The sequence below is a fragment of the Vitis vinifera genome, chromosome 16, assembly GCF_030704535.1.
Source record: "Vitis vinifera cultivar Pinot Noir 40024 chromosome 16, ASM3070453v1".
NCBI classification, from domain to species: Eukaryota; Viridiplantae; Streptophyta; class Magnoliopsida; order Vitales; family Vitaceae; genus Vitis; species Vitis vinifera.
Genome location: NC_081820.1, coordinates 21,614,516 through 21,758,694, shown reverse-complemented (window position 1 = coordinate 21,758,694; position 144,179 = coordinate 21,614,516). Strand labels below are relative to the sequence as shown.

The 144,179-nt window shown below is 30.7% G+C and overlaps 12 protein-coding genes, 1 long non-coding RNA gene and 1 pseudogene across 15 annotated transcripts; 7 read left to right on the top strand and 7 right to left on the bottom strand.

Annotated features, from left to right (window-relative positions):
- Positions 1-4,555: 4,555 nt before the first annotated feature.
- On the bottom strand, positions 4,556-8,420 carry LOC132255273 (rust resistance kinase Lr10-like). Its single transcript, XM_059743334.1, has 3 exons — positions 7,669-8,420; positions 5,877-5,906; positions 4,556-5,793 (listed from the first exon to the last, which is right to left on the bottom strand). Exons 1-3 carry the CDS (start codon positions 8,363-8,365, stop codon positions 4,814-4,816), a joined length of 1,707 nt encoding a protein of 568 aa, XP_059599317.1. The 5' UTR covers positions 8,366-8,420; the 3' UTR covers positions 4,556-4,813.
- Positions 8,421-15,370: 6,950 nt separating this feature from the next.
- LOC100262212 (PR5-like receptor kinase) lies at positions 15,371-18,801 on the top strand. The gene is made up of 6 exons (XM_002267534.5): positions 15,371-16,175; positions 16,350-16,400; positions 16,539-16,574; positions 16,710-16,751; positions 16,935-16,958; positions 17,474-18,801. The coding sequence occupies exons 1-6, from the start codon at positions 15,416-15,418 to the stop codon at positions 18,607-18,609; spliced, it is 2,049 nt and encodes a 682-aa protein (XP_002267570.2). The 5' UTR covers positions 15,371-15,415; the 3' UTR covers positions 18,610-18,801.
- A 5,365-nt stretch (positions 18,802-24,166) lies between these two features.
- LOC104878373 (DNA mismatch repair protein MSH3) lies at positions 24,167-27,687 on the top strand. The gene is made up of 2 exons (XM_010648626.3): positions 24,167-25,213; positions 27,172-27,687. Exons 1-2 carry the CDS (start codon positions 24,257-24,259, stop codon positions 27,685-27,687), a joined length of 1,473 nt encoding a protein of 490 aa, XP_010646928.2. The 5' UTR covers positions 24,167-24,256.
- A 6,410-nt stretch (positions 27,688-34,097) lies between these two features.
- On the bottom strand, positions 34,098-34,553 carry LOC104878374 (WD repeat-containing protein RUP2). The gene has a single exon (XM_010648627.1). It carries the CDS (start codon positions 34,551-34,553, stop codon positions 34,098-34,100), a length of 456 nt encoding a protein of 151 aa, XP_010646929.1.
- Positions 34,554-51,199: 16,646 nt separating this feature from the next.
- On the bottom strand, positions 51,200-54,989 carry LOC100241718 (rust resistance kinase Lr10-like). Its single transcript, XM_019218428.2, has 3 exons — positions 54,210-54,989; positions 52,512-52,541; positions 51,200-52,420 (listed from the first exon to the last, which is right to left on the bottom strand). Exons 1-3 carry the CDS (start codon positions 54,904-54,906, stop codon positions 51,705-51,707), a joined length of 1,443 nt encoding a protein of 480 aa, XP_019073973.1. The 5' UTR covers positions 54,907-54,989; the 3' UTR covers positions 51,200-51,704.
- An 8,697-nt stretch (positions 54,990-63,686) lies between these two features.
- On the top strand, positions 63,687-66,100 carry LOC132252683 (ABC transporter B family member 9-like). Its single transcript, XM_059733647.1, has 2 exons — positions 63,687-65,470; positions 65,549-66,100. Exons 1-2 carry the CDS (start codon positions 65,149-65,151, stop codon positions 65,593-65,595), a joined length of 369 nt encoding a protein of 122 aa, XP_059589630.1. The 5' UTR covers positions 63,687-65,148; the 3' UTR covers positions 65,596-66,100.
- A 10,412-nt stretch (positions 66,101-76,512) lies between these two features.
- On the top strand, positions 76,513-78,569 carry LOC100252485 (rust resistance kinase Lr10-like; annotated as a pseudogene).
- A 7,976-nt stretch (positions 78,570-86,545) lies between these two features.
- Positions 86,546-90,443, bottom strand: LOC132252682 (rust resistance kinase Lr10-like). The gene is made up of 3 exons (XM_059733646.1): positions 89,644-90,443; positions 87,855-87,884; positions 86,546-87,765 (listed from the first exon to the last, which is right to left on the bottom strand). Exons 1-3 carry the CDS (start codon positions 90,338-90,340, stop codon positions 86,675-86,677), a joined length of 1,818 nt encoding a protein of 605 aa, XP_059589629.1. The 5' UTR covers positions 90,341-90,443; the 3' UTR covers positions 86,546-86,674.
- Positions 90,444-97,431: 6,988 nt separating this feature from the next.
- LOC132255271 (PR5-like receptor kinase) lies at positions 97,432-100,925 on the top strand. 2 transcript variants are annotated; one of them, XM_059743330.1, is made up of 6 exons: positions 97,432-98,303; positions 98,448-98,486; positions 98,620-98,655; positions 98,824-98,880; positions 99,036-99,059; positions 99,598-100,925. In XM_059743330.1, exons 1-6 carry the CDS (start codon positions 97,466-97,468, stop codon positions 100,731-100,733), a joined length of 2,130 nt encoding a protein of 709 aa, XP_059599313.1. In that variant the 5' UTR covers positions 97,432-97,465; the 3' UTR covers positions 100,734-100,925. The 2 variants fall into 2 exon arrangements, with proteins under 2 accessions (XP_059599313.1, XP_059599314.1); XM_059743331.1 differs by lacking the exon at positions 98,448-98,486.
- On the bottom strand, positions 98,051-105,763 carry LOC132255272 (uncharacterized). Its single transcript, XR_009467947.1, has 3 exons — positions 104,786-105,763; positions 98,247-98,286; positions 98,051-98,139 (listed from the first exon to the last, which is right to left on the bottom strand). It is a non-coding gene; the product is annotated as an uncharacterized LOC132255272 (long non-coding RNA).
- A 1,862-nt stretch (positions 105,764-107,625) lies between these two features.
- On the top strand, positions 107,626-117,047 carry LOC100266933 (DNA mismatch repair protein MSH3). Of its 2 annotated transcripts, XM_010664189.3 has the most exons (13): positions 107,626-108,695; positions 110,666-110,857; positions 111,304-111,468; positions 111,825-111,923; positions 111,999-112,250; positions 112,667-112,921; positions 113,039-113,170; positions 113,894-114,154; positions 114,238-114,309; positions 114,975-115,124; positions 115,568-116,080; positions 116,398-116,681; positions 116,834-117,047. In XM_010664189.3, exons 1-13 carry the CDS (start codon positions 107,739-107,741, stop codon positions 116,835-116,837), a joined length of 3,336 nt encoding a protein of 1,111 aa, XP_010662491.2. In that variant the 5' UTR covers positions 107,626-107,738; the 3' UTR covers positions 116,838-117,047. The 2 variants fall into 2 exon arrangements, with proteins under 2 accessions (XP_010662491.2, XP_019081850.2); XM_019226305.2 differs by lacking the exon at positions 113,039-113,170.
- A 1,913-nt stretch (positions 117,048-118,960) lies between these two features.
- LOC100261746 (splicing factor-like protein 1) lies at positions 118,961-123,586 on the top strand. The gene is made up of 2 exons (XM_002263276.4): positions 118,961-119,118; positions 120,928-123,586. The coding sequence occupies exon 2, from the start codon at positions 120,994-120,996 to the stop codon at positions 123,247-123,249; it is 2,256 nt and encodes a 751-aa protein (XP_002263312.1). The 5' UTR covers positions 118,961-119,118; positions 120,928-120,993; the 3' UTR covers positions 123,250-123,586.
- A 90-nt stretch (positions 123,587-123,676) lies between these two features.
- On the bottom strand, positions 123,677-131,704 carry LOC100256642 (single-strand DNA endonuclease 1). Its single transcript, XM_002263304.5, has 14 exons — positions 131,562-131,704; positions 131,299-131,456; positions 130,961-131,022; positions 130,718-130,845; positions 128,307-128,358; positions 128,136-128,208; positions 127,970-128,043; positions 127,434-127,493; positions 127,159-127,327; positions 126,567-126,660; positions 125,653-125,735; positions 124,787-124,887; positions 124,468-124,598; positions 123,677-124,365 (listed from the first exon to the last, which is right to left on the bottom strand). The coding sequence occupies exons 1-14, from the start codon at positions 131,627-131,629 to the stop codon at positions 123,921-123,923; spliced, it is 1,698 nt and encodes a 565-aa protein (XP_002263340.2). The 5' UTR covers positions 131,630-131,704; the 3' UTR covers positions 123,677-123,920.
- Positions 131,705-132,843: 1,139 nt separating this feature from the next.
- On the bottom strand, positions 132,844-135,064 carry LOC100258376 (uncharacterized). Its single transcript, XM_002262769.4, has 2 exons — positions 134,687-135,064; positions 132,844-133,255 (listed from the first exon to the last, which is right to left on the bottom strand). Exons 1-2 carry the CDS (start codon positions 134,852-134,854, stop codon positions 133,181-133,183), a joined length of 243 nt encoding a protein of 80 aa, XP_002262805.1. The 5' UTR covers positions 134,855-135,064; the 3' UTR covers positions 132,844-133,180.
- Positions 135,065-144,179: the final 9,115 nt, after the last annotated feature.

Below are 144,179 nucleotides of genomic sequence, written 5' to 3'. Positions count from 1 at the left end.
AGTATTCATATTTTATTAAAACCAATTTATTTTTTACTTTATTTATAAATAAAAAATATTTTTATTTTTAATAAGACTTGAATTAAATTTAATATATTATATAAATTTAACTTACAATTTTTATTTTTTTTTGTAAAATCAAAATAAAAAGTATTTTTAAAAACAACTCATTCAAGCCGGTTTTTTTAAATGTTAAAAAAAATTAATTTTAAAATACAAGGATAAGAAAACATGGTGAAATGGGTCATTCTTGTTTTCCATGAAATAGTGGGTGGTTGTTTTGATGGGAGTGCCAAGGTGTTGACATAGAAGCATGGAACATTGTAAGGCAGTTGATGGATCCAGAAATGATAGAAATAATGCTAGTCATTTAAACTTGACTTACTTTCCATGAAAAACAGGTATTCAAGGCTTGTTGGAGAATGTTTTCAAAATATTTATTTAATAATGTTTTTCTTAACTAAAAATTTGTTTAGAACATAAAATATTCTCTAACCTATTTTCTACATTTTCAAATATTTTTAAAAATAACTTTTATTTGTATTACTTTATTTTTTGCTCATTTTTTTTCATATTTAGATAATTATTTTTTAAAATATTCCTCAAACAAATCATCAAAAATAGTTGAAAACAATTATTATATATTTTACACCTTATCAATTTCCACCGACAATCCTTTAAGAAATATTAGAAAAAAGGGTTTGAATGATTCTTTAAGTGATATTAGTTTGTTGTCTTCAATGAAAAAACGGTTGCCATTGCTTTCATAAGACCTAAGAGTAGGAGGGTGTGAACAAAAACATTAAAACATTGTGGGGTAGTGGATGTAAGGGCTTACCTAATTTCTTAGGTGGTCCTTATTATTAATCTTCCAAGGAAAAACATGCACAAAGAAGTTTTCCACAAAATTTATAAAAGAGGAATAACATCTATGATGTACCAATAAGAAGGACTAAACAATGAAAAGTGAGTTTTTGCAAAATAATTATTGGGGTGAACCATTTGGAAAAGTGTCAAGTAGAAACATTAAATATTATAAGGTAGTTGATGTCTGTAACAAGGATATGATTGAAAAGCTAGACTAATTCCTTTGGTAATTTCTTATTTGCCATGGAGAAATAGGCATAAAAAATTTTCCAAAAAAAATTATGGGCTAGATAATGTCCAAAAATGCCAATTAGAAAAACTAAACACTAGGAATCTATGACCAATATCTTTTTGTCTTTTGTGAGAAAATAGGTGCAACTATTTTCAAAAGAATTATTGGGAATTAAGAATCGTCTAGGAAAGTGTCAGCATTGAAAAACATTGTGGGGTTGTTGATGTATCTAACAAAGATTGAAGGGTAGAATGTTTGACCAATTCCTTGTTTGGTTTCTTTGTCATGGAAAAATAGGCATTAAAAACCGGATATTATTGATTTCAAAAGAATTAATTGGAATAACATAAAAATACATACCAACGGTGACCATCAATGAAGAAATGAGAAAAAAGTTTAGAGCATTTGTTTTAAATGATGGAAAAACTTATTTTCGACGATAAAAAATCTAGCTTGGAAGTTGATGTATCTAACAAGAATTGAAGGGTAGAATGCTTGACCAACTTCTTTAATGGTTTCTTTTTACCGTGGAAAAACAAGCACTGAAATATGGATGTTATTGTTTTCAAAAGAATTGATTTTAATGACATAAAAATATATATCAATAATGACGGTCACTGTAGAAATGAGAAAAAAGTTTAGACTATTTGTCTAATAAAATGATGGAGAAATGCATATTCGACGACCAAAAAGCTGGACTTGAAAGTTGATGTATCTAACAAGGATTGAAGGGTAGAATGTTTAACCAATTCCTTTAATGGTTTCTTTTTGCCATGGAAAAATAAGTATCAAAAAGTATATTTAATTGGATTGTTATTTTAGAATGAGAATAAAAATAAAAAATTCATTGTTATGGAAGTTAAATCTTACTCTTGTGAGAATATTGATTCCTAAATTCTATATCAAAATATGATTCACTTGCTTTCCTATCTTATTTACATTCTTATTCCTAGTTACCAAAAACACACTTTCTTTTATATGATAATAACCCCCTCAGGAGTAGTTTATTAGCTTCACAGCTCACTTTCCAAAGAACAAAAATCCTCAAAACTGCTTAATGTCTAATTGACCATCACAACTCACTGTCTAATTAAATGATGGAGAAACGCGTCTTTGACTACCAAAAAGCTAGACTTGGAAGTTGATGGTATTTAATAAGGATTGAAGAGTAGAATACATGACTAATTCCTTTAATGGTTTCTTTTTTCCATGGAAAACAAGCATTGAAAAATGGGTGTTATTGTTTTCAAAAGAATTAATTGAAATGACATAAAAATATATACCGATGGTGATGGTCAATGTAGAAATGAGAAAAAAGTTAAGAGCATTTGTCTAATTAAATGATGGAGAAACGCGTCTTTGACAACCAAAAAGCTAGACTTGGAAGTTGATGTATCTAACAAGGATTAAAGGGTAGAATGCTTGACCAATAATTCCTTTAATGGTTTTTTTTTTTTTCTTTTTCCCATGGAAAAACAAACACTAAAAAAATGGATGTTATTGTTTTCAAAATAATTAACTGGGTTGGTGACATAAAAATATATACCGATGGTGACGGTCAATGTAGAATTGAGAAAAAAGTTAAGAGCATTTGTCTCAAATGATGGAAATGCGTATTCGACGACCAAAAAGCTAGACTTGGAAGTTGATGTATCTAACAAGAATTGAAGGGTAAAATGCTTGACCAATTCCTTTAATGGTTTCTTTTTGCCATGAAAAAATAGGCACCAAAAATTAGATGTTATTGGTTTCAAAAGAATTAATTGGAATAACATAAAAATATATACTAACGGTGACTATCAATGAAGAAATGAGAAAAAAAATTTAGAGCATTTGTTTTAAATGATGGAAAAATGCGTATTGAATGACTAAAAAGCTAGCTTGGAAGTTGATGTATCTAACAAGGATTGAATGGTAAAATGCTTGGCCAACTCCTTTAATGGTTTCTTTTTGCCGTGGAAAAACAAGCACTGAAATATGAATGTTATTGTTTTCAAAAGAATTGATTTTAATAACATAAAAATATATATCAATGGTGACAGTCAATGTAGAAATGAGACGAAAGTTAAGAGCATTTGTCTAATAAAATAATGGAGAAACACGTCTTTGACAACCAAAAAGCTGAACTTTGAAGTTGATGTATCTAGCAAGCATTGAAGGGTAGAATGTTTGACCAATTCCTTTAATGGTTTCTTTTTGTCATGGAAAAACAAGCACTGAAAAATGGATGCTATTATTTTCAATAGAATTAATTGGAATGACATAAAAATATATACTGATGGTGATGATCAATGTAGAAATGAGAAAAAAAGTTAAAAACATTTGTCTTAAATGATGGAGAAATGCGTCTTCAACAACTGAAAAGCTAGCTTGGAAGTTGATATATCTAACAAGGATTCAAGGGTAGAATGCTTGACCAATCCCTTTAATGGTTTTTTTTGTCATGAAAAACAAGCATTAAAAAATGGATGTTATTGTTTTCAAAAGAATTAATTAGGTTTGTGACATAGAAATATATAACAATGGTGACGGTTAATGTTGAAATGAGAAAAAAGTTAAGAGCATTTGTCTTAAATGATGGAGAAACGCATATTCGATTACCAAAAAGTTAGACTTGGAAGTTAATGCATCTAACAAAGATTGAAGGGTAGAATGTTTGACCAATTCCTTTAATGGTTTCTTTTTGCCATGGAAAAATAGACACCAAAAATTGGATGTTATTGGTTTCAAAAGAATTAATTGGAATAATATAAAAATATATATCGACGATGACCATTAATGAAGAAATGAGAAAAAAGTTTAAGCATTTGTTTTAAATTATGGAAAAACGCGTCTTTGATGATTGAAAGGCTATCTTGGAAGTTGATGTATCTAACAATGATTGAAGGGTAGAATGCTTGACCAACTCTTTTAATGGTTTCTTTTTGTCTTAGAAAAACAAGCACTAAAATATGGATGTTATTGTTTTTAAAAGAATTGATTTTAATGACAAAAATGTATATATCAATGGTCATGATCAATGTAGAAATGAGAAAAAAGTTAGAAGCATTTGTCTAATTAAATGGTGGAGAAACGCGTCTTCGACAACCAAAAAGCTAGACTTGGAAATTGATGTATCTAACAAGGATTGAAGGGTAGAATGTTTCACCAATTCCTTTAATGGTTTCTTTTTGCCATGGAAAAATAAGTACCAATATTTAATTGGATTGTTCTTTTAGAATGAGAATAAAAATAAAAAAATTCATTGTTATGGAAGTTAAATCCTACTCTTGTGAGAATTTTGATTCCTAAATTCTATATCATAATATGATTCACTTGCTTTCCTATCTTATTTACATTCCAATTCCTAGTTACCAAAAGCACACTTTCTTTTACATGATAATAACCCCCTTTGGAGTAGTTTATTAGCTTCACAACCCACTTTTTGAAGAACAAAAATCCTCAAAACTGCTTATATTTTGAATAATATTTAGGGAAGCTTCTTAGACTTAACTTGTTGCCAAATATCACAAAGTTTAATGTCATTAAACACAAAGGTTACATTGATAAACTATTACAACATGCTCATAATACACTAAAATAGAAACAAAACCAAATATCTTTTTACTCTATTTCTGAGATGACTGCCAACTCTTGTTGATGCATGTTTGGACTTGTTCTTGTTGGGCCCATGGAAGTAAATGGGTTTGGAGGCATACTTAAATTGTTTCCTTCTCATTCTAACATCTGAATAATAAATTTCATGGAAGGACGGTTCGTTGGGCACCATTGAATGCACCAAAGTCCCATAATTAATAGTTTCTTTGCTATTTCACCATCATTTTCTTCCTCAATCGGAATGTGCAACTCTTCCCTTTTATCCAGACGATTATAAACCCATTCTGGAAAATATACTTGGCTAGTGTTCTTTACTGTAGTGTCTATATTCTTCCTTCCTCCTACCATTTCAATCAATAACATTCCAAAACTATAAACATCTGACTTGTAGGAAACATTGCCAAAATTCCTAGATATCATTTCCGGTGCAATATAACCCATGGTCCCCCTAATTACACTCATAGAAACTGCACTTTGCTCCTTAGAACACAATTTGGCTAGACCAAAATCAGATATCTTAGGATTAAAATTATGATCTAGCAAAATATTGTGAGGTTTGATGTCGAAATGGAGGATTCTTTGATCACATCCTTGGTGAAGATACTCAATTCCTTTGGCTATGCCTATAGCAATATCTTGAAGCTTTTCCCAACCAAGTGAATGGTTTGAAAATATGAATTTCTCTAGCGACTCATTTGGTAAGAACTCATAGATAAGAGCTCTTCGACACCCATCAGAACAGAAGCCAATCAAGCGAACAACATTGATATGGTGGATTCTACCTATTGTCCCCACTTCATTAATGAATTCTTCACCATTTCCATTAGAATTATTCAAGATCTTCACGGCAACAAAAATTTCATTAGAAAGCTTTCCTTTATAGACAGTTCCATAACCTCCTTCACCTAATTTTTCCTTGAACCCATCTGTAATCCTCTTAATATCATTATAAGAGTATCTTGAGGGCTTGAGGGCTCTGTAATCTTCCAAGAACTTTATAACCTTTATTTTGTGCTGTCTTTTCGATTCATTTGAGCTATAAACTCGGTAGAGTGCAAAGACAAGTGTCACAAGAAAAAGGGAACCAAGGCTTTCACCTGTATATGGAAAAAAAAAAAGGGTCAAGATCGATTTTCTTTTTAGTGATTGAAGGAAAAGCAACCAAGTTACTGAAAATTACCTGTAACAATTAATTTTTTTTTTGTTGCACCTGTAAAAGGAAATGAAATTATTAGTTTGTTAGGCTTATTAGATAAACAAAAATCACTGACATTGTATATGTATACTGCTTCTTGATTTTCAGCCTTGGCTCTAATTTGTGACCCTTATGCCTTTCTAGTTTCATTTTTGAGGTCAATTAATTTTAGTTGTGCCAGGGTCTTTGACAAAGAACTTTCCCTAGGCTTGAAGTACTAAAATTGCCACCAAATCATTAATCCCCATTTTGTCACATGTATAGTTGTCTTGGGTGGACAGTCTTCATCAACTGATCACATTGGTTTAATCTCTTTTGTGGCAGAAAACTATAAAAGCTAAACCCTATATTAATATACATCCAAACCAACAATTTGCAGCAATTACTCATATAGGAGGAAGTTGTTCTTCTTGGTTAAAAGGAAAAATGAATCCAAATTCACACATTGCAGCCATTTTTAATGAGGAACAATAAAATTTTAAGTACATATTTAGAAAAGAATAATGTGACAATGCAGTTTAATAGTGATCATCTGCATTAAAGATAAAAAGCTGAACACACATACATCATTCCATGACTCTGCATCAATTTCCTAACAAATTTGTTTTCACTTTCTTTACAATTATATTGAAGTGTCTTCATATACAAAAGCATGATATCTTGGGGTATTATATCAAATATGATATATTCTATTATACTTATATTTAATTTGTAAAAAGAATAAAAGATAAAATGAAAAACATATTTATGATTGAAATATGCAAAATTTATAAATAAAAATATTATATCATATTATATTATTAAATTTAGAAGATAGATTTTTATATATTATATTAAGTAATACATATATTTGTATTATTTTATGATATATATATATATATATATATATATATTAGTCCTTTCTTTAATTATAATTTTTTTTTTTTAATCACAATTACTTGTGTTATAAAATGAATAATATAGAAAATTGAAAAAAAAATGAAGAAAATTGATAAGAAGCATAAAATACTAATTTAATAGACATGTACATGACATTCCTCAATTTGAGATTATTATACCATGGATAGAGAATTAAGGAATATAAAAAGTGGTGAAATGATATATCCTATTACTTATCCTATATAACCAAATATGGAATATGATATATTATTCAATGTCTTATACTGTGTCATATTATATTTGAACGATCAAACTTAGAGTACGTTTGGTAATATTTTTAAAAGTCACTTCTAGTCTACAAAGTATTTTTGAAAAAAAAATCACGGATTTGCTAAAATTTAAAAAACTAAAAAAAATCATGTTTAATGTTTTCTGTTAAGTTATTATCTTAAAAATACTGTTAGAAAAAACACTACTAAAAGCATTTTGAAGAAAAACATTACCAATATCGCACTTTTAGGAAATATTTGATTTTTTTAAACTTAATTCTAAATAGAAGTTAAGATTAAATAGTATTTAATCGTGTTAAGTATTAAGTTGTTTGTTTTTTTTAATATCTTATTTCTATTAAGTTTTAAATAGTAAAAAACGTCACGTTTACTTTAGTTATTATGATTTAATTTTAGCATTTAGAAGAAGATGTAAAATATTTTAGTTATTTTTATTCGGTCAAAAAATTTTAAAAATAAATAATAAATCAACGAAAAAATAAAAATAAATGATGTAAAGTCTCAAAGCAAGTTATATGTTAAAAAAACAAACACCACATTTAATAAAACTACTTTTGATTTGAGATAGTATATCACCGGTTAATTTCCAGTGGGGCTGCAAGTCTTACCTTCTGCTTCGCAGTGTGGCAACTTGGTCCATGTCAGCCGAGTAGCATTTTTCTGTGAGCTAATAACGTCATAAGGAGCTGCTGCGACGTTGTACATCTTGCTGCAAGATGGTAGGTACGCGATACCGGTGTATCCCAATGAATAAACAGCATAAACTTGGAAGCCAGGCCCTCCAAGGCAAGGGATGAGTGGCACAGAGGATCCATTATAATATTTAGTACTGTTTCTTGAAGGGCATTTGAAGAAGGTGAGGACCTCTGGGTAATCATACAAGAACTGGAAGGGAGAGGAAGCTAAATTGAGATTACGAAACTGCCTTGGGAAGCAATTATCAGGGTCCTGAACAAGGATTTCCTTAGATCTGTAATTTATTTCCTTCACCAAGAGGTTTACTGAGTCTGGCAGCTCTAGAATCGTCTGATTCCTCTCTGTGCAGGAGAGCGCAAACAAAGAGCAGCCACAGTGGTCTGGGTACTGGTGGCCTTTAAGCCGGAATGGGAAATGGATGGGGGGGCCCTGGAGGCTGCAACTCTGTGACACCATGCACTCATCTTGGCTCACTCCAGTCTCTGCAAAACTACTAATTATTACAGTCAAGCAGCAACACAGATAGAGGAATACCATTTTCAAGGAAATGCTCATCTGATAGTCTCCTCTGCAGTACTGCAAGCTACTGATGAGCCCCTCAATGGACATTAGATTTGGAAATTTTGCAAAGGAGTGAGGAACAAGCTCTACTCTTTCTTTTGCATCTTCTTAATACATGGAGCGTTTTATTTATTTATTTTAATCTCTGACATAAAATTATTCAATACTTAGGTACTAGGAGTCAAAGTTTGTGATCTTGCGGATTGGAAAGATTGTATGACTACGGAAAGTAATAAGGAAAGAAGAAAAATAATAAGAATATTTTTTTTAAGAAAATCCAACATAATTAAAATTTGTTAAAAATTTATATATTTTAAAATTATTTAATTTTACATAAAATAAATAAATAAGTTAAATGAGTTTAAAGTAGTTTACTGAAATAATTTATTGATTTAAATTTATTTTTTATTTTTCCTTCTTATTTTATTTCTTGTTATATTTATTTTTTTAGCAAACAAACTCTAAATATAGTGAAACTTATAATGTTAGACTCGTTAAAAAGATAAGTAACTTTATATATACCAAAAGAATTAAAAATATTATGGTGTTTTCAGTAAAAATATTACAATAATGTCTAGGAAGGTGTCAATTAAAAATATTAGGTGGGGTTTTTGGGGCAATGTCCACCGGCAAGACTTTAAGAAATATTAAAAAAATAGCTTGAGTGATTCTTTAATTCAGGATTTTTTTTTCATTGAAAAATGGTTGCTATTGTTTTCATAAGACTTAAGAGTAGGAAGGTGTGAACATAGAAATGTCAAAACAAAACATTGTGTGGTAGTTGATGCATCCAACAAGGATAGAGATAAGGGTAGAAAGGCTTACCTAATTCTTAGGTGGTTGTCATTACTAATTTTCCATGAAAAAAGATGCACCAAAATTTTTTCCACAAAATATGCCAAAGAGGAATAACGTCTATGGTGTATCAATGAGAAGGACCAAACAATGAAAAGTGAGTTTTTGCAAAAGAATTATTAGGAATTAAGGATCTTCCAAGAAGGTGTATGTTTGACCAATTCCTTTCATGGTTTTTTTTTTTGCCATAGAAAAATAGGCACTAGAAAATGGATGTTACTAAAAAAAAAGGTTTGGATGTCCATATTGGTTTAAAACATTTGTCTTAAATGATGGGATAACGTTGTTGTCTTTGATGACCGAAAAAACAACTTACAAGACATAACTCAAGATATTTGGCTTGAGTTTTGGCAATTGTGTATTTTTTATTGAAAAAATAAATTTCAAATCAATCAAACACTTGGTATATGCAATCAACTAATTTTTTAAATACTTAAAACTCGACAAAATTGATTCAATTATTACTAAGTCATGAAACTAGAAATTGATCTAATTAATATTAAAAATTCACATTTATTATGAATGAGTTAGCTAGTTTCTTCTTTACACATAACTTTACGAAGTAAATAAACTCCAAATCTAACAAAGCTTAATGTTTTAGATTTGTTAATGAATTTAATAATTAAAAAAAAAATTGGAATTCAAAAATAAATTCCACTACTACTAGAAATAATATATCAAAGTTGGTACATAATGAGATATGACTTTACTACTGCTCTTATGTATACAACTATGCTTTAAGTAAATATATTCTAAATCAAGTGAGCTTAATGTTTTAAATTATTTAATATATATTCTAGTTCTTAAGATTAATTTGGATTTTAAAATTGAGACACAATTAATTGTAAAGTGAATTAAAACTAGTCTAAAATACTCTATACTAAATATTACATATAATGAAAAACATTACTTAGTTACACATTAAATACAATATTATTAATTATTATTATTTCTAATTATTATCATTTATTTTTAACAATAAAATTCAATTATAATTTTACGAAGATATTGAAATAGGTTAGCATCTATGCTTATGCTGAAAGAAAGAAAGCATAGAGATTCACTCGTAAGAAAGGAGACTACTTGATTAGCTCCAAAGAGTATCCATATCTCTAAACCGCTATCTATAGTTTTATAACATATAGTAAAATAGTATTATTTTTATTAAAAAATTAATTTATGATTTTTTTGAATATTAGTGTTCATAATTTAAAATATAAAAAAAATTCTTGTTTTCCATGAAAAAGTGGGTGATTATTTTTAGAGGAATTTATTGTAAGGGCAGAGCCAAGGTGTCAACATAGAAGCATTGAACTTTGGTAGGTTGATGGATCAAAAAATGATAGAAATAATGGTAGCCATTTAAGTTTAACTTATTTTCCATGAAAAACAGGTATTGAGAAATGTTTTAACACACAATTCTCTAATGTGTTCTTGAATAAAAGTTTATTTAGGAACTTGAAATATTCTCAACCTATTTTCTATGTTTTTGAATATTTTTTAAAAATAACTTAATTTTTTTATGATACTTTATTTTTAATCACCCTCCACATGTGAACAATTATTATTTTTAAATAGTCCTCCAAAAATAAATGAAAATGATTAAAAACAATTAATATATGTTTTCATGAAACATATTTGCCTTATTTGGTAACTATTTTCGAAAATGGTTTTAGAGAAAAGTTTTTGAAAACTATTTTCTAATGTTTTGTAGAATAAAAGTCTGTTTGGGAATCTGAAATGTTTTTAACTTGTTTTTAATATTTTTTATATCTAATCCTTTATTTTTAATCATTCTATGTGTTTATATAATTATTTTCTAAAACAATTCTTAGAAAACAAATGAAAACAACAGAAAATAACTAAAAGTTATTATCCAAAAATACCCTATTTTCTGTTTTTAAGAATAAAAAACATAAAATAGTTTTTAATTGTCAAACATGTTTTTTTTGTTCTAAAGAACAAAAAATTGTTCTTGAAAACAATTATCAAATAGGTCCCTTGTTTTGGTAACAAGTTTTCAAAGAATTGTTTCATTTCCAAAAGTTACCAAAAATGGTTTGGATTGTTGAAAATAAGGCCTTGTTGAGTAACCATTTTTGGAAGCAATTCTAAAAAATAAATTTTGAGAACAATTAGAAAACAATCCTTGTAAATTATTCTTTAATGTTTTGTAGAATAAATGTCAATTTGGAACTTATTTATAAATATGTTTTAAAAATAACTTTTATATATAGTGCTTTATTTTTAATCATTCTTCATATTTGTATAATTACTTTTTAAAATATCCCTAAAAAAACAAGTGAAAACAATTAAAAAATATTCTTTGAAAATTCCTTGTTTTCTATTTTTAAGGGTAAAAAATTGTTTTTTGTTTTTAAAGATAAAAAATTGTTTTATGTTTTTTGATTTCAAAAGTATTTTTTTATATTTTTTTATAGAGAAAAAAAAATCCCTTGTGAAAATAGTTACTAAAAAAGCCCTAATTTTCTTTTTTTCTTTTTTTCAAAGAATAAAAAATTATTTTTACAAACCAAATTTGAAATAGGCTAAATTTTCTAGAAAATTTATAGGAAGCAATAATGTTTAGGAAGTTGTCAAATTAAAAACTTTAGGCATTTTGGGGCAATTTCCACTAACAAGCCTTTAAGATATATTAAAAAAAATAGCTTGAATGATTCTTTAATTGATGATTTAAAATAAAGGCAAAAATGGTTTTTATCAATGTTTTCAAAACATTATCTTTCATTGAATAAAAAAAGTTTTCAGTTCATGCTCGTATCCTCATAAATATATAATTTTATATTTTATTAAAATTAAAAACAATTAAAAAATCTAATATATGTCTAATAAAATTTAAAATCAATAATATTTATTTTTCATGTTTGATATTCTCAAATTATAAATATAAATATAAAGATATATATTGAAAATGAATAAAAAGTTATAAAATTATATTATTTAATTTCATTTAGATATTAAATGTCAGATTATTTTATAATTTTAAACAATATTAGGTTATTTTACTTTATAATTACCAACAAAACTAGCATATGGTCTAGTGGTTGCACCGTCACTTTTCTAAACCTTTGGTCAATTGGTCAATGGTTTAAGCTTCCACACTGTGACATTTGTGACTTTTTGGCATAAAATGCCATACCACATCGGAAACTTGTGCTAAGTTAGAGTTCAAGTAGGTCAATGGGCCTGGGAGACTTTGTTAAAGCCCATTCAACATTTTGCCCAAATTAGAAAAGGTATGCGTTGAAGCCCAAAAGAGAATGGGCCGAATGAACCGGAACCCGCCAAAGGATTCAATCTGGCTCTACCCTGATTCAAAGGGCTCTCTGCTCTCGACTCAACATGTGAACCGAACTGGACCAAGCTCCAGTCAGCGGTTTAACCGGTCGGTTCTTAAGAGTATGAAGGTATCAACATAGACACCATGTAGAAAAGCTTGACTAATTCATTTGGCGGATTTTATTTTTCGTGGAAAAACAGGCACCAAAAAATTTTCCACAAAATTCATGGGCTAGGGATTATATCAAGAAAAATGATAATTAGAAAAACTAAACAATCGTAGAAAAGTTTGACTAATTCCTTAGGTGGTTCTCTATTTTTTCATAGGCACCAAAAAATTTTTCACAAAATTTGTGGACTAGGGATACCGTCAAGAAAAATGCCAATTAGAAAAACTAAACTATTGTAGAAAAGTTTGACCAATTCCTTGGACAGTTTCCTATATTTCATGGAAAAATAGACACCAAAATTTTGTCCACAAAATTTGTGGGCTAGGGATAATGTCAAGAAAATTCTAATTAGAAAATAGTGGTAGAGAAATTTGACTAATTCTTTTGGTGATTTCCCTTTTTCATGAAAAAACAAACACTAAAAGATTTTCCACAACATTTGTGGGCCAGGGATAAAGTAAAACAAAAAAATATCAATTAGAAAAACCAAATAGTGATAACGTCAAGAAAAATGCCAATTGGAAAAACTAAATAATGATAGAAAAGCTTGACTAATTTCTTCAACTATTTGTTATTTTTTATGGAAAAATTGGCACCAAAACATTTTCCACAAAATTTGTAGGCTAGAGATAATGTTCAACAAAATATCAATTAGAAAAACTAAACAAGCTTGACTAAACACTATGGAAATCCATGCCCAATGATTTTTTGTTTTTAATGAGAAGAGGGTGTTACTATTTTCAAAACAATTATTAGGAAGGAGTTTAAATATCGCGGGGTGGTTGATGTATCTAATAAGAATTAAAGAGTAGAAGTGCTTGGTCAATTCCTTTAGTAGTTTCTTTTTGCCATAGAGAAACGGCCACTGAAAAATGGGTGATATTGTTTCCTAAAGAATTAATAAAAATGGCATAAAAGCATCAAATATGTGAGGATTGTTTTTAAGTATTGTTAAAATGGAAACATCACATGAGACACTTGTGCTAAATTAATCTGGGTATAAAATGTAAAATTTGACAATATACCTAGAATGTGTTTTTAAATTATTTAATTTTACAAAAATAAGAGAAAATAAATAAAATAAATTTGAAATAATATATAAAAATCATTTATTAATATTAAATCTAATTTTTAATTTTTTCTTTCTTTTTACTTTTTCTTTACATTTCTTCCCAAATTTTCAAGTAAGTAGTTTCCCACGGTTATAAAAAGAATTAACGGGATGGACTCTTTGGAGGTGTCAACTTTCAATATTCAATGTAGTGGGGTGGTTGATGTTGTCAACAAGGAGTGAAATAATGTTGGTAGTTGATGAGTAATGTCTTATTTAAATTTTCTTTCTCATTTTCTTTTAATAAATTAAGCATAACATAATTTTCTTTCACATTCTCTCTACCAACCACTAGAAAAAATATTTAGATATAATCTTTCTTAATTACATATACTTTTTAGAATTTTCTTTTAATTTCTTTAAAAAAATTATTAGATAAATAAATTCCAAAATAAATAAACACTTGATATACACGATTTATTAATTTCTAAAATAATTTGAAATTCAAAATGTATTCAATTAGTACTAAAGTTCGTTATGAATATGTTTGCTAATTTTTTTCTTTACGCATCACTAATTTTGTGATTTCATTAGGCAACAAATTTCAAATCCAACAAACAATTTTCAAATCCAACAAAATTTATGACATTGGATTCATTAAAAAGTTTAGTAATTTTTAAAATAATTTGAAATTCAAATAATGATGCAATTAATATAAGAAATTATAAACAAAATTAGTCTATAATAACACTTTTATTTCTCCTCTACATATAACTATATTTTTATGAATTTTCTTACTATAAAAATAGACTTCAAATAAAGAAAGATTTAATTTATTGGATTTGTTGATGAGTTTAATAATTTTTAAACTACTAAAAATTAATAAACCAAAACTAATATATAATATGTTGGACTTTACTTTTGTTCTTATGTGCACAACTATGCTTTCTAAATTTTCTTATTAAGTAAATAAATTCTAAACAAGTGAAACTTGTTATTTTAAATTCTTTAATGAATCTTTAATTATTAGGAATTATTTGGATTTTAAAAATTGGCTCAATTAATTGTAAAGTAAAAAAGGTGTCAATGTAGAAACATTCGGTAGTTGATGTCTATAACAAGGATATACATATTCCTTCTATGGTTTCTTATTTTCATTGAAAAACAGGTACCAAAAAATTTTACACAATTTATGGGCCGAGGATAATGTCCAAATATACCAATTAAAAAAACTAAACATTAGGGATCTATGACTAATAATCTTTGTTTTTCATGAGAAGATGGGTGCAATTATATTTAAAAGCATTATTAGGAAGGATAGTCTAGAAAGGTATCCACGTTGAAATTTCAAACATTGTGGGGTCATTGATGTATCTAGTAAGGATTGAATGGTAGAATGTTTGACCAATTCTTTTAATGATTTATTTTTGTCATGAATGTTATTATTTTCAAAAGAATTAATTGGAATGACATAAAATCATATACATTGATGGTGATGGTCAATGTAAAAATGAGAAAAAAGTTTGGACGTCTAAATTGGTTTAGCATTTGTCTTACATGATGGAGAAACACAATGACCGAAATAACTAGTTTGGAAGACATGAGTCTAGCTAGTTGAGTTGGGTTTCGGTAATTGTGTATTTAATTATCACTAGAACATGCAACTTCAAAAACAAAGTAATAGCTCTCTCTCTCTCTCTCTCTCTCTCTCTCTCTAAGTTTATGATGTCGAGGGAAGAAAATCTTGTGGGAGTAGGGCTTCTAACAATCCTCCATGTGTGCTTCCTTTCTGTTTGCGTTGCTGATAAAAATCAGACCTTCAAATCTTCTTGCGGAGATATGAACATCAGTGACCCTTTCTATTTGGAAGATGATTATGCGCCTGACGTCTTTTATCATTACTTGAACTTGATCTGTGAAAATAATCGTACTATGGTAAACCTCGATTACGGCGGAAAATACCATGTTGCAGACATCAACTACAGTAGCTATACCATTCGGGTAGTGGATCCGGGCCTAAAGGAAAAGGGCATGGGAAACTGTTTCTCCTATCCTCTCTATTACTTCCGCATAGATCAGTATCCATATGATGTTCCTACAGATTCTCATCCTGTAGTTTTCATTACATGCCCATGGCTGATCACTGGTGACAAGATTCATAAGTACATTCCTATCATTCCATGCAACACGAATCGCAGCTCCCCTTTCTCGCAACCATACGCGTATGCAATAGTTGGAGATTTGGAGTTCAGAGATATTCCCGATTCATGCATCCTTGATGGGAATATCGTCACTCAGTCAAAGGCAGTTGCGGAGGGAAGACATTTATCAATGTCAGATTTGCAAGAAGAGCTACTCATGGGGTTTGAACTTTCATTTCTGTATTCCATCTGCGCCATAGAATGCGAAGTGAAAGGGCTATCCTGTGATCTGAATTTCACCAGCAATACTTTCAAATGCCACCACTCCAGCGCCGTAGAATGTGGGTATTACGTCTGCTTAAAGCCAAAATTTGAGTAACATTATCATTAAAGCCTCGTAAAGGAGGCTTGGAGTAATGAATTAGATGTTATTCATGCATGATGAAAACTTTGAAGTCAATTTTGAAGTGCCCCATCAGTGACTAATGTGTCTATATGAATAAACAATCATGCAGGGATCTGGAAAATCTTGACAATCTTGATTAACATTCCGATTGTCTTATATGGTAAGGCCTCCGAGTTTTCCTTCTTTTTTTTTTGTCCTTATTTCTCGATAATTTTCTTTTTTGTTTCAGTGATAATAATAGTGATATTTTCACTTATATCTTTCTTATTTTGAATTCGATATCCTCTCTTACTCACAGCATACACATGGTATCCCGAAAATTTTAAAATTTCAGGTGAGGCTTAGTAGCTCTCTCTTCATATTAAATCAATTACTTATGCTTCCTTTTTTTCTTCAAATTATACAGAATTGTTTTGCACTCAATTCTACTTGCAAAAACTCAGATTACTTGATTGATTCAATCATGCAGGACTTGAAGAAGCGCTCAAGTATGGCGACTATGCGTCCATTGGTAAGTTTGAGGGGGAGTTCCGCTATATTTACCAACTTAATTTTGCATAGTCATCATTATTTGTAGTTGTACTACAACTATCCCTCCTCTTGTATAATAAGGATGATTTGAAGATTATAATTATAACTTAATTTAATTCATATTCTTTTCTGAATTTAATTTATGTTATTCTTTTCTTATCAGGATACTGGATATTTCATAAGATTGGTAAGACTTCTCGTTCCCAACTTTTAATTCTTCGTGGAATAATATGTATCTATAATGAAGCCTTTTTATATGAACACCTTTGAATTTTTTTATCCAACTGGGCCCTCATTTATAAAATCAAAAGCTTATAATAATAATAATAATTGTTATTATTATTATTAGTAGTAGTAGCTTAGGGGATTTGGAATGCATATACTCTGGTCTAAATTCAGTTTCTAGTCCACTTGTATACAAAAAAAGTCAAAACTGTGGGATCGGAAATGAGGCCCCCAAATCCAAAGCCCCAATTTTTTCTTTACTACCCTGCATATTACTTCCATAGAGAGCCCCCAAGCAGCACAGTTCAAAACTCAAATCCAATCTCAAAAGGTTTCACAATACCTTTATTTTTAGATTAATGAGCAAGGCAACTGCCTAATGGTTTACTTGGTGGATTTAATATTAATTGAATGCATATGATCATAAACATTTTCTAATATATTTCATATTTTTTGTGTTGCTTTATGCATGTTCAGTCATAATATACAATGGAGTACGAATTGTACTTGGGATGTTCATGTTTGCCTATTTAATCTACAAGTTTCGGCGGAGACACTTATCATTAGATGATAATATTGAAGAATTCCTACAAAATCACAAAAGTCTTCAACTCATAAAGTACTCTTATTATGATATAAAAAAGATGACCAACAGTTTCAAGGATAAATTAGGACAAGGAGGCTTTGGCTCTGTTTATAAGGGAAAGCTCAAGAGTGGTCGAGTTGTTGCAGTAAAAGTACTGGTTATGTCTAAAGCTGATGGGCAAGATTTTATCAATGAAGTGGCTACAATTGGAAGGATCCATCATATTAATGTGGTGAAACTTGTTGGATTTTGCATAGAAGGTTCAAAATGGGCTCTTATATATGACTTCATGCCTAATGGATCTCTTGATAAGTTTATTTTTCCGAAACATGAAAACAATACCCCCTTAAGTTGGGAGAGGTTGTATAAGATTGCACTTGGAGTAGGGCATGGGATTGAATACTTACATCAAGGTTGTGATATGAAAATTCTACATTTTGATATCAAACCACACAATATTCTTCTCGATGAAGACTTCACTCCAAAAGTTTCAGATTTTGGCCTTGCAAAGTTGTATTCAACAGATGAAAGTATTGTTTCTCTCACAAAAGCAAGAGGAACAATGGGATACATTGCTCCAGAATTGTTCTACAAAAACATTGGATGCATATCAAATAAGGCCGATGTTTATAGTTTTGGAATGTTGTTGATGGAAATGGTGGGTAAAAGGAAGAATTTGAATGCATTAGCAGATCACTCAAGTCAAATATACTTCCCATTATGGATATATGATAAATTTGACCAAGGGGAGGACATTGAAATGGGAGATGCCACAGATAATGAAAAAATATCTGTAAAAAAAATGGTGATAGTTGCATTATGGTGTATACAGATGAAGCCCACAGATCGTCCTTCGATGAGCAAAGCATTGAAGATGCTAGAAGGTGAGATTGAACTCTTGCAAATGCCTCCTAAGCCTTCTCTATATTATGATGTATTGAAGGTAGAGGATCAGGTGAGCAATCAAGTAGGAGTACCGGTTTCATCACTTAATGCCATGGATACAATCACCTTAACCGGAAGGTAGTGCCACATTGTATCTACTTGCATGCTTTGTCCCTTGATAATGTTTTCTTGGCTTAGATGTAAGGATCGTTGCTTTTCATGTATCAAATGTATTTGTCCTAAAGCACTGGCTTGGTTCCTAGAAGGTCTCCATACATGAGTAGTCTTCTCCAAGGCCTTTGAAATTCTTAAATAAAGTTTTGTTTCCTTTCAAGCAAGTTTCGTTCATTTTTTAATATTCTGAAGTAAAAATATTTATGGTTGCAGAGTAGTGATTAAAGACTAGTGACAAACCATATTACAATCATCTTGATTCATGGAGCTGAAATTTTATTTCAATATATAGAATTTAACATTTTTTTCAGCAAGTGCTGTATTAGAGCTAAAAATTCGTAGGTAGCAGCTTCGCAAACTGTACTACCAAGTGTAGCAGCTTCGACTACCACTAGGTAGCATGCTTCCTACAAACAAAGGAAAGTTCCATATGGGGGTTGGTTTGGCATATCCCTATTTAATCGTAAGTTAGCACTCTGGTGGCAACAAAATGGAGAGAAAAGGAAAAGAAGACAGTGTCCTTGGCAAAACTTAGGTGGGCTTAATCAAACACAAAAGAAATTGAACTATCCAAAAGTGCTGGTCTAATCTAAATGTGTAGGCCCAAGCGTACAAACACAAAAATAAACTGCCCAAAAGTCTAGGTTCAATCCAAAAATATAGGCCCCACCCAGCTGTACAGACACAAATCTAGGTTTAATCATCCAAATTTCTATAAAATTATAAATGGGTCAATGATTATATGTGGATAACTAAGTTTATTTATCACCAAATTTTTTTATTTATTTTTAAATTTTTTAATGTTTACTTATTTTCAGTTGTTTTTTTTTACTTTTTTGGTTCACATCCTCCCAAAATAAACCTCTACAAATAAATTAATTGCAACATTCATACTACTTTTTATATTTCATGCATATAGAATAATGGTAAAAAAAATATAAATTAAAAAAAAACCCCAGAAAAAACAATAAAAATAGAACAACATGAAAAAGAAATAAAAAATAAATTAATTTACATTAAAAAAAAAAAAACTATTAGAAAAAGATAGAAGAGGGGGAACAAAAAAAACTAAAAAGGTATCTTTAATACACAACTTCTTGATAAAATACTAAAATTATGTCTTCATCACAACTTCATAATACTTTACTAATAATGTAATGAAATCATGTCTTCGAGGCTTTGGGACGGGTTGGGTCCCAAGTAATTATCATTCCCACTCTAATAAAAACATTTAAACAAGGTGAGGCGGGTTCCACCCCGTGTAATTTCTTTTAATTTTCAATTTTTTTTAAACAATTAATTTTAACTTCTTCTTCTTTTTTTATTAAAAATATATATTATAAATAAATAAAATATTATAGTTTTTTTATAACTTGTGTTATTGAAAACTAATTTGTGTTAAAAATTGGAACATAAAAAATTAAATTAAATTACTTTTTAAAATTAGCTATATATAATCGGGGAATAGAGGGAGAAGGTAATGTCTCGAATCTCAAACCTACTCTTAACCTATTTATTTTAATTTCAAATTCATTTCATTAGGAGCAAAGTAGAGCAGGTACCTTAAAAAATTTGTTTCATTATCATCCCTTTTCAATACATTACTTCATAATGATATACTAAAATTATGTCTTGAAAACATGATTTTAAGACAAAGAACTATATGACTCTTTTTTTTTTTTTTAAACTTATCCGATACAAAATGACATAATTTTATCAATAATTAAACTATCAAGTTTTTACAAATGATTCTTTTAATTTATCAAAAATCAAGGCAAACAGCCAGTTTTGAAAAGGAACTTTTTTTCAAGGGGCTTTGAAAAAAAATAAAAACATTTTAAAAATATTTATTAAAATATAATACTTTTGAAACTATTCGCAAATCAATTGCATTATTAAGGAATTGAATTGAATTGAAAGTTATCTTTTGAATAGATAATTTTAATTAAATTTTAAAATTATTTTAAAAAATCATATTTAATTTTTTTTCAAAAATAATTATAGACCCACATTTTTTAAGTGCGTCCCCACTCGAAAGGGCGAGACTCTCTTTTTTTATTTGTGAAAAATTGATTTTTTTTAAAAAAAATTAAAGTTGCCGCTTATTTCAATTTATTTTTAAAAGGAAAAACAAAATGAGAAAAAAAAAACTCTATCAGACTCATTTTTTGGAAAAAGACATATTTGCAAAAACTAAATCTAAATTTGAGGGTTACGATACCTATTTGGTTTCTAGTAAGCGAATTGAAGGAATTATGATAATTAATTAATTAATTATGGCTTGCATATCTACAGTAAGTGAATTGAGATAATTATGGTAAGTAATTAATTAATCATAAATACCAAGATTAAGAAGACAAATCAATGTACAAAAAAATAATCATAAAAGTAAATTATAATAGTATACAAGGTAAATGACAAGATAATTAATCAAATTGATTTATTAATCTAATTAAAAAAAGAATATTTTAAATTAAAAACAATTTCAAATGAATGGTTTCAATTTATTTATTTATAAAAATGTTTCAATTCATTTCCAATAAATGGTTTAATTCAATTTTATTTGTGTTTAATTTTTAAAAAAAGTATCAAAAAAATTTATTACAAAATTTTCAATTTTGCAATAAAAAGATTTTTACTTTTACCAGAAAAAGAATGAAATTTTAAAACTTTATTTGCAAAAGTATTTCAATTTGATTTTATTTACAAGGGAATTAATTTCTTTACAAACTTTATTTACAAAAATATTTTCAACCCAACTTTATCAAGAAAAATGATTTCTACAACTTCAATTTGCAAAAGACTCTCATCCTAATCTCATAAAAAAAAATTATTTAAAATCTCTATTTATAAAAAATACTTTTAATCTCATTCTAATTCTAATGAAGGAAACATAATTTATTTAAAAATCATTTTTTGGGGACAATTTTTATTTATAAAACAATTTTTTTAACAAATTTTATTAAACAAATAAATTTCCAAACAATAGTTGGTAAAAACAATTTTTTGAATTTTATTAAAAATAATTTTCTGGATTTTCCTAAAAACATTTTTTTTAATTTTTATAAAAAAAAAACTTTCTTTTATTAAAAATAATATTTTCTAAACTATTGTTTTTATTAAAACGTAATTGCTAACTATTCCTTTTATTAAAACAAAATTTTTAAGTTATCAACTATTCAATTCTGCATACACTTATATACATAAAAACATTTACATAAACTAATAAAAATTAAATTAAATAGAAATAAGGAAATAAAATATGTACCTAGACAAGCCTACAACAAGCTCAATGCCCAATTTACAACTTTCGTAAACCTCATTTTCTTCTATGAAATTTGGTTCTCCACATGTCACAAATCCGTGCAGTCCATGCAAAACAAAAATGAGCCCAGATGTAAATATCCAAAAATATGCAAAGCCCAAAATAATTATTCAAACTCAAGTTCAAATTTTAAATTGGTCCAATAAATTTTACCAATAAAAATAGATCTAAATTAATTAATATGCCCAACAAAAATATCTCTCATATCAATATCCTTATCCAATAATCGCGCAATTTAGTCAAGCCCGAAATATCATAAAACAAAATAAATTTAATTAAACCTAAATTTAATATCACATATTCCAAACTTGATATGCGAATCCAAATCCAAAATCCAATTATTACTAAATCCAAATAAAACATACATTAACAAACAAGACCCGACTCAAAATACAAGGCTTAAAATATATCCAAACTATCTAAACTTAACCCAAAGCTTAGAAATAATATCCCCAGTAAATGCAAACCCAAAAATAATATAAATTCGCTCAAACAAACAATCTTAATAATCAATAATAAATTACTGTAAAAATTAAATAAAAATAATAATAAAAATAAAATAAAATAAAATAAAAAAATAAACTTACATAAATTTGAAGAAAATGGGGAAATGTGAGATGGGTGGAAGGGGGATTGCCAGCCGGCAGTTACGTCGCCGGGCGGCAGTGGCGTCGACGATGCTACAGGCGGCGGTGAGATTGGATGGTTTTTGGGTGAGGGAAGAAATGGGTGTGGGGAAGAGGAAAAGAAGAAACAAAAGAAAAAAAAAAAAAAGAGGGAAAATGAAGAGGGGAAAGGGGTGTGGTCCTGTGGCAGTCTGAGCTGGGGATGGGGAGAGAGGGTAGGGGAGGAAACTGGAAAGGAAGACAAAAAAAAGTTAAAAAAAAAAATGAGGTGGAGAAAAAGAAAATGAAAAGGAAGGATAGAGGGGTGGGGGTGGGGGTGGAGAGAAAGTTGTAGTGGGAAGAGAGAGGTGAAAAGAAAAAAATAAAATAATAATAATAAAATAATAAAAATAGAAACAACTTAAAAAGGTGTGAGTGGATAAAAAAATTCAGATATAATTGATATTTAAATTTAAGGATAAAATTGAACTCAAAACTAAATATAAAAATAAGTTTTAGACAAATTTTAAGGTTTATAATAATTTTCAATTCATGTTATAAAAAGTGTGATAAATTCAAAAATTGTTTTAAAAATGTCATGCTTTAATAAATAGTTTTAAAAAAAAATTCGGTCAAATTTGTCCTCAAAGCCTTCTATCGGGGCTTATGCCTACATGGAGCATGAGATGACACCCTTCAAACCCATATGCGCTTCATAAAAATTAAAATAAAAAGTGAAAAAACAAAACAAAACAAAAATTGGAAAGCAAAAACAAAAACCCCCGACGGTTTGAAATAAGAGTCTCTTCATCCATTTTTTTTTTTGTTTGAAATAAGAGTCTCTTCATCCATTTTTTTTTTTTTTTCAAATCATGTTATCAAGGATAAGGTAATAAAATTAACAAGCTATTTAAGTCATCCAATAATATGTTACAAGAAAGCCCTATAAGGCTGTTAAAGAAAGTAAAAATAAATAAATAAATAAAAATATTTCCAAATCTTATTATTTGATTTATCCCAAGTCAAAAACTACTTTGAAACTTTGAAAACTCATTAATTTTAAATTATAAAAAAGTTACATATTTAAAAAAAAAAAAAATTCCCAATGTGATCCATAGTATGCATAGTCGGTATGTTAGACTTAATTATTTTCAAACAATAAGTATTGTTTACGAAAAGCTTAGGTTCTGTTTGTGACTATTTTCGAAAATAGTTATTGAGTATATATTTTTTAAAACCTTTTTATAATGTTTTATACGATAAAAGTCTATTTTAAAACTTAAAATATTTTTAATATATTTTTAATATTTTTAAATATATTTTAAAAATAATTTATATATTTGATGTTTTATTTTTAATCATTTTACATGTTTATATTATTATTTTTTGAAATAGTCTTCAAAAAACAACTAAAAATAATTAAAATGTGTTATGTGAAAAATGTTATATTACCTTTAACTTGAATATTTAATTTTTTTTTTTAAATATTGTATCATTTATATCTTTTAATCCCAATTTTAATATTTGATTTCCACTTTCATACTTTTTTAAGTATAATTTTTATGTCAACCTAAAAAGTTTTCATCATACTGAGCTATTGGCACTCTCCACTTGCGATACTTTGAAATACTACAATCGTCAAACCGCATGAGAACTGAAACAATCGAAGAAGACACCACCACGCTATGGGAAAGCAGAAACAGCAGGTGATCTCCCGTTTCTTCGCTCCCAAATCTAAAGCCCCTTCATCATCTTCATCTTCAATACCATCATCACCATCTCCATCTCCATCTCCATCTTCGCTCCCAAACCCACCAACCCCTCCACCGAAAATCTCCACCACTGTCACTTTCTCTCCTTCCAAACGCCTTCCTTCCTCCCACGTGTCCCCCTCCACCAAACCCCCCAAAGCCCCCAAAATCTCTCACCCCATTGACCCCTCTCTCCACCAAAAGTTCGTACAGAAGCTTCTTGAGCCTTCTTCCTCAACACCCACAAAGCTCCCACTTCCAACCACCAAGTACACTCCACTGGAGCAACAAGTCGTGGACCTAAAGCAAAAATACCCAGATGTTCTATTGATGGTAGAAGTTGGGTATAGGTATAGATTCTTTGGTGAGGATGCTGAGATTGCAGCTAGGGTGTTGGGCATTTATGCTCATGTTGATCACAATTTCTTGACTGCTAGCATACCAACTTTTCGATTAAATGTCCATGTGAGGAGGCTTGTCAGTGCAGGGTTTAAGGTAGGTGTTGTTAAGCAGACCGAAACTGCAGCCATTAAGGCGCATGGTTCGAATAAACTGGGACCCTTTTGCCGGGGTTTATCGGCATTGTACACGAAGGCGACGTTGGAGGCAGCAGAGGAGGTGGGAGGTGGGGAAGAGGAATGTGGGTCTTATAATAATTACTTGGTTTGTGTAGTTGAGAAAGGGATTAGTGTAGAAAATAGTAAAGATTGTGGTGTTGGGGGTGGGTTTGATGTGAGAATTGGGATTGTTGCAGTTGAAGTATCAACGGGGGATGTTGTTCATGGGGAGTTCAATGATAATTTTATGAGGGCTGGGCTTGAGGCTGTGATTTTGAGCATGTCTCCTGCTGAATTGCTTCTTGGATACCCGCTCTCTAAACAAACAGAGAAGGTAGATTTTAGTTACAGTGTCATTTGGTGTCTTAGCAGAAGTGGGAGATATTTACTTTTTCATATGCGTTTATTGTGTCGTTCCTTTTGTGTTTTTATCTATATAAGACTTCTATGTAATTCCATTGAACTCCATTATTGGTCATTTCTATTTATAGAAATCAAATTATTATTCCTTCAAGGCTCCCTTCTATATAGCACATTGAACTCCATGATTAATTATTTGTATAAATGGAAATCTACTTTGGTTCTACTTCAAAAGGGTGCAGGACCATCATTGTTTCATCTGGATGTTCTTAAAGGTTTGATCTTTTTTCTTAAAGGCAAATAAATAAAACTATTGGCAAACATTCTTAGTTATTCCTTATAATGAAAAAAAAGGGAAGAGTTCATAATTTTGAAATCCAAACCAGACTTATTCAAATAAATTATGCTAGAACTGCAGTGCGGATTCAATTTAATTGTTATTAAACATAAGTGGTAATGGGGAATCCATTTGCTTTTATTGAAATAATTTCGAAAATGTAATTCTTTCATATACAATGTTCTCTTTAACTGTTTCATCCTTGGAATAGAACTTATCAACTGATATTTAGCGTGTGATATGGAATACTGGCTTTTAAATTTAGTCTGGTTATTAACTTGAAAGATGCTGGTTATTTACAGATGGCTTATTCAACAGCTTTCTGTAGGCATCTTGTTCATAATGTCAAAATAGATGATTTCAATAAGATACAGATAAATATAAGGAAAATTTGAAACTTATATTTGAATCATATTACACAAAAGAGAAAGTTAGAATGGATTTATATGTGTCATTTTCTAATTTCTACGTTCAGTACGGTACAATATCAAGACACTTCTTGCCAGTCTAATTCTCAGTTACACTGATGGGTTCTCTTTTGTCTAAATCTCTCACAAGGAAAACCGGGATCAAGCAAAAATCCTTGTTCAGTCTTGTCAGTTTTATTGATCTAGGCTTTCCTTTACCCTAGAGAATCTATTTCCACATAATTTTTGCGCTCTAACTTGGACACTAGTTCTAATAGAATTTTTTGTGATTCATATCTGTGTTGGGTCTGAACATACATAATAAATAGTTATAATGCCCCTTATCTTGTTTGAGCAAAAGCCTAGAGAATCCCCCTTCTCCATATCTAGTTATGAGTACATATCTATAGAGGGTTTTTTTTTTAGGTCAATGGTTAGGCATTAGAATCGTCAGGTTGTGGTAATTATTGGGTTTATCTTATTGTTGGAGGGTGGGGAATAGGAAATTTGCTTTTCTGAACAGTTTTTGTTTGAGTGATGGGTTTGCTAAGAAATTGTGGTAAGGAAATTATGACTTAATGAGAGTGCAAACAGTAGGACTTTCTTTTGGGGTTTTAAGCTTTTGTCCTGTTACGTTACTTCCTAGAATGCCTCTTGTTCAATCCACTGAGAAGGCAACTTTTACTTGTAGCAGACATTGTCCAACAGCAAGTGAAGGAAAAGTTCTATAGCTTTTGTAATCAAGTTTTAGACATATACTATGTACAAAATTAAGCCATACCTAATTTTGGTCCCTGTCAGTGTCTCCTTATAACATTTCAGCACCACCACCCATAGACCTTGCTCTACTTGAGTGACCATACAACTCGCTTAACCAGTACATCTTCTGGTATAAGACAACCAAAACATCATTACTTGGATTTCAGAGGTGTACTTTAGAAATACCTTTGATCTACCCTTTGCTTTTTCTTATTATTTATTGTATTTGGTGCATTCCATCTTTGCTTTATTATCTGTTTGGAAACCCTCTTCGATAATAATGGTGGTGATGTCCTTTATGCCATTTAGAAACAAAAATATTATTTAAAATCATTTCTTCATGCTCACGTCCTATAAAATGATTGCATCCAATTTTGATATTGGGCTACTTAAATTTGCATTGATGACTATATGATGGTTTATTACTAGTTGCTATTAGCCTATGCTGGACCTGCATCAAATGTTCGTCTGGAGCGTACCTCAAGAGATTGCTTCAGTGATGGTGGAGCACTTGCTGAAGTTATGTCTTTATATGAGAACTTAAGTGAAGATAGTAGAGTTGATCATCAAGTGGACAACACAGAAGTGATGGAACAGGAAAATCATTGCCTGGCAATTGAGGTCTTAGTGTTTGTTGACTTTCTCGTGTCAGGAACGAAACAGTATGAATTGCTGCTTCTTTGGACATATATTTTCATTTTAGCCACCAACCACCTCTTATGTGAAATTTGTGAGTGCTCATTATGGTTCTGGTATAGCCTTGGTTTCATGAATTGCTTAATCATCGGGTGGTCAATGTGGGGGCCTTCCCCGATAACAACTTTCTCTGGTCATTGTTGGTTTGTGATTTTTGTGGACGATTGCAACCGCATGACACTTCTCTACCAAATGAAGACCAAAGCCGAAGTTTTCATGATTTTTCAAGCATTTCATGCCATGGTCTAGACACAATTCTTAGCCAAGATTCAAATCCTTTGTTTGGACAATGGCGGATAATTTATCAATCATGAATTTCAAACTTATTTCCAACATTATGGCCTCATCCATGAGACATCGTGCTCTTAGATACCATAACAAAATGGCGTCATCAAGAGAAAAAATCGACATATCTTAAAAACAGCTCGTGTTTTACTGCTTGGAAAGCTTATGTGCCTAGTCGCCATTGGGGGGATACGGTGACTACTGTTGTGTATTTACTGAACTGTGTGCCTTCCAAGGTCTTAGATTTCAAGACTCCCCTACAGGTTCTTACTACTCATGTTTCTCTACCTACTATGTTGATGCTTCCTCCTCACATTTTTGGGTGTGTTGCCTTTGTCCATCTCCACAAAAATCAACATATTAAACTGGACCCATGTGCAATTAGGTGCTTGTTCTTGGGCTATGGGTTACATAAAAAAGGCTATCAGTGCCACGATCCCCTTGCCAACTGTACCTATATAACCATGGATGTTACATTCCTTGAATCTAAAATATTTTATCCATCATTGGTACCCAATTCTCCTCTTCAAGGAGGGACTCAAGTTGAAGAGCTGAATTGGATGATGGCTTCAAGAGGTGAGATGGCTTCAAGACTTGAGACTGAAAATGGAGAAATTGAATCTCAAATGGATAATGCGTATTCAGTAGGTGTAGAACTTAGAAATGAAGGAAATGAAACACCTAAAAATGGAGAGGCTGAAAATGAAGAACTCGTAAATGATGAACCTAAAACTACGAAACCTCCTCACTTCCAAGTGCCCGAAGACTCTCCTCCTAGGAATATTTCAGAGGTAAGCACTCCCACCACATCTTTACAAACTAATGTTTTGGAGACACCTGTAGGTTATGCTTTGCCTTTCAGACATAACCGTGGCAAACCACCAAATAGATACTCTCCTGACGAGGAAGAAAGAAGGTCCAAGTACCCAATTACAAATTATGTGTCCACTTAAAACCTATCAAAACCTCTCATGACATTTACTTAGACGTTGTCCTACTGCCATATTCCTAGGAGTGTTGAAGAGGCCTTACTCAATCCAAAATGGACAGAAGCTGTATAGGAAGAACTAGAAGCTTTAAAGAAGAACAATACTTGGAAGTTAGTCTCACTGTTAGAAATGGAAGAAAATAGTGGGGTGCAAATGGGTGTTCTCTATAAAATATAAAGCTGATGGATCCGTCGACCGATACAAGGCCAGACTTATGGCGAAAGGATTTACACAAACGTATGATATAGATCATTTGGAAACTTTCTCACTAGTGGCCAAACTAAATACTGTTAGAGTTCTATTGTTTCTTGCAGCAAATTTAGACTAGTCACTACACTAGCTCAATGTAAAGAACGCCTTTCTCCATGGCGACCTTGAAGAGGAAGTATACATGGACATTCCTCCTGGATATGCAACATCTTCTGAGACCAAGATTGTTTGCAAATTGGAACGAGTGTTATGGGTTGAAACAGTCACCTCGGGCGTGGTTTGGCAAATTTAGTTCTACTATGCAAAAGTATGGTTATCATCAAAGCAATTCTGACCATACTCTCTTCCTAAAACACCGACAAGGCAAGGTGACAACTCTAATAGTCTATGTAGATGACATGATTATCACAAGGGATGATGTAGAAGAGATCTCGAGGCTGCAAGAACACTTGGCTACTGAATTTGAAATGAAGAACTTGGGGGCTAAAGTATTTTTTGGGAATAGAGGTGGCAAGATCACAAAAAGACATATTCCTATCTCAAAGGAAATATGTATTGGATCTACTATTAGAGGTGGGACTATTGGAGTGCAAATCGGTGGATACTCCAATTGCTCAGAATCATAGGCTTGGGGAATACTTAGATCAAGTGCCAGCTGATAAAGGGAGGTACCAAAGATTAGTGGGTAAGCTCATCTACTTATCTCACACTTGCTTACGTCATAAGTGTAGTGAGCCAATTCATGCATTGTCCTAGTGAAGACCATATGAGTGCAGTAGCTCAAATCCTTCACTATTTAAAGTCCTCACCAGGGAAAAGGTTGATGTTCTCCAAGAATAATCATCTGAATATTGAAGGGTACATGGATACGGATTGGGCAAGGAATATCTTGGACATGAAATCTACTTTGGGTTATTTTACATTTGTGAGTGGCAATTTAGTTACATGGAGAAGCAAGAAGCAAAAGGTAGTGGCACTGTCCAGCGTAGAGGCTAAGTTCCGAGGCATGGCAAAAGGACTCTGTGAGCTCCTTTGGCTTTGACGGTTACTAACATAGGTTGGTTTTGCCCCTAGTTTTGCAATGAATTTGTTATATGATAACAAAGCTGCCATTGACATAGCCCACAATCTAGTTCAACACGATCATACCAAGCACATAGAGTTGGACTGACATTTCATCAAACAGAATCTTGAGGATAAGATTATTCAGTTTCCATTTGTCAAATCGAAAGATCAGTTGGCAGACATACTTACAAAGGCAATTTCTAGAAAAAACTTCTGTAACTCCCTTGACAAGTTGGGTGTTAGAGATATCAACGCACCAACTTGAGGGGAAGTGTTAGCATGGGTCTTAGATCAGCAGGTTTATAGAAACACTAGCCATAGACCTTGTATAGGCAAAGAATAGCTTCCTAAAATCCCGTTCTTGTATTTATATATCTTGTACACATTCAATGGAAAAAATATACAAGAAATGAATATTGTGTGACAAATTGAAAACTATGAAAAAATATGATTCAAAAGAAAATGGAAAGGAAAAATAAAAGAAAAATAATGAAAAAAAAGTAAATTCAAATTCAATAAATTATTTTTATATATTAGTTTAAAGAATCAAACTCATTTCACTTATTTTAACTTTAATATATAAAGATTAAATAATTTTAAAATAGATATTTTAAAAAAAAATTAATTATATTTATTTTTTATAGGACAACCAAATATAAAAAAAATTGTTTTTTTAATTATTTTTTCTTTTGATGACTCTTTCTAAACCAAAAGCCAAATTCCATTACTTTGTTTTTATAAAGTGATGAACATTTGAATTGCAAATGAGGGAGAACTACCATAAAAGTAGTAATGCTCATTTTTGAATTCTCCTCTATAAAGTTTCATACTAAAATATGTCACCTGCATGTAGTGATTAAAATATCGCGATATTTTGACAATATATTGTCGAAATATCGAGCTTCAATGGACCTTGACACGATATATAGGAGATAAATATCACTACCTTGTTATTTTAGTAAATTATCAATATTTTTGTCAAATTTTCGGTATTTATCGGCATTTTACTGATTTTTCGCCTATATTTCACAATATTTTGGGACAATCAACACAGTCAAACCCCAACCAAAAGGTTCTTCATCCATTGCGCTAATCACTGCGGCAAGTTTGCCCCTTGTTATATAAGTTGCAGCAAATATATATATATATACTCAAATTCATCATATAAACATAATATTAAAAAAAATGTTTTAAAGAACAAATTAATTATAATTATTTTATAATTAAATGAAATTTTTTCATTTATTTGAATATCAAAAATATAAAAATTATTATGATAATTTTCTTCATAATGTTTTTAATATCATTAAAATATTAAAAATTATATACATATATATATATATATCATCATTTATTTTATGTCATTTAATATGATTGCATTAAATGAATTATAATTTTAATATTAAATATATTTTTAAATTAGACATATTATAATCAAATATCACAATATTGTTATCAAATAATATTTGATATAATTTAATAATAAATGTATAGTTATGAAATTCATATTTTTTTTATCAATGCATATAATATTATTATCAAATATGATAAATTATAACGTGTGTATATATATATATATATAAATTTATTGAACAAAATAAATTTAAAATATCTATTATACTTCTAATTTTATTTTTAAGAGTTTTTTTTCTTATATTTTTTATAATTTTAGATCAATTTTAGGTTCATCAATATTTTTTTATCAACGTATATAATATTATTATCAAATATGATAAATTATAATGTGTGTGTGTGTATATATATATATATATATATATATATATATATATATATATATATATATATATATATATATATATATATAAATAAATTTATTGAACAAAATAACTTTAAAATATCTATCATACTTCTAATTTTATTTTTAAGAGTTTTTTTTATTATATTTTTATAATTTTAGATTAATTTTAGGTTCATCAATATTTTGCATTAAAATATCCGGACATACTTACTGATATTTTCATCTTTACCTACATGATGGTCTTTAATTTCTCAATATTTATATGCCCTTCTAGACCTTCTTTCTTGTCCCCCATATGTTTTTTCTTGGCAAAAATCACAAATTCCTTGCATATGAAGTCACCAAGAGCAGAAAAAACTAGAGATCAAAAGTTCCTTAAAATGAATCTCTCTAGTTTTGTTCACGTTGATGACATTTTTTGTAGAGGTTAGAAGGCATCGAATTAAGCATATTTATTATTCTTTCTTTATATACTTCATAATATATTCTTGTCCGGACCTGATAATTGCCTTCCAAGGTAGATTGGAAACATCAATTTAGTTGTCTCCCCTTTTTAGTTCAAACTTGGATACGACTTCACCTTCTTCGAATGTTCCTCGGATAAAACAAAATCATTTGATTTTCAGCCCATACCTTGCCTTAACCCGCTCTTTAACCTATTTATTTTAATTTCAAACTCATCTCATTAAGGATAAGATAGAGTGAACCTAAAAAATTTGTTTCATTATCATCCCTATTCAAGACATTACTTCATAATGATATATTAAAATTATGTCTTGAAAACATGATTTTAAGACAAAGAACTATATGAATTTTTATTTTTATTTATTTTTATTATTTTTTTTTTTTTTTAAGCTTATGTGACACAAAATGTCATAATTTTATCAATAATTAAACTATCACTTTTTTACGCATGATTCTTTTAATTTACCATAAAGTTATCAAAAATCAAGGCAAACAACCACTTTTGAAAAGGAATATCTTTTGAGGGGCTTTGAAAAAGAAAATAAAAACATTTTTAAAATACTTATTAAAATATAAATCTTTTGAAACTATTCGCAAATCTATTGCATTATTAAGGAATTCAAGTTATCTTTCAATGGATAATTTTAATTAAATTTTTAAAAAATCATATTTAAAATTTTTTTTCAAAAGATAATTATGGACTCACATTTTTCAAATGCGAGACACTTGAAATGGGGGGACTTTTTTTTTTTTTTTTAATGAAAAATTGTTTTTTTTTATTTTATAAAATTGGAGTCGTCACTTATTTTAATTTATTTTTAAAAAGGAAAACAAAATAAAAAAAAAAACTCTACGTGACTCATTTTTTTTGGAAAAAGACATGTTTGTAAAAACCCAATCTAGATTCGAGGATCAGATTACTTATCATAAAAATACGATTAACAGTTGTAACACTCCTCTAAACCCATATACCTACGATCTCTACTAAGCGAATAGAGGGAATTATGGTAATTAATGAATCAATCATGGATACCAAAATTAAGAACACAAATAAAAAAAATAATCATAAAAGTATATTACAACATTATACAAGGTAAATGACAAGAGAATTAAGCAAATTGATTTATTAATCTGATTAAAATAAATATTTTAAATTAAAAACAATTTCAAATGAATTATTTCAATTTATTTATTTATAGAAATGTTTCAATTCATTTCCAATAAGTGATTTGATTCAATTTTATTTGTGTTCAATTTTCAATAAAGTATCAAAAGAATTTATTACAAAAATTTCAATTCGACAATAAAAAGATTTTTACTTTTACCAGAAAAAAAAATGAAATTTTAAAACTTTATTTGCAAATGTATTTCAATTTGATTTTAATTACAAATGAATTAATTTCTTTACAAACTTTATTTACAAAAATATCTTCAACCCAACTTTATTAAGAAAAATGATTTCTATAACTTCAATTTGCCAAAATACTCTCATCCTAATCTCATAAAAAAATTATTTAAAACCTCTATTTATAAAAAAAATAATTTTAATCTCATTCTAATTCTAATTAAGGAAACATAATTTATTTAAAAATCACTTTTTGGGACAATTTTTTGGACAAACTTTATTAAACAAATAAATTTCCGAACAATAGTTGTTAAAAACAATTTTTTTGAATTTTATTAAAAACAAATTTCTGAATTTTTTTATTAAAAAAATATTTTTTGAACTATTGTTTTTATTAAAATGTAATTCCTGAACTATTCATTTTATTAAAACAAAATTTTTGAGTTAAAAACCGTTCAATTCTGTATACACCCATCAAATATATAAAAAAAAATATTTATGAACTAATAGAAATGAATGTAAACAGAAATAAAATATGTACTCAAACATTTACAACGAGATCGTACTCGGTGACCACCCCATCGTAGTCGCCGGAGCCGAGTACTCGGCCGGAGGAGCCCGGTTTCCACCTTAGGCTACTGAGCTTAGCCGGGGTCCATATATAGTAGTCACATGCATTATTGTGTTGTAACAATTTAACGTTGTGCTCACCATGGCTATGATTCTCGCCGGGCAACAAGGATTTTACACTATAAACTCTAATTTTCCTAGCAATTCCTCCAGTGGCCACGAGGCTATCAGAGGGGTCGAACTCTATGACGCCGATGGTGTCGGTGCTGGCTCCGACGGAGCTCGAGGTAACAACAGTGGAGAGATTGAATTCCCAGTCGCACCTAGCTCTTTCTTCTTCTATGTGTTGTTCTGCCTTTTCTTCTTGTATGTTTGGGTTTTCTACTTCTGGGCTTTGAGGATTGAATTGCGTTGAGAAGTTTTTCATTTCCCATTCATAAGTGACGATAGTGGTGGAATCTCTTGTCTTTCCGACCAATGAAAGACTCCCATTCAACCTTATCTTGCCCGGATAATGGAAAACAATTCAACTTTATTCCTTTTTCAGTTTTTCAAAATTTATATCCATTCCTCTTTCATTTAACAACCCTCAATATTACACCTAATTACAATAATGCCATTTTCCCAGGTAGGTTCTACCCCTGCAAACCCCTAAAATTCATGCATGGAGTAGGGATTGTGGGTGCAATCTCATGCTGCCAAGATGGGCATTTTGGGTATTTTGTAACAAACCCTATAAATAGAAAGGGTTATAAACTATTAGAGATGGGGAATAAATGAAAAAAAAAATGATATATCAAGTGGATGAGAGGCAAAGGAAATGGTGGATGGTTTTGTGCCTCAATTCCAGAACTGGATGCTGTGGACACAGGCTCCTTTAAGACTCTGCGTTACGTGGTCCAAGGCAAGCCTTTTGTCTAGTCACTTATTCATCTAGATATGATATAATATATGATAAAAGGGCCCCAATGCCCCCACACCAACTGCTACTCCATTAAAGGGTAAAGGCTCAAGTGAAGTAAATGCAAATTTGTGGATTTTTATCAGCCAGCCATGGGCCCATGCATAGCCAAAGGACAAAGGGTGGTTTCCTTTCTCTCTCACCTTGGCTTTTCGGTTTGCAGATTTCAGATTTTTTTTTGCTTTTGGGTAGGGTGTGGGTCCGTGGATTCTCATGAGTGACACATGGCAGTGGAAGGGATTTTGATTATTGATTCAGACATAAATGCAGACAAATCTTGGTTTCCATGCTAACACGGTATCCTCAGTTTCTACGCAAAATTTGCATCAAGGATTTTTGTGTCGATTAATTAATTTTGTTCATTTTCCGATCCCTTGGGAGTGTTGTCGTCCGTCCTGGTTGCTGTACATGTCACAGGATTAATTCAGAACATGCCTTGGGCCATGTGGCCCAAGTTGCCGCCACATATGCCCGCTTTTCGAAAATAAAAAAATACAGTAATTTTAAAAAGTATTTATTAAAGAATGACATGGGTGAAATTATTTTCGAATTTATGATATTTTTTATAATAATAATTAAAAGTTTCTTTTTTTGAAAAAAAACTACAATTTTAAAAATATGTAACATTTAATAAATATTTTTTCAAACTTTAATTTTTTATTTTTTATTTTCAAAATCCCCACATATAATAAAATAATTTTTATTTTACACTCTATTTGATTCTTGAAAATACTAAAAAAAGAAAGAAAAAAATTAAGAAAAGTGATTTTTTTACATTTAATTGTACTATAAAAAAAATCATAAAAAACAAATATAACTAAAATGAGATAGAAATTTATGTTTTTTTTTTATGAAAAATTAAAATAAATAAAATGAGTTTGAAATAATATATAAAAAATAATTTATTGATTTTAAATTTTTATTATTATTTATTTTTTTTTTTTTCATTTCATTACATTTTTCCCCAAATTTTTTTAAAATCGAACATAGTCTTAAAGTCAATTTGGCTAAGTTTACAATAATTTTTTTCATCAATATAGCATGTAAACATCTACGGTCATTATAGGCTTCTCATTTGAAAAGCTGAAATCTTGATTCTAACCATGTTTATAGAGGTCAAATTGGCAACCTAGAAATTAAGTTTTAAGTTTTCTATAGATTGAAAAGTTAAAAAGTTAAAATCATGACTTTTAAGATTATGTTTGGTTTCTAGAAAATTTATGAAAAAAATTATTCAAAAGAAAATGGAAAGAAAAAAAATAATTAATGAAAAAAAATGTAAATTCAAAATTAATAAATTATTTTTATATATTACTTTAAAGAATCAAACTCATTTAACTTATTTTAACTTTAATATATAAAGATTAAATAATTTTAAAATAAATAAATTTAAAAAAAAAATTAATTATATTTATTTTTTTATAGGACAATCAAATATATAAAAATTGTTTTTTTTTTAATATTTTTTTCTTTTGATGATACTCTTTTTGAACCAAAAGCCGAATTCCATTACTTAGTTGTATTTATAAAGTGATGAACATTTGAATTGCAAATGAGGGAAAACTACTAGTAATGCTCTTTTTTGAATTCTCCCCTATAAAGTTTCATACTAAAATATGTCACAAACATGTAATGATTAAAATATCACGATATTTCGACAATATATCATTGAAATATCAAATTTCAATGGAGTTTAACACGATATATAAAGAAAAATATGAATACCTTGTTATTTTAGTAAATTATCAGTATTTTCGTCGATTTTTCGCTATATGTTGGGACGATCAACGCAATCAAACCCCAATCAAAAGGTTCTTCATGCATTACACTAATTGGTGGGGTAAGTTTGCCCCATATTATATAAGTTGCAGCAAATATATACATATGCTCAAATTCATCATATAAACATAATATTAAAAAAAAAATTATGGAAAAAATTAATTATGGCTATTTTATAATTAAATGAAAATTTTTCATTTATTTGAATACCAAAAATATAAAAAATTATGGTGATAATTTTCTTCATAATGTTTTTAATATCATTAATATATTAATTAAATATTAAAAATTATATATATATATCATTTATTTTATATCATTTAATACAATTGAATTAAATGAATTATAATTTTAATATTAAATATATTTTTAAATTAGATTTATTATAATCAAATATCACAATATTGTTATCAAATAATATTTGATATAATTTAATAATAAATGTATAGTTATGAAATTCATATTTTTTTTATCAACGCATACAATATTATTATCAAATATGATAAATTAATATATATATATATCAATTTTTGAACAAAACAACTTAAAAATATCTATTATACTTCTAATTTTATTTTTAAGAGTTTTTTCTTACATTTTTATAATTTTTCGATCAATTTTAGATTTACCGATATTTTGTGTTAAAATATCTGTCGATATATGTTTGATATATCCAATATATTAATGGAAGTACCCATAATTACTGATATTTTCATCTTTATCGACACGATGGTCTTTAATTTCTCAATATTTGTATGCCCTTTTGGACTTTCTTTCTTGTCCCCCATAAGTTTTTCCTTGGCAAAAATCACAAATTCCCTGCATATGAAGTCACCAAGAGCAGAAAAAACTAGAGATCAACATGACATTTTTTTGTAGAGGTTGGAAGGCATCGAATTAAGCATATTTATTATTCTTTTCTTTATATAATTCATAATATATTCTTGTCCGGGACCCTGATAATTGCCTTCCAAGGTAGCTTGGAAACATCAATTTAGCTGCCTCCCCTTTTCAGTGCAAACTTGAATACGACTTCACCTTCTTCAAATGTTCCTCGGATAAAACAAAATCATACGATTTTCAGCCCATCCCTTGCCTTTCTATCCTTGGAAACCCAGTTTATGCTGCTTTTATTCAATCTCTAGTGTCCAATTTTCTTGACCTATCCTCATGTCGCAGGCTTTACAAAGTTTCGATGCCACAATGAAAATCATTTTTCTCTCAAGTGGTCGCTATCAATATGTGGAAGCTGCCAAGCTGAAGGAAAAACATATATATGTAGACTGAAGAAGGGTAATAGCAAGGAACCAGGAACCGAATTTATTGCCCGGCCACAAGGCCCAAATGGGGGTATTTTGTGTGTGGGCTCCATTTGTCCGCCCATGAGGCCCAAGTGGGGCATCTTTCCTTGTTGATTGGACGGCATGGTCGTTGGAACCAATTTATTGGCCCAATATATGAGCACAAGCACCACCGAGAGGGGCGGTGCATGGGTAGAATTTTAGGGGGGAAAAGAAATTAAAAAAATATGATGTTTTTTAGTTGTTTTTATTTATTTATTTTATTTTTTTAAATAATTATAAAAATACAAAGAAGAAGAATTAAAAATAAAGCATTGTATGTAAAAGTTATTTTTAAATATAAAAAACATGTTAAAAATATTTTAGATTCTCACACAAGTATTTTTATTTTTTAACAAAATATCAAACAATGATTTTTAAAAATTGTTTTCAAAAAATATTTTTTTTAAATTATTTTCGAAAATAATTATCAAATACGCTTAAGTTTTCTTTATTTATGAAATATGGTTTTAAATATGCAAATACTCCATTTTGGAATGAAACATGAGCTGATAAATTCTACTGATTTAAGTTTATAGCTTATGGGAGGGAAAGTAAAATATTGGATGGAATTTATGTTTTATTGGGATATTGAAAATATGTAGGCTAAAAAAAAGTATTAATTTTTATTTGATTAATATTGATAAAATAATCTCTAAATCTAAAAAAATAACCTTCATATTTTAAATAGAAACTAGAGATATGATTTTTTCTAACAAAGATACGCCTTTCCATTTTCTTAAACACATCCCATATCAAACCACTATTGGGAAAAAATTACAAGAAGTATTTATATCCAATAGAAGTTATATTGAATTATTATTTACATGAGAAATATTTTTTAAGGTAATTATTATTTTGTTCCTTAGCCCAAATATTTCTATTTGTTATGAGATCATAATTCAAATTAATACTTGGTGAAAATAATTTTATAGAATTAATGAACTAGCATACTAAAAGACTTTGGAATGGAATTGGAGACCTAAACTTCTTGAATAATTTCTTTTGCTAAGCACACTTGAGTTTTTAGCCTTTATTGCTTTTATGTTGACCTATCAAATCAACTCTTACAATGTTTAACAGATCATCTAATTCTTAATAACTTTTCTAACTTCTTAAGATGCTTCAACTAATATTAGTTAGGATACTTGAATCTTCAATTATCTTCTTACTGTTTATCATTCCCCCAAGCTCATAGGTCTTGGAACAATGTCGAGCTTCATTCTAAAACTGAAAAACTAAGAGTTTGGTGAAGATATTGATAACTTGATTAGAAGACAGAATGTAGTGAATGATGAGATCTTTGTCCAAGATGTTATCCTGAATGAAGTGAAGGTTAAGCTCAATATGTTTCGAATGAGCATGAGAAATTGAGTTGGTAACTAAATGAGCTGCACTCTGATTATCACACCAAACTAGGAGAGAAGCAGATTGAGAAATACAAAGTTCTTTCAGAATGGATTGGACCAGATGATCTTAGCTGTAATAGAGGCTAAGCCATAGTATTCAAATTCGACGCTATTTCGAGAGACGACTTGCTGTTTGATAGATGACCAAGAGATTAAATTTGGACCAAGGAAGATACAATACCTATTGGTACTCTTGTGATCATCTAGGTAGGAGTCTCAATCAGCATTGATATATCTTTGAATATCCAACGGGGGAGATTATTGTATTTGTAAGCCATGAAATGAGGAGTATTCTTTTCATTGCAAACCAATGAATTGGTGGGTTGGACATGAACTGGCAAGCCTTGTTAACAGGAAAGGTGATATTAGGTCGTGTGATGGTTATGTATTAGAGAATACCAATAGTGTTGCAACACAAGGTTTTATCCATGAGTATTTTGTCATCATGTTGAGATAAGGTTTAGCCTTTAGGTGTGTAGGTAGGCTTGGAGTCTAGTATTTTGGTGCAAGTCATGATGTGTTGGATGTATTTGTGTCAATTGAGATGTGATGTAGTGTCAACATGAAGAACCTCCATACCAAGAAAGTAATTCAGATGTCCAAGATCACCAAGTGCAAAATAGGAATTGAGATAGGATATAAATGAGAAAACTTGAGAGGAATTGTTGTCGATTACTAATATATTATCAACATAAATCAGGAGAATCAAAGCATCATTAGGAAGATCCAACCCAACCCTTTTCTCGTCATTGAGAATGCTACCTTAAACTTTCAAAATATTTAGGATTATATGATTGACTCCTATCTTCAAATCGAAGGACGGAATGTCCCACGAATGGTTGAAAAATGGATTTAATGAAATCATATGATTAATGGAATATTCAAATTAAATTTTGATGGTTCAAGGATGGAGAATAAAAGTACTTTAGGATGGGTTATTAGAGACTCTAATGGAACTATAAAAATAGTTGCAAGTAGGCATATAGGTAATCCTTCAATAGTTATTGTAGAATGTATGACTTTAAGAGATGACATATTAGTTGCCAAAAACAATGAATTTTTAAACCGAGATTGAAGATAACTAAAAAATAGTTATAGATTATTATAATAAAAAGAGTAATATTCCTAATTCTATTATATTATTAATTGAGGATATTTGAATATTATCTTAAGACCTAAATATTTACCATTATCATCATATTTATAGGGAAGCAAATAGAATAACAAATTGTTTAACTAAGAAGGCATTTGTAATTTAAAATCAATCATTCGGTGGTTAAATTTTCCTAAAGATGTTACAAAGTTTAGTTTTGAAGATTATTGTGACTCGTCTTTCAATCAAATTTGTAGGTATTTTGCTTTGTAGTCTCATTATTATTATTATTATTATTATTTTAAAAAACATGATGAATAGATATGGAATTGTTAGCCCTAGATGATTGGAAACCCCACTCGAGAAAGGTGTTGCTAAGTTTAGTAAACCATGCATGTGGGACCTGTTTAAGGCCATATAATGTTTGTTTAGTTTGCAAACATGAGAAGAAAATTGTTTATTAACAAACCTAAGAGGTTGGCTCATAAACACTTGTTCTTTAAGATCACCATTGAGGAATGCATTCTAAACAAAGAGTTGACGAATCAACTATTGAAAAAAAAAAAGCAATGGCAAGCACTATGCGAATTGTGGAAGCTTTTACAATTCTTTTGTGATCAAATGAGCTTTGTATCAATCAATAGTCCCATCAAGTTTGTATTTAAGTTTGTAAACCCATTTATAGTCAATGATATTACTATTAAGAGTAGGGACAAGGTGCAATGTATTGTTGTTCATGAGGGCAGTGAATTCTTTTTCCATGGCAAGTAGCCAATTCAAATCTTTTGCTGCTTGTATAAAGGTATGGGGTTTAACAGCTTTGTGAACCATGGGCACCTTCTTCTTGAAAATGTCGTCCTTTGCACGTGTGACCATTGGATGGTGATTTATGGGTTAAGGGTAAGAACTAGTAATGTTAGTCGTGGAATCAACAAAAAGAATTGGAATAATAGTTGATATTGAAGATGTTGGTGAAGGTGAAGGTGAAGGACCATTAGATGAGTAGGTTGTAGTGTGTGGTAAAGCCAATGAACTATGATGATAGACACGAGTACAAGCAGGATCTTAGTTAGTAGAAACGATGAACCACAGAGTGAGGAAATGAGGAGATGTGGGTAAAAATGTTGGAGTATAAGAAGACTGAATGGAGGAAGGAGTCAACAAAGAGATGGAAGAAACAGTGGAGTGTTGGAATGGAAATACTGTTTCATCAAAGATAACATGTTGAGTTATATACATTTGGTTTGAAATGTGGTCAAAGCACACATACCCTTTGTGAATTGGGCTATAGATAAGGAAGATACATCGGATTGAACGATATGAGAGTTTGTGTTTATTGTAGGGGCATCCAAAAATTTTGAAGTGATGATAATTCAGGGTTTTTCCAAAGAGAACTTGGAATAGGGACTAAAGTTAAAGTACCTTAGTGGGCATACGATTGATAAGCAATATGGTTGTATGGAACACATAGTCAAAACTTTAAAGGTAAAGAGGCATTAGCTAAAAGTGTCAGACCAATTTCCATTTTTCTTTTCTTTTCTTTTCTTTCTTTTTTCTTTACCATTTTTTATTAGACTAAAAAAGTAAGAATAATTAGTTATGTGTGATTGAAATTGATCCTTAAGCTAAACCATATTACCTAATAAATAGATAAAGCATATAATGTTTTACTTTGCACTAAAAAACAAGTGTATCCAAACAAATAATTTAATTTGTGATATAAGACTTGGCCTTTAATTTGTGACTACAATTTTAGAAATTTAAACTTAATTCTTTGTCAACCTTTTCCTACAAAGCAAGTGGTTTTACCTTTAGAAATGTCCCATTTGGGTCCCAACATCGAAGACAATATTAATTAATATTGAAAACCGAAGAGATGGTTGGCTATATAAACTATCTCACAATGCTTGACATTCAATTTTAGCAACTTTACAATCAATCAAAATATGATATCCTATATCGCATAAAGAAATAAGTTTTTTGATATTATATATATGAACTTTTCTTAATCATGTAAACGTGTTTTAAAGTTGTAAGATTTCATTAAACCTAGAGCATATAATGTCTGCATGAGAGGGAATAAGTCATTACACAAAAAATCAAAAAATTAATTAACATATATGATTATATATATAATCCTAGTTAAAAGCTTCTTTCTAGCCCACAACAGTTTTCCAATGGCAAAGGAATCATGTCCTCAAAAGGCTAGATAAACCTCCCTTTAGTGTTAAGAAAATTTATTTAGTGGTTATTTAAAATGTCATATTTGACCAATATTGATGACAATGACCACGATGACGATGATGATGGATATTTTAACCCAAAGTGGAGAAAATAAAGAGATAATTTGTTATAATAATTATTTGCTATTTGAAAAGAATGAAAAGCCCATTGGTTTTGGGCCTTGGTGCAAACAAGGTTGTCTTCCAATCGGCTTGTTTCAATTTAAGTTTAAAATTAACTCCATTGAGGCCATAACATTTAATTAGTGGAGTGGTCCAAGCTATTTAGGCCCAACAATAGGCTCGTTAGTGAGCCGTTGGGCCAAGTCCAGTGGAAGGCTCATAGGTAGCTTATGGGAGGACGTGAGCATGAATGGCTTGGGCCACGCTGGGATCATGTGCTATTTGAATTGGGTCAGGCCCGATATGGAGTTTGATGCCATAAGCCAGCCTTGTACTAGTATCCGACAACAAAGTTAATTCTGGTAGCCCACTAAGGGCTGACTCAAGGCCCACAATTACATTTATGCCGAACCACATAAGCCCAAGTCCGCTTAACATGAAATACGCGTAATAAAAATAGGAATTAATTACGTATTAAAAATATTAAACTTTATTTGTTTTTGAATAAAATATTATTAATATTATTATTATTTTTTAACAAAAAGATTTAATTATATTTTTTTATGAAGATGTTGATATCCATAGTTTTATAATACATCGTAAAATAGTTTTATTATTATAAAAAATAATCTATGATTTTTTTTTATAATATTAGTATTCATATTTTATTAAAAACAATTTATTTTTTACTTTATTTATAAATAAAAAATATTTTTATTTTCAATAAGACTTGAATTAAATTTAATATATTATATAAATTTAACTTACAATTTTATTTTTATTTTTTTTGTAAAATCAAAATAAAAAATATTTTTAAAAACAAGTCATTCAAGCCGGTTTTTTTAAATGTTAAAAAAAAAAATTAATTTTAAAATACAAGGATAAGAAAACATGGTGAAATGGGTCATTCTTGTTTTTCATGAAATAGTGGGTGGCTGTTTTGATGGGAGTGCCAAGGTGTCGACATAGAAGCATAGAACATTGTAAGGCAGTTGATGGATCCAGAAATGATAGAAATAATGGTAGTCATTTAAACTTGACTTACTTTCCATGAAAAACAGGTATTCAAGGCTTGTTGGAGAATGTTTTCAAAATATTTATTTAATAATGTTTTTCTTAAATAAAAATTTGTTAAAAACATAAAATATTCTCTAACCTATTTTCTATATTTTCAAATATTTTTAAAAACAACTTTTATTTGTATTACTTCATTTTTACTCATTTTTTATATTTAAATAATTATTTTTTAAAATATTCCTCAAACAAATCATCGAAAATAGTTGAAAACAATTATTATATATTTTACACCTTATCAATTTCCACCGACAAGCCTTTAAGAAATATTAGAAAAAAGGGTTTGAATGATTCTTTAAGTGATGTTAGTTTGTTGTCTCCAATGAAAAAATGGTTGCCATTGCTTTCATAAGACCTAAGAGTAGGAGGGTGTGAACACAAACATTAAAACATTGTGGGGTAGTTGATGTAAAGGCTTATCTAATTCCTTAAGTGGTCCTTATTATTAATCTTCCAAGGAAAAACATGCACCAAGAAGTTTTCCATGAAATTTACAAAAAAAAAAAGAAAGAAATAACATCTATGATGTACCAATTAGAAGGACTAAACAATGAAAAGTGAGTTTTTGCAAAATAATTATTGGGGTGAACCATTTGGAAAAGTGTCAAGTAGAAACATTAAATATTATAAGGTAGTTAATGTCTGTAACCAGGATATGATTGAAAAGCTAGACTAATTACTTTGGTAATTTCATATTTGCCATGGAGAAACAGGCCTAAAAAAAAATTTCAAAAAAAAAATTATGGCCTAGATAATGTCCAAAAATGCCAATTAGAAAAACTAAACACTAGGAATCTATGACCAATAACTTTTTGTCTTTTGTGAGAGAATGGGTGCAACTATTTTCAAAAAAATTATTGGGAATTAAGAATCGCTTAGGAAGGTGTCAGCATTGAAAAACATTATAGGGTTGTTGATGTATCTAACAAAGATTGAAGGGTAGAATGCTTGACCAATTCCTTTAATGGTTTCTTTGTCATGGAAAAATAGGCTTAAAACCGGATGTTATTGGTTTCAAAAGAATTAATTCGAATAACATAAAAATATATACCGATGGTGACCATCAATGAAGAACTGAGAAAAAAGTTTCGAGCATTTGTTTTAAATGATGGAAAAACATGTCTTCGACGATCGAAAAGCTAGCTTGAAAGTTGATGTGTCTAACAATAATTGAAGGGTAGAATGCTTGACCAACTCCTTTAATGGTTTCTTTTTTCCATGGAAAAACAAGCACTAAAATATGGATGTTATTGTTTTCAAAAGAATTGATTTTCATGACATAAAAATATATATCAATGGTGACGGTCAATGTAGAAATGAGAAAAAAGTTAAGAGCATTTGTCTAATTAAATGATGGAGAAACGCGTCTTCTACAACCAAAAAGCTAAACATGGAAATTGATGTATCTAACAAGGATTGAAGAGTAGAATACATGACTAATTCCTTTAATGGTTTCTTTTTGCAATGAAAACAAGCATTGAAAAATGGATTTTATTGTTTTCAAAAGAATTAATTGGAATGAAATAAAAATATATACCGATGGTGATGGTCAATGTAGAAATGAGAAAAAAGTTAAAAGCATTTGTCTTAAGTAATGGAGAAACACATTCTCAACAACCCAAAAGCTAGCTTGGAAGTTGATGTATCTAACAAGGATTGAAGGGTAGAATGCTTGACCAATTCCTTTAATGGTTTCTTTTAGCCATAGAAAAACAAGCACTAAAAAATGGATGTTATTGTTTTAAAAAGAATTAATTGGGCTTGTGATACTTCGACGACCAAAAAACTAGACTTGGAAGTTGATGTATCTAACAAGGATTGAACGGTGGAATGCTTGATCAATTCCTTTAATGGTTTCTTTTTGCCATGGAAAAATAGACACTGAAAATTGGATATTATTGGTTTCAAAAAATTAATTGGAATAATATAAAAATATATACCGACGGATGACCATTAATGAAGAAATGAGAAAAAAGTTTAGAGCATTTATTTTGAATAATGGAAAAACACGTCTTCGACGACTGAAAAACTATCTTAGAAGTTGATGTATCTAACAAGGATTGACGGGTATAATGCTTGACCAATTCCTTTAATGGTTTTTTTTTGTCCCAGAAAAACAAACACTAAAATATGGATGTTATTGTTTTCAAAAGAATTGATTTTAAGGAATAAAATATATATCAATGGTGACTGTCAATGTAGAAATGAGAAAAAAGTTAAGAGAATTTGTCTAATTAAATGATGGAGAAACGCGTCTTCGATAACCAAAAAGCTAGACTTGGAAATTGATGTATCTAACAAATATTGAAGGGTAGAATGCTTGACCAATTCCTTTAATGGTTTCTTTTAGCCATAGAAAAACAAGAACTAAAAAATGGATGTTATTGTTTTCAAAAGAATTAATTGGGCTTGTGACATAAAAATATATACCAAAGGTGACGGTCAATGTAGAAATGAGAAAAAAGTTGAGAGCATTTGTCTTAAATGATGGAGAAATGCATCTTCGACGACCAAAAAGCTAGACTTGGAAGTTGATGTATCTAACAAGGATTGAAGGATAGAATGCTTGACCAATTCCTTTAATGGTTTCTTTTTGCCATGGAAAAATAGACACTGAAAATTGGATGTTATTGGTTTCAAAATAATTACTTGGAATAATATAAAAATATATACCAACGATGACCATTAATGAAGAAATGAGAAAAAAGTTTAGAGCATTTATTTTGAATGATGGAAAAACACGTCTTCGACGACTGAAAAAACTATCTTAGAAGTTGATGTATCTAACAAGGATTGAAGGGTAGAATGCTTGACCAACTCCTCTAATGGTTTCTTTTTGTCCCAGAAAAACAAACACTAAAATATGGATGTTATTGTTTTCAAAAGAATTGATTTTAAGGACAAATATATATATCAATGGTGACTGTCAATGTAGAAATGAGAAAAAAGTTAAGAGAATTTGTTTAATTAAATGATGGAGAAACGCGTCTTCGATAACCAAAAAGCTAGACTTGGAAATTGATGTATCTAACAAATATTGAAGGGTAGAATGCTTGACCAATTCCTTTAATGGTTTCTTTTAGCCATAGAAAAACAAGCACTAAAAAATGGATATTATTGTTTTCAAAAGAATTAATTGGGCTTGTGACATAAAAATATATACCAAAGGTGACGGTCAATGTAGAAATGAGAAAAAAGTTGAGAGCATTTGTCTTAAATGATGGAGAAATGCATCTTCGACGACCAAAAAGCTAGACTTGAAAGTTGATGTATCTAACAAGGATTGAACGGTGGAATGCTTGATCAATTCCTATAATGGTTTCTTTTTGCCATGGAAAAATAGACACTGAAAATTGGATATTATTGGTTTCAAAAAATTAATTGGAATAATATAAAAATATATACCGACGATGACCATTAATGAAGAAATGAGAAAAAAGTTTAGAGCATTTATTTTGAATGATGGAAAAACACGTCTTCGACGACTGAAAAACTATCTTAGAAGTTGATGTATCTAACAAGGATTGAAGGGTACAATGCTTGACCAACTCCTTTAATGGTTTCTTTTTGTCCCAGAAAAACAAGCACTAAAATATGGATGTTATTGTTTTCAAAAGAATTGATTTTAAGGACAAAAATATATATCAATGGTGACTGTCAATGTAGAAATGAGAAAAAAGTTAAGAGAATTTGTCTAATTAAATGATGGAGAAACACGTCTTCGATAACCAAAAAGCTAGACTTGGAAATTGATGTATCTAACAAATATTGAAGGGTAGAATGCTTGACCAATTCCTTTAATGGTTTCTTTTAGCCATAGAAAAACAAGCACTAAAAAATGGATGTTATTGTTTTCAAAAGAATTAATTGGGCTTGTGACATAAAAATATATACCAAAGGTGACGGTCAATGTAGAAATGAGAAAAAAGTTGAGAGCATTTGTCTTAAATGATGGAGAAATGCATCTTCGACGACCAAAAAGCTAGACTTGGAAGTTGATGTATCTAACAAGGATTGAAGGATAGAATGCTTGACCAATTCCTTTAATGGTTTCTTTTTGCCATGGAAAAATAGACACTGAAAATTGGATGTTATTGGTTTCAAAATAATTACTTGGAATAATATAAAAATATATATCGACGATGACCATTAACGAAGAAATGAGAAAAAAGTTTAGAGCATTTATTTTGAATGATGGAAAAACACGTCTTCGACGACTGAAAAAACTATCTTAGAAGTTGATGTATCTAACAAGGATTGAAGGGTACAATGCTTGACCAACTCCTTTAATGGTTTCTTTTTGTCCCAGAAAAACAAGCACTAAAATATGGATGTTATTGTTTTCAAAAGAATTGATTTTAAGGACAAAAATATATATCGATGGTGACTGTCAATGTAGAAATGAGAAAAAAGTTAAGAGAATTTGTTTAATTAAATGATGGAGAAACGCGTCTTCGATAACCAAAAAGCTAGACTTGGAAATTGATGTATCTAACAAATATTGAAGGGTAGAATGCTTGACCAATTCCTTTAATGGTTTCTTTTAGCCATAGAAAAACAAGCACTAAAAAATGGATGTTATGGTTTTCAAAAGAATTAATTGGGCTTGTGACATAAAAATATATACCAAAGGTGACGGTCAATGTAGAAATGAGAAAAAAGTTGAGAGCATTTGTCTTAAATGATGGAGAAATGCATCTTCGACGACCAAAAAGCTAGACTTGGAAGTTGATGTATCTAACAAGGATTGAACGGTGGAATGCTTGATCAATTCCTTTAATGGTTTCTTTTTGCCATGGAAAAATAGACACTGAAAATTGGATATTATTGGTTTCAAAAAATTAATTGGAATAATATAAAAATATATACCGACGATGACCATTAATGAAGAAATGAGAAAAAAGTTTAGAGCATTTATTTTGAATGATGGAAAAACACGTCTTCGACGACTGAAAAACTATCTTAGAAGTTGATGTATCTAACAAGGATTGAAGGGTACAATGCTTGACCAACTCCTTTAATGGTTTCTTTTTGTCCCAGAAAAACAAGCACTAAAATATGGATGTTATTGTTTTCAAAAGAATTGATTTTAAGGACAAAAATATATATCAATGGTGACTGTCAATGTAGAAATGAGAAAAAAGTTAAGAGAATTTGTCTAATTAAATGATGGAGAAACGCGTCTTCGATAACCAAAAAGCTAGACTTGGAAATTGATGTATCTAACAAATATTGAAGGGTAGAATGCTTGACCAATTCCTTTAATGGTTTCTTTTAGCCATAGAAAAACAAGCACTAAAAAATGGATGTTATTGTTTTCAAAAGAAATAATTGGGCTTGTGACATAAAAATATATACCAAAGCTGACGGTCAATGTAGAAATGAGAAAAAAGTTGAGAGCGTTTGTCATAAATGATGGAGAAATGCATCTTCGACGACCAAAAAGCTAGACTTGGAAGTTGATGTATCTAACAAGGATTGAAGGATAGAATGCTTGACCAATTCCTTTAATGGTTTCTTTTTACCATGGAAAAATAGACACTAAAAATTGGATGTTATTGGTTTCAAAATAATTATTTGGAATAATATAAAAATATATATCGACGGTGACCATTAATGAAGAAATGAGAAAAAAGTTTAGAGCATTTATTTTGAATGATGGAAAAACACGTCTTCGACGACTGAAAAAACTATCTTAAAAGTTGATGTATCTAACAAGGATTGAAGGGTAGAATGCCTTACCAACTCCTTTAATGGTTTCTTTTTGTCCCAAAACAAGCACTAAAATATGGATGTTATTGTTTTCAAAAGAATTGATTTTAAGGACAAAAATATATATCAATGGTGACTGTCAATGTAGAAATGAGAAAAAAGTTAAGAGAATTTGTCTAATTAAATGATGGAGAAACGCGTCTTCGATAACCAAAAAGCTAGACTTGGAAATTGATGTATCTAACAAATATTGAAGGGTAGAATGCTTGACCAATTCCTTTATTGGTTTCTTTTAGCCAGAGAAAAACAAGCACTAAAAAATGTATGTTACTGTTTTCAAAAGAATTAATTGGTCTTGTGACATCAAAATATATACCAATGGTGACGGTCAATGTAGAAATGAGAAAAAAGTTGAGAGCATTTGTCTTAAATGATGGAGAAATGCATCTTCGATGACCAAAAAGTTAGCTTGGAAGTTGATATATCTAACAAGGATTGAAGGGTAGAATGCTTGACAAATTCCTTTAATGTTTTCTTTTTTCTTTTTTGCCATGGAAAAATAAACACCGAAAATTGGATATTATTGGTTTCAAAAGAATTAATTGGAATAATATAAAAATATATACCATCGATCACCATTAATGAAGAAATGAGAAAAAAGTATAGAGTATTTGTTTTAAATGATGGAAAAACGCGTCTTCGACGAATTAAAAGTGGTCTTGGAAGTTGATGTATCTAACAAGGATTGAAGGGTAGAATGCTTGACCAACTCCTTTAGTGGTTTCTTTTTGCCTTAGAAAAACAAGCATTGAAATATGGATGTTATTATTTTCAAAAGAATTGATTTTAATGACATAAAAATATATATCAGTAATGACGGTCAATGTAGAAATGAGAAAAAAGTTAATAGTATTTGTCTAATAAAATGATGGAGAAACACATTTTTGACGACCAAAAAGCTGGACTTGGAAGTTGACGTATCTAACAAGGAGTGAAAGGTAGAATGCTTGACCAATTCCTTTAATGGTTTCTTTTTGCCATGGAAAAATAAGTACCAAAAAATATATTTAATTGGATTGTTATTTTAGAATGGGAATAAATAAAAAAAAATCATTGTTATGGAAGTTAAATCTTACTCTTGTGAGAATTCTGATTCCTAAATTCTATATCATAATATGATTCACTTGTTTTCCTATCTTATTTACATTCCTATTCCTAGCTACCAAAAGCACACTTTCTTTTACATGATAATAACCCCCTCAGGAGTAGTTTATTAGCTTCACAACCCACTTTTGAAGAACAAAAATCCTCAAAACTGCTTATATTTTGAATAATATTTGGGAAAGCTTCTTAAACCTAATTTGTTGCCAAATATCACTGAGTTTATTGCCATTAAACACAAAGATTACGTTGATGAACTATTACAACATGATACTAAGTAATTTACATGCTCATAATACACTAAAATAGAAACATAACCAATTATCTTTTTACTCTATTTTTGAGATGACTGTCAACTCTTGTTGATGCATGTTTGGACTTGTTCTTGTTGGGCCCATGGAAGTAAATGGGTTTGGAGGCATACTTAAATTGTTTCCTTCTCCTTCTAACATCTGAATAATAAATTTCATGGAAGGACGGTTCGTTGGGCACCATTGAATGCACCAAAGTCCCACAATTAATAGTTTCTTTGCTATTTCACCATCATTTTCTTCCTCAATCGGAATGTGCAACTCTTCCCTTTTATCCAGACGATTATAAACCCATTCTGGAAAATATACTTGGCTAGTGTTCTTTACTGTAGTGTCTATATTCTTCCTTCCTCCAACCATTTCAATCAATAACATTCCAAAACTATAAACATCTTACTTGTAGGAAACATTGCCAAAATTCCTAGATATCATTTCCGGTGCAATATAACCCATGGTCCCCCTAATTACACTCATAGAAACTGCACTTTGCTCCTTAGAACACAATTTGGCTAGACCAAAATCAGATATCTTTGGATTAAAATTATGATCTAGCAAAATATTGTGAGGTTTGATGTCGAAATGGAGGATTCTTTGATCACATCCTTGATGAAGATACTCAATTCCTTTGGCTATGCCTATAGCAATATCTTGAAGCTTTTCCCAACCAAGTGAATGGTTTGAAAATATGAATTTTTCTAGCGACTCATTTGATAAAAACTCATAGATAAGAGCTCTTCGATACCCATCAGAACAGAAGCCAATCAAGTGAACAACATTGATATGGTGGATTCTACCTATTGTTCCCACTTCATTAATGAACTCTTCCCCATTTCCATTAGAATAATTCAAGATCTTCACGGCAACAAGAATTTCATTAGAAAGCTTTCCTTTATAGACAGTTCCATAACCTCCTTCACCTAATTTTTCCTTGAACCCATCTGTAATCCTCTTAATATCATTGTAAGAGTATCTTGAGGGCTTGAGGGCTCTGTAATCTTCCAAGAACTTTATAACCTTTATTTTGTGCTGTCTTTTCAATTCATTTGAGCTATAAACTCGGTAGAGTGCAAAGACAAGTGTCACAAGAAAAAGGGAACCAAGGATTTCACCTGCATATGGAAAAAAAAAATAATAAAAATGGTCAAGATCGATTTTCCTTTTAGTGATTGAAGGAAAAGCAACCAAGTTACTGCAAATTACCTATAACAATTAACTTTTTTTTTGTTGCACCTGTAAAAGGAAATAAAATTATTAGTTTGTCAGGCTGATTAAATAAACAAAAATCACTGACATTGTATATGTATACTGCATCTTGATTTTCAGCCTTGTCTCTAATTTGTGACCCTTATGCCTTTCTAGTTTCATTTTTGAGGTCAATTAATTTTAGTTGTGCCAGGGTCTTTGATAAAGAACTTTCCCTAGGCTTGAAGTACTAAAATTGCCACCAGATCATTAATCCCCATTTTGTCACATGTATAGTTGTCTTGGGTGGACAGTCTTCATCAACTGATCACATTGGTTCAATCTATTTTGTGGCAGAAAAATATAAAAGCTAAACGCTATATTAATATACATCCTAGCCAACAATTTGCAGCAATTACTCATATAGGAGGAAGTTGTTCTTCTTGGTTAAAAGGAAAAATGAATCCAAATTCACACATTGCAGCCATTTTTAATGACGAACAATCAAATTTTAAGTAAATACTTAGAAAAGAATAATGTGACAATGCAGTTTAATAGTGATCATCATTCCATGACTCTGCATCAATTTCCTAACAAATTTGTTTTCACTTTCTTTACAATTATATTGAAGTGTCTTCACATACAAACTCATGATATCTTGGGGTATTATATCAAATATGATATATTATGTTACACTTCTATTTAATTTGTGAAAAGACTAAAAGATAAAATGAAAAATATATTTATGATTGAAATATGTAAAATTTATAAATAAAAATATTATATCATATTATATTATTAAATTTAGAAGATAGATTTTTATATATTATATTAAGTAATATATATGTTTGAATTATTTTATGATATATTTTTTTTAGTTCTTTCTTTAATTAAAAATTAAATTTTTTAAATCAAAATTACTTGTGTTATAAAATGAATAATATAGAAAATTGATAAGAAACATAAAATACTAATTTAATAGATATGTACATGGCATTCCTCAATTTGAGATTATTATAGTCGTGGATAGGGAATTAAGGAATATAAAAAGAGTTGAAATAATAAATCTTATTACTTATCCTATACAACCATGGAATATGATATATTATTCAATGTCTTATCATGTGTTATACTATATTTGAACAATCAAACTTAGAGTCCGTTTGATAATGTTTTTAAAAATCATTTCTAGTCTACAAAGTATTTTTGAAAAAAATTCACACATTTGGTAAAATTTGAAAAACATAAAAAAAAATCATATTTAATGTTTTTTGTTAAGTGATTATCTTTAAAATACTGTTAGAAAAAACACTATATTGAAAGCATTTTGAAGAAAAACATCACCAATTGCACTTTTAGGAAATATTTGATTTTTTAAACTTAATTCTAAATAAAACATAAGATTAAATAGTATTTAATCGTGTTAAATTATTAAGTTGTTTGTTTTTTTTAATATTTTATTTCTATTAAGTTTTAAATAGTAAAAAAAAATTAGTTATTATGATTTAATTTTAGTATTTAGAAGAAGATTTTAGTTCTTTTTATTCAATCAAATTTTTTTTAAAATAAGTAATAAGTGAACAAAAAGATAAAAACAAATGATGTAAGTCTCAAGTTATATTCAGGTTAAAAAAACAAACACCACCTTTAACAAAACTACTTTTGATTTGAGATAGTATATCAACAGTTAATTTCCAGTGGGGCTGCATGTCTTACCTTCTGCTTCGCAGTGTGGCAACTTGGTCCATTTCAGCTGAGTAGCATTTACCTGTGACCTAATAACGAAATAAGGAGCTGCTGCGACGTTGTACATCTTGCTGCAAGATGGTAGGTACGCGTCACTGGGGTTTCCCAATGAAGAAGCAGCATAAACTTGGAAGCCAGGCCCTCCAAGGCAAGGGATGGGTAACACAGAGGATCCATCATAATATGTAGTACTGTTTCTTGAAGGGCATTTGAAGAAGGTGAGGGGCTCTGAGTAATCATCCAAGAACTGGAAGGGAGAGGAAGCTAAATGGAGATTACGAAACTGCCTTGGGAAGCAATTATCAGGGTCCTGAACAAGGATTTCCTTAGATCTGTAATTTATTTCCTTCACCAAGAGGTTTACTGAGTCTGGCAGCTCTAGAATCGTCTGATTCCTCTGTGTGCAGGAGAGCTCAAACAAAGAGCAGCCACAGTGGTCTGGGTACTGGTGGCCTTTAAGCCGGAATGGGAAAAGGATGGGGGGGCCCTGGAGGCTGCAACTCTGTGACACCATGCACTCATCTTGGCTCACTCCAGTCTCTGCAAAACTACTAATTATTACAGTCAAGCAGCAACACAGATAGAGGAATACCATTTTCAAGGAAATGCTCATCTGATAGTCTCCTCTGCAGTACTGCAGGCTGCTGATGAGCCCCTCAATGGACATTAGATTTGGAATTTTTGCAAAGGAGTGAGGAACGAGCTCTACTCTTTCTTTTGCATCTTCTTAATAAATGGAGCGTTTTATTTATTTATTTTAATCTCTGACAAAATTATTCAATACTTAGGTACTAGGTGTCAAAGTTTGTGATCTTGCGGATCGGAAAGATTGTATGACTACGGAAAGTAATAAGGAAGGAAAGAAGAAAAAATAATAAGAATTTTTTTTTAAGAAAATCAAGTATAATTAAAATTTGTTAAAAATTTATATATTTTAAAATTGTTTAATTTTATATAAAATAAATAAATAAGTTAAATGAGTTTGAAGCAGTTTACAGAAATAATTTATTGATTTTAAATTTATTTTTTATTTTTTCTATTTTTTCTCTTAATTTTCTTTCTTGTTACACTTTTTTTTCCAGCAAACAAACTCTAAATCTAGTGAAACTCATAATGTTAGACTCATTAAAAAGATAAGTAACTTTATACCAAAAGAATTAAAAATATTATGGCGTTTTTAGTAAAAATATTACAATAATGTCTAGGAAGTGTCAATTAAAAATATTAGGTGGGGTTTTTGGGGCAATGTCTACCGGCAAGACTTTAAGAAATATTCAAAAAATAGCTTGAGTGATTCTTTAATTCAGGAATTTTTTTTTCAATGAAAAATGGTTGTTATTGTTTTCATAAGACTTAAAGAGTAGGAAGGTGTGAACATAGAAATGTCAAAACAAAACATTGTGGGGTAGTTGATGCATCCAACAAGGATAGAGATAAGGGTAGAAAGGCTTGCCTAATTCTTAGGTGGTTGTCATTACTAATTTTCCATGGAAAAAGATGCACCAAAAATTTTTCCACAAAATATGCCAAAGAGGAATAATGTCTATGGTGTATCAATTAGAAGGACCAAACAATGAAAAATGAGTTTTTGCAAAAGAATTATTGGGAATTAAGGATCTTCCAAGAAGGTGTCAGCATTGAAACTTCAAACATTGTGGGGTTGTTGATGTGTCTAACAAGGATTGAAATGTAGAATGTTAGACCAATTCCTTTCATGGTTTTTATTTTTTATTTTTTTTGCCATAGAAAAATAGGCACCGAAAAATGGATGTTATTGAAAAAAATGTTTGGATGTCCATGTTGGTTTAAAGCATTTGTCTTAAATGATAGGATAACGTTGTTGTCTTTGATGACCGAAAAAACAACTTACAAGACATAACTCAAGATCTTTGGCTTGAGTTTTGGCAATTGTGTATTTTTCATTAAATAAATAAATTCCAAATCAATCAAACACTTGATATATGCAATCAACTAATTTTTTAAATACTTAAAACTCAGCAAAATTGATTCAATTATTACTAAGTCATGAAACTAGAAATTGATCTAATTAATATTAAAAATTCACATACCAAATTTATTATGAATGAGTTAGCTAGTTTCTTCTTTACACAACTTTACTAAGTAAATAAACTCTAAATCTAACAAAGCTTAATGTTTTAGACTTGTTAATGACTTTAATAATTTAAAAATAATAATTTGGAACTCAAAAATAAATTCCACTACTACTAGAAATAATATATCAAAGTTGGTACATAATGAGATATGACTTTACTACTGCTCTTATGCATACAACTATACTTTAAGTAAATATATTCTAAATCAAGTGAGCTTAATGTTTTAAATTATTTAATATACATTCTAGTTCTTAAGATTAATTTGGATTTTAAAATTGAGACACAATTAATTGTAAAGTGAATTAAAACTAGTCTAAAATACTCTATACTAAATATTACATATAATGAAAAACATTACTTAGTTACATATTAAACAAAATATTATTAATTATTATTATTTCTAATTATTATCATTTATTTTTAACAATAAAATTCAATTATACTTTTACGAAGATATTGAAATAGGTTAGCATCTATACTTATCCCAAAAGAAAGAAAGCATAGAGATTCACATGTAAGGAGGAGGACTACTTGATTAGCTCCAAAGAGTATCCATAGCTCTAAACCTTTATAGTTTTATAACATATAGTAAAATAGTATTATTTTTATTAAAAAAATTAATTTATGAATTTTTTAATATTAGTGTTCGTAATTTAAAATAAAAAAATTCTTGTTTTCCGTGAAAAAGTGGGTGGTTATTTTTAGAGGAATTTATTGCAAGGGCAGAGCCAAGGTGTCAACATAGAAGCATTGAACTTTGGTAGGTTGATGGCTCCAAAAATGATAGAAATAATGGTAACCATTTAAGCTTAACTTATTTTCCATGGAAAAATAGGTATTGAACGTTGGAAATGTTTTAACACACAATTCTCTAATGTCTTCTTGAATAAAAGTTTATTTAGAACTTGAAATATTCTCCACCTATTTTCTATGTTTTTGAATATTTTTTAAAAATAACTTAATTTTATTATGATACCTTATTTTCAGTCATTCTCCACATGTGAACAATTATTTTTTTAAATAGTCCTCCAAAAATAAATGAAAATGATTAAAAATAATTAATGTATGTTTTCATAAAACACATTTGCCTTATTTGGTAACTATTTTTTAAAACAGTTTTAGGGAAAAGTTTTTGGAAACCGTTTTCAAATGTTTTGTAGAATAAAAGTTTGTTTGGGAATCTGAAATGTTTTTAATATTTTTAAATATATTATAAAATAATTTTTATATCTAATCCTTTATTTTTAATCATTCTACATGTTTATATAATTATTTTCTAAAACAACCCTTAAAAAATAAATGAAAATAACATAAAATAACTAAAAGTCGTTATCCAAAAATATCCTATTTTTTATTCTTAAGAATAAAAAACATAAAATGGTTTTTAATTGCCAAATGTGTTTTTTTTTGTTCTAAAAACAGAAAATTGTTCTTGAAAACGGTTGTCAAATAAGTCCCTTGTTTTGGTAACAAGTTTTCAAAGAATTGTTTCCTTTCCAAAAGTTACCAAAAATGGTTTTGAATGTTGAAAATAAGGCTTTGTTGAGTAACCATTTTTGAAAACAATTTTGAAAAATAATTTTTGAGAACAATTAGAAAACAATCTTTGAAAATTATTCTTTAATGTTTTGTAGAACAAATGTCAATTTGGAACTTATTTATAAATATATTTTAAAAATAACTTTTATATGTAGTGCTTTATTTTTAATCATTCTTCATATTTGTATAATTATTTTTTTAAATGTCCCTAAAAAAACAAGTGAAAACAGTTAAAAGATGTTCTGTGAAAATTCCTTATTTTTTATTTTTAAGGGTAAAAAATTGTTTTTTTAAGGATAAAAAATTGTTTTATGTTTTCTGATTTCAAAAGTATTTTTTTATTTTTTTTATGGAGAAAAAAAAAATCTCTTGTGAAAATAGTTACTAAATAAGCCCTCATTTTTTTTAACATCAAGAAAAGCTTGGAATAATATCAAAAATTCATGGGCTAGGGATAATATAAAAAAAAAACTAAACAATAGAAGAAAAGCTTGGAATAACATCAAGAAAAATGCCAATTAGAAAAACTAAATAATGGTAGAAAAGCTTGACTAATTCCTTTGGCGGTCTCTTTTTTTTCATGGAAAAATAGGCACCAAAATTTTTTCCACAAAAACGTTTGGCCTACAGATGACATCAAGAAAAATGCCAACTAGAAAAACTAAACAATAGTAGAAAATGGACTAATTCCTTTGGTAGTTTTAGGAATGGCAATTTCGCGGGTTTCCCGGGTCACCTGCCCCGCCCCGCCCCTATTGGGACGGGTATAGGAACATGGCAGTCGGGGATGGGCCGGGTTCAGGATTTTTTTAAAAACCCGAATCGGGTTCGGGGCGGGGTCGGGTGTAGTTATAATTTGACCCGCCCCGAATATGAAATTACTACTTTACCCCCCACTTATAAATATTAGTTTCCTCTCCTCATTTTAGGTTTTCTTCTCTCAGTTCTCGTTTCTGTCAACGCTAGGGTTTTTCCTCCCACTCAATGGAGAAATCCATCAGATAATCCATTCGAAAATCCATTTCCTCTCGATTCATCCTTGTTTATCCCATATTCACAAGAAATCAAGAATCACAACTATTATCTTCACGTATCTACAAACCGGTAAGATTTTTTGGTTGAATGATGCCTTGATTTGGTGTTGTATTCCGTTTCTAATTCGAGAAAGAGATACGAGATTTAGGATTTTTCCATTTCCAGTTTCAGATTATTGAAGGATTTTTTTTTTCTATTAGTTTTCGGGTTGCTATTTAGGGTTTTGAATCCGTTTCTTGCGAATCTTAATAGGGGCTAAGCAGATCTTATCGTCAAATGCTTCCACTCCCTTCATATTGAGAAACGGGTCTTATCGTCAAATTTTTCTAGGGTTAGAGTAGTGAGGCAAAGGAGACCTTTAGTAGGCTAGTTTGAAAGGAATATATCAGTGAACATTAGAAATCTAGGGCACTGTGGCTCAAGGGCGATGACCTAAATATGTAGCACTTTCATCATTTGGCTAATGCTCATTAGCATCAAAATCAAAATGGTGGACTGAGGATGATGAGATCACCGATAAGGTCATTTCTTTTATCAGAAGATCATCAATAAACTCATTCATCGGTCTTTACTTCCAGAATCTCCACTCTGACACCATATGTTGGAGGTTGGGTGGTTCAGAGTTTGGCCATATTGATTCCCTTGAGCAACTTCAACTTAAGAGGGACTTTACTGCAAGCCCTTAAAGGCCTAAGTAGTGATGAGGCCCTGGACTCGAATGGCATATTGGCTACAGAATTGGAAAATGGTTAAAGTGGTGTTGTTGGGCGCTCTTCAATCTTTTCATGAAATCGTGGAGTTTGAGGGAAATTTGAATGTAATTTTTGTATTCTTCTTCCTAATGGGGGAACAGAGGCCATAAAAGGCATTAGAAACCAATGGTGTGTTGGGGATATTTACCAACCCTTACTAAGATCTTTGCTTTAAGAATGAGTGTTCATAAGCTGGTGGGACTATGGGAGTTGTGGAATGCTTGGGGAAGATAAAAAAAATTTCAGTGTGGCATTGATTGCTTTGATTTTAGAAAGATATTAGGGGTTAGTAGATGGTGTAGAACTTCTTATTGAGAATGCTTATGATAACATTAACAGGAAATTTGGAATTTTCTCTCTTATGTTGTGTTCTGGATGGCATTTGGATGGACTAAAATTGCATTGAAACAGTCAGGAATATGACTCATTATTTCAATTCCTATTTGTCGAGGTGTAGCAAAATGATGTGTATAGCAGTCTTTTTGCGCCCTTCTTTTCTTTTTTTTTTTTTTTCTTTTTTTTGTTTTTTTGTTTTTGTTTTTGTGTGTGTGTTCTTGGTTGGATGGGGGCACACATCTCTGCTGGGTTGGCTTTTATGCGACCAAGGGGTGAGGATTACCTCACGTGTATTATATGCTGATGACATCACAACCTTTTTTTTTTCGGTGTAGAGATTGAGTAGCTGGGATAGCTCAAACGTTTTGTCTTCCCTTTTTAGGCTGCTGCTGGGTTGAAGGTCAAATTAGGAAGGAAAAAATAAATAAATAATAAAGATGCTGGAAACTTCTAGATAAAGGGAACTTCGGTGTATAGTTTATCTTGCATTGTTTTGGATGGTTTGGAGGGAGGGGAATGTGAGAATCTTTTTTTGGATAAATGGAGGACCTTAGAATACATTTGGTATTTGATAGATTTCTATTCACTCTTCTCTCTCTTCAATTTTTGGGGGTACTCCATTGAATATTTAACTTAATTGGGATATGGTTTGTAGGTCAAAGAGGGTTGGTTGTAAGACCCTTTTAGTCTCAACTCTACCTTGTTTGGGTTTGATTAAGTTAAATTTCTCTAACTAGTGCTTCTTTTCCCTTTGAACATCTACTATGCATTCCATCAATGAACCAATTTCTAGTGCGTATCACACTAAGATACAATCTAATGACACTAATATTCATGTGCTTTTTACTAGTAACTATTACAAATGAGTCATTTGCCCTTGTTTAATTTTTATGAAACTGCCACTTTTGCTTCCATGTTAAATCCTATTCAATATTTTTCAGTTGTATGTGTTTTGTGCTAGTGGTCTCCATATTGTGCCATTCAATATAGAATTATTCTTCCCTAAAATTCTTTTGTCTTTAGAGAATTTGATTTGCAAATTTTTTCCGTTAATAGTTTTGATATTGGTTAAATATTCCTAATTTCAAGGTTTTGTTTTGTTTTCTGGTTATTACTTTTTAGAATATTCTTTGTTTGCTTTTGTTTGCTTTGTTTTCTGTTTTTTTTATTTTCTTCTTATTTTCTTCTCACTTGCTATGGGTTGTCCATATAAACTGCATGTGTCTTTCGGTTGCACTGTCCTCGATGCTTTTCTATTACATTTATTTTCCTATTAATGGAAACTATGTTGACATCTTGCAATTCTTGGAGGTTAACCTAAATACAATCTTGCCTTTTAAACCTTTGCTTCAAGCCCTATCCAAGCTTTAGGCTATTAATTTAGGTTTGAATGTTTTACTTATAGACTTTATTTTATATTAAGAAAAATGACATCAGAAGAAGGGGAAAACTTTTCCATGCCAAGTGCGGGTTCAACTCCAATTACAGGCAGTACTTCAACTACTGATGGAACCTTGGTATCTAAAAGAAGAAAGTTGACTTCGGTTGTTTGGAATGATTTCGATAAAATCATAGAAGATGGACAAGATTATGCTATTTGTAAGCATTGTAAGGGAAAGCTTAAGGCCGATAGCAAGAATGGGACAAAACACTTACATGTACACATAGATAGGTGCATGAAACGAAGAAATGTTGATATTAGGCAACAATTATTGGCAGTAGAGAGAAAAGGTCATGGAAAAGTTCAAATTGGTGGTTTTACCTTTGATCAAGAAATGTCAAGAGAGAAGCTTGCACGTGCAATTATATTGCATGAGTACCCACTTTCAATCGTTGACCATGTGGGGTTTAGAGAATTTGCTACTAGTCTCCAACCCTTGTTTAAGATGGTTTCCCGCAATACGATTAAGGGTGATATAATGAAGATTTATGAGGTTGAGAAAGATAAGATGATTAGCTACTTAGAGAAACTTCAAAGTAAAGTTGCTATCACAACTGATATGTGGACATCAAATCAAAAGAAAGGCTACATGGCTGTCACTGTACATTACATTGATGAGTCTTGGTTACTACACCATCATATTGTAAGGTTAGTTATGTTTTTTTTTTAACTTTCAAAGTGTTTTTTTATTTGATCCTTTAATGATATTGTTTGTGTTAATGATATTTTTTATTCTTAATTTAGGTTTGTTTATGTGCCTCCTCCACACACAAAAGAAGTTCTTTCAGATGTATTAATGGATTTCTTGTTGGATTGGAATATAGATAGAAAAGTTTCTATAGTCACTGTGGATAATTGCTCAAGTAATGACGGAATGATCAATATCTTGGTGGAGAAATTATGTTTGAGAGATTCACTCTTATTGAATGGAAAAATTTTCCACATGCGATGTGCGGCACATGTGTTGAACTTAATTGTTAAGGAAGGTTTGGATGTCATTGAAGTAGAAATTAAAAAAATTCGTGAGAGTGTTGCATATTGGTCAGCAACCCCATTAAGAATGGAAAAGTTTGAAGATGCAGCTCGCCAATTGCGTATTCCATGCAATAAGAAGTTAAGTCTTGATTGTAAGACACGATGGAATTCCACATACTTGATGTTATCAATTGCTATAACATATAAAGATGTGTTCCCACATTTGAAGCAACGTGAAAAATACTACATGGTTGTGCCATCAGAGGAAGAATGGAATATGGCAAAGGAAATATGTGGAAGATTGAAATTGTTTTACAACATAACAGAGTTGTTCTCAGGACCAAATTATCCCACTGCAAATACTTTCTTCATCAAAGTGTGCGAAATCAAAGAGGCATTGTATGATTGGTTGATATGCTCAAATGATGTTGTGAAAACAATGACATCAAGTATGTTGCAAAAGTTTGACAAGTATTGGAGTGGGTGTCATATTGTGATGGCAATAGCAGCTATATTTGACCCAAGATACAAGATAAAGATTTTAGAGTTTTACTTTCCACTAATGTATGGGTCTGAAGCTTCAAATGAGATAGAAAAAATCTGTGGAATGTGTTATGAGTTGCTTTCTGAGTATCAATCAAAGTCTAATTTGGGGCAAAAAACTTCATCCTATGGTACTTCATCAGGTTCAACTCTTTTGGAGTTAAACTATGATGAACAAGATCCTCTTTCAAAGTTTGACTTATTTGTTCATAGTACCATTGGAGAAAGTCATACGAAGTCGGAGTTAGATTATTACTTAGAGGAGTCTATTCTGCCAAGGAATTCAAATTTTGATGTTTTAAGTTGGTGGAAGACAAATGGTATAAAGTATCCGACTTTGCAGATGATTGTTCGTGATATCTATGCTATTCCGGTATCTATAGTTGCATTTGAGTCAGTCTTTAGCACGGGTGGTAGGGTGGTATCAAAACATCACAGTAGGCTTCATCCAGATACTTTGGAGGCCTTAATGTGTGCTCAAAGTTGGTTATGGAAGGAAAAAGAAGGTAACCGATTTACATAATTATCAATTTTATGAATTGTTTTTTATTAAAATATTTAGTAAAGTTTTCTAATATTTTTTTTGGTGTTTTTTTTTACTAGGTGATTCATCAATTCATGACTCACAGCCCCAACTCACAATGATGGATGAAAATGATGATTTACTTGTGCTTTAGATTTTTTACTTAAGATGATGTTAGAGACATTTTTCTTTCTTTTTTGCTAACAATTTCTTTGTAATGTCTTTTTTTTTTTTTTTTTCAATGTTGTTAAGCTTATGGATATATTTTAATTTTGGTTATTATATTTTGGCATGTCTTCTATGATGTTAATTACCATGGTTGTAACTAAGAACCACATTCTTTACAATCAAGTTCAAGACTTGCAAGGTAGAGTCCTTGTAAGGAAATGTGGGTGTAGGAACATATGCTAATTGAAGCCAACAATGCGTTGAAAAGGAAGGTACAAATTCTCAAATGAACCTGGTCTTTTCTTTTAGATTGACATCCTGTGTTATAGGAAGTGGGTCTGGTCAGCCTAGTCCAAAGGCCATTAACAGGCCTTCTAAGTCCAGCTTGGTTAAAGGGGATTTAGGAATTTGAGTTGTATTAGTAGTAACATCGATGAAGAAAAACTTCATGCTAGATTTCTATTGCATACTAACTGTCAAAATTGAAGAAAATTTTGGCTTAGTTGATCAGAATATGGATCCCAGTTGCAGTAGTTTTCAATAAGTTTTCCCCTTGTCAGCAGCAGAAAAACTGGGATCAAAATCCAAAACCCACCATATGGTGGATACAAATTGGTATAACAAGTCTTACTAAATCTTGAGGAAAGTTCTTTAGATGGTGGATTTGTTACTAAATGGAACCCATTTGATGGGTCTTGACATGGTTTCTTGGTGGTCATTGCAAGTCATTCTTTAGAATTGCATTCAAATTTTACAGGTTTGAGCTTCTACTCTCTCATAATATACCTCTTGTTTTTGGTTTTTTATTGTGACAACAAATTTCCAAGTACATTGATGAGAACTATAAAAATTTCCAGAATTTTCTCAACTTCCATCTGATAATGTGCCGGTCGGTTTCAGTTGTGGTTATGGTTGGGCAGGTAATCCTCTCTGTTTTCAGAATAAGGCTATTTTTTTTTACATCTATACTTATGCAGCCATCATACCTCTTCAAATTATGAACTTGTTGTGTTGGAAAAATCAACATTTGTATACTCTTGTTTCAATTCCAATTCAATCAAAAAACAGTTCCATTAGAAGGTCAAGATTTGGTGTATGCAGAATTGTTATAGATGAGACGCTAGGTTGCAGCCAGTCGGTTCCTTTGGATGATTGCAGCTCAAACCTGATAATCACCCATCTTGGTTGGGGGTGCAGCTGAGCTATGGTTGATCTTTTGGGGCATTGGGGTAGAGATCTCTCTCTTTGTGGATGGATATATAGTAGGATAGTCTCCTACTTCATGCTAAGTAAGCACCCTCTCCCTCTCACAAAGATATATAGTAGGTTGTCAAACTGCCCAAGGTAAGCCTATTTTCTTTCTTTCTCCTTTTATTATGGTGAAATTCCTTCATATTCAGCATGCTAGAAAAAGTTACAAATCTTCTGTTTGTTAAATAGAGAAACAATTCTTCTTTCCTTATAAAGGCCTGCAATATTTGGAATGGTTGTGGTGTGTATACAGGGGCTTGACACAATGGTGGGTGAACATGGAACTCAGCTATCTGGGGGACAGAAGCAAAGAATTGCAATTGCAAGAGCCATTTTGAAGAACCCACGAATCCTTCTTCTTGATGAAGCAACAAGTGCACTGGATGCTGAGTCTGAACGCATCGTCCAAGATGCTGAGTCTGAACGCATCGTCCAAGATGCACTAGTAAATGTAATGGTAAATCAAACTACTGTAGTTGTTGCACATCGTTTGACAACTATCAGGAATGCAGATATCATAGCAGTGGTTTATCAGGGGAAAATCGTTGAGCAAGGTAACATTAAACCTGGAATTTCATCTTAGAACTTCGGACTTATGCACCAAACTAAAATTTTCAAAAATTGAATCTTAGGAACTCATGGGGAGCTGATCAAGGACCCTGATGGAGCTTACACTTAGCTAGTTCACCTGCAATAAGGAAACAGTCAAGCTGGAATTGGCCTATGTGTTCCAAAACTTTCAGCATGCCCCACATTCTTTTATATTGGATATGTGGGTTTTGTAGTTTTATGATTTTAAACATTATATCACGGGTTATTTATATAAATTTGAAGAATGCTTCAGTTGTGTTGAGAGAATGGAAAAAGAATTAAGAACTTACTTAGGATATTTATATCATGGATGGGCAACAATTATATATATATATTCTTAAAAGCAAAATTAATTTCTTTCCTAGTTTAGGGAAAATCCTACCAGGAAATGAAATATATTAAAACAAATATTTGTAATGCTTAGGAAAAACTCATGGATAACAGGTCTTCTTGCTCACAGTGGAAATGAGGGCTGACGATTCTGCCTTTTTCTTTTTCAGGTGGGAATTGAGCTAGTTCCAAGGGATTTTGATATGGATTCTCCATACCCTTTCCAAAAACTTGACGTTATTAGCTTGGTACTAGTGCATAAGGTGATGAACAAACTATGCTATTTGATAGAAGAATAGAACACATTGTTTCTTATCTTGTCTTACAAATAATTAAACCATTCAATAATCTGGATTTAATTGCATTTCTTTTTCTTTTCAGCAAGCAGCATGCTCATCTGCAGATGGACGACAACTTCTAGAATCATCAAAAACAACTATAGATAAGGGAAAACTTGAAGATGCAGTCAGCTATGGGACAAAGGTATTTGATTTAAAAGTCCATCGGTTTGTCATTTCTATATGTAAACTACCAATCGGGTGCAGTAGAAAAATCTTTCTTTGCATGTTCATTGGTAAATTAATATGCTATCTTTTGTATTTTTGTGGTTTTTGCAGGCTCTGGCAAAGCTGGTCGCAGTTTGTGGTCCCTACCATCGAATGGCAGCAGGAGCTTACAGCCTCCTTGCTGTAGTTTTGTATCATACAGGGAACTTCAATCAGGTCCATTACGAGTCCATTTTGTCTTGGTGTTCATGGAATCTTCTCTGTTATAGAATAATAAATTTGTTGTCTTTCTCAATGTTCTGTTAAACTATTTCTAGAAATGCACCTAATAGATTTGCCTTTTAGGCTCCAGTCACTATATAGGCATCTAACCTTCAAAGATATTTGGTGTTTTCCTTTCTTTGAGAAAGTTTACATGATATGTGTTAGAGTTTGGTGACCCAAATTCTACTTGGTCCGACCCAAAAAGCTTGCAGTGCGACATATGTATTAAAGAAAAATTATGAGATTTTTTCGGAGGTTTGTGGTGGTAGTGCAGGGATCAGGTTATGATGTTTATGCGTTGGTGTATAGGATTTAGGGTTGTGATGTTTATGCCTATGTAGTAGTCGTTCGAATCTCTCCCCTTTTGCACCAATTTTTGACATAGTGGATTTTTTTCTCCTTTGCCTATGGTTTTTCCCATCTAGGGTTTTCCACGTAAATCTATGCTGTTTTTTTTTTTTTTTACTTGTTGCCTATTCTTAATTCAAGAGTTGTCCCAATTCAAGGCCACAATTTATCAACAAAAGGCATTGGACATCAATGAGAGAGAACTAGGACTTGATCATCCAGACACGATGAAGAGTTATGGAGATCTTGCTGTGTTCTATTACGGACTTCAACACACTGAACTGGCTCTCAAGTATGTTGGTCTTGTGTAATGCACTATTGACTTTTCATGTATTATTCATAAACATTTGTGCTTTCTTGCTTGAAATTTCAGCAGTCAAGTTATATTGTTTTTCCCTTTTTTGATACTTACCATTTTTTTTGTTGCTACTGGAACTCAAACTTGAAACCTCCCTTCTTTATTGTTGTTGTCATTTAGTTTTTTTTTCACTAAATAAGATGATATTGTCATTTATTATTGAGAGTCTGACATGAATAAAAGGGAAATGGCTATGCCAATTAGTTTTTTAAAACCTTTATTCTGACACTGTTTGAATGATAATTTTGTTAAGTCAAGTCCCAATTATATGCAGTGGAAAAAAATTGAGGAATTTTATTTGACTAAAGATTATGAAGGATGTTGAATCAAAGGTTTGCACTAATATGTAAATGCTATTGGAGCACTAATATAAGAATATATCCACCTTTGTTTGACTTGCCAATGGCATCTAATATATTTCACTTGTTTAGTTTTCTGTGCACCATTTGGACTGTACTTTAGAAATAATATATTAGCTTGTCTTCCATATTACTTGTTGATCTTCTAAACAACTTCTAATCAATTCTCTAATAGTTGATAAAGCCATATGGTTCTGTCAATAGAGAATCTGGTGTACCTATTGGATAGATTAGAAAGTGCATTGGTTACAAAGATGCTGACACAAAGTTTCACATGACGCTACTAAAATATGATTGTTATTGATCTGCTGACCTAAAAGTCAACCTGGTAGTATGGTCATATATATGTAGTATGTCCTCCTTCCAGGACTGCTTATATCTCTTTTGCTTGTTCATTTCTTTTTATTTAATTGTTTGATTCTTTTAATATCGGGCCTTTTTGTCTTTTAGGACTGCTTTACATGAAGTATACTGATTATTGGATGCATGTAGTTGATGGGTTTATCAATAATGTCATACTAGTTTGTGCTCTAGTTTCTTTCTTATGCTAGGAACATATGTACTTACCATTAGGATTATAGGAGGAACTATTGCTTCTGTAGTGATTCCATTTTGTTCTATTAGGTTTCAGCAACATGCTTCACTTTTTATTTTGTTTGAATGCTAAATCATAGTTTTTTTTTAATTAACTTGAAAATAACACCCCGTCTAATCATAACTTTTTCTGTAAGTTATCATGCTTTTGCCAAAATGTTTTAAGCGATGTAAAACACAGAATTCTATACTATCCTGTTTATCCATGGCCTTTTTGCTTCCATTTGATTTTTACCCCTGGCCACATTTTTCATTGATCAGATATGTAAAACGCGCTCTGTATCTTCTGCATCTCACTTGTGGCCCATCTCATCCAAACACTGCTGCGACATATATCAATGTGGCTATGATGGAGGAAGGCCTTGGACATGTGCATGTGGCCCTTAGATATCTTCATAAACCTCTAAAGTGCAACCAAAAGTTACTTGGTCCAGATCATATTCAGGTTCCTCCCTATTTTAGCTTCTTCCTGTCTTTTATTTTTTTGTTTATTTTTTTTTCCATTTATAATATAGTCTTTTGATTTATAGTTGATGATGGAATGAAATATTTTATCTAATGTGAGTTGGAACATGGATTACTTTGATATATTGAATGAGAACATGGTGTGTGCTTACTTTGTGGTATGACAAGGGTAGGCTCATTGAACACTCACTTTGAATGTGGTTGGTTTGAAAGTGCTTTTCTTTTTTTCTTTTTTCATTTTTTGGTTTTTTTTTAAATGTATCAAGCACTTTTAGTTCATAATTTTCTCAAAGATGCATGGGAGCCTGTTATTAAATAATGAATTATGTAGAGTGTAACTGTGTAAGATCAAGTTTAACTATGTGCTCTTATCGTGCTCAAGTTTCTGCCTGCCCCTACCCACAACTCTGTTATTGTTGTTGTAATTGTTTTATTAGAAGGAAAATAATTCGTTGCATTGAACTTGGTGAGGACAATGAAGGATGAGAAATCCTTCCAAGATTTACAGAACTGATAAAAAAGGAGCCTGGTGTGCTGTTTTTAATACTATTTTTATTTTTTCAGTTGTTATTAGTATAGTAGTACTTTTACTACCATTACACTAATGGACACTGCCTTGATATCTTTTAATGGAAGTTTTGTTTGTGTTTATTATGACTATGCCAGAGTTTCTTATTTGCTATACCATAGAAGGGGTATAATTGTAATCTTCCCTGTTTTAGACCCAATAATCTTATTTGCTATATTATAGGATGTTGAGCTTGTAATGGTTTTTCCCCTCTTCATTTTTTTTTTCCAAAAAGAGCATCTCTTTTATGCTTAACTTAATAGTACTAAATGGCTTATTAGCTAAGGGTTTTCTCTTAGGATCTGATTCTCCAGTACAGATTGAAGATACGTATTCTGCACAGTAGGGAATCAGTACTGTTTATAAGCATAATTTGTGCCATAAGGTTAAAGCTATCCAATGATTCTATTGGGGTTGCTTCTGCTCAACTGTAAGCTTGGGGCTTTGCCTTCTTTCACAAATACATGTGATAGGATAGAAAAGTTCACATGTTACCATGTTGATAATAATATACTACACCTGCACGTAAGGACACAGCTTGCTCTCTCTTGCTCTTAGCTTCTGTCCATGGTCAAGTTTGAGATGAAGCTGTTCTGACTTATGTATATATTTTTTTATCAAAGACCTTGCTTTGTCATCTCTAGTTTCTGTCTTGGGAGAAAGGATCTTAAATTTATGATACTTGTCTCATAGAATCAACAATACTATAAAAGTTAAAAGAAAAACCATCTATATGCTCCTGAAAAATGCAAGCTCACATTATCAGGCCATGACATGATAAATAATTTTTTTTTTCAAAAAATTTATTGATTATAATATTAAAAATATGCCAAAATATCGGGATAAACTAATAGACAGTTCTCAAGGAAAGAATCATGAGTCCATGTTTTTCCTTGATCTTGCAAAGTGGGCTATTGGGTTTCTGTGTTAGAGACAAAATGCTAAAATCTTACTGAAGATATGTGTGTGTAAATATGTATATTAGTGATATATAAACACACACGAATTGGCTCATTTTTTTTAGTTTATCCGGCTATTCATTTTCTCAAAACCAAAAAATAAATTATCTGAGTAATAATCCTATAACCTGCTTGAACTGGTGAAATGTCTAGGTCACCAGTTACTTCTCCTATCACTCTTTTCATCATGATTATTAAGACCAAAAAGTATATCGAATCCCTTTTTGTTTGAATAGAATGTTGTCTTTTGCATCACACCTTCGATTTATCCCATGTAGCTCTTTATTTCAGTCAAGAATTTCAGCAAATAGCCCCACTGTTTATGGATAAAAAGGACAGGCCAATTCTTTATTATATATCTTATAATTGCATGTTTCTTGTGTATCTTGTTGGGTTATAGAATTTGTTGCGCTGAGATTGCTTTTTTACTTGATTGGTTCATCAAACTAAAAACCTGGATAGAACCTTCTCAATATGCTATATAAATTAAGCCTACTTTTCAGTGTTGGCTTGTATTTTTATCCTCAGTTGGATCTACCTATCTGCCTGATTACCACCCTATTACAAGTAACTTCACTTAGATTGCAATCTTAGAGACTATAAAGAATTCTGTGTAGATGTGTGCCAACTACTGTTCTTCTGAACTGGGGAATTTGTAATCCTACCATAGGTTGTAAGTTTTGGGTCTGTAAAACTGATTAGTTTATTACCAAATTATCTATGCATTTTGCTGATGTAAGTCTCCTGTTTCTCTTCATGTTTATTATGATTGTTCAAGGTTGTAACAATGAATTCCTCTTGTTTATATGCAGAACCTCTGAACAAGGCTCTTCTGGTACGTATAACTTGCATTGAAAGCTCTCTTAGATATTCAAAGTTTTTCATCCACCTATTTCTCACATACTAAAGTAGAGATACTTCATATTTTCTTCTAAGGTCAATCATTGTTGTGAAAGAATGGAATCATCTGTGTTGCCTTTGGAGTTCAATGGGAACACTGATCGGTGCATAATTCAAAGTGCAATGTCGCAATCTGTCCAAAGCAATGTTTCTGGAGTTGTGGATGCTTCTGCTTCTGAGGTGTCTATACATGAATGTTTTAGGACCACATCAATGTTTGAGAAACAGGCTAAGGTGGATGTCATACTTCTAAATTTTTGTATTATTCATTGAACTTGCTTCCAGAAATAATCTGGATTTGAATAGCTTGTAATGGGCATTTGGTTTTTTGTTCATCATCATCAAGCCTTTTATTGGCAATTTACTTGCTTTGGAGCTCTTTATTGTTATTGGGTTGTTCATTGTCTTTGTAGTGGGTGCATTCATAACATGGAGGACATTGGTGTTAACGGGTATCTTCAAATGCTCTACAATTGTTCTTGTTAAAGAAAGATATTTGACAACTATTTGGTTTCATTAATAACCCCAGCCCAGCCCAACCCAACCCAGCATAGCCCAGCACAGCCCAGCCTAGCCCCGCCCCGCCCCGCCAACACATACCCGGGTCGAGACGGGCCGGGGATGAGATTTTAATTTTAACTCTATAACGGGGATGGGAATGCCCCACCCCGCCCCGCCCCGGGTTTGGGACGGGTTGGGAAATAACTAAATATTTTGGGATGGGAATGTGATAGGGGTGACCCGTCCCAAACCCGCCCGTTGCCATTCCTAGGTAGTTTCCTATTTTTCACAGGAAAAAAAAGGTACCAAAAAATTTTCCACAAAATTTGTTGACTAGGGATACCGTTAAGAAAAATGCCAATTAGAAAAACTAAACTATTGTAGAAAAGTTTGACTAATTCCTTGGACGGCTTCCTATTTTTCATGGAAAAATAGACACCAAAAATTTTTCCACAAAATTTGTGGGCTAGGGATAATGTCAAGAAAATTCTAATTAGAAATGTTTGACTAATTTCTTTGATGATTTCCTTTTTTTCATGAAAAAACAAACACTAAAGGATTTTCCACAAAGTTTGTGGGCTAGGAATAAAATAAAACAAAAAATACCAATTAGAAAAACTAAATAGTGATAGGAAAGTTTAACTATTTCTTTTGGCGATTCCCTATTTTTCATGAAAAAAAAATAAGCATAAAAAGAATTATTAGGAAGGATCGTTTGGGAAGATTTGGGAAAGTCTACATTAGCTTTGACACTTCAAACATTGCAAGGTGGTTGATGTATCTAACAAGAATTGAAGAGTAAAAGTGTTTGGCCAATTCCTTTAATGGTTTCTTTTTGCCATAGAGAAATGGGCACTGAAAAATTGGGTACTATTGTTTCCTAAAGAATTAATCAAAATGGCATAAAAACATCAAATATGTGAGGATTGTTTTTAAGTATTGTTAAAATGGAAATATCACATGAGACACATGTGCTAAATTAATCTAGGTATATAATGAAAAATTTGACAATATACCTAGAATGTGTTTTTAAATTATTTAATTTTACAAAAATGAGAGAAAATAAATAAAATAAATTTGAAATAATATATAAAAATAATTTATTAATATTAAATTTGTTATTAATCTTAAATCTATTTTTTTTTCTTTTTTTCTTTACATTTCTTCCTAAATTTTCAAGTAATTAGTTTCCCACCGTTATAAAAAGAATTAACAGGATGGACTCTTTGGAGGTGTCAACTTTCAATATCCAATGTAGTGGGTAGTTGATGTTGTCAACACGGAGTGAAATAAGGGTTTTAAATCTTGGTAGTTGATGAGTAATGTCTTATTTAAATTTTCTTTCTCATTCTCTTTTAATAAATTAAGTATGACATAATTTTCTTTTTTGATAAATTAAGTATAACATCATTTTCTTTCTCATTCTCTCTACCAACCACTAGAAAAAAATATTTAGATATAATCTTTCTTAATTACAAATATTTTTTAGAATTTTCTTTTAATTTCTTTAAAAAAATTTATTAGATAAATAAATTCCAAAATAAATAAACACTTGATATACATGATTTATTGATGAGTTTAATCATTTTTTAACTACTAAAAAATAATAAACCAAAATTAATATATAATATGTTAAGACTTTACTCTTATTCTTATGCGCACAACTATGCCTTCTAAATTTTCTATCTAAATAGATTCTAAACAAGTAAGACTTGTTATTTTAAATTCTTTAATGAATCTTTTAATTATTAGGAATAATTTGGATTTTAAAAATTGGCTTAATTAATTGTAAAGTAAAAAAGGTGTCAATGTAGAAACATTCAATATTGTAGGGTAGTTGATGTTTATAACAACAGGTACCAAAATTTGTTACACAATTTATGGGCTAGGGATAATGTCCAAAAATGCCAATTAGAAAAACTAAACACTAGGGAGCTATGACTAATAATCTTTGTTTTTCATGAGAAGATGGGTGCAACCGTATTTAAAAGCATTATTAGGAAGGATAGTCTAGAAAGGTATCATGTTGAAATTTCAAATATCGTGGGGTCATTGATGTATCTAGTAAGGATTGAATGGTAGAATGTTTGACCAATTCCTTTAATGGTTTTTTTTTGTTATGAATGTTATTATTTTCAAAAGAATTAATTGGAATGACATAAAATCATATAAATTGATGGTGACAAGCAATGTAAAAATGAGAAAAGTTTGGACGTCTAAATTGGTTTAGCATTTGTCTTAAATGATGGAGAAATACGATGACCAAAAAACTAGCTTGGAAGACATGAGTCAAGATAGTTGAGTTGGGTTTCGGCAATTGTGTATTTAATTATCACTACAATATGCAACTTCAAATCTCTCATCTCTCTCTCTCTTTCTCTCTCTAAGTTTATGATGTTGAGGGAAGAAAATCTTGTGGGAGTAGGGCTCCTAACAATCCTCCATGTGTGCTTCCTTTCTGTTTGCGTTGCTGATAAAAATCAGACCTTCAAATCTTCTTGCGGAGATATGAACATCAGTGACCCTTTCCAATTGGTAGATGATTATGCGTCTGACCTCGGTTATCCTTACTTGAACTTGATCTGTGAAAATAATCGTACTATGGTAAACCTCGATTACGGCGGAAAATACCATGTTGCAGACATCAACTACAGTAGCCATACCATTCGGGTAGTGGATCCGGGCCTAAAGAAAAAGGGCATGGGAAACTGTTTCTCCTATCCTCTCTATTACTACAGCAAATATCAGTATCCATATGAGGTTCCTACAAATTCTAGTTCTGTAGTTTTCATTAAATGCCCATGGCTGATCACTGGTGACAAGATTCATAATAAGTCTATTCCTATCATTCCATGCAACACGAATCGCAGATCCCCTTTCTCGCAACCATACGCGTATGCAATAGTTGGAGATTTGGAGTTCAGAGATATTCCCGATTCATGCATCTTGGATGGGAATATCGTCACTCAGTCAAAGGCAGTTACGGAGGGAAGACATTTATGTTAGGAATTGTCCCAAATTCCTAATTAGTAAATATTCCTTTTTGTAAAGAATATTGTATAGAATATTTCTAGGTTGATATATTATTGTAATATTAGACTTCCTTATAAAATAAGGAAGGTTGTTGGAAATATCTCTATAAATATTCTAGGTCATGAGGGGAAAAAAGTTATGAGATGGAGATGGGCCTATAGAGACTATACGAGGTGGATAGAGATGTGAGGAAGAACGGGAGGTACCTGGTGGAGCGAGAGGGCTCGTAGTAAGGTATGGATACAAGGAGTGGGGAAACATGGGATGTTTCGGGAACCCAATAGTTGTATCTGGTTCTATCCTCTGTAATATTCTCTATTGTATAGTGGAATTATTCTCTCTCATCCGTGGACGTAGGCATGGTTGGCCGAACCACATTAAAACCTCGTGTACCGTATGTGTGATTGTTTTATCTTTGTGTTCTTGAACTAACATTGTTGGCATCAAAGCTTTCGTTGGCACTACAATTGGTATCAGAGCTTGAGTTGAAGATTTCTAGAAGAGTAAAAGATCACAAAGCACACAAGATGAAAACAAAAGGAATTTTCACTGAAGGTGGAGTCAATTGCTCTTTCGTGGTGATATGATACAAAAAGGTTTGTGTCATGGAGAGATTGAAGATTAACTTCATGTAATTTGGTCCAAGGTGGAGATTGTTAGGAATTGTCCCAAATTCCTAATTAGTAAATATTCCTTTTTGTAAAGAATATTGTATAGAATATTTCTAGGTTGATATATTATTGTAATATTAGACTTCCTTATAAAATAAGGAAAGTTGTTGGAAATATCTCTATAAATATTCTAGGTCATGAGGGGAAAAAAGTTATGAGATGGAGATGGGCCTATAGAGACTATACGAAGTGGATGGAGATGTGAGGAAGAACGGGAGGTACCTGGTGGAGCGAGAGGGCTCGTAGTAAGGTATGGATACAAGGAGTGGGGAAACATGGGATGTTTCGGGAACCCAATAGTTGTATCTGGTTCTATCCTCTGTAATATTCTCTATTGTATAGTGGAATTATTCTCTCTCATCCGTGGACGTAGGCATGGTTGGCCGAACCACGTTAAAACCTCGTGTACCGTATGTGTGATTGTTTTATCTTTGTGTTCTTGAACTAACATTGTTGGCATCAAAGCTTTCGTTGGCACTACAATTTATCAATGTCAGATTTGCAGGAAGAGTTACTCATGGGGTTTGAACTTTCATTTCTGTCTTTCATGTGCGATACTAGAAGAGTGAAATGCGGCAACTCCATCATTGTAAAATGTGAGTAAGATTAGTATTGAAGCCTCGTAAAGGAGGCTTGGAGTTATGAATTAGATGTTATTCATGCATGATGAAAACTTTGAAGTGCCCCATGAGTGAATAATGTGTCTATATGAATATATAATCATGCAGGGATCTGGATATTGATTAACCTTCTGCGTCACTTAATTGGTAAGGCCTCCGAGTTTCTTATCCTTTTGTCCTTATTTCTCGATAATTTTCTTTTTGGTTTCAGTGATAATAATGGTGATATTTTCACTTATATCTTTCTTATTTTGAATTCAATATCCTCTCTTATTCACAGGATACATATTTAATCGCTCAAATTTTACAATTGGAGGTGAGGCTTAGTAGTTTCGATTAGATAATTTGACTTAGAGCTCTCTCTTCATATTAACTCAATTACTTGAAATTCCTACTTTCGTTTCTTCTTCCAATTATAAAGAATTGTTTTGCATTCGATTATGCTTGCAAGCTCAGATTACTTGCTTGATTCAATCATGTAGGACTTAAACAACATTCTTGGGACTACAACTTTGTCAATGGCATTGAGGCCTTTGGTAAGTTTGAGGGAGTTCCGTTACATTTTACCAACTTTATTTTGCATAGTCATCATCTGATATAATAAGGATGATTTGACGATTATAATTATAACTTAATTTAATTCATGTTCTTCTCTGAATTTAATTTCTGTTATTCTTAATTTTCTTATCAGGAGGCTGGATATTACAAAAGATGGGTGAGACTTCCCATTCCCAACTATTAATTCTTTGTGCAATAATATGTATAATGTAGTTTTTTTATATGAACACCTTAGAATTTTTTATCCAAGCAAGACCTCATTTATAAAATCAAAAGCCAGAGGAATTAAAAATAATAATAATAATAATACTTATTATTATTATTAGTAGTAGTAGCAGTAGTAGTAGTAGTAGCAGCTTAGATTTGGAATGCATATACTCTTATCTAAATTCAGTTTCAAGTCCACTTGTATACAAAAAGTCAAAACAGTGGGATTGGAACTGAGGCCTCCAAATCCAAAGCCCCAATTTTTTCTTTACTACTGATCAGCATATTACTTCCATAGAGAGCCCCTAAGCAGCACAGTTCAAGACTCAATCCAGTCTCAAAAAGTTTCACAATACCTTTATTTTTAGATTAATCAACAAGGCAACCGCCTAATGGTTTACTTGGTGGATTTAATATTAATTGAATTCATATGATCATAAATATTTCTAATAAATTTCATATTTTTTGTGTTGCTTTATGTATGTTCAGTCATAATATACATTGGAGTACGAATTGTACTTGGGATGTTTATGTTTGCCTACTTAATCTACAAGTTTCGGCGGAGACACTTATCATTAGATGATAATATTGAAGAATTCCTGCAAAATCACAAAAGTCTTCAACTCATAAAGTACTCTTATTATGATATAAAGAAGATGACCAACAGTTTCAAGGATAAATTAGGATAAGGAGGCTTTGGCTCTGTTTATAAAGGAAAGCTCAAGAGTGGTCGAGTTGTTGCAGTAAAAGTACTGGTTATGTCTAAAGCTGATGGACAAGATTTTATCAATGAAGTGGCTACAATTGGAAAGATCCATCATATTAATGTGGTGAAACTTGTTGGATTTTGCATAGAAGGTTCAAAATGGGCTCTTATATATGACTTCATGCCTAATGGATCTCTTGATAAGTTTATTTTTCCAAAACATGAAAATAATACCCCCTTAAGTTGGGAGAGGTTGTATAAGATTGCACTTGGAGTAGGGCGTGGGATTGAATACTTACATCAAGGTTGTGATATGAAAATTCTACATTTTGATATCAAACCACACAATATTCTTCTCGATGAAGACTTCACTCCAAAAGTTTCAGATTTTGGCCTTGCAAAGTTGTATTCAACAGATGAAAGTATTGTTTCTCTCACAAAAGCAAGAGGAACAATGGGATACATTGCTCCAGAATTGTTCTACAAAAACATTGGATGCATATCAAATAAGGCCGATGTTTATAGTTTTGGAATGTTGTTGATGGAAATGGTGGGTAAAAGGAAGAATTTGAATGCATTAGCAGATCACTCAAGTCAAATATACTTCCCATCATGGATCTATGATAAATTTGACCAAGGGGAGGACATTGAAATGGGAGATGCCACAGATAATGAAAAAATATCTGTAAAAAAAATGGTGATAGTTGCATTATGGTGTATACAGATGAAGCCCACAGATCGTCCTTCGATGAGCAAAGCATTGGAGATGCTAGAAGGTGAGATTGAACTCTTGCAAATGCCTCCTAAGCCTTCTCTATATTATGATGTATTGAAGGTAGAGGATCAGGTGAGCAATCAAGTAGGAGTACCGGTTTCATCACTTAATGCCATGGATACAATCACCTTAACCGGAAGGTAGTGCCACATTGTATCTACTTGCATGCTTTGTCCCTTGATAATGTTTTCTTGGCTTAGATGTAAGGATCGTTGCTTTTCGTGTATCAAATGTATTTGTCCTAAAGCACTGGCTTGGTTCCTAGAAGGTCTCCATACATGAGCAGTCTTCTCCAAGGCCTTTGAAATTCTTAAATAAAATTTTGTTTCCTTTCAAGCAAGTTTCGTTCATTTTTTAATATTCTGAAGTAAAAATATTTATGGTTGCAGAGTAGTGATTAAAGACTAGTGACAAACCATATTACAATCATCTTGATTCATGGAGCTGAAATTTTATTTCAATATATAGAATTTAACATTTTTTTCAGCAAGTGCTGTATTAGAGCTAAAAATTCGTAGGTAGCAGCTTCACAAACTGTACTACCAAGTGTAGCAGCTTCGACTACCACTAGGTAGCATGCTTCCTACAAACAAAGGAAAGTTCCATATGGGGGTTGGTTTGGCATATCCCTATTTAATGGTAAGTTAGCACTCTGGTGGCAACAAAATGGAGAGAAAAGGAAAAGAAGACAGAGTGTCCTTGGCAAAACTTAGGTGGGCTTAAGTGAAGGGTTAGGTGAAGGGTCTATCAGTCCCTCATGGGGCTTAGCTTAGGTGGGCTTAATCAAACACAAAAAAAATTGAACTATCCAAAAGTGCTGGTCTAATCTAAAAGTGTAGGCCCAAGCGTAACTAAATATAGGCCCAGCCCAGCTGTACAAACACAAAAATAGACTACCCAAAAACGTAGGTCTAATCCAAAAATATTAGCCTAACTACGCAAACACAAAAGTACGATTCAACCCAAGGAGCTACCTTATTCATTAAAAGAATTTTGGTAATATGGTTGTTGAATTTACGAATTACATTTTTGCGAAAATTAAAATTTTTTATTTTGTATATATTAAAAAAGTTGAAAAATAACAAAAATAATTTTTATTTAATATTATATATAATTGAAACGGGGTGAGATGAAATAAAATCATATCCGAACCCATCTTGTACTTAACCTGGGTTTAAAAAATTTCTCAAACATGTCCTACACTCATTTATATTTATCGAAAATTCATCCTATTAGGGGCTAAATAAAATGGGTACTCAAAAAAATCAACTGCATTACCATTTCTTATAATGTCAATCAATTATGGTACAAACCCTTGGTTACATTATTTTTTTTCCTTCATTACATAAGAAGCGCTATTTCCTAAACAACAAAAAAACTAATGAAATTTATTTATTTTCAAATATTTTGCTTTTTTATTGTCAACTCTTTGTTTAATCATCCAAATTTCTATAAAATTATAAATGGATCAATGATTATATGTGAATAACTAAGTTTATTTATCTCCAAAATTTTTTATTTATTTTTAAAATTTTAATGTTTACTCATTTTCAGTTGTTTTTTTTTTATTTTTTTGGTTCACATCCTCCCAAAATAAACCTCTACAAATAAATTAATTGCAACATTCATACTACTTTTTATATTTCATGTATATAGAATAATGGTAAAAAAATATAAATTAAAAAAAAAACCCAGAAAAAACAATAAAAATAGAACAACATGAAAAAGAAATAAAAAATAAATTAATTTACATTAAAAAAAAAACTATTAGAAAAAGATAGAAGAGGGGGAACAAAAAAAACTAAAAAGGTGCCTTTAATACACAACTTCTTGATAAAATACTAAAATTATGTCTTCATCACAACTTCATAATACTTTATTAATAATGTAATGAAATCATATCTTCGAGGCTTTGGGACGGGTTGGGTCCCAAGTAATTATCATTCCCACTCTAATAAAAACATTTAAACAAGGTGAGGCGGGTTCCACCCCGTGTAATTTCTTTTAATTTTCAATTTTTTTAAACAATTAATTTTAACTTCTTTTTTTTTTATTTATTAAAAATATATATTATAAATAAATAAAATATTATATTTTTTTTTATAACTTGTGTTATTGAAAAATAATTTGTGTTAAAAATTGGAACATAAAAAATTAAATTAAATTATTTTTTAAAATTAGCTATATATAATCGGGGAATAGAGGGATAAGGTAATGCCTCGAATCACAAACCTACTCTTAACCTATTTATTTTAATTTTAAATTCATTTCATTAAGGGCAAGGTAGAGCGGATACCTTAAATAATTTGTTTCATTATCATCCATTTTCAATACATTACTTCATAATGATATATTAAAATTGTGTCTTGAAAACATGATTTTAAGACAAAGAACTATATGACCTTTTTTTTCTTTTTTTTTTAAACTTATGTGATACAAAATGTCATAATTTTATCAATAATTAAACTATCAATTTTTTACAAATGATTCTTTTAATTTATCAAAAATCAAGGCAAACAGCCACTTTTGAAAAGGAACTTTTTTTCAAGGGGCTTTGAAAAAAAAAATAAAAGCATTTTAAAAATATTTATTAAAATATAATACTTTTGAAACTATTCGCAAAACCATTGCATTATTAAGGAATTGAATTGAAAATTATCTTTTGAATAGATAATTTCAATTAAAATTTAAAATTATTTAAAAACAAAATCATATATTTTTTTTTCAAAAGATAATTGCAGATCCACATTTTTCAAGTGCGTCCCCACTCTAAACGGCGAGACTCTCTTTTTTTATTTGTGAAAAATTGATTTTTTAAAAAAAAAATTAAAGTTGCTGCTTATTTTAATTTATTTTTAAAAGGAAAAACAAAATGAGAAAAAAAACTCTGACTCATTTTTTGGAAAAAGACATATTTACAAAAACTAAATCTAAAATTTGAGGGTTATTTACCTATTTGGTTTATAGTAAGCGAATTGAAGGAATTATGATAATTAATTAATTAATTATGGCTCGTATACCTACGATTTTTAGTAAGTGAATTAAGAGAATTATGGTAATTAATTAATTAATCATGAATACCAAAATTAAGAACACAAATCAATGTACAAAAAAATAATCATAAAAGTAAATTATAATAGTATACAAGGTAAATGACAAGATAATTAATCAAATTGATTTATTAATCTAATTAAAAAAAGAATATTTTAAATTAAAAACAATTTCAAATGAATGGTTTTAATTTATTTATTTATAAAAATGTTTCAATTCATTTCCAATAAATGGTTTAATTCAATTTTATTTGTGTTCAATTTTTAAAAAAAGTATAAAAAAAATTTATTACAAAATTTTCAATTTTGCAATAAAAAGATTTTACTTTTACCATAAAAAGAATGAAATTTTAAAACTTTATTTGCCAAAGTATTTTAATTTGATTTTATTTACAAAGGAATTAATTTCTTTACAAATTTTATTTACAAAAATATTTTCAACCCAACTTTATCAATAAAAATTATAAAAAAAATTTATTACAAAATTTTCAATTTTGCAATAAAAAGATTTTACTTTTACCATAAAAAGAATGAAATTTTAAAACTTTATTTGCAAAAGTATTTTAATTTGATTTTATTTACAAAGGAATTAATTTCTTTACAAATTTTATTTACAAAAATATTTTCAACCCAACTTTATCAATAAAAATGATTTCTACAACTTCAATTTGCAAAAGACTCTCATCCTAATCTCATAAAAAAAAAATATTTAAAATCTCTATTTATAAAAAATACTTTTAATCTCATTCTAATTCTAACTAAGGAAACATAATTTATTTAAAAATCACTTTTTGGGACAATTTTTATTTACAAAACAATTTTTTAGACAAATTTTATTAAACAAATAAATTTCCAAACAATAGTTGGTAAAAACAATTTTTTGAATTTTATTAAAAATAATTTTTTGGATTTTCCTAAAAACATTTTTTTGAAATTTTATAGAAAAAAAAACTTTCTTTTATTAAAAATAATATTTTCTAAACTATTGTTTTTATTAAAATGTAATTGCTAACTATTCCTTTTATTAAAACAAAAAATTTAAGTTATCAACTATTCAATTCTGCATGCACCTATATACATCAAAATATTTACATGAACTAATAAAAATTAAATTACATAGAAATAAGGAAATAAAATATGTACCTTGACAAGCCTACAACAAGCTCAATGCCCCATTTACAACTTTCGTAAACCTCATTTTCTTCCATGAAATTTGGTTCTCCATATGTCACAAATCCGTGCAATCCATGCAAAACAAAAATGAGCTCAAATGTAAATATCCAGAAATATGCGAAGCCCAAAATAATTATTCAAGCTCAAGTTTAAATTTTAAATTGGTCCAATAAATTTTACCAATAAAAATAAATCCAAATTAATTAATATACCAATAAATTTTACCAATAAAAATAAATCCAAATTAATTAATTTTACCAATAAAAAGCTAGACTTGAAAGTTGATGTATCTAACAAGGATTGAAGGGTGGAATGCTTGACCAATTCCTTTAATGGTTTCTTTTTGCCATGGAAAAATAGACACTGAAAATTGGATATTATTGGTTTCAAAATAATTAATTGGAATAATATAAAAATATATACCGACGATGACCATTAATGAAGAAATGAGAAAAAAGTTTAGAGCATTTATTTTGAATGATGGAAAAACACGTCTTCGACGACTGAAAAACTATCTTAGAAGTTGATGTATCTAACAAGGATTGAAGGGTAGAATGTTTGACCAACTCCTTTAATGGTTTCTTTTTGTCCCAGAAAAACAAGCACTAAAATATGGATGTTATTGTTTTCAAAAGAATTGATTTTAAGGACAAAAATATATATAAATGGTGACTGTCAATGTAGAAATGAGAAAAAAGTTAAGAGAATTTGTCTAATTAAATGATGGAGAAACGCGTCTTCGATAACCAAAAAGCTAGACTTGGAAATTGATGTATCTAACAAATATTGAAGGGTAGAATGCTTGACCAATTCCTTTAATGGTTTCTTTTAGCCATAGAAAAACAAACACTAAAAAATGGATGTTATTGTTTTCAAAAGAATTAATTGGGCTTGTGACATAAAAATATATACCAAAGGTGACGGTCAATGTAGAAATGAGAAAAAAGTTGAGAGCATTTGTCTTAAATGATGGAGAAATGCATCTTCGACGACCAAAAAGCTAGACTTGGAAGTTGATATATCTAACAAGGATTGAAGGATAGAATGCTTGACCAATTCCTTTAATGGTTTCTTTTTGCCATGGAAAAATAGACACTGAAAATTGGATATTATTGGTTTCAAAATAATTAATTGGAATAATATAAAAATATATACCGACGATGACCATTAATGAAGAAATGAGAAAAAAGTTTAGAGCATTTATTTTGAATGATGGAAAAACACGTCTTCGACGACTGAAAAACTATCTTAGAAGTTGATGTATCTAACAAGGATTGAAGGGTACAATGCTTGACCAACTCCTTTAATGGTTTCTTTTTGTCCCATAAAACAAGCACTAAAATATGGATGTTATTGTTTTCAAAAGAATTGATTTTAAGGACAAAAATATATATAAATGGTGACTATCAATGTAGAAATGAGAAAAAAGTTAAGAGAATTTGTCTAATTAAATAATGGAGAAACGCGTCTTCGATAACCAAAAAGCTAGACTTGGAAATTGATGTATCTAACAAATATTGAAGGGTAGAATGCTTGACCAATTCCTTTAATGGTTTCTTTTAGCAATAGAAAAAAAAAACACTAAAAAATGGATGTTATTGTTTTCAAAAGAATTAATTGGGCTTGTGACATAAAAATATATACCAAAGGTGACGGTCAATGTAGAAATGAGAAAAAAGTTGAGAGCATTTGTCTTAAATGATGGAGAAATGCATATTCGACGACCAAAAAGCTAGACTTGGAAGTTGATGTATCTAACAAGGATTGAATGATAGAATGCTTGACCAATTCCTTTAATGGTTTCTTTTTGCCATGGAAAAATAGACACTGAAAATTGGATATTATTGGTTTCAAAATAATTAATTGGAATAATATAAAAATATATACCGACGATGACCATTAATGAAGAAATGAGAAAAAAGTTTAGAGCATTTATTTTGAATGATGGAAAAACACGTCTTCGATGACTGAAAAACTATCTTAGAAGTTGATGTATCTAACAAGGATTGAAGGGTAGAATGTTTGACCAACTCCTTTAATAGTTTTTTTTTGTCTCAGAAAACAAACACTAAAATATGGATGTTATTGTTTTCAAAAGAATTGATTTTAAGGACAAAAATATATATAAATGGTGACTGTTAATGTAGAAATGAGAAAAAAGTTAAGAGAATTTGTCTAATTAAATGATGGAGAAATGCGTCTTCGATAACCAAAAAGCTAGACTTGGAAATTGATGTATCTAACAAATATTGAAGGGTAAATGCTTGACCAATTCCTTTAATGGTTTCTTTTAGCCAGAGAAAAACAAACACTAAAAAATGGATGTTATTGTTTTCAAAAGAATTAATTGGGCTTGTGACATAAAAATATATACCAAACGTGACGATCAATGTAGAAATGAGAAAAAAGTTGAGAGCATTTGTCTTAAATGATGGAGAAATGCATATTCGACGACCAAAAAGCTAGACTTGGAAGTTGATGTATCTAACAAGGATTGAAGGATAGAATGCTTGACCAATTCCTTTAATGGTTTCTTTTTGCCATGGAAAAATAGACACTGAAAATTGGATATTATTGGTTTCAAAATAATTAATTAGAATAATATAAAAATATATACCGACGATGACCATTAATGAAGAACTGAGAAAAAAGTTTAGAGCATTTATTTTGAATGATGGAAAAACACGTGTTCGACGACTGAAAAACTATCTTAGAAGTTGATGTATCTAACAAGGATTGAAGGGTAGAATGCTTGACCAACTCCTTTAATGGTTTTTTTTTGTCCCAGAAAACAAACACTAAAATATGGATGTTATTGTTTTCAAAAGAATTGATTTTAAGGACAAAAATATATATAAATGGTGACTGTTAATGTAGAAATGAGAAAAAAGTTAAGAGAATTTGTCTAATTAAATGATGGAGAAACGCGTCTTCGATAACCAAAAAGCTAGACTTGGAAATTGATGTATCTAACAAATATTGAAGGGTAGAATGCTTGACCAATTCCTTTAATGGTCTCTTTTAGCCATAGAAAAACAAGCACTAAAAAATGGATGTTATTGTTTTCAAAAGAATTAATTGGGCTTGTAACATAAAAATATATACCAAAGGTGACGGTCAATGTAGAAATGAGAAAAAAGTTGAGAGCATTTGTCTTAAATGATGGAGAAATGCATATTAGACGACCAAAAAGCTAGACTTGGAAGTTGATATATCTAACAAGGATTGAAGGATAGAATGCTTGATCAATTCCTTTAATGGTTTCTTTTTTTCTTTTTTGCCATGGAAAAATAGACACCGAAAATTGGATATTATTGGTTTCAAAAGAATTAATTGGAATAATATAAAAATATATACCATCGATGACCATTTATGAAGAAATGAGAAAAAGGTATAGAGTATTTGTTTTAAATGATGGAAAAGCGCGTCTTCGACGACTGAAAAGTTGTCTTGGAAGTTGATGTATTTAACAAGGATTAAAGGGTAGAATGCTTGACCAACTCCTTTAGTGGTTTCTTTTTGCCCTAGAAAAACAAGCATTGAAATATAGATGTTATTATTTTCAAAAGAATTGATTTTAATGACATAAAAATATATATCAATAATGACGGTCAATGTAGAAATGAGAAAAAAGTTAATACCATTTGTATAATAAAATGATGGAGAAACACATTTTCGATGACCAAAAAGCTGGACTTGGAAGTTGATGTATCTAACAAGGATTGAAAGGTAGAATGCTTGACCAATTCCTTTAATGGTTTCTTTTTTCCATGGAAAAATAAGTACCAAAAGATATATTTAATTGGATTGTTATTTTAGAATGAGAATAAAATTAAAAAAAAATCATTGTTATGGAAGTTAAATCTTACTCTTGTGAGAATTCTGATTCCTAAATTCTATATCATAATATGATTCACTTGTTTTCCTATCTTAATTACATTCCTATTCCTAGTTACCAAAAGCACACTTTCTTTTACATGATAATAACCCCCTTAGGAGTAGTTTATTAGCTTCACAACCCACTTTTGAAGAACAAAATCCTCAAAACTGCTTATATTTTGAATAATATTTAGGAAAGCTTCTTAGACCTAACTTGTTGCCAAATATCACTGAGTTTATTGCCATTAAACACAAAGATTACATTGATGAACTATTACAACATGATACTAAGTAATTTACATGCTCATAATACACTAAAATAGAAACACAACCAATTATCTTTTTACTCTATTTCAGAGATGACTGTCAACTCTTGTTGATGCATGTTTGGACTTGTTCTTGTTGGGCCCATGGAAGTAAATGGGTTTGGAGGCATACTTAAATTGTTTCCTTCTCCTTCTAACATCTGAATAATAAATTTCATGGAAGGACGGTTCGTTGGGCACCATTGAATGCACCAAAGTCCCACAATTAATAGTTTCTTTGCTATTTCACCATCATTTTCTTCCTCAATCGGAATGTGCAACTCTTCCCTTTTATCCAGACGATTATAAACCCATTCTGGAAAATATACTTGGCTAGTGTTCTTTACTGTAGTGTCTATATTCTTCCTTCCTCCTACCATTTCAATCAATAACATTCCAAAACTATAAACATCTGACTTGTAGGAAACATTGCCAAAATTCCTAGATATCATTTCCGGTGCAATATAACCCATGGTCCCCCTAATTACACTCATAGAAACTGCACTTTGCTCCTTAGAACACAATTTGGCTAGACCAAAATCTGATATCTTTGGATTAAAATTATGATCTAGCAAAATATTGTGAGGTTTGATGTCGAAATGGAGGATTCTTTGATCACATCCTTGGTGAAGATACTCAATTCCTTTGGCTATGCCTATAGCAATATCTTGAAGCTTATCCCAACCAAGTGAATGGTTTGAAAATATGAATTTCTCTAGCGACTCATTTGGTAAGAACTCATAGATAAGAGCTCTTCGACACCCATCAGAACAGAAGCCAATCAAGCGAACAACATTGATATGGTGGATTCTACCTATTGTCCCCACTTCATTAATGAATTCTTCACCATTTCCATTAGAATTATTCAAGATCTTCACGGCAACAAGAATTTCATTAGAAAGCTTTCCTTTATAGACAGTTCCATAACCTCCTTCACCTAATTTTTCCTTGAACCCATCTGTAATCCTCTTAATATCATTATAAGAGTATCTTGAGGGCTTGAGGGCTCTGTAATCTTCCAAGAACTTTATAACCTTTATTTTGTGCTGTCTTTTCGATTCATTTGAGCTATAAACTCGGTAGAGTGCAAAGACAAGTGTCACAAGAAAAAGGGAACCAAGGCTTTCACCTGTATATGGAAAAAAAAAAAAAAAAAAGGTCAAGATCGATTTTCTTTTTAGTGATTGAAGGAAAAGCAACCAAGTTACTGAAAATTACCTGTAACAATTAATTTTTTTTTTGTTGCACCTGTAAAAGGAAATGAAATTATTAGTTTGTTAGGCTTATTAGATAAACAAAAATCACTGACATTGTATATGTATACTGCTTCTTGATTTTCAGCCTTGGCTCTAATTTGTGACCCTTATGCCTTTCTAGTTTCATTTTTGAGGTCAATTAATTTTAGTTGTGCCAGGGTCTTTGACAAAGAACTTTCCCTAGGCTTGAAGTACTAAAATTGCCACCAAATCATTAATCCCCATTTTGTCACATGTATAGTTGTCTTGGGTGGACAGTCTTCATCAACTGATCACATTGGTTTAATCTATTTTGTGGCAGAAAACTATAAAAGCTAAACCCTATATTAATATACATCCAAACCAACAATTTGCAGCAATTACTCATATAGGAGGAAGTTGTTCTTCTTGGTTAAAAGGAAAAATGAATCCAAATTCACAGATTGCAGCCATTTTTAATGAGGAACAATAAAATTTTAAGTACATATTTAGAAAAGAATAATGTGACAATGCAGTTTAATAGTGATTATCTGCATTAAAGATAAAAAGTTGAACACACATACATCATTCCATGACTCTGCATCAATTTCCTAACAAATTTGTTTTCACTTTCTTTACAATTATATTGAAGTGTCTTCATATACAAAAGCATGATATCTTGGGGTATTATATCAAATATGATATATTCTATTATACTTATATTTAATTTGTAAAAAGAATAAAAGATAAAATGAAAAACATATTTATGATTGAAATATGCAAAATTTATAAATAAAAATATTATATCATATTATATTATTAAATTTAGAAGATAGATTTTTATATATTATATTAAGTAATACATATATTTGTATTATTTTATGATATATATATATATATATATATATTAGTCCTTTCTTTAATTATAAATTAATTTTTTTAATCACAATTACTTGTGTTATAAAATGAATAATATAGAAAATTGAAAAAAAAAATGAAGAAAATTGATAAGAAGCATAAAATACTAATTTAATAGACATGTACATGACATTCCTCAATTTGAGATTATTATACCATGGATAGGGAATTAAGGAATATAAAAAGTGGTGAAATGATATATCCTATTACTTATCCTATACAACCAAATATGGAATATGATATATTATTCAATGTCTTATACTGTGTCATATTATATTTGAACGATCAAACTTAGAGTACGTTTGGTAATATTTTTAAAAGTCACTTCTAGTCTACAAAGTATTTTTGAAAAAAAAATCACGGATTTGCTAAAATTTTAAAAACTAAAAAAAATCATGTTTAATGTTTTCTGTTAAGTTATTATCTTAAAAATACTGGTAGAAAAAACACTACTAAAAGCATTTTGAAGTAAAACATTACCAATATCGCACTTTTAGGAAATATTTGATTTTTTTAAACTTAATTCTAAATAGAAGTTAAGATTAAATAGTATTTAATCGTGTTAAGTATTAAGTTGTTTGTTTTTTTTAATATCTTATTTCTATTAAGTTTTAAATAGTAAAAAAAGTCACGTTTACTTTAGTTATTATGATTTAATTTTAGTATTTAGAAGAAGATGTAAAATATTTTAGTTATTTTTTTTCGGTCAAAAAATTTTAAAAATAAATAATAAATCAACGAAAAAATAAAAATAAATGATGTAAAGTCTCAAAGCAAGTTATATGTTAAAAAAACAAACACCACATTTAATAAAACCACTTTTGATTTGAGATAGTATATCAACGGTTAATTTCCAGTGGGGCTGCAAGTCTTACCTTCTGCTTCGCAGTGTGGCAACTTGGTCCATGTCAGCCGAGTAGCATTTTTCTGTGAGCTAATAACGTCATAAGGAGCTGCTGCGACGTTGTACATCTTGCTGCAAGATGGTAGGTACGCGATAATGGGGTTTCCCAATGAATAAATAGCATAAACTTGGAAGCCAGGCCCTCCAAGGCAAGGGATGAATGACACAGAGGATCCATCATAATATGTAGTACTGTTTCTTGAAGGGCATTTGAAGAAGGTGAGGTCCTCTACGTCATCATCCAAGAACTGGAAGGGAGAGGAAGTTAAATTGAGATTACGAAGCTGCCTTGGGAAGCAATTATCAGGGTCCTGAACAAGGATTTCCTGAGATGTGTAATTTATGTCCTTCACCAAGAGGTTTACTGAGTCTGGCAGCTCTAGAATTGTCTGATTCCTCTCTCTGCAGGAGAGATCAAACAAAGAGCAGCCACAGTGGTCTGGGTACTGGTGGCCTTTAAGCCGGAATGGGAAATGGATGGGGGGGCCCTGGAGGCTGCAACTCTGTGACACCATGCACTCATCTTGGCTCACTCCAGTCTCTGCAAAACTACTAATTATTACAGTCAAGCAGCAACACAGATAGAGGAATACCATTTTCAAGGAAATGCTCATCTGATAGTCTCCTCTGCAGTACTGCAAGCTACTGATGAGCCCCTCAATGGACATTAGATTTGGAATTTTTGCAAAGGAGTGAGGAACAAGCTCTACTCTTTCTTTTGCATCTTCTTAATAAATGGAGCGTTTTATTTATTTATTTTAATCTCTGACATAAAATTATTCAATACTTAGGTAATAGGAGTCAAAGTTTGTGATCTTGCGGATTGGAAAGATTGTATGACTACGGAAAGTAATAAGGAAAGAAGAAAAATAATAAGAATATTTTTTTTAAGAAAATCCAACATAATTAAAATTTGTTAAAAATTTATATATTTTAAAATTATTTAATTTTACATAAAATAAATAAATAAGTTAAATGAGTTTGAAGTAGTTTATTGAAATAATTTATTGATTTTAAATCTATTTTTTATTTTTTCTATTTTTCCTCTTAATTTTCTTTTTTGTTACATTTTTTTTTTTTCAGCAAACAAACTCTAAATCTAGTGAAACTTATAATGTTAGACTCATTAAAAAGATAAGTAACTTTATACCAAAAGAATTAAAAATATTATCTTGTTTTTAGTAAAAATATTACAATAATGTCTAGGAAGGTGTCAATTAAAAATATTAGGTGGGGTTTTTGGGGCAATGTCCACCGGCAAGACTTTAAGAAATATTAAAAAAATAGCTTGAGTGATTCTTTAATTCAGGATTTTTTTTTCATTGAAAAATGGTTGCTATTGTTTTCATAAGACTTAAGAGTAGGAAGGTGTGAACATAGAAATGTCAAAACAAAACATTGTGGGGTAGTTGATGCATCCAACAAGGATAGAGATAAGGGTAGAAAGGCTTACCTAATTCTTAGGTGGTTGTCATTACTAATTTTCCATGGAAAAAGATGCACCAAAATTTTTTCCACAAAATATGCCAAAGAGGAATAACGTCTATGGTGTATCAATGAGAAGGACCAAACAATGAAAAGTGAGTTTTTGCAAAAGAATTATTAGGAATTAAGGATCTTCCAAGAAGGTGTATGTTTGACCAATTCCTTTCATGGTTTTTTTTTTGCCATAGAAAAATAGGCACTAGAAAATGGATGTTACTAAAAAAAAAGGTTTGGATGTCCATATTGGTTTAAAACATTTGTCTTAAATGATGGGATAACGTTGTTGTCTTTGATGACTGAAAAAACAACTTACAAGACATAACTCAAGATATTTGGCTTGAGTTTTGGCAATTGTGTATTTTTTATTGAAAAAATAAATTTCAAATCAATCAAACACTTTGTATATGCAATCAACTAATTTTTTAAATACTTAAAACTCAACAAAATTGATTCAATTATTACTAAGTCATGAAACTAGAAATTGATCTAATTAATATTAAAAATTCACATTTATTTTGAATGAGTTAGCTAGTTTCTTCTTTACACATAACTTTACGAAGTAAATAAACTCCAAATCTAACAAAGCTTAATGTTTTAGATTTGTTAATGAATTTAATAATTAAAAAAAAAATTGGAATTCAAAAATAAATTCCACTACTACTAGAAATAATATATCAAAGTTGGTACATAATGAGATATGACTTTACTACTGCTCTTATGTATACAACTATGCTTTAAGTAAATATATTCTAAATCAAGTGAGCTTAATGTTTTAAATTATTTAATATATATTCTAGTTCTTAAGATTAATTTGGATTTTAAAATTGAGACACAATTAATTGTAAAGTGAATTAAAACTAGTCTAAAATACTCTATACTAAATATTACATATAATGAAAAACATTACTTAGTTACACATTAAATACAATATTATTAATTATTATTATTTCTAATTATTATCATTTATTTTTAACAATAAAATTCAATTATAATTTTACGAAGATATTGAAATAGGTTAGCATCTATGCTTATGCTGAAAGAAAGAAAGCATAGAGATTCACTCGTAAGAAAGGAGACTACTTGATTAGCTCCAAAGAGTATCCATATCTCTAAACCGCTATCTATAGTTTTATAACATATAGTAAAATAGTATTATTTTTATTAAAAAATTAATTTATGATTTTTTTTAATATTAGTGTTCATAATTTAAAATATAAAAAAAAAATTCTTGTTTTCCATGAAAAAGTGGGTGATTATTTTTAGAGGAATTTATTGTAAGGGCAGAGCCAAGGTGTCAACATAGAAGCATTGAACTTTGGTAGGTTGATGGATCCAAAAATGATAGAAATAATGGTAGCCATTTAAGTTTAACTTATTTTCCATGAAAAACAGGTATTGAGAAATGTTTTAACACACAATTCTCTAATGTGTTCTTGAATAAAAGTTTATTTAGGAACTTGAAATATTCTCAACCTATTTTCTATGTTTTTGAATATTTTTTAAAAATAACTTAATTTTTTTATGATACTTTATTTTTAATCACCCTCCACATGTGAACAATTATTATTTTTAAATAGTCCTCCAAAAATAAATGAAAATGATTAAAAACAATTAATATATGTTTTCATGAAACATATTTGCCTTATTTGGTAACTATTTTCGAAAATGGTTTTAGAGAAAAGTTTTTGAAAACTATTTTCTAATGTTTTGTAGAATAAAAGTCTGTTTGGGAATCTGAAATGTTTTTAACTTGTTTTTAATATTTTTTATATCTAATCCTTTATTTTTAATCATTCTATGTGTTTATATAATTATTTTCTAAAACAATTCTTAGAAAACAAATGAAAACAACAGAAAATAACTAAAAGTTATTATCCAAAAATACCCTATTTTCTGTTTTTAAGAATAAAAAACATAAAATAGTTTTTAATTGTCAAACATGTTTTTTTTGTTCTAAAGAACAAAAAATTGTTCTTGAAAACAATTATCAAATAGGTCCCTTGTTTTGGTAACAAGTTTTCAAAGAATTGTTTCATTTCCAAAAGTTACCAAAAATGGTTTGGATTGTTGAAAATAAGGCCTTGTTGAGTAACCATTTTTGGAAGCAATTCTAAAAAATAAATTTTGAGAACAATTAGAAAACAATCCTTGTAAATTATTCTTTAATGTTTTGTAGAACAAATGTCAATTTGAAACTTATTTATAAATATGTTTTAAAAATAACTTTTATATATAGTGCTTTATTTTTAATCATTCTTCATATTTGTATAATTACTTTTTAAAATATCCCTAAAAAAACAAGTGAAAACAATTAAAAAATATTCTTTGAAAATTCCTTGTTTTCTATTTTTAAGGGTAAAAAATTGTTTTTTGTTTTTAAAGATAAAAAATTGTTTTATGTTTTTTTATTTCAAAAGTATTTTTTTATATTTTTTTATAGAGAAAAAAAAATCCCTTGTGAAAATAGTTACTAAAAAAGCCCTAATTTTCTTTTTTTCTTTTTTTCAAAGAATAAAAAACTATTTTTACAAACCAAATTTGAAATAGGCTAAATTTTCTAGAAAATTTATAGGAAGCAATAATGTTTAGGAAGTTGTCAAATTAAAAACTTTAGGCATTTTGGGGCAATTTCCACTAACAAGCCTTTAAGATATATTAAAAAAAATAGCTTGAATGATTCTTTAATTGATGATTTAAAATAAAGGCAAAAATGGTTTTTATCAATGTTTTCAAAACATCATCTTTCATTGAATAAAAAAAGTTTTCAGTTCATGCTCGTATCCTCATAAATATATAATTTTATATTTTATTAAAATTAAAAACAATTAAAAAATCTAATATATGTCTAATAAAATTTAAAATCAATAATATTTATTTTTCATGTTTGATATTCTCAAATTATAAATATAAATATAAAGATATATATTGAAAATGAATAAAAAGTTATAAAATTATATTATTTAATTTCATTTAGATATTAAATGTCAGATTATTTTATAATTTTAAACAATATTAGGTTATTTTACTTTATAATTACCAACAAAACTAGCATATGGTCTAGTGGTTGCACCGTCACTTTTCTAAACCTTTGGTCAATTGGTCAATGGTTTAAGCTTCCACACTGTGACATTTGTGACTTTTTGGCATAAAATGCCATACCACATCGGAAACTTGTGCTAAGTTAGAGTTCAAGTAGGTCAATGGGCCTGGGAGACTTTGTTAAAGCCCATTCAACATTTTGCCCAAATTAGAAAAGGTATGCGTTGAAGCCCAAAAGAGAATGGGCCGAATGAACCGGAACCCGCCAAAGGATTCAATCTGGCTCTACCCTGATTCAAAGGGCTCTCAACCGAACTGGACCAAGCTCCAGTCAGCGGTTTAACCGGTCGGTTCTTAAGAGTATGAAGGTATCAACATAGACACCATGTAGAAAAGCTTGACTAATTCATTTGGCGGATTTTATTTTTCGTGGAAAAACAGGCACCAAAAATTTTTCCACAAAATTCATGGGCTAGGGATAATATCAAGAAAAATGATAATTAGAAAAACTAAACAATCGTATAAAAGTTTGACTAATTCATTAGGTGGTTTTCTATTTTTTCATAGGCACCAAAAAAATTTTCACAAAATTTGTGGACTAGGGATACCGTCAAGAAAAATGCCAATTAGAAAAACTAAACTATTATAGAAAAGTTTGACTAATTCCTTAGACGGTTTCCTATTTTTCATGGAAAAATAGACACCAAAATTTTGTCCACAAAATTTGTGGGCTAGGGATAACGTCAAGAAAATTCTAGTTAGAAAATAGTGGTAGAGAAATTTAACTAATTCTTTTGGTGATTTCCCTTTTTCATGAAAAAACAAACACTAAAAGATTTTCCACAAAGTTTGTGGGCCAGGGATAAAGTAAAACAAAAAAAATATCAATTAGAAAAACCAAATAGTGATCGGAAGGTTTGACTAATTCTCTTGACGATTTCCTATTTTTCATGAAAAAGATAAGCATAAAAAGTTTTTCCACAAAATTTATGGACTATGGATAACGTCAAGAAAAATGCCAATTGGAAAAACTAAATAATGATAGAAAAGCTTGACTAATTTCTTCAACTATTTGTTATTTTTTATGGAAAAATTGGCACCAAAACATTTTCCACAAAATTTGTAGGCTAGAGATAATGTTCAGCAAAATATCAATTAGAAAAACTAAACAAGCTTGACTAAACACTATGGAAATCCATGCCCAATGATTTTTTGTTTTTAATGAGAAGAGGGTGTTACTATTTTCAAAACAATTATTAGGAAGGAGTTCAAATATCGCGGGGTGGTTGATGTATCTAATAAGAATTAAAGAGTAGAAGTGCTTGGTCAATTCCTTTAGTAGTTTCTTTTTGCCATAGAGAAACGGCCACTGAAAAATGGGTGATATTGTTTCCTAAAGAATTAATCAAAATGGCATAAAAGCATCAAATATGTAAGGATTGTTTTTAAGTATTGTTAAAATGGAAACATCACATGAGACGCTTGTGCTAAATTAATCTGGGTATAAAACGTAAAATTTGACAATATACCTACAATGTGTTTTTAAATTATTTAATTTTACAAAAATAAGAGAAAATAAATAAAATAAATTTGAAATAATATATAAAAATCATTTATTAATATTAAATCTAATTTTTAATTTTTTTCTTTCTTTCTACTTTTTCTTTACATTTCTTTCCAAATTTTCAAGTAACTAGTTTCCCACAGTTATAAAAAGAATTAACGGGATGGACTCTTTGGAGGTGTCAGCTTTCAACGTTCAATGTAGTGGGGTAGTTGATGTTGTCAACAAGGAGTGAAATAAGGGTTTTAAATGTTGGTAGTTGATGAGTAATGTCTTATTTAAATTTTCTTTCTCATTTTCTTTTAATAAATTAAGTATAACATAATTTTCTTTCTCATTCTCTCTACCAACCACTAGAAAAAATATTTAGATATAATCTTTCTTAATTACAAATATTTTTTAGAATTTTCTTTTAATTTCTTTAAAAAAATATTAGATAAATAAATTCCAAAATAAATAAACACTTGATATACATGATTTATTAATTTCTAAAATAATTTGAAATTGAAAATGGATCCAATTAGTACTAAAGTTCATTATGAATATGTTTGCTAATTTTTTCTTTACGCATCACTAATTTTGTGATTTCACTAGACAAACAATTTTTAAATCTAACAAAATTTAGGACATTGGATTCATTAAAAAGTTTAGTAATTTTTAAAAATAATTTGAAAGTCAAATAATGACGCAACTAATATAAGAAATTATAAACAAAAATTAGTCTATAATAACACTTTTATTTCTCCTCTACATATAACTATATTTTTATGAATTTTCTTACTATAAAAATAGACTTCAAATAAAGAAAGATTTAATTTATTGAATTTGTTAATGAGTTTAATAATTTTTGAACTACTAAAAATTAATAAACCAAAACTAATATATAATATGTTGGACTTTACTCTTGTTCTTATGTGCACAACTATGCTTTCTAAATTTTCTTATTAAGTAAATAGATTCTAAACAAGTGAAACTTGTTATTTTAAATTCTTTAATGAATCTTTAATTATTAGGAATTATTTGGATTTTAAAAATTAGCTCAATTAATTGTAAAGTAAAAAAGGTGTCAATGTAGAAACATTCAGTAGTTGATGTCTATAACAAGGATATACATATTCCTTCTATAGTTTCTTATTTTCATTGAAAAACAGGTACCAAAAAATTTTACACAATTTATGGGCAGGGGATAATGTCCAAATATACCAATTAAAAAAACTAAACACTAGGGATCTATGAATAATAATCTTTGTTTTTCATGAGAAGTTGGGTGCAACTATATTTTAAAGCATTATTGGGAAGGATAGTCTAGAAAGGTATCCACATTGAAATTTCAAACATTATGGGGTCGTTGATGTATCTAGTAAGGATTGAATGGTAGAATGTTTGACCAATTCCTTTGATGGTTTATTTTTGTCATGAATGTTATTATTTTCAAAAGAATTAATTGGGATGACATAAAATCATATACATTGATGGTGATAGTCAATGTAAAAATGAGAAAAAAGTTTGGACGTCTAAATTGGTTTAGCATTTGTCTTACATGATGGAGAAACACAATGACCAAAAAAACTAGCTTGGAAGACATGAGTCAAGATAGTTGAGTTGGGTCAGGGTAATTGTGTATTTAATTATCACTACAATATGCAACTTCAAAAACAAAGTAATAGCTCTCTCTCTCTCTCTCTCTCTCTCTCTCTCTAAGTTTATGATGTTGAGGGAAGAAAATCTTGTGGGAGTAGGGCTTCTAACAATCCTCCATGTGTGCTTCCTTTCTGTTTGCGTTGCAGATAAAAATCAGACCTTCAAATCTTCTTGCGGAGATATGAACATCAGTGACCCTTTCTATTTGGAAGATGATTATGCGCCTAACCTCGGTCATCATCACCTCTTGAAATTGATCTGTGAAAATAATCGTACTATGGTAAACCTGAATTTCAGCGGAAAATACCATGTTGCAGACATCAACTACAGTAGCCATACCATTCGGGTAGTGGATCCGGGCCTAAAGAAAAAGGGCATGGGAAACTGTTTCTCCTATCCTCTCTATTACTTGAGTGATTATCCAGTTGGATATTACTTTCCTAGACATTCTCATCCTGTAGTTTTCATTACATGCCCATGGCCGATCACTGGTGACAAGATTCATAATAAGTCTATTCCTATCATTCCATGCAACACGAATCGCAGCTCCCCTTTCTCGAAACCATACGCGTATGCAATAGTTGGAGATTTGGAGTTCGGAGATATTCCCGATTCATGCATCTTGGATGGGAATATCGTCACTCAGTCAAAGGCCGTTGCGGAGGGAAGACATTTATCAATGTCAGATTTGCAAGAAGAGCTACTCATGGGGTTTGAACTTTCATTTATGTATTTCATCTGCGACAGAGAATGCGAAGTGAAAGGGCTATCCTGTGATACGAATTTCATCAGCAATACTTTCAAATGCTACAACTACAGCAATACTTTCAAATCGTACAACTCACCAATACTTTCAAATGCTACAACTGTGTGTTGGTATTACGTCTGCTTCAAGCCAACATGTGAGTAAGATTAGTATTGAAGCCTCGTAAAGGAGGCTTGGAGTTATGAATTAAATGTGATTCATGCATGATGAAAACTTTGAAGTCAATTTTGAACTGCCCCATGAATAAATAATGTGTATATATGAATATATAATCATGCAGGGATCTGGACATTGATTTTAAATCTGTTTGACTTAATTGGTAAGGCCTCCGAGTTTATTATCTTTTTGTCCTTATTTCTCGATAATTTTCTTTTTGGTTTCAGTGATAATAATGGTGATATTTTCACTTACATCTTTCTTATTTTGAATTCAATATCCTCTCTTATTCACAGACTACATAGTGAATCTCTCAAATTTTACAATTGGAGGTGAGGCTTAGTAGTTTCGATTAGATAATTTGACTTAGAGCTCTCTCTTCATATTAACTCAATTACTTGAAATTCCTACTTTTGTTTCTTCTTCCAATTATAAAGATTTGTTTTGCATTCGATTATGCTTGCAAAAGCTCAGATTACTTGCTTGATTCAATCATGTAGAACTTAAAAAAGATCTTCGGGACGACTACTACTTTGACAATGACATTGAGGCCATTGGTAAGTTTGAGGGAGTTCCGTTACATTTTACCAACTTTATTTTGCATAGTCATCATCTGATATAATAAGGATGATTTGACGATTATAATTATAACTTAATTTAATTCATGTTCTTCTCTGAATTTAATTTCTGTTATTCTTAATTTTCTTATCAGGATTCTGGATATTACAAAAGATTGGTGAGACTTCCCGTTCCCAACTATTAATTCTTTGTGCAATAATTAATATGTATAATGTAGTTTTTTTATATGAACACCTTAGAATTTTTTATCCAAGCAAGACCTCATTTATAAAATCAAAAGCCAGAGGAATTAAAAATAATAATAATAATAATAATAATACTTATTATTATTATTATTATTATTAGTAGCAGCTTAGGGGATTTGGAATGCATATACTCTTATCTAAATTCAGTTTCAAGTCCACTTGTATACAAAAAGTCAAAACAGTGGGATTGGAACTGAGGCCTCCAAATCCAAAGCCCCAATTTTTTCTTTACTACTGATCAGCATATTACTTCCATAGAGAGCCCCTAAGCAGCACAGTTCAAGACTCAATCCAGTCTCAAAAAGTTTCACAATACCTTTATTTTTAGATTAATCAACAAGGCAACCGCCTAATGGTTTACTTGGTGGATTTAATATTAATTGAATTCATATGATCATAAATATTTTCTAATATATTTCATATTTTTTGTGTTGCTTTATGTATGTTCAGTCATAATATACGTTGGAGTACGAATTGTACTTGGGATGTTCATGTTTGCCTACTTAATCTACAAGTTTCGGCGGAGACACTTATCATTAGATGATAATATTGAAGAATTCCTGCAAAATCACAAAAGTCTTCAACTCATAAAGTACTCTTATTATGATATAAAGAAGATGACCAATAGTTTCAAGGATAAATTAGGACAAGGAGGCTTTGGCTCTGTTTATAAAGGAAAGCTCAAGAGTGGTCGAGTTGTTGCAGTAAAAGTACTGCTTATGTCTAAAGCTGATGGGCAAGATTTTATCAATGAGGTGGCTACAATTGGAAGGATCCATCATATTAATGTGGTGAAACTTGTTGGATTTTGCATAGAAGGTTCAAAATGGGCTCTTATATATGACTTCATGCCTAATGGATCTCTTGATAAGTTTATTTTTCCGAAACATGAAAACAATACCCCCTTAAGTTGGGAGAGGTTGTATAAGATTGCACTTGGAGTAGGGCGTGGGATTGAATACTTACATCAAGGTTGTGATATGAAAATTCTGCATTTTGATATCAAACCACACAATATTCTTCTCGATGAAGACTTCACTCCAAAAGTTTCAGATTTTGGCCTTGCAAAGTTGTATTCAACAGATGAAAGTATTGTTTCTCTCACAAAAGCAAGAGGAACAATGGGATACATTGCTCCAGAATTGTTCTACAAAAACATTGGATGCATATCAAACAAGGCCGATGTTTATAGTTTTGGAATGTTGTTGATGGAAATGGTGGGTAAAAGGAAGAATTTGAATGCATTAGCAGATCACTCAAGTCAAATATACTTCCCATCATGGATCTATGATAAATTTTACCAAGGGGAGGACATTGAAATGGAAGATGCCACAGATAGTGAAAAAATATCTGTAAAAAAAATGGTGATAGTTGCATTATGGTGTATACAGATGAAGCCCACAGACCGTCCTTCCATGAGCAAAGCATTGAAGATGCTAGAAGGTGAGATTGAACTCTTGCAAATGCCTCCTAAGCCTGCTCTATATTATGATGAATTGAAGGTAGAGGATCAGGTGAGCAATCAAGTAGGAGTACCAGTTTCATCACTTAATGCCATGGATGCAAGCACCTTAACCGGAAGGTAGTGCCGCATTGTATCTACTTGCATACTTTGTCCCTTGATAATGTTTTCTTGGCTTAGATGTAAGGATCGTTGCTTTTCGTGTATCAAATGTATTTGTCCTAAAGCACTGGCTTGGTTCCTAGAAGGTCTCCATACATGAGTAGTCTTCTCCAAGGCCTTTGAAATTCTTAAATAAAGTTTTGTTTCCTTTCAAGCAAGTTTCGTTCATTTTTTAATATTCTGAAGTAAAAATATTTATGGTTGCAGAGTAGTGATTAAAGACTAGTGACAAACCATATTACAACCATCTTGATTCATGGAGCTGAAATTTTATTTCAATATATAGAATTTAACATTTTTTTCAGCAAGTGCTGTATTAGAGCTAAAAATTCGTAGGTAGCAGCTTCGCAAACTGTACTACCAAGTGTAGCAGCTTCGACTACCACTAGGTAGCATGCTTCCTACAAACAAAGGAAAGTTCCATATGGGGGTTGGTTTGGCATATCCCTATTTAATGGTAAGTTAGCACTCTGGTGGCAACAAAATGGAGAGAAAAGGAAAAGAAGACAGAGTGTCCTTGGCAAAACTTAGGTGGGCTTAAGTGAAGGGTTAGGTGAAGGGTCTATCAGTCCCTCATGGGGCTTAGCTTAGGTGGGCTTAATCAAACACAAAAAAAATTGAACTATCCAAAAGTGCTGGTCTAATCTAAAAGTGTAGGCCCAAGCGTAACTAAATATAGGCCCAGCCCAGCTGTACAAACACAAAAATAGACTACCCAAAAACGTAGGTCTAATCCAAAAATATTAGCCTAACTACGCAAACACAAAAGTACGATTCAACCCAAGGAGCTACCTTATTCATTAAAAGAATTTTGGTAATATGGTTGTTGAATTTACGAATTACATTTTTGCGAAAATTAAAATTTTTTATTTTGTATATATTAAAAAAGTTGAAAAATAATAAAAATAATTTTTATTTAATATTATATATAATTGAAACAGATGAAATAAAGTCATATCCAAACCCATCTTGTACATAACCGGGTTTAAAAAATTTCTCAAACATGTCCTACACTCATTTACATTTATCGAAAATTCATCCTATTAGGGGCTAAATAAAATGGGTACTAAAAAAAATCCACTGCATTACCATTTCTTATAATGTCAATCAATTATGGTACAAACCCTTGGTTACATTATTTTTTTTCCTTCATTACATAAGAAGCGCTATTTCCTAAACAAGAAGAAAACTAATGAAATTTATTTATTTTCAAATATTTTGCTTTTTTTTTTTTTTTTTGTCAACTCTTTGTTTAATCATCCAAATTTCTATAAAATTATAAATGGGTCAATGATTATATGTGAATAACTAAGTTTATTTATCTCCAAAAATTTTTATTTATTTTTAAAATTTTAATGTTTACTCATTTTCAGTTGTTTTTTTTTTATTTTTTTTGTTCACATCCTCCCAAAATAAACCTCTACAAATAAATTAATTGCAACATTCATACTACTTTTTATATTTCATGTATATAGAATAATGGTAAAAAAATATAAATTTAAAAAAAAAACCCAGAAAAAACAATAAAAATAGAACAACATGAAAAAGAAATAAAAAATAAATTAATTTACATTAAAAAAAAAAAAAAACTATTAGAAAAAGATAGAAGAGGGGGAACAAAAAAAACTAAAAAGGTGTCTTTAATACACAACTTCTTGATAAAATACTAAAATTATGTCTTCATCACAACTTCATAATACTTTATTAATAATGTAATGAAATCATATCTTCGAGGCTTTGGGACGGGTTGGGTCCCAAGTAATTATCATTCCCACTCTAATAAAAACATTTAAACAAGGTGAGGCGGGTTCCACCCCGTGTAATTTCTTTTAATTTTCAATTTTTTTAAACAATTAATTTTAACTTCTTTTTTTTTATTTATTAAAAATATATATTATAAATAAATAAAATATTATAATTTTTTTTATAACTTGTGTTATTGAAAAATAATTTGTGTTAAAAATTGGAACATAAAAAATTAAATTAAATTATTTTTTAAAATTAGCTATATATAATCGGGGAATAGAGGGATAAGGTAATGCCTCGAATCACAAACCTACTCTTAATCTATTTATTTTAATTTTAAATTCATTTCATTAAGGGCAAGGTAGAGCGGATACCTTAAATAATTTGTTTCATTATCATCCAGTTTCAATACATTACTTCATAATGATATATTAAAATTGTGTCTTGAAAACATGATTTTAAGACAAAGAACTATATGACCTTTTTTTTCTTTTTTTTTAAACTTATGTGATACAAAATGTCATAATTTTATCAATAATTAAACTATCAATTTTTTACAAATGATTCTTTTAATTTATCAAAAATCAAGGCAAACAGCCACTTTTGAAAAGGAACTTTTTTTCAAGGGGCTTTGAAAAAAAAAATAAAAGCATTTTAAAAATATTTATTAAAATATAATACTTTTGAAACTATTCGCAAAACCATTGCATTATTAAGGAATTGAATTGAAAATTATCTTTTGAATAGATAATTTCAATTAAATTTTAAAATTATTTAAAAACAAAATCATATTTTTTTTTTTCAAAAGATAATTGCAGATCCACATTTTTCAAGTGCGTCCCCACTCTAAACGGCGAGACTCTCTTTTTTTATTTGTGAAAAATTGATTTTTTTAAAAAAAATTAAAGTTGCTGCTTATTTTAATTTATTTTTAAAAGGAAAAACAAAATGAGAAAAAAAACTCTGACTCATTTTTTGGAAAAAGACATATTTACAAAAACTAAATCTAAAATTTGAGGGTTATTTACCTATTTGGTTTATAGTAAGCGAATTGAAGGAATTATGATAATTAATTAATTAATTATGGCTCGTATACCTACGATTTTTAGTAAGTGAATTAAGAGAATTATGGTAATTAATTAATTAATCATGAATATCAAAATTAAGAACACAAATCAATGTACAAAAAAATAATCATAAAAGTAAATTATAATAGTATACAAGGTAAATGACAAGATAATTAATCAAATTGATTTATTAATCTAATTAAAAAAAGAATATTTTAAATTAAAAACAATTTCAAATGAATGGTTTTAATTAATTTATTTATAAAAATGTTTCAATTCATTTCCAATAAATGGTTTAATTCAATTTTATTTGTGTTCAATTTTTAAAAAAAGTATAAAAAAAATTTATTACAAAATTTTCAATTTTGCAATAAAAAGATTTTACTTTTACCATAAAAAGAATGAAATTTTAAAACTTTATTTGCAAAAGTATTTTAATTTGATTTTATTTACAAAGGAATTAATTTCTTTACAAATTTTATTTACAAAAATATTTTCAACCCAACTTTATCAATAAAAATTATAAAAAAAATTTATTACAAAATTTTCAATTTTGCAATAAAAAGATTTTACTTTTACCATAAAAAGAATGAAATTTTAAAACTTTATTTGCAAAAGTATTTTAATTTGATTTTATTTACAAAGGAATTAATTTCTTTACAAATTTTATTTACAAAAATATTTTCAACCCAACTTTATCAATAAAAATGATTTCTACAACTTCAATTTGCAAAAGACTCTCATCCTAATCTCATAAAAAAAAATATTTAAAATCTCTATTTATAAAAAATACTTTTAATCTCATTCTAATTCTAACTAAGGAAACATAATTTATTTAAAAATCACTTTTTGGGACAATTTTTATTTACAAAACAATTTTTTAGACAAATTTTATTAAACAAATAAATTTCCAAACAATAGTTGGTAAAAACAATTTTTTGAATTTTATTAAAAATAATTTTCTGGATTTTCCTAAAAACATTTTTTTGAAATTTTATAGAAAAAAAAACTTTCTTTTATTAAAAATAATATTTTCTAAACTATTGTTTTTATTAAAATGTAATTGCTAACTATTCCTTTTATTAAAACAAAAATTTTAAGTTATCAACTATTCAATTCAGCATGCACCTATATACATCAAAATATTTACATGAACTAATAAAAATTAAATTAAATAGAAATAAGGAAATAAAATATGTACCTTGACAAGCCTACAACAAGCTCAATGCCCCATTTACAACTTTCGTAAACCTTATTTTCTTCCATGAAATTTGGTTCTTGTGACATATCCGTGCAATCCGTGCAATCCATGTAAAACAAAAATGAGCTCAGATGTAAATATCCAGAAATATGCGGAGCCCAAAATAATTATTCAAGCTCAAGTTCAAATTTTAAATTGGTCCAATAAATTTTACAAATGAAAAAAATCCAAATTAATTAATATACCCAACAAAAATATCTCTCATTTGAATATCCTTATCCAATAATCACGCAATTTAGTCAAGCCCGAAATATCATAAAACAAAATAAATTTAATTAAACCTAAATTTAATACCCATGATCCAAACCTAATTTAACATGCAAATCAAATCCAAAATCCAATTATTACTAAATCTAAATAAAACATACATTAACAAACAAGACCCGAATCAAAATACAAGGTTCCAAACTATCTAAACTTAACCCAAAGCTTAGAAATAATACCCCCAAGTAAACGCAAACCCAAAAATAATATAAATTAGCTCAAACAAACAATCTTAATAATCAATAATAAATTACTGTAAAAATTAAATAATAATAATAATAATAATAAAATAAAATAAAAAAATAAACTCACATAAATTTGAAGAAAATGGGGAAATGTGAGATGGGTGGAAGGGGGGTTGCCAGCCGGCAGTTACGTCGCCGGGCGGCAGTGGCGTCGACGGTGCTACGGGCGGCGGTGAGATTGGATGGCTTTTTGGGTGAGGGAAGAAATGGGTGTGGGGAAGAGGAAAAGAAGAAACAAAAGAGAAAAAAAAAAAAAAAGAGAGGAAAATGAAGAGGGGAAAGGGGTGTGGTCCTGTGGCAGTCTGAGCTGGGGATGGGGAGAGAGGGTAGGGGAGGAAAATGGAAAGGAAGACAAAAAAAAATGAGGTGGAGAAAAAGAAAATGAAAAGGAAGGATAGAGGGGTAGGGGTGGGGGTGGGGGGAGAATGGGGTGGAGAGAAAGTTGTAACGGGAAGAGAGAGGAGAAAAGAAAAAAATAAAAATAGAAACAACTTAAAAAGGTGTGAGTGGATAAGAAAATTAAGATATAAACGATATTTAAATTTAAGGACAAAATTAAACTCAAAACTAAGCATAAAAATAAATTTTAGATAAATTTTAGGATTTATAATAATTTTCAATTAATGTTATAAAAAGTGTGATAAATTCAAAAATTGTTTTTAAAATGTCATGCTTTAATAAATAGTTTTATGAAAAAATCATGTGAAATTTGTCCACAAAGCCTCCTATCAGGGCTCATGCCTACATGGAGCATGAAATGACACCCTTCAAACCCATATATAGGCGCTTCATAAAAATTAAAATAAAACAAAACAAAAATTGGAAAGCAAAAACAAAAACCCCGGTTTGAAATAAGAGACTCCTCATCCTTTTTTATTTTTTCAAATCATGTTATCGATGATAAGGTAATAAAATTAACAAGCTATTTAAGCCATCCAATAATATGTTACAAGAAAGCCCTATAAGGCTGTTTATAGCCTAAAAACTGTTAAAGAAAGTAAAAATAAATAAATAAATAAAAATAATTTCAAATCTTATTATTTGATTTATCCCAAGTCAAAAACTACTTTGAAACTTTGAAAACTCATTAATTTTAAATTATAAAAAAGTTACATATTTAAAAATAAAAAAACTTTCCCAATGTGATCCATAGTATGCATAATCGGTATGTTAGATTTAATTATTTTCAAGTAATAAGTATTGTTTACGAAAAGTTTAGGTTCTATTTATAACTATTTTTAAAAATAGTTATTGAGTATATTTTAAAAAAAAAAACCGTTTTATAATGTTTTATACAATAAAAGTCTATTTTAAAACTTAAAATATTTTAAACATATTTTTAATGTTTTTTAATATGTTTTAAAAATAATTTATATATTTGATGTTTTATTTTTAATTATTTTACATGTTTATATAATTATTTTTTAAAATGGTCTTCGAAAAATAACTAAAAATAATTAAAAAATGTAACGTGAAAAATGTTATCTTACCTTTAACTTGAATATTTAATATATATATATATTTTTTAATATTGTATTATTTATATCTTTTAATCCCAATTTTAATATGGGAGAATTATGTTTTGGGGTAGATGGACTCCCAAACTAACAAAATGTTCATATAACTCTTCAAATTGAGCCCAAGACCCAATGAAAGTATGAAAATTGAGTTAAGGATATCATCCTTCAGTATTTCCAAAAATGCCCTTTGTTGATTTTGAGAAAAAAAATAATATTTTTCAAAAATACTTTTATTTAATTTAATATTTTTAAAAAATACTTTTATGTAATTTAATATTTTTTAAAATACTTTTATTTAATTTAATATTTTTTTAAATAAATTTATTTAATTTAATATTTTTTTAAAAAAAATTTATTTAATTTAATATTTTTTAAAAATAAATTTATTTAATTTAATATTTAAAAAATATTTAATTTAATATTTTTTTAAATACTTTAATTTAATTTAATATTTTTGAAAAAAAATTAATTTAATATTTTTGAAAAAAAATTATTTAATTTAATATTTTTGAAAACTACTTTTATTTAATTTAGTATTTTTGAAAAAAAATTATTTAACTTAATTTTATAAAATATTTTATATGTGTTCTTAAAGGTATATTTATCCTTTACTATTTTATATTCTTTAACTCAATTTAAAGAGTTATATAAATCTTTTATTAATTTGGGTCCATCTACCCCAAAAATAATTCTCCCTTTTAATATTTGATTTCCACTTTCATACTTTTAAGTATAATTTTTATGTCAACCTAAAAAGTTTTCATCATACTGAGGTATTGGCGCTCTCCACTTGCGATACTTTGAAATACTACAATCGTCAAACCGCATGAGAACTGAAACAATCGAAGAAGACACCACCACGCTATGGGAAAGCAGAAACAGCAGGTGATCTCCCGTTTCTTCGCTCCCAAACCTAAAGCCCCTTCATCATCTTCATCTTCAATACCATCATCACCATCACCATCTCCATCTCCATCTTCGCTCCCAAACCCACCAACCCCTCCACCGAAAATCTCCACCACTGTCACTTTCTCTCCTTCCAAACGCCTTCCTTCCTCCCACGTGTCCCCCTCCACCAAACCCCCCAAAGCCCCCAAAATCTCTCACCCCATTGACCCCTCTCTCCACCAAAAGTTCGTACAGAAGCTTCTTCAGCCTTCTTCCTCAACACCCACAAAGCTCCCACTTCCAACCACCAAGTACACTCCACTGGAGCAACAAGTCGTGGACCTAAAGCAAAAATACCCAGATGTTCTATTGATGGTAGAAGTTGGGTATAGGTATAGATTCTTTGGTGAGGATGCTGAGATTGCAGCTAGGGTGTTGGGCATTTATGCTCATGTTGATCACAATTTCTTGACTGCTAGCATACCAACTTTTCGATTAAATGTCCATGTGAGGAGGCTTGTCAGTGCAGGGTTTAAGGTAGGTGTTGTTAAGCAGACCGAAACTGCAGCCATTAAGGCGCATGGTTCGAATAAACTGGGACCCTTTTGCCGGGGTTTATCGGCATTGTACACGAAGGCGACGTTGGAGGCAGCAGAGGACGTGGGAGGTGGGGAAGAGGAATGTGGGTCTTATAATAATTACTTGGTTTGTGTAGTTGAGAAAGGGATTAGTGTAGAAAATAGTAAAGATTGTGGTGTTGGGGGTGGGTTTGATGTGAGAATTGGGATTGTTGCAGTTGAAGTATCAACGGGGGATGTTGTTCATGGGAAGTTCAATGATAATTTTATGAGGGCTGGGCTTGAGGCTGTGATTTTGAGCATGTCTCCTGCTGAATTGCTTCTTGGATACCCGCTCTCTAAACAAACAGAGAAGGTAGATTTTAGTTACAGTGTCATTTGGTGTCTTAGCAGAAGTGGGAGATATTTACTTTTTCATATGCGTTTATCGTGTCGTTCCTTTTGTGTTTTTATCTATATAAGACTTCTATGTAATTCCATTGAACTCCATTATTGGTCATTTCTATTTATAGAAATCAAATTATTATTCCTTCAAGGCTCCCTTCTATATAGCACATTGAACTCCATGATTAATTATTTGTATAAATGGAAATCTACTTTGGTTCTACTTCAAAAGGGTGCAGGACCATCATTGTTTCATCTGGATGTTCTTAAAGGTTTGATCTTTTTCTTAAAGGCAAATAAATAAAACTATTGGCAAGCATTCTTAGTTATTCAACTTATTCCTTATAATGAAAAAAAAAGGGAAGAGTTCATAATTTTGAAATCCAAACCAGACTTATTCAAATTAATTATGCTAGAACTGCAGTGCGGATTCAATTTAATTGTTATTAAACATAAGTGGTAATGGGGAATCCATTTGCTTTTATTGAAATAATTTCGAAAATGTAATTCTTTCATATACAATGTTCTCTTTAACTGTTTCATCCTTGGAATAGAACTTATCAACTGATATTTAGCGTGTGATATGGAATACTGGCTTTTAAATTTAGTCTGGTTATTAACTTGAAAGATGCTGGTTATTTACAGATGGCTTATTCAACAGCTTTCTGTAGGCATCTTGTTCATAATGTCAAAATAGATGATTTCAATAAGATACAGATAAATATAAGGAAAATTTGAAACTTATATTTGAATCATATTACACAAAAGAGAAAGTTAGAATGGATTTATATGTGTCATTTTCTAATTTCTACGTTCAGTACGGTACAATATCAAGACACTTCTTGCCAGTCTAATTCTCAGTTACACTGATGGGTTCTCTTTTGTCTAAATCTCTCACAAGGAAAACCGGGATCAAGCAAAAATCCTTGTTCAGTCTTGTCAGTTTTATTGATCTAGGCTTTCCTTTACCCTAGAGAATCTATTTCCACATAATTTTTGCGCTCTAACTTGGACACTTGTTCTAATAGAATTTTTTGTGATTCATATCTGTGTTGGGTCTGAACATGCATAATAAATAGTTATAATGCCCCTTATCTTATTTGAGCAAAAGCCTACAGAATCCCCCTTCTCCATATCTAGTTATGAGTACATATCCATAGAGGGTTTTTTTTTTAGGTCAATGGTTAGGCATTAGAATCAGCAGGTTGTGGTAATTATTGGGTTTATCTTATTGTTGGAGGGTGGGGAATAGGAAATTTGCTTTTCTGAACAGTTTTTGTTTGAGTGATGGGTTTGCTAAGAAATTGTGGTATGGAAATTTTGACTTAATGAGAGTGCAAACAATAGGACTTTCTTTTGGGGTTTTAAGCTTTTGTCCTGTTATGTTACTTCCTAGAATGCCTCTTTTTCAATCCATTGAGAAGGCAACTTTTACTTATAGCAGACATTGTCCAACAGCAAGTGAAGGAAAAGTTCTATAGGTTTTATAATCAAGTTTTAGACATATACTAAATACAAAATTAAGCCATACCTGATTTTGGTCCCTGTCAGTGTCTCCTTATAAGATTTCAGCAGCAACCACCCATAAACCTTGCTCTACTTGAGTGACCATACAACTTCCTTAGCCAGTACATCTTCTGGTATGAGACAACCAAAATGTCATTACTTGGATTTCAGAGGTGTGCTTTAGAAATACCTTTGATCTACCCTTTGCTTTTTCTTATTATTTATTGTATTTGGTGCATTCCATCTTTGCTTTATTATCCGTTTGGAAACCCTCTTCAATAAGAATGGTGGTGATGTCCTTTATGCCATTTAGAAACAAAAATATTATTTAAAATCATTTCTTCATGCTCACGTCCTATAAAATGATTGCATCCAATTTTGATATTTGGCTACTTGAATTTGTATTGATATGACTATATGATGGTTTATTCCTAGTTGCTATTAGCCTATGCTGGACCTGCATCAAATGTTCGTGTGGAGCGTACCTCAAGAGATTGCTTCAGTGATGGTGGAGCACTTGCTGAAGTTATGTCTTTATATGAGAACTTAAGTGAAAATAGTAGAGCTGATCATCAAGTGGACAACACAGAAGTGATGGAACAGGAAAATCATTGCCTGGCAATTGAGGTATAGTGTTTGTTGACTTTCTCGTGTCAGGAACGAAACAGTATGAATTGCTGCTTCTTTGGACATATATTTTCATTTTAGCCACCAACCACCTCTTATGTGAAATTTGTAAGTGTTCATTATGGTTCTGGTATAGCCTTGGTTTCATGAATTGCTTAATCATCGGGTGGTCAATTATCTCAAAAATGCCTTTGTGCCTTCTTTCCTGTTAAAATGTTACCGAATTCCTATACAAAAAAAGGCTAGATTAAAATGTTATAGAGTTATAATTTTCTAGTTTATAAAACCTGTTGCTTGTTATCTACTCTCCACTCTTTAATAATATGATTTTTTTTCTTTTACTTATTTATTTATCTATTTATTTGGATGGGGTGGGTGGAGGATAATGAATGGTTTTTATGAATGATTTACCTTTTTATTTTACTGTCTCTTTTTTGGTTTTTAAGGGAATTATGAGCATGCCAGATTTGGCTGTTCAAGCACTGGCCTTAACCATTCGCCATTTGAAACAATTTGGTTTGGAAAGAATTCTGTGTATGGGAGCTTCGTTTCGGCCCTTTTCAAGCAACATGGAGATGACCCTTTCGGCGAATGCACTTCAACAATTAGAGGTAATTGACACTGTTAATATGTATTTCTGAAATGTTATTAGTTGGACATTTTTTAAGCTCACTAGTTACATTTTAAGTTCTGTACTATTCTACATGTACTGTGAATGACATAAGTAATGTGTTTGGGTTTGTGAATATAACCATATCTATTTCTGGGCATCAACTTGAACCAATGGATGATGACTAGTGAAAAAAAATTCAGCATAGATTATCAAATTTTGTGTTTTGAAGCTTAGGACATTTTCACACTTATTCCATGTAATTAAAAAGGTGATTTGAATTGATATTTTGTTCTTTAACACATTTCAAAATTTTGTTCTTGTTTTGACACTAACCAAATGGTTAAATGCTTTTAGGTTCTAAATAATCACTCTGATGGATCTGAGTCTGGCTCCTTGTTGCATACCATGAACCACACTCTTACCATATTTGGTTCGAGACTTCTTAGGCACTGGGTATGAGATATTGCTCTTGCAATTTTGGTCTTCATTTTCGTGAATTTGATTTTTGAGTTATACTGCATGGCACAGGTATCTCACCCTTTATGTGATAGCAACATGATATCTGCTCGTCTTGATGCTGTTTCTGAGATTGTGATGTCCATGGGTTCTTGCAAAGCATCGCAAAATTTTGGTGGGATTGATGAGGGAGACTCTGATGTCACATATGTACAACCTGAGGTTAATTATTTGCTTTCTTCAGTTTTAACAACTTTAGGAAGGTCACCAGATATTCAACGTGGACTAACAAGAATTTTCCACCGGACAGCCACTGCATCTGAGGTAAATAAATGCCTTATTCTGGTGTTTGACTTTCTTATCTGTATATAATTAACACTTGGTTCTTAGAAGGTCTTATTTATAGTGATCCTTACTATGTAGGTTTTCTTGGTGCTATCTTAACAGACTTGAAATCCATACTGAAATGATAAGGTCATTATGACTGACTGAATTAGTCATGGTCTGTTTGCTGTATGAGGAAGCTATTGATCATCAAAACAACTTTTAGAGTAACCTAGAATTCTTGGATCCACCTCCACCTTAGAGTTATAATTCTTAATTAGTTGAATTCTTATTATTTTTAAATAAGCTGCTCCTAAAATGCCTCTTAGCTGCAGCATTCTGGAGCCATTTGTACAAAATTACATTTCTTGACAGCACATTTATTACTGCATGCTGACAATGATTGGATGGTACAGTTCATTTCAGTCACGCAAGCTATTTTATTTGCTGGGAAACAACTTCAGCGACTTCACATTGAAGAGAAAGATGTTGATGAGAAGGGACAATCAAGGAGTGTGCGCTCTGTTTTGTTAAGAAAGTTGATTTTGACAGCTTCATCATCTGGTATAATTGGGAATGCTGCAAAACTATTGTCCACCCTAAACAAAGAAGCAGCTGATAAAGGGGATTTACCTAACTTATTCATTATTTCAAGTGGCCAATTCCCAGAGGTTTGTATGAAATGTTCATCTTCTCAATTTGTGTTCCATATTGTGAATGTGATGCTTTACTGTCTTCATATATTTTCTAGTCTCTGTTTTGTACTTCAACACCTCATTTATGCACAGGTTGCTAAAGCAAGGTCACTGGTTCAATCAGCAAAGGAGAAATTGGATTTATTAATTGGATTGTATCGGAAGCAGCTTCGAATGAACAATTTGGAATTCATGAGTGTTTCTGGGACCACACATTTGATAGAGGTAGTTCAGCGAAACAAATTTTGCGAGAACTTATATATGTACCTCGCCAGATAACAAAGTATTCTAATAATTTTAATGCTATTTGATCTGCTAGATATTAGTCACTTTTTTCCTTTGATTTACAATTTTAAGCCTCTTGTCTTTCAGCCCTTGCTTTATCAGATTTATTTGAAGTTAACAATTGTTTGAGTATTGAGTAGGAAGCGTTTTAGTTCTGTCCTGTAGAAGCTTAATGTGGGAAAACTGAAGGACTGATTTTCAGTCCTTCTCTTTCCTTTTTTTATTTACCCTTCCTTTTTACTCCTGGTTAATAATTGCGACTTTTTTTTGGTGTATTTAATAACCTATTAGCATTTAGAATGTACCCTCCATACAGTTCATCCTGACTGCACACATATTTTTGTCAAAGTAGGTTTTGGATTATGTTAATGCCCCAATTTTCATGAAATTGTTGGCGGCTTTCTAATTGAGATTCAGCATTGACCACTTGGAATGGTTTCATACTGTGTGTGCACACATGTGCATATTGGTACAATGAATATTTCATTATTACTGGGCTTAGGTCTTCCTTGATCTTCATGTTGGCAATTACACTCTGCCTCAGTGCTTACTAGTTTGTTTATTTATTTCCCTGAGAAGCTGATGTCTTAATCAGGTATTCATATGCTATTTCTTTGGCACTGGTTTCGTTTATGGATGTAAAAATATTGCTTTAAACTGCAGTTACCTGTAGATGTAAAGGTACCTTCAAATTGGGTGAAGGTAAATAGTACAAAAAAGACTGTTCGGTATCACCCCCCTGAGGTATTGAGTGCCCTAGATCAACTATCTCTGGCAAATGAGGAGCTCATGATTGCATGTAGAGGTGCTTGGGACAGTTTTCTAAGGGCATTTGATAAATATTTCTCTGAGTTCCAAGCTGCTGTCCAAGCTCTGGCTACTTTGGATTGTCTGCATTCACTTGCCATTCTGTCAAGAAATAAGGTATGCTTTATATGACTTAAAGTCTAAATCATACTGTCTCCTGCAACTCCTAAGATGTTACATAATCCTTTCTCTCACTGCAGAATTATGTACGTCCAGTTTTTGTTGGTGATAGTGAACCTGTTCAGATGCATATTTGTTCTGGTCGTCATCCGGTTTGTATATCAAATTCGTATAAAGTCTATTGAATGTATTGACCAGTTGAATTGATAAATTTTCTTTTTTCAATTTCTGATGATATTAGTATCTTTATAGTCAGATTTTTTGTTATTGTTCCAATTGCACCATATAAGCCTCTCAATTAGGTTTGGCTTTTTGAATTACCATCGTGTTCAATGATTTGCCTTCTTGAGTTAATTAGGTTCCTTTGGATGTTTTAATAGAGTTGAGGATTTAGAAGTTGGTTATTATACTTCACTTAAGGCAAAACTATGGTGTAAGTATAAGGCTGTTAAGTGAAATGAGTAGCTCAATAGACAATTGAGTTTGGTTCATTTGAAGCTTGCTCAAGCTATTTGGTAAACTGAGCAACTCAAGCTTGAATCTGAAGCCTGGGCTCATTTTTTAGGCGAGACAGAGCTCAAGTATTGTGGTGCTGGTTCAGATTAGCTTCTCTCAAAAAACCAAAATTTTGCTTGGTGGACTATGTGAAATCAGTGTTCAGCTTAATCAAAATGTATACCTAGTTAGATATTGCCAAATTAGAGCTCTAAGATACAGTGCTGTTCCAAGTTCTCAATTATTGATCTATTGTGAAACTACATTTTTATTTGTTTTGGGGGACTATTTCTTCACTGCTTACACAATTATTTATAACCAGGTTTTGGAGACAGTATTACAAGACAATTTTGTCCCAAATGACACAAATTTGCATGCAGACGGAGAGTACTGTGAGATTGTTACTGGACCAAACATGGGTGGAAAGAGTTGCTATATTCGCCAAGTGGCTCTCATTGCTATCATGGCCCAGGTAGAACCAGCACTTGACATTATTTGCTCATGATCCACATTTTATTTGCTTATGACCCTGCTGCTTGTTTTCCTTGTGCTGTTAAACCCCTGACATACGTCTTTTTATCTAGAAACTCAATTATGGTATTTGGAAATATTAGGGTCTCGTCTTAAAGGTATTTATTTTCAGTACTTACATAGACGTTTTCATATCAAGAAAGGTATTTCTTTGGTTTTTGCTTGCTTTCTTTTTTCCACATCTCCAACTGATGTTTGAACTAGATGATTCTGTCTGGTTTGCAAATTCCCCTCTCCAACCAATTTCCTTGTGAAAATTTTAGTTTGGCCAAAGTTTCCAATGTTGAATCATCTCTTAAAATACCAATTTATCCTTTTGTTGCTATTCTTTGACAAAGAATCTCTCACTACCATTCATAAAAATGTGCCCTCTGAACCCTCTAGGTTGGTTCCTTTGTACCAGCATCATCAGCAAAACTGTGTGTGTTAGATGGCATCCACACCCGAATGGGCTCCTCTGACAGTATCCAGCAAGGAAGGAGCACCTTTCTAGAAGAACTGAGCGAGGCATCTCACATAATCCACAATTGCACATCACGCTCATTGGTTATCATCGATGAACTGGGGAGAGGCACAAGTACACATGATGGTGTAGCAATTGCCTACGCTACATTGCATTATCTTCTGGAGCATAAGAGATGCATGGTCCTCTTTGTCACCCACTACCCTAAAATTGTTGATGTCAAGAATGAATTCCCAGGCTCTGTGGGGGCATACCATGTTTCATATATGATGTCACAGAGAGCTATGGATATGGATACGGATACGGATAAAACAGACTCAAAATCTGATAAAAATGCTCAAACTATGGATCATGAGGATGTCACCTACCTTTATAAGCTTGTGCCTGGCGTTTCAGAGAGAAGTTTTGGGTTTAAGGTTGCACAGCTTGCACAGGTTAGTTGCCTCTCTCTCTCTCTCTCTCTCTCTCTGTGACAAAACCCAAAAGCAAACAGTGGCCAACCCAAGAATTTAATTAAAAAAGAAAGGGAAAGCAAAATTTTCTTTTGAGAGTCAACTTATCAAATGAGGTGGGAATATTTTAGTACAGAGTATGAGGATGAGGATGAGGATGAGGCTGAGTTGAAGTTTATATTGCTTTGACGGTTGGGTTTGTTCTCAGTTTGAACCTTCTGACTTTGAGAGTTTTCTTGTTCACTTACTTTTATTTTGACACTTTTTGAGTTAAGTAGGTGATTTACCTTGCATTGCAGCTACCTTCTTCATGTATTCGCCGAGCCAACGTCATGGCTGCAGAATTGGAAGCAATGATTGTCAGCAGAGTGAAAAACAGTTCAGCACAAAAGACGTTACAAGGATCACAACAGAGCATCTCAATACAATCTGGTTGCTCCAGGGCAGAACAAATAGGCCTGGAAGAAGATGCTTGCAGGGAGTTCTTTTTGGACTTGAAATCAGCATTGGGCAATGCTGATCCCGAAAGAAGCCTCCAGTTTTTGAAGCATGCTAGAAGCATTGCAAAAGAGTTGATAGGCAGGTAAAGACGAAACCATTTAGCCATCCTTAAATCACCTGATGATATGTTGACATCTATCTTCCCAGGATTTACTTCATAGTACGTTTGTTTATATCACTTCACAGCATGCATTGAATGTTCTGATTCCATCAATGAGTTTGTTCTTTCCATAGATAAAAGAGAAGATCCAGAAAGCAGAATGGCATATATGTAGGACGGAGAGGACATTGATACTTGCAGATACAAACACACATACAGATGGTGAATGTTTTCAGTTTGTAGATAATTTGTGTGAAGATTTTGTACTCGGATCCCTCCTGACAGTTCCTTTTTGTACTCTCACATGTACCTTCCAGTTTCAGCAATGGTTTTTCTTGAGCTCCTTCATATACCTTTGTTTCAGTATTGGTTTTCTTGAGACTCTGCATTTAGTTATGGGGTCCTGCTCTAGCACTGAATTGGTACCTATCAATAAGCGGGACTAATCACAACAGGTCACATACACCAAATAGAAAAGAGAAAGCATATATGTGCTACAAAATCATTAAAACAAATTTCTAGTACAAATAAATTTAGTTCAAGATTGGACATAAACAATGCCGAAAGAGTGCCCATGGTCATAATTGATAGTATGGAACACTAAAATTGGTTAATATAAACTATAGAGTAGAGATTTTGAAATTGGAATAAAATGGTTATCTATATATATCTACTTTCCCGATTCTTAAGTACTGAACGAAAACTAGAGAATATGTAAAGGGATTGTTCGAACACCACAACATCCATCAATAAAAGAAAGACATATTGTCATTTGCAGTGATGCAGTCCACAAGTAAGCAAGGAAGATTGAAGAAGAGGGTCGGTATTGGAATATTTTGCAATGAAGTTTAATTAGTCCTACTGCTATCTCTCACCATCATTTAATCCAATAACAACAAAGGTCGTATTGTTTTCATGAGTTTAAAGTCAGGGATTCGAGTTAATTTAGTGAACCAGACTTTACAATCTATGGGTCTGTTTGGTTCATGTTTTTAAGAATTGTTTTCTGTTCTTGAAAACAAAAAACACAAAAAACTTGTTTGGGGAAGGGGGTGTGTTTTTGTTTTTTGTGTTTTTTATGTTCTTAAAAACTATTTTTTTTTTATAATAATAAAAAGATGTTTTCATTGTTTTTTCATTATTCATAGAATAGATTGTTTTTCGTGTTTTCTCTTTTTTCTTTTTATTTTTTCCTGTTATTTGTGTTTCCACAAAGGTGAGCTCCACTCAACCACCACACCCTCACCCCACCTCCAAACCCTTTCTTCTTCCTTAAATTATTGAAATTAATATACTTACACCGGTTACAAAGTCATCATTTGTTTAAAAAAATTACAACTGGTGTAAAAATTTCAAAATAAAATAATTTTTTTTAATTTAAATGAATTATGCATATGATAATTATTTATATATTTATAATGTCAAGTTAATGAAAGAAAACACTTTATTAATTAAAAAAAATAACTTTTAAACATGTTTTTTCTTTCACTTATTCTAAAAAAACCTTTTTATTAACTCAATAAAATATGTTTTTTTTTAGAACAAAAATTGTTTTCCAAAATTCGGTTTCCAAACATTTTTTTTTTTTTTTTTCTGAAAACATAAAAATCCGTTTTTAAAAATTGTTTTTTAAAATAATTTTCAAAAATAACAATCAAACAGACCTTATGTCTCTAGAGAATTCAATTGAATTAAGCAAGTTTTACCAATTTTCCACCAAGTTAATGCAAAAACATGTATCAAGTATTAGACTCATCGCAATCCATACAACCCTACCGATACCTTGAACCTTACTCTATAATATAACCCTTAAGTTTGAAATTATTATAACACAACCTCCTTACCCTCAAAATGCTCCCGGGAACATATGATTTCATTAAAACTAAAAACTCCATAAAATGTGTATCTAAGTGCGGCTAATATATATACGTAAGATCTAATTTCATAATAAATTAAAATTTAATTTTTAAAAATTATATTTTTCTTATAATACAAGCAAACTTATAAAATAAAAACATTCAATTTTGTGTAACATTCTTGGAAAATGGAACTACAAAAATAAATTACTTAATTTAATTTTCTTTGATATGTGTTACTAATTAAGTAATTGCAATATCATTTAAATTTTTTATCAAAAAAAAAATATTAATTTTTTTTTTCATTTTTTAAATGAAAAAAGATTAAATTCAAAATAATTAAATTTAAGAGGTGTTTGTATTTCTTAACTTTTCGAATATGTTGCAGTTCCAATGCCTAACGGTATTTCAAATTTTTTACTATAAATAACATACAAAACATTTTGTGTAATTTTTCACTTCAAGAGCGAGAAAGAAACAGACACAGACGAAGAGAGGAAGAGCGAACGAAAGCACAGAAATTTTGCAGTTGCATTTCGCCTTCGAAGCAAGGGTTTCTCCAGGTGATATATGTATTCTATTAAATTTTATCATAATTTTTTTGTTTTTTTAATCTTTGAACTTGAGATTTGAAAACTGTTGATTATGTGTTTTGTGGATTGAACTTGATTGCATTGCATTGCATTGTTCCACATTCTGATCTTTTTTTTTTTTTTTTTAATTATTTATATTTTAATTTTTGAGTTATATTTGATATGAATTACGGTTTCAGTTTTCAAGAAAGAGGTAAAAATGAGATCTTGGTGACGTTTTATTGATTTTCTTTTCTTTTCTTGATTGATTGATGAGTTTGCGCTCTGTTTGGTTCTTGGGGAGAATGAAGAAAAGGGAAGGAAAATCTGAAAATTGAATGAAAAGGGAATCCGATGTTTAGGAAATTTTCAGCATTTTGTTTTGTTTAATCTTGTTTTTCTGGAATTCGAAACGTGCCGTTGTTTAGCTTTTGTTAATTGGATGTATTGTGAAATTTAGAGGAAATCAAGAATGTGGGAAAATTAATGGCAAAAAGAGACAATGGTGGGTAGTTTGTTTCTGGGATTTATTAGTTTTATTAGTTTTTATATTTGGGTTTTCGGTTTTGTTAGGATGGGTCTTTCTATACTTAGCTGGGGCAAACAAGAACAAAGTCATGTTTGGCAGAAAGCACCTCAAATAAAGCCTGGGGTAAAAAGGGAGCAGTTGGGCTGTGTAGGTCTTAGATTTGAGCATTGATTGTCTTCTAAATTGTATCTATATTGAGAAAACTTGTGAAATGAAGCAGTTTTGGTTAAGGATTTTAACAGACAGTTGGCTGAAGCAACTCTCTCACCCTACTTTAAGTTGCCAAGAAAACTGATCTGAAAAAGGGGAAACAATGAATGATCTTGGCCTTAAAGTTTCATTTTTTTTTTTTTGGTGTTTTCTTTTGGTTGTGCAATGAGTGAAAAAACCCAAATCAACTGAGCCAAATAGCTATAGTGTAAGTTGAAAGGGAGTTTTATTTTTCTCTAGTTTTCTAAAATCTATCCTTCATATTTTAGTTTTTTTCTCCTTTTGGTTTACCCACTTTTTCTGATCAACCAAACAGGAAATAGGGGAAGAATGAGTTTGATGTTAGAATATGGAGACATGGTTAAACCGAGGTGATTAGCACTCATCTGGTTTTTTTTGGGAGCTCTATTGATGCATTCATCATTTAAGGTTTTATGTATTTTGCTTCTCTTTTGCCTCTCTTCTTACAAATCATTCCTTTGCACCGAGTGGTTCTAGTTCTTCCACACCATCATTCTGGTGTTCATAACATTATAGAGGTTTTCATGATATGTTAAGAAACTCTTTAGTTGACTGGTTTTAAGGTTGGCAAGTTTACATGCTGCACCATATTCAGGGGGGGTGTAGGTGTATGCTTGTTTCTTACTTGGAATTTAGATAAAAATCTAGTCCAGTTGTTTTAAGTAATATATGTGAGGGCAAATTTATTGGTTTTTGATGCTTATTTCTCTTGAGATCTTAGTTTGTTGCATATTTGGATTTACTTAGATTAATTGAAGTTCTCTGAAATTCTCTAGATGAAGAATTTAAGGTTGTCAATTTTGTTGGCTATTTTACTATACAGATAAAGCACTAATCTAATATCTATGCCCTCTAGAATAAAAAATCTTTAATAAACATGCCACTTTTTTTCATTTCTGATCTATATGGCCTCTCTAAATATGTGGATCTCATTCATACAACGGTCAAAATTACTATGGCACTTCTACTTGTTACAATACTTTTGTCCGTATCCATTCTCCTTTTATGTTTGCTGATGCACTTGGGCTTTGATGCGGCAGGGGTGCTTTTATTCCATGTTCTTGCTTTGTGGAAAATTGTGTCATTCGTATTTCAAGCATAGCTAGATGGAGAAACATGAAGCTTCATACCTTTCAAGGATTAGAAAGAAATATAGCATCGAAGTGGATAAACCAACCAAGGTAACTACTGTGGAGCTGCGAGCACAATGTGTTCTTCAGTCCTTTTTAGACAGGGATAATGATGAGAGTGAGGAATGGGAACTTGATGAATTTGTTTCTTTAAGCCATTACAATGATGAAAAAGAACAGCCAATTGAAGATCCAGATATGGATTCATTGGGGAAGTCTGTGTCAAAGTCATCTTCTGATAGTGACCCTGATGAAGCTGAGGCCAGGTTGGAAGCCATTTCTAGAAGTTTGATTGAAAATAAGGGGTCACTAGATGTAATAGCCAATGAGCCAGCTCCATTGCAAGACTTTCAGACACTAAAGAAGTGCAAGCAAGATGAATCATCAAACCTCGAAGCAGACGTTGGGTCTGTAGTTGCAGATCTCCATGATAAATCTGGGGTTCCTATGGCACCCGTTACTGATGAAAGTACCTCTGAAAAGCAGGAGCATGCAGGAAGTTCTGGGAAACGAAGGCTTAGTAGAAGGGACCAAAAACCTGAAGTAGATGGGGAAACTGATGAAGGCAATAGGACTCGCAAAAGAAGGAAAACCAGGTGGACTGGTGATGATTCTCAATTAAAAATACTTGGTCCTATTCAACTACCTAGCTTCGTGAAAGACTTTGTTACATCTGATCTGGATCCAGAAATTCAGGAGTTGAAAGTGGAACTGTTTGAGATAAATAGCAAGTTGCAAAGACCAGAGCTTCATGATGACCGCCCCAAGGAAGACAGGTCTCCTTCTCCAGAGCCAGTGTATGATTACCTTGGTAATAGAAAAAATACAAGGGAAGTAAGGCTCCGTGAAAAACTCATCAAGAAGCGTCAATGTATCATTTCCAGGTTGATTGAGAAGAACTCCACCTTTAAACCTGCTGCTGACTACAAGCCACCAAAGCTCATTAAGAAACTCTACATTCCGGAGAAAGAATACCCTGATTATAATTTTGTTGGTCTTATAATTGGTCCACGGGGAAATACTCAAAAGAGGATGGAGAAGGAAACTGGGGCTAAGATTCTTTTAAGGGGTAAAGGTTACTCCTTGAAAACGCCACGCAGAACTAAAGCTTCTGATAATGAAGATTTACATGTCCGTATAGAGGCTGATAACCAAAATTCCTTTGATGCAGCTGTAAGAATGGTTGAGAAACTACTAATTCCAATTGACCGTGGGATAAATGCTCACCAACAAGCCCAATTAGTGGAGCTTGGCAAACTGAATGGAGAACGAAACAAAAATATGTGCCGATGCTGCTATGACGAAGGGCATCCACATTATGCCTGCCCTCACCTACAATCTACTTTTCAAAGCTCGCTCTCTTGTGACATTTGTGGCAGCAACAACCATGCCACACCCTCTTGCCCTTTGATAGCATCATCTCAAGGTAGCAACTCTCTGTGGGGTTCATCTGGGCTTGAAATTGGTTCAACTCCAGACACACAAAGCAAACCCAATAAAGAAACCAGTGATGCAGATCTCTATGTTGGTTATCTTCCTCAAACTATGGACGAGAATTGTTTAGCAGAGTTGTTTGCTCCATTCGGTAAGATTGCTAAAACAAAAGTGATTAAGGACCGAGCCACAGGTATTAGTAAAGGCTATGGCTTTGTTAAATTTGAAAATCCTGCTCATGCTGCTTTGGCTTTATCCCACATGCATGGGTACAAAATTGATGGGAAGACATTGGCAGTAAGGGAGGGTACACGCCAATGGGTCACAGGATCCTCAGTTTTGAGCCCTGATCCAAATCACCCTGGGTCAATAGCAGCTTCTCAAGATGCCGTGCGTCAGACCGGTTTCCCTGTTCCACCGGGGTCATTGCTACCTCAACATCAAACCATGTTTCCTGAAACTAAGAGAATGGCTTTGCCTCCTCCCGCCACCTACCACTTGGGGCCGTTTGATTTTTTCCCTAAAAGCAAGGGATTGGGTTTTCCTCCTGTGTCCAGCATCTTGAACTCGCAGGGTAGAAGTGGCTTCGAATATGGTTACATTGCTACCCAAGTTCCATTCTCGTCACCTAGTTCACTTTTACAGTTTCCTGGGGATCCTAGCTACCCTGGTTCCCAATTTAAGTCATATTTTGCCACAGAGACATCCAACCCATCCTCATCATTCAAAATCAGCCCAACCCCAGGAAGTAATCTGAAACCTATTCCTTGGCCAATCACCCATCTTACACAGTGGTGAACCTTGGAAGTTGTAGAATCTTCATAACTTGGTGGGCGGTTCTTCTCAGAACTGTGTTAAAGTAGTGGATACTCATGGTGCAGCCACCAGAGCTTCATCTCATTGCTCATTTTTGTATAGAATTCTAATTCTTGGTCCTTTTTTTTTGTTCCCTTTCATGGTGCAATCTGGTGTTGAGATGATGTTGTAAATTTGTAAAACTGGAATCGACTTTGCCTTATATGGCATTTCATTTGCCAGCTCTCTCATGTTTACTTTCAATAGACTTGACCAGATTGCTTTACCCAAGCAATTGTTACTTGTTAGAACTTAATGATATTCTCTACAATGTGATGTACCCTGGGAACTTCCAATTGTGCTTTATGTGATTTGTACCAAACCAGAATGAAATCCAACTTAAATTCACTGGCCAGACTTGAATCCACTCTGATCTCAATTTTGCTTTTTTGCCATTGTAATGAATTATGTGTAAATTAGATAATTTACATTGCACTGTTGGAATAAATACACATAGCAAAGATACACAATAGTCTGATGATCTGAACTAAGGCAACAAAAGAAAGCAAAAGAGAAAAGAGATAAATTGGCAGATTACAGATTATGTCTTCCTTGGTAGGAACATTCTCAGCTCTCCTTCCTTCCTTTCATATTGAAGTGATTGGGCCAGTTTCTCAATCACTCAAATCAATTACATCAATTTGTTGGCCATTATTGCCTTGTTGGCACTTCGAAACCTTTCGGGCACGTATTGCTGGGGAAGGGCTTAGCAGATCAATGACTATTTCAGCACCGCATCGACCATTCTGATGGCAAATTATGGCTTCATTGTGATTGTCATTGTCGCTCTCTGACTCTGTATCAAGCAACATATATTGTGTTTTTGCTGCTTTGGTTGCATCAATTTGGGTTTTGGATGGTGTCATGCTTGAAGAAAATGAAACATTTTGAAAAGAATTGCCTCCTGATTCTATATCAAGCAATAGATTTTGGAGTTGTTTATCAATCTCAGCCAAGGGAGTTCTGTTATTGGATTTCTTTGGCCTTGGTTTACGATGATTTTGTTTCTTCTCTTGGGGTTTTCTCCCTTCAAACTCCACAATCTTTTCAGGACAAGCACTGGGGACCAAAATAAATGGGAATAAAAATATTTTTCAAAACATCTAATATTAAAAAGCGTTTTGGAACATGCCTACAGGACTTGCACCTTAATACAATTACCTCTTCACAAGCTCTGCTGGTATTATGGAGGATTTAAGGCCATCAAACTCTTCCCAGGAAACCTCAAAGCATTCTCTTCCTTGGACTTTTCTGTGCTTTATAATTCCAGAAATAGGGCATTTTACTGGTATCTGTGACATGGAAAAAATTTTCAGCCGATAAATAAGCAATCATATATTTCATGGGATGTCCTCACACACCCTTGTGCTACTATAATTTTATTCAGAGGACTCATGAGATTTTCTTCAGAACTTCAATTTAAACAAATTACACAAGGATAAAAAAATATAGAATCAAAAAGTCACAAAGAGAGTCATACCTCGTGCAACGGAAAATGAATTCCCAAGTTTGAAGAAGTTGAACGCAAATTGGCAAATCGCCGCAAGTCTCTTTCAGCGATCTTAGGAAGGATATACTCATCTGAACCAAAAAATAAATAAATAAATAATGAATATTTGACAAACTCAAGAATAACTGAACAAACTTCTGTATGGAACTTGATGACACTTTAGATGTGTTATATACTCATCTGAACCAAAAATAAATAAATAAATAATGAATATTTGACAAACTCAAGAATAACTGAACAAACTTCTGTATGGAACTTGATGACACTTTAGATGTGTTACAAGGCAGAAATTTACAGATGCTCCCAAGTTAATGCTCCCACATTCCATCTCCACCATCAAAACCCTAAAATTTTGGAATGTTATCAATTCTAAGCTCTCCAGTGATTTGAAAACATTTTAAACCTTGAAATATATGAAATTCAAAAGTTACAATCAGTTCAAATCAACCAATGTTGATGCTAAGAAGCAGAGTTGTACCCATCATATCAAACCATCATTTCATAAATCTAGTTTCCATATTAAATTACCTCACACCTGAAGCCAATCCCATCACATCAATGAATGCAAGGGCAAAATTAATTTCGCCAATTATGTTCACATCATCAGTGTAATTTCATGTCCAAAAGAAAGTTACGATGTTGTTGGACTATGTTGCAAAATGAGGGGTTAACAAATATATATTTTCATGACCTGCTAACCAAGTAGATGTGATCATAAGAAGTTCTACCTCCACAGGCAATAATCCAAGAATATACATGAAGTTTGCACAAAATTTTGCATCTACTTGCTTGCGTGCATCCCCAACATAAAGTAAAAATTTTGAGGAAGAAAGTACCTGTTTTCTCAGGAGGCCACTCAAACAACTGAGCACATATCTTCTGAGCTTCAGTGCGTTGAAATGGAAGAAGAGCAAGAGCCCTATAACATTTAAGTGGACCAAATCAGATTCTTCTCATATTTGTGGTCCTTCATGGCTAAGCATCCATAATCAAATCTCTTAAGAAAATCAAGAAGCCAAAGCCTTAAAAAAGGTTGTCCTACTATTGTAATGAAACTCATTTTTTTTAAATAATTTCCACACAAATATATGCTCAACTGCTGTAATTAAGGTTTTAATTCAAAATATCATCATAACAGTTTACCAAAATAAATCACAGACTTAATCACCACCAAGCAGTAAGGGACAGGAATTAGAAACTATTTTCCAGGAAGTAATAAAGGACTGGACATAATTATATAATTAGACTATATTTTTACACAAAAAAAATGTATAAAAAAGATTAGCCTAGTCCATAAGTATGGTGGTAGAAACATTGTTCTTAACAGGCACGGTGGGGGTGAGGACTAGGGTTCTGAATAGTGCAGCCAGGCCTAATGCAGAAATGATACTCTACCACCTGCACTGTTAGAAAGATTTAAAAGTAAGAAATCAAAGTCTAAATGCATAGGTATCCTGATAAAATAAACCATATTTCATTAAACCTCAAGACAGAATCAAAGTATCAAAAAAACTAAAACCAATATCACTCTCAATGTTATGCTCCTATCTTTAGGAAAATATCAAATGGAACACTTATGGTAGTCCTAGTAGTCCACTAATTTTGTGTGGGTGCAAGGATAGAAGCAAAAAGGAAGAAAGAAGAGTAAAACACCCATGTTTTAAGGCACAAGACTTGTAGCCTAGTCAAATGCAGCAACAAGTACAAGCACAGACAACAATGGATCATAATACAATACTTTGAACTCTACCTATGCACTGCATCAGAGTCTGCAGAGTGACATTTTGGTTTCAAATAAGCATCAATTACTCGCAAGAACTCCCTTTGTGAACTATGCTCAGATCCTACCAAAGGCATCAAGAATTCAAAGCAAAAGTTAGCAGCACCCTACCATCTTAGACAACTAAACATTTTGTAACTGATAATAAGAATAAAGAGAAAGCTAACTTATTCTTTCAACAGATTTACTTGGAACAAAGGGATTGTATTTAATAAACCATAAATTCATTTGTAAAACACCTGCATGGGCTTTAAGCATGCTATAGAACTAGCTTATTTTTTCAACAGCTTTACTGGGAGCAAGGGACTGTAATCATACTTTGCCTTTATAAAATACCTGCATGGTCATGTTGTGTATTTACAGTGAAAATGAGGACAACACTACCTCAGACACAAAAGCTTGAACCATGCTGTTTTAATCAATTTCTTCTTTTAAATATAAAGATTGAAGTCAAGTATTTCAGTTTCTTGAGGATGGCCTACCATCTAAGATGTTATTTCTAACAGTTCATTAAGAAAGATGCTAAATTATATATTAACTAAACTGTTTCAAGGGAACTGACCATTAATGTTCATTTCATGGTCTGAACAATTCTCTTTGTCATTGCACTTAAGAACTTGCCCCTGTTTCCTTGAACCCTTTGATTTCTTTGCAAAGGATATCCCTTCTAATGCAATTTTTTTGAGAACAACTTCTTCACCAACTGATTTAACAATCTGGCATGCTGACTCCTGTGGCCAAAGAAACAATTGCAACAACATAAGCTTCCATTCAGCTCTTGAGATTAAGAGGAAAGATAAGTTATCCAACCAGGAAATGACACTTTTCAGAACTTACTGGCCCAAACCCATGAACTCCCTGAGAGTAATCACTACCAAGAAGAAGTGCCAGAGTAATCTGAAGATCAAAAATCACAATCGTTATTGAGAAGCAAGCTTACCTATTGGAAATATATAAAAATGGAAGTTTGAATTTCTTGATTTTATTATAACTGAATGCCACTATTATAGGAAAGAAAACAAATGGCTGCTGTCCAGGAGCCACAAGAGGAATTTGTGGGTATCAGACCTTGAGAAAAAAGAGGTGCATGTGAGTGTGTTTATGCATGTGCTTAGCTAGATTTCTTTAATTCTTTATTTGTTTTATTAATAGGTAGCTGATGGGCATGATTAGATTTATTGGAGCAGTTCCATTTAGAATGCTTTGGAACAACACAATTTCACAAGGTGGGGAGCAGCTAAATTTTCCTGCAATTAGTTCCAGCCATATCACAACCACTTTTGCAGGTGTAGCCCATCCTCAATTTTCCCCTTTTTCTATGGTAAAAAAGCAATATGCTACAAAAGCACAAGTACAAGCCAAAACAGAATTACCAAGGAGTTCCTTCCAAACCCAAGTGTGCTCTCTATGTCTGCCATTTCATAACAAACAACATAACCGCCTTCCCCTAATTTGTCAGAAAGCAATATCAGTATACAAAAGCAAAATAGTTGAAGAAAAGTAAAGACTCCAGGACTAGCAGAATCCCCATTTACTCACCAAGGCAAATGTCTCTGTAAACTGTCCTTGCACCAAAAAGGAAAACATCTGAATCTGAAGTGAAACATCCATCCTGAATAATAATAATAACAATTAATAACAATGCCATGCTGCCCATTATCAAATTGATGGACATTATGATAGCCCTATATAAATTAACAAAAGACTTACACATAATGATTCTGAGTTTAACAATGCACACTGTGCTTCAGCTTCTTCAATCCTGAATTTGGGTGAAAGAACAATTTCAACTTTTTCAAACATAAATAGGCTACAAATATCCAAATCTATATATATAAAGCATTACTTTACATGGAATTCGGTGATACTAATCTACTCCTGATTTTCATTAAATCCAAATTTTTATTAATGCAACGCTCATTGCTCTACAAATATGCCAGAAGAATAGTGAATCAATAAGGTACCTTCCATCACAAAATTTCAGGAGGTCCTTTTTTTTTATAAATAAGCAAGCAATGGATTAAAAGGCAAAAAGCCACAAGGCATACAGGGAGTATACACAGCAGCCTAACCCAAAAGACACAAAAAACAAACACCCTCACCAGCCCTTAAGTGGACGCTAGCCACTCCAAAAAGTCTAAGAGAGACAAGGACTCCCCACCAATGTACACCCGAGCCCAACTCCAAAGATTACAAACAAAAGAATTTTTGAGCTTCTGTATAGCTAAAGACCCTCCCCTAAAAGCTATCCTATTCCTCTCTTTCCAAACCGTCAAAAAAATACACAACGGGATGGAATTCCAAATCTTTTTCCTTTTTTTCCCCACAAAAGGGTCTTTCCAGCTGAATAACACCTCTTTAACTGTCTCTGGGAACACCCACAGAACCCCAAACAAGGCGAGAATGATCTCTTAGAGGACCTTGACCACTGTACAGTGTAAAAGAATGTGATTTACAGTTTCTTCTTCACAACCACACAAAAAACAATGGTTGGGGAGCTGCCACCCCCGTTTCTGAAGGCTATCCAGGGTGGGAATCTTGATTCATATGTTTGAGTGTTAATATGCCAGGGGATTGTTTGAGGAATGGAAATAGTAGACATGTTATAATCTCGAGATATCACAAATAATAAATTGTGAAGTAACTTTGTGGTTATGCTTTGAGAAACTTGGAGCTTTTGATAAACATAACAAAATTTCATATTACTATTACAGACACATTCTTTGCAAATGTTAACTAATAAAACTGGAGGGGTTTTGAATAGTTTTTCAGGAATTTAAAACCAATCCTTCAAGACATTTTCAAGCACACAAAAGGAAGAACAACAATTCTTTTAAAACAAGCATCATTTTTAGAAGAGGTAAAATGAAAGCAATATTTTCAATTTCTCTATAAAAGTAGGTACTGAAAGTTTGGGTTTGATTTTGTGCATTTGCAAAATATTCTGCTATTTTACTTCCTGATGGAGATTATGATACCTTTTTTTTTTTATGCATAGTGACATTTACATTTTTTTTTTTTTGGGGTCCCTCTTGGGACTCAATGATGACTTGAGGTGTTTCATATGCAAAATATTATAAAGTTTTCAAGCATTAGAAAAATGATTAATTGGTGATAGGGAAAATTATTAGTCTTTCGGAAAAGAACAAATCTAACAAGCTAAATCCTCTTTAAGTACTTACCATTCCTAAAAGAGGAGATTATAAACTGAGTGTTAAAGCCTAAAACCTTAAAAATGAAAGAAAATGGTTTCAGAACTTCTATTAGTTGGATGGAAAAACTAAAAAAACAGAATCCTCTCTTGCTAGTAATGAGTTCTCCATCCACAGATTTTTCATATTAGGCCTGTAAGCTATAAAAGCTAAGGGGTTCACATGTTGGCTCATTTGCAAATAAGATTTTTTTTTTTTGGTTGTTCGATAGGCAAAGATGGAATATATTACTAGCACCTAACAAAGGGCGGACAAAGGTATACATGATGTATACAAAGGTGCCAAAATGGCCAAACAATGCTAAGGGAAAAAGATGTGAGCCAGAATTTTATTAAATTTAGAGCAGAAAATTCAAGAATGTGGTCTCCTGACAGATAAATGGATTTCCCTATCTAATTGTCAGCCTTCTAAACCCAAAGAAGCACCTTGCAAAGCTAAATACTCCTAAGTAAGTGATCACAAAGTAGAATCTTGAGGAACAAAAAGGCTCCAAGCAACCAGGCATTGCACGGAAACCATGTCAGAAGCACAAATGGTGCCCTTTTAGTAGCCAATTTACCGAACTAAAAATGAAAGTTAAAATTAGGTTTGAAACTTGAATTTCTTATTCTTCCTAATCCAAGGTGCAAATGAAGCAAGGACTTCATTACAAAAGTTTATTGTGGAGGTGAAGTTTTATAATGATATAGAACAAAAACATTCCAATTTATCATCAGTCCAATTTGTTCTTCCTTATAGTCCTATGCATTTTTCTGTCATGTATTTATCTTCAGGAAAATAAAAAAGATAAGACTTATTGTTATAGGAAAATAAGACCACAAGAAAACATTGAAGGGTCTGAATCAAATAGAGTTGATATCATATGAAGTGGAACATAAACCAAAATTCTAGCTCATCAGTGAAGATTACCCATCTAAGCAAGGGATACCAAGTGCCAAGCCAAGGACTTTTGCCTCCTTTATCATACATGAGAATTCAGATCCCATATTTCTCCGGAGCGAAGGCACATTATGGGAGTTTGTTTCATCTCGAGTGACCTGCTTTGGTCAAGTTACAGAATTTATTACTAAGAAAAAATTTGAATTGAAAAAAGAAAAAGAGGATTGAAGAAAGGTAAACATCAATGAAAATGCAGCATGTGTAGAATCCTACCTCAGTTCCTGAATTTAAGCGCCGTCTGTAAGTGGCTAGTTTGATTGCAGGGATTGATCCATCTATGAGACAATAAAGATTACTTAAATCCACCAGCATTGAGAAGAAAATAAAGAACTCCTCCATCAAATATTGTGAAGGAAGGAGCCTACATGTCTTTAAACACCCATATAAATCAAATAACTTAAATTTACCAAAATTTCTAAATACCAATCACCCAAATCATATTATCATGAAATAGTCTAAACCCAATACTAATTTCCACAAAAGGCAATACCCAGTTCCAGTTTACATCTGAAGTCAAAATTGAAGGCAACCAAAGTGGAAAATACACATACCTGTGACAAAAAGAAGGCTACAATTCAAAGCAATGAGAGCTCTAAGACGGTGAAAGAGGCCTTTGAGATAAAGCTTGTCCTTGATTGAAGCATGAGATTTGTTTACATTTTGAAGTTGAACCATCCAACATGAAAGATCGATGCACACCCTCTTGTTCCTACCACAAATTCAGGGTAAGCAAAAGTAGTTTTTTTTTAGAAAGAAAAAATAAATAAATAAATAAAGGGTATGTTTGGATACTGAGAAAATGTGGGAAACTCACTGGAGGTGGTAAAGTGGGAGAGTTTTCTTGCAAGATTCCAAGATGTCCCAGAGGTTTTTCACACCCATTTCGAGATAGAGAAATGAGTGAGGGACTTTGAAGAGATTCTTCCGAGAGGGAAAGTCTAGAAGATGAATGAAATTCAAATGCCCATGTTTTATGTCTAAATTACTCTTCTTACGGACAAATACCCCTTGGTTTTAAAACGTCGCCGTTTTATTTTTCTCCGTTTACCCTTATTGCTTTGTACGACGCCCTTTAAACTCTCCCCAATTTTTCTCCATCTCCAAACCAAAAAAGTTACCAATCGCCGTTGATGATATAAATATATAATTTATATATTATATAAAAATAAAAATAATTTTTAAAATTTTAAAATACATATGTAATTAAAATTTTTAATAATATTATTTTTTTATATTTAATATATCAAATTAAATTATAAATACAAATATAAATGTATTAATATATGAAATTTTATTAAATAGAATATATAATATTTAAGTATAAAGATATGTTTAAGTTGAAAAAAATTATAATATTTAATTTTACTTCACATTTTTGTATTTTATTATTTTAAATTTATTATATTCATTAATTTATATTTATTATTATATAATTATTATAAAAATAATCATAAATATAAATATTTACATTTGTTCAAAGGTTTTATGTGACAAATTTGAAAAAAAAATTAATATTACAATATATCATATTTTGCAGCAACATGATACGCAGAAGATACACAGCTTGGTGGTGATCCTCCAGCATGCAAGTTTAGTTTATTTTCTTTACAATTTTAGTTAATCCCACCTCACTTCTATCCATGTGCTATAGAAATACCTTGCAACAACTATTACCAATAAGCTTGATACTCGTTGGGCTTGAGTGTGAATTGTGGAAAAAATGACAAATGTCATGCTCCACTCCATTCGATTTAGGGAGCAAAACGGTTTAAGGGTATTTTTGAAATTTTATTACTTGAAGATTAATATAAATATCATTTTATGTAACCCTAATTTATGATATAATAAAAGTCTTTTTATCTGTTCCATGGATATAAGCAATCTAACAAACCACGCTAAATTTTTTTTTTCTAACTTTTCACCAGGCATCGTTGCACAAAAATCAACAAACAGATAAGTAGAAACCCTTTTGGGGTTGACCGGTTTGTTTGGAACCGAACAAACCGTCCGGTTTAACAGCCCAACCCCCGGTTCCAGCGAAAGCAATTATCCCAAGGCTATAACTTAGAGATCACCTCTGCAGCCACAACCTAGGATCATTGAATATTTAAGTCTCCATTTAAAATGTTCAAAATAATACAAGGAAAGGCTAAAGTTTTCCCAACATTATTTGAAATTCAATTTGTAGAGAGAGGAAAAAAAAAAATTGGAACACCAACTGACCCAAAAGCTTTAGGACTTACAGGGCAACTCCCTCATCTCCAACAGAACAACTTCAATTTGATATGATGATCACCTATGGGTGTGCTGTTCTAGAAACCATCTATTATTACAAGTAAAATGTATCCATGAAACCCACACATTTTCACAGGCGGAGAAGAAGATGGTTCTTGGCGACAGCAAACCATATTTTATCACACAGCAGCAGAGAAATCAGTATTCCTTATTTCCAAAATTCTTGCACCAGAGCTGTGAAGGAATTGGCCGAACCGGATGATGAGGCCGTTGCTGCAAAATAAAACATTTTTTAGTTGGAACTCCTCATTATAATTACACTATATGTTAAGTACTCCGTTTTTTTTTCTTCTCTTATATTGTAAATATTGTGCACACCACACTCTCGTATAGATAATGTCCATTCTAGATCCATAGACCTTCATGGTCTTAAAATACATTTATATGATTTGAGAAAATTTCACTATATATATAATTGTAGAAACTTTTTTCTTCTAAATGATACAAAACATCACCAACCCATAATGTCTGAGGGATGGTAGGATTACTCAGATAGACAAACACTCCTTACGAGATCATACAGATAGTCCCACACTGGAATCTAAAATCAACTCTTTCCATCCGTGTAGATACTATCCACTTTTGACTTAATAGATCCTCACTACTTTAAATGGTGTCTACATAGTTAAGATAAACCCGCTATTACATGCATAATGTCATGAACTATATATATAATATTTATATAACGTATTAAACTCAGATAAGCAATTTCTTCACCATTTACAAACTTGGAATTCGGAACTAGTATTAGCAGCTTCCCATCACACATTTAAGGCCTCCAGATTCATGGCAGGCAACCTCTCAAAATCAATTCCTCGGAGTTCTCAGGGATGGAATTTAATTACAATGTAATCAATATCAAGGGTTCTTCAAATTTGAAAATAGTAATATTAGGGTTTGCAAGGAAAAGAAGTCCTAATTGTGACTAGAGATTGTTTTAGGGCTGCAATTATTTTTTTTCAAAGAGAACTTTAGTTTAATTATTTTTTCAAAAAACAATTTTAGAATAAAATATTTGAAAATATTGTTTCAATTGTTGTATTTTAAATTTTTTTTTTTTAATTATCCTATTCTTTAAAAAATCCCAAGGTGATGCTTCGGCATCTTCTTCTTCCTCCTTTGCAAATTTTACTTCAAAAGTAGAAATATTACTCTGTGATCAGTATAGATCTTCACTGTATTTTTTTCTTATCCCCCTCACATCTTAGGCTTAAGCATCGTTTAGACTCTCAATTTCTCCTTGATTCGACTCAGAAAGTGCAGTAGTGAACCCCAGATTCTACATTTTCAAGGTCTATATTTTCCGTCAATTCGTCAACCCTTCAACGGAAGATGGAATTTTGGGTCTAGGGTTTCAAAAATAAGAATAGAATTTATTTATTTTTAACTAGGATGAAATCAACCGGTTTTGTCCTCGATTCAACTCAGAGAGTGCAGCAGTGACCCCTAGATTCCTTACATTTTCAAGCTCTATATCTAGCTATGTCCCCAGCCAAGTCCTTGTCAAGAAAAATGGAATTTCGGGTTTAGGATTTCAAAAAATGAGAAACGATTAAATCAAAAGCAAATGACACATAGGGATTCAAAATCAATCACAATTATCAACTGATTAACTGCCAAAAGAAGAGAGTGAAAGAGAGAGACCTCGAGCTCGGCAGATTTCATAGCGATTGGGATGCAAATGAGAAAGACGCCGAACATGGCAATGGCAGTGTTGCGCTTCCAGTGTTTGGGCCTGCAATTTGGGCCTCCAGTCATGCTCCACACCTTCGTCCTGAAATCTTCGCCATGGCCGTGATCCACTCCTCCCATGCTTTTTCCTCTCCTTTTCCTTTGTTTTCTCGAACAGAAACTTACAGGTAACAGGACGCCGATGACGTTCTGGAGTTCAACAAATAACAAAAAGCCCTAATTATTGTGAAGTTGATTTAGGCGCAACTAAACGCCGTCGTTTTTATTATCGGAAGAGATGTTAGCTTGGGCCTGGGCCAGCGTCTTGTTTAGGGAAGCCCAAGGCTCAGGAAGAGGGACTTTCACAATCATCTCTTTCTCTCTTTATTTCATTTTATTTTTATTTTTATTTTAAAAATGAAAGAAAAATCCCCTTTTTATAAATCTTTTTCAAGATAGACTTTCATTAGAATTTAGAATTTATGCTTGGACCAAAAAGTGGGATGAAAAAAAAATCCAATTGTTAACACTTTCATTAAACCCTTCGTTAATTCAAGGACTTTTTGCACAAGTAAAACAATTTAAAAAAATATAAATATAAATTTATTCTATAAAAAAAATAATCCTAAAATTATAGTAATTTGTATCTAAGTAGATTTCATGTTGTTAGTGTGCTATTTAGATGAAGTTGATAATTTTGTTTTATTTTGAAAGTTATAAAAAATGAATTTATCTTTTCAAAATAAAAATTTATTAAAGTAATACAAAATTTAAAAAAATTTAATTCCAATTACTAATAAATTAATGAGGCATGTCTAATAAAGTTGTTCTAAACTTCTAAATTGCAACATATTATAATATTTATGCTGTATTTAATGCAAAATATTTAATATAAATTTGTTTATTTGTCTTGGTTTTTATTTTATCAATTTCATAATTTATCTTATAGTATTTTCACTCATAAATTATAAATTTTAATCAAAAGTTTATTTTGAAACTAATTAAATTATAATTATAAATTATATTTGACAAATTCATAAAGTATATGTTTACATAAAAAGTTTAATATATAAATTATTGTTATTTTATAAATTATGAATTATTAGTTCTTTTCCTGTTTTTCATAACCTCTAAATTTTACTAAATGATATCAAAATTAAGTTAAAATAAAAACTTTGAACCCAGGTCCAAAGGTTGGGCTGAACCCAAAGCTCGAGGCCTGGCCCCATGCCCATACGGTTAAGCTCTAGGCCTCGAATATGAAAGAGAGGGTGCTCCTCTCCAACGGGAAATTACGTGTGAATCTAAGATCTCTTTTAATATAACTATTAATGACCATTCCTCATAAATCATGAGTTATGTGTGAGACTAGAATCGTGGTTACTATGACTTCGAATCATATGAATAGTGTAGGAAATTAAAAATATTTGTGACAAGTCATACCATTTTCATTTTACTTTTCTATTAATACATGTATGTTGGTGTAAGTAAAATAATAGATACTTATTTCATATTTTTATATATCGGGAAATATTGAAATGTTAAATATTAGAGATATTGGAGGAAACTATAAAAATGTTAGATATATTAATATCTTTTTTCTTTTTATAAGTATAAGTTCCGTTTTTCAACTGCCATTTTCGTTTTACTTTTCTATTAATGCATGCATGTTGGTGTAAATGAAACAATGGATATTTATTTCATATTCTCATATATTGAAAAATATTGAAATATTGAAATGTTAGAGAGTGGAGGAAACTATAAAAATGTTAGATATATTAACATTTTTTCTCTTTTATATAAGTTATGAAATTTTTTTATACCACTAAATATAATTAATTAATGTCCTTATAGAATAATGAACTAATGCAGTACCAAAAGGAAGTAAAGGAAGTAGTAACTGAAATATTAAATGAGGAGCATAAACTAAATAATAGCACTGGAGGGAACAATTAAAGGGGCTACATTACCTGAGTAAGTCTTCGTGTATAAAGTGTGACTCATATCTTGGATATGCGCCACATTTTTCAATGGTTTTTCACTTCTCTAATTGACCTAAATCATATTACTAAAAGGTTTTACACCTTCACTCTATCCACCATCACATTCCCATTCAAGACATTTCAACAAATGGGAAATGTGGTGACAATAAGAAGGGGTTGTAGTGGCTCACTCCACCATTGATTCTTATTTAAGACATTTCAAGCAACAAGAAACCATAGTGATAATGAGACGAAGTTGGTCTTCGACTCAACAAGCCTAGACTCAACTAAATAAGGAAGACAAAAATGGAATCCTAAACTCAAATTGACTATAAAATCCTCAATTTTCACCTTTTAACTAAGTTAACAATTTTATTAATGAAATTCTTGTGATTTACACTCTTTCAAAGATTTAAAGTTGTTGCATAATCAACTTGAGATTAAACATATTACTATAATTGAGTTAATTGAGGATAATAAGATATAAGTAAACTTAGATGAAAATTGATAATAAATTTATTTGTAAAGAAATTTAAATTAAGATTTTAAAAAGGAAATTCTTTAAAAAAATTTGGAATTATACTTAATTTAAGGATTTTAAAAAATATTTTTTTAACTTAAAAAGAAAATGATTAAATACAAATTACATTTTTAACCTTTTACATCTTTTACACTTTGTCCCTCACTTTTTTGTGTTTGTGCATGTGCGTGTGTAGAGTTACCTTCTACTATTGTTTTTCATTTTGCAAGTATTTTATGTTCGATTTAACTATTATCCCATGGCTAGATTTCAATATTGAAGGTGATGTTCTTCAAGGTTCTGCATGTCATGACCAAGGATTTGTTTATTGTTGGTCTGGTGCCATTGATTGTGTTAGAATAACTGGAGAAAAGTATTGTTTTGGTTGCAAAATTACTTTAACTCAGCCAAAGGATATGGAAGACAACCCTCCTAATCAACATCATGTTTGTCGGCTTGGCATTTCAAGAGGAGATGATGCAGTGGGAAACCTTAGGGAAATAGAGAACAACTTTGGGTTTGATGGCGTGGGAAAATTTTCAGTTTCCAAAAAATTTTCAAATCATGATGAAAAGTTTGGGGTTGGGGGTACAATTGTGTGTGTTGTAAATCTTGAAACTAAACCTTTGACTTCCATTGGTTTCTCCAAAAATGATAAATAGTTAGGTATTGCAAAGGAATTGGATGCAGGTCAAAAGGGTCTTGGGATTATGGATTCTCTAATGATGAAGCTGCATTGGGAATCAACTCTCTTTCATCTAAGGTGAACAATTTGATCGTCTAATAAACCGTGCAATTGGAATTTTTAATACGTTAGTGTGGTGTTTAGGAATTTAAGGCTTTCGAAGGAAGAAAAATGAAGAAGCAATAGATTTTAGGGCTTTGGCTCTCTTTCACATAACATTTTTACCCTCTCATATTAAGTCATGTGTGGAGCACGTGACATACTCATTTAATGAAAGTAATGTTGTTCAACAAAAAAAAAGGTGGAACGCTAGTCTTTAAGAAGTTTGGTGTGAAAGTTATTGGATTTTGAATGGGAAGCGGCAAAGTGTAAAAAACATAAAAGGTTGTGGGGGAAAGGTATAATTAAATAAAAATACATATATTTCCAATTTTTTTTAAGAGTCTTAGACGTTGTTTGGCAACTGTTTTCGATAACAGTTTTTCACTTTTTTTGTAATAGTTTTCTGTTCTCAAAAAAAAAAAAAAAACATGTTAGGCAACCAAAAAACTATTTTCCATTTTCTATTTTTAAAAATAGAAAATGAATTGTTTTTAAAGAATATCTTTTAGTTGTTTTCAGTTATTTTATAATGATTGTTTTAAAAAACAATAAGATAAATATGTAGAATAATTAAAAATAAAGTATTAGATATAAATTAATTTTAAAATATTAAAAATATTTCAGATTCTCAAACAAACTTGTATTTTATAAAACATAATAGAACAATTTTCAAAAATTGTTTTTCAAAACTATTTTTAAAAACAATTAATAAACAAGGCCTTAAGTTTTCTAAATTGCTTTTTTTGTAAATATGATTTTTGAATTGATTCTAAGTGGGTTTTCTTTAATATATGAAGATTTCTCTCAAGAACTCATGAGTTTAAGTTTTAAATCATTATTCTTTGTATTTAATTCAAAACTCTCAAAGTATGTGTTTTCATTATTGGAATCATAAGAAAGATGTGCATCCCCTCAGGTGTTGAGGTAGTTCATTGGGAGCATGAGTGATATTACATAGTAAATGTGAATATTAGTGTAGGCATAGAGAATAAGTCATTTTATCGATAACATCTAGCTAACAAATTTGTATATTGTGCACTCCAACTTGTGGTTCTATAAGAAAAATCTTTAAAGAACCAAGATCTCTAAACTTTCATATGTGAAACTCATTTTTTAAAAAGATAGTTAATGATGAAAATATCACATTTTTGTATTTATTTTCAAATAATATTTTTTAGAAAAATCTATACTTGAGTTTTTATTAGTCCGACTTAGGTTTCGATACCCAACTTCACCTTTGCCTTTTTCTTTATCACTCATTCACCCATCCCTAATGTTGAATGTACTTAGGCTATGTTTGATTGGTTGGTTGGATATGGTTTGTGATATGATAAGAGATGGAATATTATATCTTATATTATATTTGGTTGATGATGAGATCAAATAAGTTATCTCATCATTTATTGTATCTTATGTTCAATTAAAGATGTGATCGGATAAACAATGAGATATATTATCCACTATTATATATATATATATATATATATATATATATATCCTTTATACATGAGATATTTTAATCATATGCTAAGATGTAGGATATGCATATCCCATATACTATAAATTTATTTATTTTTATTAAAATTTTCTATTTCATATTCGTTATTTTACAAAATAATTTTTTTATTATAAAATTAAATTTGTAGTTAAAAAATAAGATATAAAAAAGTACTTATAAAATATTCTAAAATAATTATATATATATATATATATATATATAATTATTTTTATATATTGAATAATATAATATAAAAAAATTATTTACAAAGTTTAAATATTTTAATAATGAATATTGTTAAATGTAAGATAATTTTTTTTTAAATAAAAAATATTTAAATGTAATATAATTTTTATTTTAAACATTAAAAAATAACTTATATTCTATATTAATTTTTATTCATTTCACAAACTAAATATAAACATAATATAACATAACATATCTCATTATATATATTAGATATCATATTCCATTGAAAATTACATCCTAAAATATGCATTTTTTATTCAATGGATATGATCCTAAAATATACATATATTATTTTATCCTATTATGTCAACCAAACGTATCTTTTAATACTTTTTATATTATAATTTATTTTATTTTATTCCCATGATTTAATAAATTATTTAAAGTGTACATCTCAAACAAACAAGATTTTGTAGTTTAAAATTTCATTTTTAATATTATAAATTATAAATATAAATATAAATTATAAGTTTACATAAAAACTCTAATTTATAAATATAGTTTTCAATATAATAACTTTTGAAATTATATTTTTTAAATTATATAAATTCTGTACTCCATCTAAATTTATATAGTTTTCATATAAATTTTAAGATATATCATCATATAAATTCTGTACTCCATCTATTTGATCTGGAATAAATTTTATGCCTTTCTTTCTTAGGATTGTAGGCAACAAACTGGAGGAGAGGTAATATGAATATTTTGTTTTTTATTTTAATTTTCTTCTTACACATATTATTTACATGTTTGTTTTATTTTTCAGGAGCACTTGATGGTTGATCATGTTTGATGTTTGTATCCTATATACTCGGAAGAAGTAAGAGTGAAAAGAAGAGTTATATCATCATAACTAAAATTACTTTAAAATATCTCCTTATCAGTCATTTTTGACTTAATGCCTAAACTTTTTGTAATATAATGTGTGCACTATTATTTTACGTAATTTATACATTTTTTAAAGTTGGTATTGTTATGTGTAGTTCTCTAATGGGTTTTCATAAGGTGATTCTTGAAAATGGAAATTAATTCTTTGGTATGTCTAATTTTATAAAATATTTGACATGCTCTTAGAGAAAGAAAGAAGTTGGTGATATTGATAATAAGGATAAAAATATTGATTTTCATGGAAATATAGATAGTTAAATTTTATGGAAATTTGGATTTTAAAAAAATTAATTGGATGGAGATTAATCAAAACTCAAAGAACGATATAAAATATCTTGAAAAAATTTTATACATGAGAATATTATAAATTAATATCCTTATATAGGATAATTAATTAACACAATCGATGCACAATTGAAACATGGTAAAATAGTTTAAACAAAAGATTATGTCTATACAAATGCTTATCATATTTTCTTTCCTTTTTATTGTAATCAATGTGAATAGTGGTGTTAGTATATAAAAAGGAGTTGGGTTTAAGGAAACTTAGATTACTATGTTCCTTAGTCTTGGATCATATAGGGTGCATGCAAACTACTCTTAAACTTAGATCTATGCATAATGGAAAAATAGCATTTAAAACTTTATCAAGAGATGAAGAACATTATACCTACTATATAAATGTTCTCAAATCGATTTCAATATGATGAAGTAACTTTAATGGCATCGTAGATCTCGTACCCAACAATCTTTTGATCGATCACTCATTTTATGGATCTCTAGCACAAGAGAAGGGTACTCTTCTCTTTCTAACGGCGAAACTAGGATTTTCTCTTTGGAGTCTAAAAGATAATGGCCAAGAATGAAGCTTTAAACCCCTAGGGGGTTTATATATAGGCTTCTTTTAGACTTACTTGACTTGAGCCCAACTTGGGTTTGGGTCACTTATTCTAGCCCAATTGAGTTATAATTAATTAATTAGTCCTATTAAGTTCCAATAAATTAATTAACCCCATCTCAAAAGATCATTCATAAGATTCAATGTAACATTGTGTTTTTGCCAAAATGCACTTATGCACACTTCAAAATTACAAACTCATAGTTTTTTCAAACAAATGTGTCACCATGAATTAAGAGCTTGAACGAGGACCATTGAGACCCATAGGAAAATGTTGACTCCCCCATAATCCAATTCTAAAGTTGACTCAATACTCTTGCACTTCAGTATCATATGATATTATAATGAGACATAGCTCGGTTCTGTGACTTAATATCCATTACATGTAGATTCCCCATAAACTAATGTATGTAATCTAGCTAGCAAGGTATGTGTTATCATCTTTTCAAGATTACCTCTCCAATCCATTAGCTATAAATCCTTCTATTATGTGATCAATTAACATACTTAACTCACAAAGAACATATGTCAAATTTTACTAAAGGAATTACTACGATCATAGTTTTCTTGATCACATGTCCTTAAAATCACTTAAGGGAATACAATGTTTCAATTTTATGAGATATCATAGTGTTTCTATCGAAAATACCTATTGTCATCAATCTCTATCAATAATAACTCAATTTATAGGGAATATATGATCACCTTAAGATCTCACCCACAAGTAAAAGCCACTGATGAATTCGACACAGGTTAAATATCCTCTCAAAGTTTAGAATCCATGCAATATAGTTGTTTGATGAATCATGACAACTCGATAGCTAATGTTATGATTCACTATAGGTTTTATTCAATGTGTAATCATACACTCTAATGCACTCACTATAGTAAAACCATCTCAATTACCAAAATAAGTCCTCCTTCCAATTAAAAGGTAATTCATTATAATCTCTAATGGATTATTTAAATCCATGAATTGGTTATGAACTACTTATCATCTTGCAAGAAATTCATGACTTGGATCTTCTGTACAACTTCTAATGCACTCAAATCATGTATAATATCAGTGATAAGAGAGTGAATACTTAAATATATATATATATATATATATATATATATATATATATATATATATTAATGCAAAGTAGAATAATAAAATGAACCAAAATGATAAATAAATAAATTTATTAATAAATATATTTTATTGCATCATGTCATGCTTTTAAGAGCTCTACCATAACATTAGGCCCCTATTGGAGAGACATGATTGTAGTAGTACACATTGAGAGTCTCAATCCTAGTCATTTTTTCATGGGGTTTAGTAGCTTGTCAAGCATTTTATTTTTAATCCAAGTTAAGGTATAATGCACCAACAATTTGGAAAGGAATTTCTTTTTGTTATATTCATAAAAGAGTCAAAGGAAATAAATAAAGCAACAACTATGATACTAAATGAAGAGTAGAAATTAAATGAAAAAATTAAAGGGAAGAATTAAAGAGGCTACATTACCTAAGTGAGTCTTCATGCATAAAGTGCAACCCATATCTTGGATAGACACTACACCTTTCAATTGTTACTCGCTTCTCCAATTAGCCTAGATCATTCTACTAAAAGGCTCTACACCCCTTAACTCACTCCACCATCGCATTCTCATTCAAGACATTTCAAGCAATGGGAAACCATGGTAACAATAAAAATGAATCAATCTCCATAACTCACTCCACCATTGATTTTTGTTTAAGGCATTTCAAGCAACTAAGAACCATAGTGATAGATGGAATTGGTCCTTGCCTCAACAAGCCTAGACTCAACTAGAGAAGGAAGACAAAAGTAGAGTCCTAAACTCACACTGACTATGGAACCCTCAATCTCACCTTTGAACTAAGTAACCGACTAAAATTTGAAATTAAAAGTAATGCAGTGGGAGTTAAAATTGAGCCTTGAGCTAAAACTTTATAAATTTAAAACAAAGAAATTTGAATTTAAAATAAATTGTAAACATCAAATAATTTGGCAAACTTAAGACAATGGTATATGCCTTATTCTAATACTAACTACTACTATTTTAACTAAAAGTTCCTACTACTTGTTGAAACTTGTTAAGACTTGCTTTTTGCATAGGGAAAACAGGTGCAAATAGTTATTTGCCGCAAGATTCCTTGATTTGTGCACTATTTTTCTCTACATTTTGCACTTATTTTCCCTATAAAACTTGCACAACACAATTGAGATAAAAAATGATTTTGTTAACAACATTTTCTCTTTCCAAGTTGCTTTTAACATCATTTAAAAAAAAAAGATAAGAATCTTAAACTATAAAATGTGGAAGAATGTAACAAAGAAATGATTGGCCAAAATGAAAGGAAGCAATATAGATACAACTAAATTTGTAAATGAAACAAGAAGTATTTAAACTTGTAGTTTAAATGTTCAAAGACGTAAAGCTTATTGAATATTAATAGACTTGAAGTCTAACGTCTAAAAGAGAAAAAAAAATTGTTAAATATCAATGGGTTATTATGCAAAAGTGTAGTTGAGATAAAACAAAAACTATAATATAAGGTTTCTTATAAAGACCTAGTATCAAGAATAGTCTTTAAAGAAGTATGAAGTAATTACAATATATTTATATGGATCATGTTA

Excerpts from the sequence above, each read along its gene's own strand:
- LOC132252682 (XM_059733646.1), bottom strand. The coding sequence starts at position 90,340 with ATGTCCATTGAGGGGCTCATCAGTAGCTTGCAGTACTGCAGAGGAGAC. Across the intron at positions 87,885-89,643 it reads GCCACACTGCGAAGCAGAAG|GTGCAACAAAAAAAAAATTA; the intron begins GTAAGACTTGCA and ends TTCCTTTTACAG. Across the intron at positions 87,766-87,854 it reads AAAAAAATTAATTGTTACAG|GTGAAAGCCTTGGTTCCCTT; the intron begins GTAATTTTCAGT and ends TTCCATATACAG.
- LOC100241718 (XM_019218428.2), bottom strand. The coding sequence starts at position 54,906 with ATGTCCATTGAGGGGCTCATCAGCAGCCTGCAGTACTGCAGAGGAGAC. Across the intron at positions 52,542-54,209 it reads GCCACACTGCGAAGCAGAAG|GTGCAACAAAAAAAAAGTTA; the intron begins GTAAGACATGCA and ends TTCCTTTTACAG. Across the intron at positions 52,421-52,511 it reads AAAAAAGTTAATTGTTATAG|GTGAAATCCTTGGTTCCCTT; the intron begins GTAATTTGCAGT and ends TTCCATATGCAG.
- LOC100258376 (XM_002262769.4), bottom strand. The coding sequence starts at position 134,854 with ATGGGAGGAGTGGATCACGGCCATGGCGAAGATTTCAGGACGAAGGTG. Across the intron at positions 133,256-134,686 it reads TGAAATCTGCCGAGCTCGAG|CAACGGCCTCATCATCCGGT; the intron begins GTCTCTCTCTTT and ends TTTATTTTGCAG.
- LOC104878374 (XM_010648627.1), bottom strand. The coding sequence starts at position 34,553 with ATGAAAAACTTCTCAACGCAATTCAATCCTCAAAGCCCAGAAGTAGAA.
- LOC132252683 (XM_059733647.1), top strand. The coding sequence starts at position 65,149 with ATGGTTGTGGTGTGTATACAGGGGCTTGACACAATGGTGGGTGAACAT. Across the intron at positions 65,471-65,548 it reads GGGGAAAATCGTTGAGCAAG|GAACTCATGGGGAGCTGATC; the intron begins GTAACATTAAAC and ends ATTGAATCTTAG.
- LOC100261746 (XM_002263276.4), top strand. The coding sequence starts at position 120,994 with ATGGAGAAACATGAAGCTTCATACCTTTCAAGGATTAGAAAGAAATAT.
- LOC100256642 (XM_002263304.5), bottom strand. The coding sequence starts at position 131,629 with ATGGGTGTGAAAAACCTCTGGGACATCTTGGAATCTTGCAAGAAAACT. Across the intron at positions 127,328-127,433 it reads GAGTTCATGGGTTTGGGCCA|GAGTCAGCATGCCAGATTGT; the intron begins GTAAGTTCTGAA and ends CTTTGGCCACAG. Across the intron at positions 125,736-126,566 it reads GACTCTGATGCAGTGCATAG|GGCTCTTGCTCTTCTTCCAT; the intron begins GTAGAGTTCAAA and ends TAAATGTTATAG.
- LOC100266933 (XM_010664189.3), top strand. The coding sequence starts at position 107,739 with ATGGGAAAGCAGAAACAGCAGGTGATCTCCCGTTTCTTCGCTCCCAAA. Across the intron at positions 112,251-112,666 it reads GGACAGCCACTGCATCTGAG|TTCATTTCAGTCACGCAAGC; the intron begins GTAAATAAATGC and ends TGGATGGTACAG. Across the intron at positions 115,125-115,567 it reads TCATTGCTATCATGGCCCAG|GTTGGTTCCTTTGTACCAGC; the intron begins GTAGAACCAGCA and ends TGAACCCTCTAG.
- LOC100262212 (XM_002267534.5), top strand. The coding sequence starts at position 15,416 with ATGATGTCGAGGGAAGAAAATCTTGTGGGAGTAGGGCTTCTAACAATC. Across the intron at positions 16,752-16,934 it reads TGGCGACTATGCGTCCATTG|GATACTGGATATTTCATAAG; the intron begins GTAAGTTTGAGG and ends TTTTCTTATCAG. Across the intron at positions 16,959-17,473 it reads CTGGATATTTCATAAGATTG|TCATAATATACAATGGAGTA; the intron begins GTAAGACTTCTC and ends ATGCATGTTCAG.
- LOC104878373 (XM_010648626.3), top strand. The coding sequence starts at position 24,257 with ATGGGAAAGCAGAAACAGCAGGTGATCTCCCGTTTCTTCGCTCCCAAA. Across the intron at positions 25,214-27,171 it reads TCTCTAAACAAACAGAGAAG|TTGCTATTAGCCTATGCTGG; the intron begins GTAGATTTTAGT and ends GTTTATTACTAG.
- LOC132255273 (XM_059743334.1), bottom strand. The coding sequence starts at position 8,365 with ATGTCCATTGAGGGGCTCATCAGTAGCTTGCAGTACTGCAGAGGAGAC. Across the intron at positions 5,907-7,668 it reads GCCACACTGCGAAGCAGAAG|GTGCAACAAAAAAAAAATTA; the intron begins GTAAGACTTGCA and ends TTCCTTTTACAG. Across the intron at positions 5,794-5,876 it reads AAAAAAATTAATTGTTACAG|GTGAAAGCCTTGGTTCCCTT; the intron begins GTAATTTTCAGT and ends TTCCATATACAG.
- LOC132255271 (XM_059743330.1), top strand. The coding sequence starts at position 97,466 with ATGATGTTGAGGGAAGAAAATCTTGTGGGAGTAGGGCTTCTAACAATC. Across the intron at positions 98,656-98,823 it reads CTCAAATTTTACAATTGGAG|AACTTAAAAAAGATCTTCGG; the intron begins GTGAGGCTTAGT and ends TCAATCATGTAG. Across the intron at positions 99,060-99,597 it reads CTGGATATTACAAAAGATTG|TCATAATATACGTTGGAGTA; the intron begins GTGAGACTTCCC and ends ATGTATGTTCAG.